This window comes from Apodemus sylvaticus, chromosome 11 (genome assembly GCF_947179515.1).
Source record: "Apodemus sylvaticus chromosome 11, mApoSyl1.1, whole genome shotgun sequence".
NCBI classification, from domain to species: domain Eukaryota; kingdom Metazoa; phylum Chordata; class Mammalia; order Rodentia; family Muridae; genus Apodemus; species Apodemus sylvaticus.
Window position 1 is genome coordinate 4,306,141 of NC_067482.1, and position 134,332 is coordinate 4,440,472.

General features: G+C 46.1%; 1 protein-coding gene and 1 long non-coding RNA gene across 3 annotated transcripts; one reads left to right on the plus strand and one right to left on the minus strand.

The window, feature by feature from the left end:
* Positions 1-11,529: 11,529 nt before the first annotated feature.
* Lrrc8c (leucine rich repeat containing 8 VRAC subunit C) lies at positions 11,530-108,261 on the minus strand. Of its 2 annotated transcripts, XM_052199763.1 has the most exons (4): positions 108,163-108,261; positions 83,199-83,269; positions 47,654-47,795; positions 11,530-17,945 (listed from the first exon to the last, which is right to left on the minus strand). In XM_052199763.1, the coding sequence occupies exons 3-4, from the start codon at positions 47,789-47,791 to the stop codon at positions 15,672-15,674; spliced, it is 2,412 nt and encodes an 803-aa protein (XP_052055723.1). In that variant the 5' UTR covers positions 47,792-47,795; positions 83,199-83,269; positions 108,163-108,261; the 3' UTR covers positions 11,530-15,671. The 2 variants fall into 2 exon arrangements, with proteins under 2 accessions (XP_052055723.1, XP_052055724.1); XM_052199764.1 differs by lacking the exon at positions 83,199-83,269 and having other exon boundaries at positions 108,163-108,255.
* LOC127696844 (uncharacterized) lies at positions 66,109-66,672 on the plus strand. The gene is made up of 3 exons (XR_007980310.1): positions 66,109-66,213; positions 66,329-66,409; positions 66,533-66,672. It is a non-coding gene; the product is annotated as an uncharacterized LOC127696844 (long non-coding RNA).
* Positions 108,262-134,332: the final 26,071 nt, after the last annotated feature.

Genomic DNA, 134,332 nt, shown 5'->3' on the forward strand with positions numbered 1-134,332 from the left:
CGGCTACTGTGGTGTAGCCTGCCGGCTTGCTTGAAAATGCCCTGATTCTGCCCCCTGAGCTCAGTAATTACTGGTAGGCCACCCAGCTTTTATGTGAGCGTTGGGGATCTGAACCCCAAACCTCATGCTTCCAAGGCAAGCTCTTTATCACCGACCGAGCCATCTCTCCAGCAAACTCCCCCCCCCAACCCTGCCTTTTTTATTTTTATTTTTATTTATTTTTGAGAAAGGGCTCAAGATAGCCCGGGGTTTGCCTCTAATTTGCTGTGTAGCCAATAGCTGGCCTTGAACTTGTGATCTTCCTGTTTCGACCTCCCAAGTCCTGGGGATCACAGCCCTGCCGCTCCATGGCATCTGCCTTTATGCAGGCCTGGGGATGGGATCCGGGACTGCAGGCGTGCGAGGCAACCACTGTTCCAGCTCGGCTCAGCCCTGGGCTCGCTCCTAGCTTTGACTATGACTGAGGATTGTACCTTCCCCACTTTTGGATGCTGGAAAACTAAGATAAAGAGCTTTATTCGAGCATATCACTTACAGGATGCCCTCTAGTTGACCCGAACATTCCTTTTTCTGCTCTCCATTCTAGTGACATCACATTTCAGGCCTCTGTCCCCATCCAGAAATCCCTGTCCCTAATACCTTCTCATGCCTGTAGGGGGTGTTCCTTACTGGAATCTTTCCTCTGGCTAAGAGTCTGGGGGATGGAGTGGGTCCCACCCTCCTGTGACCCTGTGTGAACAGACTTTTGGACTGGCTCTTATGACAAACTGTAGCTATTTGACTATACAACTGTCTTTTTCTGTTTATGGAAAGTTTGAGAACAATTTATTTTTTGAGTAAGATTTTCATCCTTTCTGTTTAATCTTTTTCAATTTTATATCATCATAAGACTAGCAAATTTCATGGGTGTGTGTGTGTGTGTGTGTGTGTGTGTTCATGCAGAGGCCAGGGTCAAACACGAGTCCTCAGGAACCACTCACCCTGTGTTTTGAGACAGGGTCTTTCACTGGGAGCGGGCCTTGCTGATTAGCCTAGACTAGCTGGCCAGTGAGTCCCAAGGATCGTCCTGTCTCCATTTCCGGTGCTGAAGAGTGCTTCTCTGTTTGCTCTGGGGACTGAGCTCAGGTCCTCACACTTGCTCAGCAATCAAGTTATTGACTGAGCTTATTTTCCCAACCGTCACACTTCTTGAGAGTAAGCACTGAAGTGTTGGGCTATATAAGTAGGTAAGTCACACACCTGTCGCTGGCCGTCACAGCAGCTTGTGAGAAATGTCTCTGATTTACAGACGAAGAGGCTGTGCACAGGAAACCAGGCACTTTTCTCAGTGCATGCATCCAGAAAGCAGCAGAGACAGGCTGTAAACTGGCCAGAGTGTAGGACAATAACACATTACAGCCTGTGGACTCCTTGCTTAGATGGTTAGGCTAGACATGCTGGCCTTAACCCTTACTGCCTGTGTCTCCAGCAATGCAGTAACCTAATACCCTTGAGCTGTAAGAAGAGGAGTCCTTTTCCCATTTCTAGTGTGCTCAGCCCCACACTCTAACTGCATCTCGACACAGCCGACTTCTGCCTGGCTGATGTACATGTGCTGTTACCTTGCTGCTTCATCTTACATTCCTGCTATCAAAACTTTGTTACATCGCTGAGAAGAAGCAGCGGAGATGGTCAGGGGCACAGAGTTTTCATTTTGATTGGAAACAGGACCGGCAATAAACAGTGAGGAGAAATTTACAACTTAGGACAGAATGGGAGAGTTCTCAGCACTAGGATGCAAAGAATCTTAGTACTGCTGGGGAAGAGCCATGCCTTAGTTAGGGTTTCTATTGCTGTGATGAAATACTACAACCAAAAGCAAGTTGCAGAGGAAATTTGTCTTCCACTTCCACATCTTAGCCTACGGTTGAAAAATGTCAGGACAGGACTCAAACTTGGCGGAAGCCATGTAGGGGCAGTGCTTGCTCCCCACGACTTGCTTAGCCTGTTTCACTTTAGAACCCAAGACCACGAACCCAGGGGAAGCATCACCTACAATGGGCTGGGCCCTCCCCCATCAATTGCTAATTGAGAAAATGCCCTACAGGCTTGCATGCAGCCTGATCTTTGGGAAGTATTTTTTAAATTGAGGCTCCTCCCTGCCCCTCCCCCATCAACTCAGATGACTCTAGCTCGTGCCTGTTAAGTTGACATAAAACTAGCCGGCACAGACTGAAATATGGACATCCTTCCTATAAACAAAGGATAAAGAGTTAGATTCATCTGTTCAAAGTCACAGGCAAGGAATGGCATCGTGAGCATTGAATTCGTTTGGATCCCAGGAAACACACATCAGGCCTAGTTCATGGAGGAGCTGGAAAGCCAGGAAGCTGGCGGACTGCGACAGACAAGGCAAGTGTTTGAATCAGAGAAGGAAGAGCAGCAATCTGTGAACCTAAACTGGAGGCGGAGAAGAAAGCAACAGGGCCGGCAGGGAGGGAGCTTGAACTGAGTGTGGGGTTGGTTCTGCGGCATTGCACTGACCACGCACATGTTTATGATATGAGCTTGAGCTGCGTGTGGGGGAGGTTCTGTGGCCGTTGCACGCGTTTATGATGTGTGTTTTCCACTCCTTAATCTAGAGATGACAAGATACAGAGAAATGCCTGGAAGGAGGTGGGGCAGGAGGGAGAAAAGGGGTGTCTGTCAGCCAGAGGCAGACACCTGCCAGTCACCCTAGGAAGGCCTGCACACTAACAGCCATGCTGGTTAGTCGGGGCACTGAGGACTGGGGTAAGGACAAAGGGGCACTGAAGACGGGGCAGGAAACCTAAGCGCTCCACCTTCGGAGGACAGGGAAAGAAGGGGGACTCTGAGAAGACCGGAGAGGAGGAAGAGGTGCAGTCAGGCAGGGATCTGATGTGCCAGTTACAGAGCAGACACCAGATCCCCTTGGGAAGGGGAAGAATACTGAGAAAAGTCCACTCTGAAGGTAGACATATTGACAAGCATTTGAAGTGCAGCTTCCAGGAGGCAAGACCTCATGAGCCCAAGTAACAGGGCTCCAGATCTTAGCACGACTGAATCCATGGTAGAAGTACCATCCAGGTTGACCACCACCAACAAACAAACAATAACAATGGTTTGTATATGCTCAGCCTAGGGAGTGGCACTATGAGAATGTGTGGCCCTGTTGGAGTAGGTATGGCCTTGCTGGAGTAGGTGTGTCACTGTGGGTGTGGGCTTTAAGACCTTCATCCTAGCTGCCTGGAAGCCAGTCTTCCCCTAGCAGCCCTCAGATGAAGATGTAGAACTCTCAGCTCCTCCTGCGCTGTGCCTGCCTGGATGCTGCCATGCTCCCGCCTTGATGATAATGGACTGAACCTCTGAACCTGTAAGCCAGCCCCAATTAAATGTTCTTGTAAGAGTTGCCTTGGTCGTGGTGTCTGTACATAGCAGTAAAACCCAAACTAAGACAAACAACAACAACAACAACAACAACAAATACCAAAGTCCATCAAAGTCCATAGTTCTGAGAAAGTCTTTAAATATACTAACCTTGGTTTTTCTGGCTTTCACAGTTCTGCTGCTGGCTAGCTATTCTTGTTAACAGAAATATATCAACCCAAAACATGGTTTTTGTGCTTAAAAGCTCATCCCAAGGATCCGGAGCACCCAGCGTAGCAGCTAGCTCGCTAATAAAGACTTTCTATTGGGTTAAAGCCACGTCTGAGCAGTCTTTTCTTGTGGTTACCCCCATGACACCCCTAAGTTCAAGACCAGCTTGAGTAACAAAGCAAGACTCTCCTAAGAAGACAAAATAAACAGAAAACCTTTGAGAAGCACCTGGCATGACAAGAGTAAGGGGGGGGGGGAGGACTGAGTGGTGAGACATCCAGAAGGGAGCTGTGGATCCGAGGGAGAGGGAGACAAGGTGGGTGGGCAGGGCTTCCATTACAACATGTGGTTCTAAAGGCTTTGCATTGATCTTGTGCACACCCCGACATCCATCCACACAGTCACCAGTCGCTGAAATGTACAGTAGCCTGAGGTGCAAAGACTTGCCTTGGTAGGGCTAGAAAGAGATGAAAACATGAGACCAGGGCTGGAGTCTGTGGAACAGTGAGCTCAGCGTGGAATGAGAGATCTCTGTGGAAATGGGCAGAGTCAGTGGCCTGAAAATATGGCTGTACTGGGAAGGCTGTACTGCTCTTTGTGCATCCTGAGGAAGGGGAGGGGATTAAAGGCGTGGCATTAAAGAGAGTGGGAAGAAATTAATTTCCTAAGGGATCTGTAGACCAGCTGACATGGTCCATGCCACCTTACACTTGATGACATGCTGTTGACTAGTTAGACTTTGTTTGAGTCGAATATGTTGGTGGATTTTTACAAGCATGAACCTGATGGAGGGAAGCCCTGAGAAAGTTGCTTTGAAGATTTAGCAGGCTGGCGGCATTAGGCAGCTCTTACTGTGGCGTTACATAATCATAGTTTCTATCAGCTGTAATTCGGCAGGCTGCCCAAAGCGAGTCATCTTTAAATTGCGTGCTGGAGATCATCTTTGGGACTTTTTCTGGTGCCTTTGCTCATGAGTAATTGTTTCCTAGAAAACGTTAACAAGCCTCAAATGTTCCTACTGAGCTGGAAGGGTGTGGGCCCAATGGAAAGGCCAGAGAACGGGATCTGTGCCTTCAAGGCATGCACTGTCTGGGATCTGTGCCTTCAAGGCATGCACCAACACCTCGGTCTAAGGTGGAGGACTGTCACCTTCCCTGAAGTCAGAACAGGGAGGGGGTAGCTGGCTAGGGCTCTGGACAGCCTCTTGGATTGGATTAGGATAGAAAGAAGCTAAAGGGCTTTGTTAATGTTATCCAGTCTTTTTATATGTAAGTGTACTGTAGCTGTTTTTCAGACACACCAGAAGAAAGCATCAGATCTCTTTACAGATGGTTGTGAGCCACCATGTGGTTGCTGGTATTTGAATTCAGGACCTTCGGAAGAGCAATCAGTGCTCTTACCTGCTGAGCCATCTCTCCAGCCCCTTTCTTCTTTTTCTAACCATTGAAACCAATGCAACATTTTCTCTTAATAATTTGTGTAAGCCACCAGGGCTATATGCAAGTATGCACAATGTGTATGTTTCTGAATGATACTGGACATTTTGGGCTTACATGAAATTTGTGAAAGTGTTAACTGAAGCCTTTTAAACAGATGATTTTAAAAATGTGAGGGGCCGAGCGGGGTGGTGGTGGTGCACACCTGTAGTCCCAGCACTCAGGAGGCAGAAGGACGTGGATTTCTGAGGTCAGCCTGGTGTACAGATAGAGTTCCAGGAAGCCCGAGTTACACCCAGAAACTCTGTCTCGGAAAAACAAAAACAAAAACAAAACAAAACAAAATGTGGGAGGCTGGAGAGGTGACTCAGTGTTCAAGAGAACATACTGCTCTTGTAAGAAGGCCTGAGTTCAGTTTCCAGCACTCATGTCAAGTAGGCTACAAAATCCTATAGCTGCAACTTCAGGGGGTCCAACTTCCCCTGCTGGCTGCTCAGGGCACTGCACTCATGTGCAATATATGTATATTGCACATGAGTGTAGTGCCCTGTAAAATAAAATCTTTAAAAATGAGATTTGATTAAAAAAGAACAATTGTTTTTTTTCAATGTGCACTTTTCTAGGTATCCTACCTTGAAAACAAGGAAAAGGGTAAAGAAAAAAATGGCTTTCTTAATTTTTTTTGTTTTCTACAATAATCAGTGTAATGAATGGAACTCATTCTCCATGGACCTCATGCCTCTCATCTGTAAATGATAGCAGCATTAAGGTAGGGGGCTCACACATGAAACACTCTATCCTACCTCTCATCTGTAAATGATAATAACAGTAAGTCAGGGGGCCTCACACATGAAACATTGTATCACACCTTTCATCTATAAATGATAGTAATAGTAAGGTAGGGGCTTAACACATGGAATATTGTAGAAGCATTGCCCCATCTATGATAGGAAAGGTTGGGGTGAAACTGTGGCAGTAACACAATCTGTATTTCACAGTCAGCCACAATATCTCTGTATGTATATATGTATATGTTTGTGAAGGTTAGTATTGATTGTCAGTTTAACATAATCTAGAATTACCTGGGAAGAAAGTCCCAGTGAGGGACACTCTTTATCAGGCTGGCCTGTGGCATGTCTGTGAAATACTGCCTTAATTTCAGAAACTAGGGTGAGAAGACCAACCCAGTAGGTGGCACCATTACTGGGGCCGGGAGGATCCAACATCGCATCTTTGTGAAGACCAGACTAAACACAAGCAGGCATGGAGTCTCTCTGTCTCTCTGTCTCTCTCTGTCTCTCTCTGTCTCTCTCTGCTTTTGAGATTAGCTCTGCCCACTGATTGTCTGTAACCTGAAATTAAGAGCTAGAAATAAGTTAATTTCCTCTCCTAAATTTATTTTCATTAGAGTATTTTATGGCATTAGGGGATGAAACTGGGGCAATGTACTTATAGTCATAAGTATTTCAGTTCTCTCTCTCTCTCTCTCTCTCTCTCTCTCTCTCTCTCTCTCTTCTCCCCTCCCCCTCTGACACTCGACAGAAAGGTGGGGGTCTATGTTTTCTGTGCCGCCTTTCTAAGCTGAACAAGGTCTTCCACCTACATAGCACAGCAGGAATGACGTGAGTGATTTTCAAGACTGTCCATAAAAGGCAGGCCAGCTTCCCTCCTGTGCTCACACATTCACTTTGGAGCCTACACTATCATAAGATGTCTCGCACACTGAAACTGCCTTGCTGGGAAGACGCCCAGGCTGTGTGAAGAGGCTCGCCCTGGCTGGCTGTCCTAGCCTGCAAATAGAGGCAAATGCCAGACTCAGGATAACGATACTTCCATGTGATTCTAGTGCCCAGCCGTCATGTCCTGCCAGCCAAGGAGCTATCACTGAGACCTATAAATTCTGTCCAAACTTCTTACTGACAGAGTATAAGGGTCATAAAATAGTTTATGTTATGAAGTTGGACTGGCTTACTATAGGAAAACAGATACACATTAATATCTGTTAATTATGACAGATATAAAACCAGGAGCCTCATGTGTTCCTGAGTCTTCCCAAAATACTTCTGTGGAGACCTAGAGGTCTATATTTAAAATAAGATGCATTACTTATTTTTACTTATTTATATATTTTTTATTTTATACGCATTGGTGTTTTGCCTGCATGTATGCCATGTGAGGGTCTCAGGTTCCCTGGGACTAGACTTAACAGAGAGTTGTGAGCCACCATGTGGGAACTGGGAATTGAACCTCTAGAGGAGCAGCCAGTGCTCTTAAACATTGAGCTATCTTTATAGCCCCCCCCTTTAAACTATGTGTAACTGTGTAGGAATATGTGCACATGAGCACAGTTGCCTAAGGAGGCCAGAAGACAGAGTCAGGCCCCTTTGAACCCGTGTTACAGGCAGTTGTGAGCTGCTGGGTCTGATGCTAGAACCAAAAGTGGTACATACTTTTAACTGCAGAACCATAACACTACTTGAAAACTTTTAGGCTAGTCAGTCTTCAAGGACCTAGCTCCTATTTCTAATAAGCCTAGATCAGGATAGATTTGTCTATATAGAAAAGTATCTAATGCAGTTTCATAGATTCAAATTTGTCTGTACACCTTCCAGGTGTTGAAGTCTAGGCTCTCCTTACCTAAATGGGTGGAGATCTAGTCTAGGATCCTATATAAACACAGTGTTTGCAGAAATATAATATCATCATGTGTAACATTTAGTTTAATTGTTGAGCAGACTTGATAGAGTCACTTGTGAAATGATTCTAAGTGAGGAATGGCTTGTATCAGGTTGGTCTGTGGGCATGCCTGTAGGGGTTGGCATGCCTGTAGGGGTTGGCATGCCTGTAGGGGTTGGCATGCCTGTAGGGGCTGGCATGCCTGTAGGGGTTGGAATACCTGTAGGGGCTGGCATGCCTGTAGGGGTTGGAATGCCTGTAGGGGTTGGCATGCCTGTAGGGGTTGGCATGCCTGTAAGGGTTGGCACGTCTGTAGGTCTTGGCATGCCTGTAGGGCTTGGCATACCTGTAGGGGTTGGCATGCCTGTAGGGGTTGGCATGCCTGTAGGGGTTGGCATGCCTGTAGGGGTTGGCATGCCTGTAGGGGATTGTCTTGATCATCTCAGTTAATGTGGGGAGACTCAGTCCACTGTGGGAAGCTCAATTCCCTAGGCAGGAGACCATGAACTGTGTAAGGAGAACAAGCAAACTGTTGAGCATCATCTGTGGATCAACTTCTCTCTGCTCTTGAGCACAGATATGATGTGACTGTTTAGGTTCCTACCACCTACCTCGAGTCATGAGCTTAGATAAACACTTTTCCTCTTAGTCTCTTTTTAAAAATTAATTTTTTAATACAGTATCTCATTATGGAACCTTGGCTGGTCTGGAACTCTCTATGTAGACTATATAAAGAGCTACCCACTTCTGCTTCTGGAGTGCTAGGATTATCAGCATGTTTGGCCTCTCAGAAGCTGGGGCCAGGGTATATTTGTCAGGGTATATTTATCATATTCACAAAAGGGAAATTAGTGCAATATATCCTTGCAAAAAGGGAAAATTTGGACATGGACGTTGATGCATACAGAAACCATAGGAAAGAGGAAGGCAGAGACAAGAGTGACTCAATATGGGTCAAAGGTCACCAAGGGCTTCTTGTAAAGCACCACACCCTCTCCAGCCCTCAGAAACACATCTGGTTGTTGATGCTCCAGTGCAGAACTGAAAATCTGGGAGTGGTGGTGTGCATCTCCACAGCCTGGGAAGCAGGAACTTAAAGCTGAGCTTAAAGCCAGAGGGGGCTATACAAGACTTTCTCAACTCAAAACCAAAAGTAAAACAAAGTGAAGAAACTGTGATGTTAATTTTTTTCTTTTCTTTTTTAAAATTTAAAATGGATTCTTCTGTTATAGAATACATCCTGACCTCCACTCCTTCTAGTCCCCTCCCCCCCAGCTCCACCCCTCCCCCACCTCTCTCTCTCTCTCTCTCTCTCTCTCTCTCTCTCTCTCTCTCTCTCTCTGTTTCCTCTTCAAGAAAGATCAGGCCTCTAAGAAAGGACAATCAGGACAAAACAAAACACAATCAGACATGGCAAAATCCTTCATATTGAGACTGAACAAGGCAATCCAATAGGAGAAAAAGAGCAGGCAGAAGAGTCACAGACACTCCTACAAACACTGGTGTTAGGAGTGTTACAAATACACCAAGCTAACAGGCACAGCATAGACACAGACGTCTTGGTGCAGAGCCCTGCAGATCCCACAGGGGCCCTGCTTAGTTGATTCAGTGGGCTGTGTTCTTGTGTTCTCTTGGTGTCTTCTATCCCCTTGGATTTCTACAATGTTTTCATCCCCTCTTCCATGGGGTTCCTCAATCTCTGAGGGAAGGGACCCAATAGAGACCCCAATTTAGACTCTCTCTCTGTATATTTAAATTTCTATTTCTGCCTCCTAGTTTGTGTTCCTTTACTGTGGTGGCTCCCCCGGAGAGGGAGTTTGGGCAGGACTGATGGCCATTTTAGATAGGAGACCTCATCCAGGCCTCTGGACCAAGGGAGCAGAACTGATGGATTTATCATGGAGCCCACCTGGTAAGATCTGTAATGGTGAGTGTGGCTGCCACGGGTAGTTTTAGGTCTGGTTTCTGCACCCCTGGACCTCCGCAGAAATAAGACGGGTCCTGAAATCACCCCAATAAAGCTAAGAGCGGCCCAGGTCACAGTGCAGATTTAAACTGTTAAAAAGAAAGTAAAATATGTCTTAAACTCCTTAAAATGTATCTTAGGTTGTTCCATAGGCTCCAGCCAGTTCATTTATATACATCCCTGGTCCCCCAGGCACACACAGAGTATTAGATACATCTATTGTATGTTTTTTTTTTTTCTTCTACCTGTGCACACTGGAAATACAGAGGACTCCAATGAGTTTAAAACTACTTTTAGGTGAGAACACAAGCTGAGCCTGGTAACTGTCCCTCACAGTGTGGCCAACACTACTGAAAATAACATCGTAAAGCTTTTATAGTTACCTCTAGGTGATTTTGTTTTTGAGACGAGGTTTTGCTATGTCGCTCGGGCTGGTTTTGTATTGGGGTCCTCATGCGTCTCTCTTTCCTGAGTGCTGAGTTTAGAGGCGTGAACCATCATGCCCAGCCTTTTAATTGTATAACTTTATCACATCATTTGCTTAGCCTCAGCGTATCTCAGTATTCCATGCGATCCAGAAGACGGTGCAGGGCAGAAGCTGGCAGCCTTTCCCTTGTGAGCACTGCTAAGAGCGCCACACCATATGCAATCTAGACTCTTAGTTTTTGTCTCCTAACTCATTTAGCCCCTCCAACCACACTCCTGTCCTTCCTCATCACAATCATCCTTTCCCAGACATGATTACCTGCAACATAACTCTACACAAAAAGTATGTGTGGCAACAGCTTAGCTTTGAGAGTTATCAAAACAAGTCACTTTTTTTTATGCCTATGCAACCGTATGTAAAATTGTCTTGTAGCGGGTTTCTGTGATGTGTGTTTACTCAGGGTAGTGTTTTTCTTTTTCTTTTTTTTTTCTTAAGATGTATTTATTTATTATATGTAAGTACACTGTAGCTGTCTTCAGACACTCCATAAGAGGGCATCAGATCTTGTTACGGATGGTTGTGAGCCACCATGTGGTTGCTGGGATTTGAACTCATGACCTTTGGGAGAGCAGTTGATGCTCTTAACCACTGAGCCATCTCTCCAGCCATCCGAGGGTAGTGTTTATCAACCTTCCTAATGCTGTGACCCTTTAACACAGTCCATCATGTTGTTGTGACCCCCAACCATAGAATTAACTTCATTGCTACTTCATAACTGTAATTTTGCTGCTGTTATGAGTGGTAATGTAGAAATTTTTGGAGATAGAGGTTTGCTAAAAGATTTGAGAACCACAGGCTGAGAACTGCTGAATCAGAGGATACCTCCCTAGCTGCACAGGATCGTTCTTAATCCTTTAAGTAACTACCATTATTATCATAAGGTATTTAATGAAGGTTGAGCTGAATAGCCATTGTACAATCTGATTTGGCAAACATACAAAAACTGCACTCCAGATTATACATTAACTCAGTAATTACACAAATGAAACTCCAGGGACACCTTAGGTAGATGCAGGAAAGTAAATTCAGGAAGGAAACAATTTGTTACAATGATAAAAAAAACTAGCTCCAAAGGTAAAGAGCAAATGAGCCTATTTCCTGCAGTCCAGAGAACCTGGGTAATGGCATAAGAACAAAAGATATGGGGCTGGAGAGATGGCTCAGCGGTTAAGAGCACTGGATGCTCTTCCAGAGGTCCTGAGTTCAATTCCCAGCAACCACAGGGTGGTTCACAACCATCTATAATGGGATATGATGCTCTCCTCTGGTGTGTGTCTGAAGACGGCTACAGTGTACTCATATAAATAAAAAAGAACAAAAGATACACATGATTTCTAAAAATAAGCAAGAAAGGATGGAGCCCCAAGTTATGTTACAAAAATGACTTTATTTTTGTTCCTATACGCTACATAGCGAAATAACATTAAGACATTTCCTTTCATGAACATGTATTCTGACAAATGAACGATCAGTCCTTTTCCTTGGCAGTCCGACAAATTTGCCAGCACTTGACAATCTTAATGCACATGAACACAGTAAACAAATGCAAACCAAACACCAGCAAGCACATAAGGCATGGGGTGACACCCCAGAGAGCCATGTGGCGGGGGAATGAACACACAGATGAACCCACTAGAAAGCACACAGGCCAGGTGTGCAGTCACCTGTGATCCAGTGTCCAGGAAGCCGGGGCAAGAGGCTGTCACGTTTAAGATCAGCCTGGGTTAAAAAGCAAGACCCTGGCTCAAAAACTAGACCCAACCATAAATACATAGTGGCTGCTATCTGGTCAGTAAACCAAGCTGTCCAATGTTATATACCCTTCTGAAAAAAACTAATTCCTTGGGGGCAAAGGGAGACTCTCTTCTCTCTCCATCAGATAATCCTAAGAATTTCATCTTTATTAGTGGGTGACTTTGGGAAGAGGAATGGGTGCAGATACTTGTTTGGGAGGCTGATATCATAATTATCAGAAGGTTGAAGACTGAGAGCTAAATCTGAAAACTCATGGTGGCTCTAGGTAAGACTGGGGTTTCTTACTATGTCTCTAAACAGAAAAGGTGTAAACATACCATAGACTCTTCTGGGGGTTTCCTCAGTGGTAGCCATTTTGTTCCCTTGAGTATGAAACCCTGTTTTTGAGATTCTGCTCCAGTGTAAACTCTTTAATGTAATCTTAATTTACTTTATGAAAAATTGAAATGACATCAACAGGGTCTGCAAGAGAAGTGCTAATGGACTTTTGTATTGACAAGCCATAAATGTTACTGTTGGAATGCCAATACTGTTCATCAGGTATTTGGTATAAAAATTGGATTAGAAAGTAAGATAAATTCAAGCCACAAATCAGCATACTGAAAGAAACTGGACTTCTTTTGTTTAAGAAACCCAAGGAAGAGTTCATGTTTCAGACCCTTCAGAGCAGGGCCTGTGATCAAAATGAACAACATCCTTGGGGCAGGGACATCTCCAAAAGAGCCTGAAAAGGCAGGTCTGCTTGCTGCCCAGGACACCACAGAGACTCATTGTATCAGCAGGGACGAGCTGGGTGGGGATTTCAAGAGCCTCCTGTACACCACAGAATTTATCTTGAGAGTTCTGATATTCAAAATCAGATCAAATAATTGTGTAATAAGAAAACACAATTCTGTTCTGAGGTGTTACATTCTTGGACATGTTTTTTTAACCTATGATTTAAAATCTACATTACTTCGTGTGTGTTTTGTGTAGGTGTTCACACCACGGCTCCTGTCAGAGGACAGCTTCTGGGAGCTGCTTCCTTCCTTCCACTGTGTGGATCCTGCAGAGCGAGCTCAGGACCTCAGGTGGATGGCAAGTGCCACTCACCCTCAGAGCCACCTTGCTGGTCCCTAGGACCTTCCGACCAGAGCACCACCAGATGGCTGTTCTGCACTCCGTTAGTAAACCTCACTGTACAGCGTGGCCACCTTGAGCCTGAAGCCACCTCGGAGTTAAGAGTACAGATGGCACATGTGTGATTTGTACAGCAGTTTGTTGTGAGTCAGAGGCTGGACAGAGAGCTGATCCTTCTCAGCAAGAGCACTTGGAAAACAGAGAGAGAGAGAGAGAGAGAGAGAGAGAGAGAGAGAGAGAGAGAGAGAGAGAGAGAGAGAGAGAGAGAGAGGAGGCAGAGAGCCTCTCTGCACTGAGTTAGATCAGAGAACATTAGAAAAGCCAGCAGTCCAGGCACCTGAGTTTCCGTTGGAAGGCTGGACAGCAACTGAAAGCATTTTACTCAGAAATGAGAACAAAAGATGACTGTATTAAAAAGAACAAGAATCAGAACATCTAAACTATTCAGAGTTTGAGGCTTTGGAAGTTTTATAAAATCTAATAAAAAGATCTATGAATATTTCACTCTTAGTTAAAAGAAAGTCTCGGAATTATACTCATTTATTGGGTGTTATTTACAACTTAGGTTGGGAGTCAGCCTGCCAAATCATTATGAAGATAAATCGTTATTTGGAAGCTTGATAAAATTGAAGTATTGGCGATTTGCTTCAGTTATGAACCCATATGAGATTTTCAGTTAATGCCAGAGAAAGACTTCAGTATAACTATGGTGTTTAACTTGAGTAGATCCCTTCTGAAAGGTGATGTTAGAAATAACCATAAGTTTTAACAATCGAAACAGTGTATTCATTGGTTCAATTTACATTCCAATAACAGGTTACTCGTGCCCAATCACAGACAATCTGCCTGTAAATTCTGTAAGACAGAGCTTTTCTGAACATGACACATGATTCTTACCATTCAATATTCTAAAACTGAATATTTATTTCTTCATATAAGAAGTATAGCTATAATGGTACTTCAAAATACTATTTTAACTCCAGGCTTAAAGAAATCACTACTGAAACAGAAGCGCTTGCACACGGCTGGCCCTTCACTCAGACGTTCCTTTGTGTTTCATCCACCCAGCGTGATGAGTCCTGTTCCCTTGTCTGTCTTGTAGTATCAGGTCACTAAACTCAGGCTCTGGGCACCGCATGGGCAAGCGCTTCATCACTCAGCTACACCCCCACAGCTCTCTATCTTAACTCAGACGAGGACCATGTGCTTCCCAGACATGCCTTATCCATGTCTACGTGTCACAAAAAAAAAAAAAAAAAAAAAAAAGTCTGGGCAAGGTCATGGGGGCCAAGAAAACGTTCTTCAAAACGGGGTTTCAGAAGTCAAATCATCTTCCTATTCTCAGTGTTAAGTTTTCCTTAGGCCACTCGGTGGACTATGTAACTCAAGTCTCCACACTTGCCTGGATTTTAAGAAGAGAAAGATCAATAAAAGCTTTGCCAGCCACCAGGTGGGAACTGTTGCTAAGTGAGAGCACTCAGAGGTTAGTCACTGCGCCTGGCTGGTGAGGAGCGATCTTCAGCGGAGAGCTGAGACTTCTCATGCTTGCCTAACTGGCATCGCACTGAGGGCAGGCTTGCGGGAAGCTCATGACCACGCCTATGTATACAGTGGGCTGCTTTGTATCTCTGCACAGGGTCCAAGAAGGAAGGGGCGGGGCCTGCGTGGAATACGTCAGCTTTCTATCAGGGTGCCTTAGTAGCAAGATTGTTTTCCATCGGATGCATCCACATATCAAGGCATCGAAACTGATTAAATTACTCAAAACAGGCTTCTAATTCTATGATTTAAAATTTAATTATCTGCTAGAATATTGAAATAAAATCTAATTTCCCTAAGGTTGTTCAACAGTACCACATGGCAATACTGAGGTGGATGGGGGGCAGTGGTTGTATTTAATTTTTGATGACATATTTTAGGATGTAAAATGTTGGTAAAAAATTCAGATCAGTTTGACAACAAATATTACATGCATGCAAGGAGAGCAACCACAGGGGATTGCTCTCCTCACCCGCTGCAAAAGCCTACCCCAGGCCAACTGAAACTGTTTAGGAAAGGATACAAGTAACAGTGTCAGAAGAAAGGGGCTTTTCAGGGTGATACTCTGTGACAGCACACTTGCATGAGTTCACAGTCTAGAGTTTTCTATAGAGTGGCACCACCTGACCAGGGAAGGCAGCGGCTGACAGTAAAACAGCTGGCACAGTTGTACACATGGCGAAACACACCAAGGGCTCGGACGGGTAGAACGAAAGTAAAGATGGTGTTGACAAAGTATCTTCACCCATTTAGAATGTGCCAAAATTCACACGACCTAGGATTCCTTTCCTTTTACAAGAATGAACTCAAGTGAGAAAGCAAAACCCAAAGCCAGATGGAACTATCCATTCCTGCTGGCAGAAAGCAGTAACAGATACATCAGCTTCCAGGACAAATAAAACTTTAAAATATTAATATTGAAAAAATACAATTAAATTTTTATTAAAAATACATACTCCTTACTCAATCTTTGTGTACATTTTGTCTTGTGTGGAAAAGAAAAAAATAATAATATAGGAAAGGCATTAGGACTACCTAACTCTTTATATTGTATTTGGTAGAAGCACGTTTCAGTCATACTTTGATGAAAAATAAGTTAGTCTGCTTTCATTTGCTCGCGGACATCTGAGGGCAGAGTCTCAAACAGAGCGTCTTCCACGACCAGCCCGGCTCGCTTCAGAGCACGACAGTCTCCCAGCTCTGGAGGCAGGACTTCAAAGTGATTGCCTTTGATGTCTAAGTAGGAAAGAAATAGCAAATTTCCAATTTTTGGCGAAAGTACGGAGAGGCTGTTTTTCCCAATCTTCAAAGTTTTGAGTTTCTTGCAGAAGTAGAGTTCATCTGGGAGGCTCTCCACTTTGTTACAAGTGATGGAAAAATACTGTAAACTCTGCAGAACTCCGATTTCAGGCGGGATGAAGCGGATGTCGTTATAGGACAAGTCCAGATATCTGATTTTGTTGCACAGGAAGAGGTGGGAGGGAAGCACCTCCACCTTATTGTGGCTGAAAAACAGTCGCTCCAGGCTGCTCAGTTTCTTGATGTGCTCCGGGATGTAAGCGATGCTGTTATACCACAGTTTGAGCACGGTCAGCTTCCTCAGGTGCTGGAAGCTCACGATCTCCTCTATCGACTTTAGGTTGTTCTCCTTCAGGTCCAGCTCCTGGAGGCTGAGCAGGCTGAATACGGCGTGGGGGATGCGCTCCAGGTCGCAGTGGACCAGTTCCAGCTCCGTCAGGTTGGTCATCTTCTTCAGGTTGTTCAGCATCACCAGCTTGGTGCCGTCATTGTGGACACACATCTTCTGGAGGTGGCTGGACACATCCACCACAGCCTGAGGGATCTTGGAGACGTTGCTCTTGATGGAAAGGGTCTTAAGGCTCTTGAGGTCCCGCAGAGACTCCAGGGTGACATTTTTGGAGATGTCGTGACTCAGAGACCCAACCAGATAGAGCTCTTCCAGGTTCCGGAGGCCGTACATCCAGGGGGGCAGCTCCCTCATGTCATCGAACTTGACGCTCAGGACCTTGAGATTCTCCTTCAGGAAGGAGAGCGCGGCGCTGTGGATCTTGACCGAGCACTGGTGCAGGCAGAGCTCCTGAAGGTTGTCTAGCTGGGCGATGGTGGCGGGTATCATGACGTTCTTAATGATCTCCAGCTTCAGAGACTGTAACTCTGTGATCTCAAACACGGTGTCCGGGAGGCCAGACAGCATGATCAGAGGCAGCTCCAGGCGGTTGTGGGCGTTCGTCTGCAGCTTCTGCCGCAGCTTGTCCGGGGTCCACTCGTTATTTAAATTGAGTTGTTTTAACTTGTTCTCGCTGACTTCGGACAGGAACACGGCAAACCGCTTGGAATAGAGGGGGTCATACTGGTCTATCATATGGAGCATGAAAGCGAAGTCATTTTTCACGTCCGGAATGTCATCGATGCCAGTCTCCTGCCGGACATACTCAAAAGAGTATTCCCTCAGAGACCGGTAGAAGAGCCAGTACAGGGTATAAAGGCACGTCAGGCCGTAGATGCTCACAAAGCACAGGTAGCAGAAGGAGAGCTTGGAGAACAGATGGGCCATGGTGTGATTGCAAGAAAAGTTTTTATAGCCCGTCATGTCCTGGATGTCCACGTTACAGTCCACCGTGAACTGGACTTTGGAAACCAGAGCGCTGTTGTAGGCAATGATGATTAGGAATTTGATAACCTTGAGCACAGTCTGCCGCACATACATGGCGTACAGGATATCACCTTCTTCCACGTGCAGTCTGAATTTCTTCACCTTCTCAAACAAGGCCTTGGCCTGCTCACCTTCCTTCTTGTCCAGAGCCCCCGCGGTAGATTTGTCAACCACGAACTTCTCAGGGATTGACTTGAGAGACTGGGACTTGACCAGGCTTCCCTCAGGACCGGACTGGATGGTGCTGGGCCTGTTCATGTTGTTCTTCCTATTGTCCTTCTCTTCAGAGTCCTCGCCGGACACTTCGGAGAGAGCCCGCGTGGTCCACGGGGAGTCGAAGCACTTCCCCAGGATGGAGATGAAGTGCTCGATTTTGGAACTGGATCCAGGGAATTTGAACCAGAAGTTGCTGCAGAGCATGAAGACCAGGGTGTGGATAAGCACAAGGTAGGGGAAGTACTTGGCATACCAGTGCAGGGCCCGCTCGTAGCACATTTGGTTGATGAAGCTGTACTGCTGGAGGTCCAGGTCTGTCTTTAACCCCTTCATCTCCACGGTTGCGGGGTTGCTCGGAGAGGGTTTAGGCGGGGGCAGTGGGGTGGTACTGATAACGGCCTGGGAGACATTGGAAAGGGAAGAGTGGTTCTGAGCAGGCTGCACTCTTTTTGGAAGGCAGATGATCTTGTCTTGCATGACCTGAAACACAGAAATAATAGTTTCAAATTATATTACCCAAAGAGCTCTTGTAATGTCATTAGTGCCAAGAAAGTAGCAATAACATCCAATAAATGTCCATTTCCTCTGCCTGGAGAACATAACATTCGACTCCAGCACCAAGGCTTTATTCTTAGCTGGAGTTATGGAAAAACGAAATATCTGATTTTGTTTACTGCATCAAGGACAAACACAAAGCAGCAGCATTGTCAGGACACGAAACATGTCACAGCAACATGAGTATTGAGGGAATATTCAGTATTTTTAATCACTGTACGCATGGAGAATCAGCACAAGCCCTTTCGGGAAGCTGCGGGCTCTGGATGTTGTCTTCACTTGCGAGATACATAAACGATGGAAAGAAGAAATGTGGAAGTAATTCCTGGTCCTCCTGTTTACCCCTCTCTTCCACCCACGCTGCACACTACACGCATGATTAGCATCACTGGCTTTGATGTCACGGGGCTCTCACGGAGGCATTCCCACGTCCTTTAGAGGGGAGAGAACACGAACAAGTCCCCGTAGCAGTGCCTTCATGCATTAATTTGCTGCCTTGGAGAACAGCCGTGAGCTCTTCAGCTGCCCTGCCAAGCTCTGCTGAGGAGATTATCAAGTCAGAGCATCGAGCAGCCCTGAGGCGTGCAATGCAGAAGAGACAGGGTGTGGCCTGTCTGGGATGAGGCAGGATCCTGCTTGAATCAAATTAGAGAGGTCACCCTCAGAAAGAGGGTCAGGAACCTGGGACAATCCGGACAACGAGCAGCAGCCCAGAAGATGAACAGCAACCAAAGATCACAGAAAATTATGAATGAAATTAATGAGTACTAGCGAATGAAATGAATAATAAGTTTTGATGAATGTGATAAGCTGAATGAAACACCATCAAATAATGCAGCAACGTCGGTTTGCGGCTGTGTGATGGGGATAAAGGCACTCGCTGGCGAGCCTGCTGTCTGGAGCTTCAGACAGAGACCCACTTGGTGGAAGGAGAGAACTGATCCCCATGCGTGCACACAAATAAATAAATGTAAAAAGGAGAAAACAGAGCAAATCGGTTGGTATCTCTAGAAGCCCAGAGTTTGATGATTCTGCAGGAGCAAGGGCCTTGTGCTAGTCAAGGTCTTCGCACTGATTACGGAGGTAGAAACTGAACACATTGTTGCAAAGTGGCCCCTGCAGCACACACAGTGTGTGACTATGAGCAGGCACCAGTAGCCCACCAGACACGCCCTCAAAGCTGAAATCCAGATGAAGCAACAAGGCTTAGTAAAGCACAGGCTGCCCAGGTGTATACTTGCTGAGAGACACCCAGGGCCACCTCGCCAGCCCTCCGACGTGTGGTGCTCAGTGTGGTCGTGAAGAACACCTCTTCCATCTCTTCTAGGGGTGAGGATGATGATGATGGTAAAGACTACAGCAGCACATGTATGATGTGCTCAGCACACATCTGTCCTTATTTTGGAATCAACATTAATTCTGAATTGTCACCTATAAATTTTGCTAGGATACTGTATCGCCCAGGCTGCCTTCAAACACCCCATGTAGCCAAGAATGACCCTGAACTCCGGGTCCTCCTGATTTTATCCTGAAAGGGCTGGGATTAACAGCATGTGCCGCCATGCCTGGTTTAATTGCCACCTTAATCAGATAAGGCAGCATGCTCATGATTCCCATTTCAAAGTTAGAGACCAAGGCTTCAAATCAAGTGACTAAACTGACACCATAGAGCCCAAGACCTAGAGTCCTCTTCTTATTTTATGTAACTGGTACGTCTGAATAGGCCTTTATTGATTTTATTTGCTTTTTAAAAAAATCCTTTTAAAGGTATATTTAAATGTTTTCATATGTATGTCTGTTTGTGTTTGTGTGTGTGTGTATGTGTGTGTGTGTATGTGTGTGTGTCTGTGTATGCTACATATGTTTAGATGCAATGGAGGCCAGGGGAAGGAGGCATCACATGCCTAGAGCTAGAGTTCCAGGCAGCTGGGTGTCGACAGCCCAGCACGGGTGCTGGGAGACAGAGCTGGGTCCTCTGAAAGAACAAGTGCTCTTAGCTGCAGGGCCATTTATTCAGAAACCTGTTTTTCTTTTTCCTTTTTTTTTTCCAAGACAGGGTTTCTCTGTGTAGCCCTGGCTGTCCTGGACCTCACTTGCAGACCAAGCTGGCCTCGAACTCAGAAATCCACCTGCCTCTGCCTCCCAAATGCTGGGATTAAAGGCGTGCGCCACCACTGCCTGCCTCCCCCCTTTTTTTTAAACTAAAAATTATTTTTTATTCTTTCCCAGTGAACTTTATACATTTTATTCTTTGTGCTACCTGCTCTGACCACCCCGGACCACCCCGGATCCCCACTCCGGACCCCCACTGAAAACTTTTTCCTAACAAATGCTGACCCCAATTTCAAGTCTCTTGTGTGTGGTAGCTGGAGCACGGTGCTCCCTTTCTTGAGGAATAGCAGAACACATTGGTGAGTTTTACAATTCTGTGTAGAAAGTAATTTCCCCTCCACATTTGAAAACACAATTCCATTTTCTCCTGCTTATTTGCTGGCAAGATGCCTGCTGCCAATTAATTAATTGCCCTGCTCCAAACTTGGCTCAAAGGACTTTGTAAGACAATATCTTCCAAAGCTACACCATAGAGCTGCATGTTCTTCTTCCCAGGGACGTGTGCTCGGATCTTCTCGGCCCCCCTCCCCTGCAAGGCTGCACTCTGCAGTCCCCCTCTCCCTCCTGAGGGCTGGGTCAATACAGAACTGTTTCTAACGAACTGCTTATTAGGGCAGCTGGGCGCAGGGCTTTATCAGTTGGGTTTTGTTTTTTAATTTTTATTTTATGTGTATGGATGCTTTGCCTGCCTGCATGTCTGGGTCTGGTGTCTAAGGACGCCAGAAGGTGGCACGGGATTGACTGGGACAGACAGTTGTGACCTGCCATGTGGGTACCGGGAACTGAACCCTGGTCCCTTGGATGTGCTGTTGTAACTGCTAAGCCACGTCTCCAGCCTTCAGCTAATGCTTTAACGCTCACTTCTGTAGGTGTTGGTTTGGGGGCTGTGGACTGAAGGCAGCCTGCCCACCATCTCCCCTCCCATTCCCCACCAACTTTGGTTTCCAAGATTTCTACATGTCTCCTATCTATCCATTTCCTCACAACTACCTGAGAGCTCTCATTCTTGCTGCAGCAATATCTCTGTCTCTTTGGCCATTCTGAACAGAATCATTTAAAATCCATGGTCCATTGTTTCAGAACACGATCTGACCTTGATGGAATCAGTGTTCTGTTAATTTTAATGTTCGCTTTTCTTAAAAAAAAAATTCCCCTATTTCCTTTTGAGGCAAGGAGTCACTACTCATTTCAGTGCAGGCTGTCCTCAAACTCATGGTAATCCTTCTGCCTTGGCCATCTGGGGTCATGCGTGTGCCCAACCCAGCTTGATCTGAGAATCTTTTCTTCCTCTTCAGTTTTCTTCACCCATTCTGGGGAAGGTGCGTTTGCACTGGGAGATGGGTTTCCATTGCCTGACTGTGAATTTGAGATTTCTGTATTCACTTGGCCCTGGTGCCAGCCCTGGGCCTCCTCACAGAGCTCTGGTGATTCACTGGAGTGTGGTCAGCTGCCAGGCCCGTGCTGGAGAGCATCTGAGTGGAGCTCGCCGGGAGGAACCCTACGGCCGTCCCTCGAGGCATCAGGAAATGGCCAGTTACCATTCTTTCCAGAATCTTCTGGGAGAGGGGCTTTGGCTTCAAAGAGTGACCAGACTCCAGGCTCTTATCTCACTTGGAGTCTTTCTAGTTCCCTTTCCCGGCAGGAGCCAAGGTCCTGTCTGCTGTGTTCCGTTTTGGAAGACAGCCTGGTAGATGATTTAGCCCACTCGGTGTTCTGATCCTGCTCCAAGGACACGCTTGTCTGGGTGTGCAGCCCACCTGTGTGCTCCGATGTCTTATCCATCACGACTCTGCATGTAAACGGGGCGTTCTGAAGTTCAGCATCTTACAAGGTGTTCCACAACCATGTGTATATATTACTAACAAAGTTAGACAAGATAGAGCATTCACTCTCAATTCCAATGTATTCCTTAGTCTGCGGTGTACAGCCTGTCTTTTCACAGGGCTTTACGTTGGTTACAATGTTGCTGCTCAGTTTGATTAAGGCAGATTTTTTTCAAGACAAAGTTTCTTCGGCCACCCAGACACCCCAAGACTCCCAGGGACTGAACCATCAACCAAGGGGCATATATGGTTCCAGCCAAAAATGTGGCAGAGTTGGGCATCAGTGGGAGGAGTGGTCCTTGGTCAGGTAAGGGCTCAACAGAGGCCCCAACAAAGGGAAACAGAGGACGGGGAAGGTGGGAGTGTGTTGGGTGGAGGGGCATATACGTGGAGGCAGGGGGAGGGAGGAGGGGTTGGGGGGTCTTTGGGGACAGGGGAAATTGGGAAAGGTTTTACCATTGGCAATGTAAATGAAGATGATATTCAACAAAAGAAGAAGAAGAAGAAAAAAAGACAAAATTTCTCTGGATAACAATACTGGCTGTCCTGGAACTCTCTCTATAGACCAACCTAGCTTGACACTCAGAGATTCACCTACTTTTGCCTCCTGAGTTCTGTGTTTCCATCACCTGAATGCAGATTTTTTTTGTGATGTTAATAGTCTTTATTTTGTTAATTATTTTATTTATTTACATTCCAGCCATTGCCCCCTTCCCAATCCCCCTCCCAGTTCCTTACCTCATGCCCCTCCCCCTTGCGTCTGAGAGTGCACTTCCCCCCCATCCCCTTTCCTTGGGGCATTGAGTCTCTGGAGGGTTAGGCACATCTTCTCCCACTGAGGCCAGACCAGGCTGTCCTCTGCTATATATGTGCTGGGGCCTCCGACCAGCCCATGTATGCTGCTAAGGCAGACTTTAAAAAAAGAATATTTTTTGTTGGTAATTTCATACATACACACAATTTATCTTAACTATGTCCAACGTGAATCTTCTCTCTCATGTCCCAATTCTCCCCACCCACTATGATTTCTCTTTTTATTTTAAATAACACTCTGCATCCAGTTAGTGATGCCCGAATGCCCGCAGGTGTGGGCTACCCGCTGGAGCACAACAACGGACCCTGGAGCACATCCCGGAAGAATGACCTTCCTTTTTTTAAAATAGTATAGAATAGAGTTTATTCAGGGCATGAGGAGGGGAGTTAAGAAGGTAGTAGAGATGAAGGAGGGGGAGGGGAGAGGACGAGAGGACAGAGAGGGGAGGACAAGAAGGCCAGTGCAGGAGAGCATGACTCCTGCTCTTAGGTAGACACCAACTACCAACAGCTTCTCAGTAAAGGGAGAGTCTGCATTGGTCCGTCTGCCATTCACACCGGAGTTCCTTCTCATGCAGCTATGCATTCATGAACACCATGGCCATGTCACGGTCCGCAGGCAGCATCTCATGACCCCCTCCCTATCCTCTGGCTCTTACATTCTTTCTGCCCTTCTTATTTTGTAATGTACAAGCTGTTGGTCAGAGGGATCCATACAGACACCCCACCCCATTTAGGACTGAACATTCAGTCACTTACCCCCAGCACTCGGACAAGTTACAAGTCTCTGGCTAAGAGACACGTTACTGACTGTTGCCCAGTAGATATTTCTTTTGAGAAGGGGGTCTCATTGTGTCGTATCCCAGATATATGGCCTTGGATCTGCTAAGTAGCTGACAGTGACCTTGAACTCATGATCTTCCTGTCTCTACCTTCCAAGTGCTGAGGCATGTACTTGGTTTGGCCAAAGCTAGGGACTGAACCGACTGAGCTACAATTCTAGTGTAGCTACGGCAGACTTGATCCAAACTGGCAGAGTAGACCAATCAAAAAGCAGGCGAGGTGCATTGAAGATACTCAGCCTTTTATGGAAAGAGGTGACTTGGCAGGGTAAGTTCAATTTTGGCACGAGTCAAGCAACACAGATTCATTATAATGTTAATGTCTCGACAAACCTTGATATTAAATGTACATATATGTTCTAACTCTTTCACCCTCCACTTACTTCGCAGAGATGCATTAGCTGGTACTACATGCTACATCCTAAAGCTGATAACCAGAGGTGCCCCAATCAGACAGAGCAAATCCAGCTGTTTCTGCTGTCCTTAGATGCAGTAAGAACTATTTCCCCAAGCTGTATTTTCCATGGGTTGTTCAGAGACACTGAGGAAGCTCCTTTATCATCTAAAGCCTACTGAGTATCTGCTGTATGATAAGTGTAGCAAAAGCAAAGAGGCGGGGGATATGGCTGCTCTGCAGTCTTGCTAGAGACGTAGAAGACCACACGAAGTCGGGAAGACTACAAATGAGGCAGCATGCCCTCTGTGGCGGTGGCACAGGAGGCACAGTAAGATCCTGGGCACGGAGGAGGAGGGAGTCTCCAGGGAGGAGGCACTGATTGGGTCGTGAAGCCTCCTGGACAGGGCATTGGGGAAAGGCCAGTGGGAGCCTGCACAGCAGGTTCCAGAGACAGGAAGAAAGGTGGCAGTGGGTGAGAATCGCCAGGGAGACAACTCTCCGTCCTTACTCACTTCCCTCCGGGCAGAGGGACAAACCAGGAGGGAAGTAACTCTCAAGCCACCAATGTATCAGCGAAAGGGCAAACTTGAGTTCAGTCTCCCCAAAGCCAGATTCCCGATGATAAAGAACCACGGCTACCAGGCACCTGTTTTGCTTTTGTGGCGGAAGGATTAATTCAGAGAATGCCAACTTTGTTTCAAGGTTACTGGAAATGTTTTAACTATCATGAAAACCTTTCTGGGAATGAGAAGAAACTAAAAGGTCAGGGCAGATAATGCTGAAGGAACGGACACTTTGGGGCTTAGCAAGCGTCTTATTCATAAGTCTGCTATCCTCCTTGCCCAGCCCTGTGTATCTGGGGACAATTACCCCAGAGCGCAAAAATAGACATCCGTGAGAACCGCGAGATTCATCACAGTCTCCAGGACAAACAAGGTCTTTGTCTCCAGGGGAAATGGGAAAGCAGAGCCGTGTGGTGCCAGTGCTTCCTGACTGTGTGCACGTGTGTCCCCTTCAGTTCTTTAAATGACTTGACTTTTTTAAAGAAAAGTTTTAGATTGACAGCAGAATAAAGAGGAAGGTACAGAGATATCCCATAAGCCTCTCCTTCATAACTATGCAGACTCCTTTACCAGAACCCCTAATGGTGGTACACTAATAACAATGTACAAGATGAATCTACACTGGCATGGTATTATTATCCCAAGTCCACAGTTACCGTAGAGGTTTCACTTGGTCTTGAGTATCTACAGGTCTGGCCAGCTCTGTGACCTATTCATCACTATGGTATCCTTCAGAGCTGTCTCACTGCCCTACAGGCCTTCTGTGTTTAGCCTATCCATTCCCAGCCTTTCCAGAATTCTGGCCTCAACGCCTGCCATGGTTTGAATATGTTTGGCCCAGGGAGTAGTACTATTGGGAAGTGTGGCCTTGTTAGAGTAGGTGTGTCCCTGTGGGTGTGGGCTTTAAAACCATCATCCTAATATCCTAGAAGTCAGTCTTCCACTAGCAGCCTTCAGATGAAGATGTAGAACTCCCAGCTCTGCCTGCATCACGTCTGCCCAGATGCTGCCAAACTGCCACCTTGATGATAATGGACTGATACTCTGAACTTGTAAGCCAGCCCCAATTAAATGTTGTCCTTATAAGACTTATCTTGGTCATGGTGTCTGTTCACAGCAGTAAATCCCTAACTAAGACAACACCAAAACACTGGTATTTCTACCCTCTTTATAGTTTTTTTTTTTTTGCCTTTTCCAGAATGTTCCTCAGTTGATTCAGATGCCATGTGGTCTTTCTGGGTTGGCTCCTGGCACACCATCCTACTCAGCTTCTTCAGGTGCTTCTGCGTGTTATCACAGCCTGCTCAGTGTCTCCCTAACTGTGCTATGTAATAACCAACCATCTAGATTCCCTCTTAAAGATGGTGTTTAAAACTTATGGAATGGTTGGACATCAGCATAAAGTCTGTGGAGAAAATTTAGACCCATAGAATCAAAAGAGGGAAAAAGGTCTCAAGCAAATTGTGAGAGTTTAACTGGTTGTTTAATAACGTAAGTACCATCTAGGGCTGAAGCACACTGTCAGAACCCCTATTTATCAGCACGCATGAGCTCATGGCTGTGGTATTTCGGAACACGCACGCACACACCCACAAGAACTGAGCAAAAAGTTTGGCTTTACTAGTTATAAGAGGGATCAAGGCAAAATGCCCCCTGCCCCATGCACTGGACAATAAATACGCTGTTGTCTGGATTGTGTCTTTTTAGTGAGGATGCTCAAAACTTACAAGACTGTCAGTAAGAAACGAGTACAGAGATGAAGTTTTATATGTAGAGAATCAAAAGAAAGAAAAATCAAGACTTGAAGTTACCAACATAACCTCATGCACCCTCCCCTCCCCCTAGCCTCCCGGTTATCGGCATCACAGACTGGTGCACTGGTTACAAGTTTTGGACCCACAACCCACACTGATTGGAGCAAGGAGTTTGTGTCCTTGAGGTTGGGAAGAAGAGCTCCTGGAAGGACTGTACAGAATCCAGGATCTTTCTCAGTGTGAAGAAGACAACGTACATGTTGTATACGTGTGAACTTTCTCGATGGCAGAAGATAACTACCATTAGTTAGTGTATATACTAACATATATTCTATATGCTTCACAGAAACTAGACATCAGGCACATCTTCTGAATATAAATCAACACAAAGTTTTTGTTTGTTTGTTTGGCTTGAGGAATATGAGATGCCATCAGTGTCATTATCATACAGACCAAGTGAATGCTGAAATACGGTAAGTCCTTGGAGACAGGCACCATGGCCTGATCTCATGGTGGCACACATTAGGAACAGTGACCATCAGATAGACACTGTCTTTCCCCAAGGGTAACAAGTCCCAGAGTACATGCATGTCTATAATCAGAGGCCATCAACATCTGGAAGCATCTGGCCCATAGCTGCCTTCTTCTGAGGTGAAGCAATTTCTTATGTGCACTCTCCAAACCCACAGAGCTAAGTGCTGACTGATGAAGGCCCAGGGGTTGCCAGGGTGGGCAGGGCGTCACATTTACATTAAGCTGTTTTGATATCTGGATCCATAAGCACAATTCTTCCACCACCACAGGCGCTGACAGTGACGCTTCTGAGAGAGACAACAGGATGACGGTGTCTGCGTTATCATCTGATGCTGTTAACTCCTGGCTGACCTGGCACTTCCCAGACCCCCCTCACCCCCCCGGGATGGTTTGTTTCCTATGCTGCCCTTTTCCGTCTGCTGAAGAACAAAGCTCCACAGTAAGCAAGGACTTAGGGACTGAAAGCTGAGGCTGGGCACAGGAATCAGGGACTGAAGGCATTTTCCAAGCAGATCAGTGAATTATCAGATCCATGAAAAAGCAAGATTTTAGTGGGAAGCATCTATTTCAAAGTTAAACATGGGAAAATGCAAAGGATATAAAAACCTCCGGATAAACATTAGGGCTATATACTGCTTAACAGTTAATTTGGTTTATGTCCTTCAATAAGTTTGAAATATTTACCTATAACTATGCCCTTGAAATTATACAGGAAAGGCTATTTCTGTCTTCATGTGCAAGAGCAAGTGCTGTCTGGCCTCTTACTCAGCAGCTACGGGCTGTTGATACGGCCATGAGCAGGAATACAATCAGAGAAACTGGAAATGTTTAAAGAAAAAAAATCACAAATTTTCTGGCTTAGCCACAATATAACAACAGCACCAAGAACTCAATGCTAGAAATATCCAAATAAATAAACAAGACATCCGTTCTAAGAGGATTTTTTAATACTGCAGATTATTCTAGAAATTTGCCATAATAACTCAAGAACAGTACTCAATATAGCTCTTAGGGAGTATGTGATGGTAGGTGCCAGGGGCCAATCTGTTGGAAGAACAGACCACATTATTCTTAAGAGTTTAGCTGTCGTTTATCGTGATATCACAAGGTCCACCCTTAAGTGGGAGCTGTCAAAAGTGTTGGGCAGCTATCGCTGAGCAGAGCCAAGACTCCTCTTTGTTCTGTCTTGCGAGGACCAGGGTCGTCGAGATGGTCAACTTTAAGGAGAAGCACTGGACCTTGTGAGGATTGGTAGGATCAGGTCTGAGGCCCAGCTGTGTGACTGCTCCCTGAAGTTAGCTCATGTGATGCTCTTCTCCAAGGCTTCTCCTTGGAGTCTTTTTCTGTGGGGAAGGCTGTGCACTACTACAGTGTTGGAGACAGCACACCAGCACTGAACTGCACCCTCCACGCATGGCCTCATTCCTCTGACATGTCTTCTTTCTTGGAGCTGATGTAACAGGATGAGTCCAGGTGTATTTCTGTTTTAGGGTGTCAGTGAACTCAGATGGGGATGCCGGTCTTTCTCTGTTCTCTCTCCCACTTCCCTCTCCTTGTCCTTACTTCACCCAGCTCTTTCCTGACCCTACTTTTATTATTGTTGCTGCTGTTGCTGGCTTTAGTTAAACCTGGCTTTCCTTCTATGGCGGCACATCTGCAATAATTCCTGCATGAGGAGCCCAGGACGCAGGCATTGATAAGCAGATAGGTCTTGGGTCTCCCTCAATCTCTGTGTGGCTTACCCAACAGCTCCTGCTTCAGTCACATGGAAACATCCCGAAGGAAGTGTAGGGACTTTGAAGTTGATGGTTAAAGAGGCCAAATGAAACCTATTTATATTACACCACAATTCATTTTCCAGAATAAAACTGAAGTAAGGGCCGGAGAGAGGCCAAGTGCTTGCCTCACAAGCTTGAGGGCCTGAGTTCGGATCCCCCAGGTGCAGCGCCACACGTCTGAAACCCAGCACTAGGAGGCAGAGGCAGGCGGATCTCTAGAGTTCAAGGCCAACCTGAACATAAACAGTGAGTGCCAGCACAGCCAGGGCTACATAGACCTTGTCTCAAAAGACTAATGTGGGGCACTGGTGGCGCACGCCTTTAATCCCAGCACTAGGGAGACAGAGGCAGGCGGATTTCTGTGTTCGAGGCCAGCCTGGTCTACAGAGTGAGTTCCAGGACAGCCAGGGCTATACAGAGAAACCCTGTCTTGAAAAAGAAAACAAAAACAAAAACAAACAAATGACCCTCCCAAAAAACCCCCAAAAATGAGTACTGTGAAGAACTAATAATTGAGGAGGATATCTGATATCAGCCTCTGCCTCCGCTCATGCAGACATGGGTGAGTGTATCTAAAATCTTGTCAAAAGCATGCCCAGCACACATTTTCTGTTGAAAGTTTTAGGGAAAGATTTTTCCCCCTTGAAACTAACTGAAGCCATAAAAATGCTCACATTTTGTGTATTTCTAGCGAAAACTTAGTTTCCTAACAAATGTTGATGTGGCTGCTGATCTGCTTAGCTGGGCGAAGGATTTGGGGTTGGGGTTACAGGAACTCTAAAAATATGGAAGTGTCTAGCTTAGTGTCCAACTAGTTTCAGAAAAGGAACCACCCCTCAGCCTCATACTGTGGTAGGCAATCTATTCTGGGAACAGCATGTAACATTTACATCACAGCACTGAACACCACCACACCTGACCCACAACTTCCATGGCTCCAGGTTTGGGTGTCACTCCAGAACCTCCCCAGATTCTGATGAGACCTGAGCAGGAAGATGCCACCTCTGGCTTAGAATAACGGATCTTCGTAGTGCCAGCATTCTGCACTCCCTAGAGAGCAATGCCCTCAGCTTGTGTCACATGGAAAGAGGGGTCTCTTAATTCTCCATGTCTTTGTCTGTATCCATTCATCCATCCATCCATCCATCCACCCACCCACCCATCCATCCATCCATCCAGGCATCCATCCATGCATCCATCTCCTTCTTCCCTCCAAAGTCCTTAATTACAAGAATCCCCCACATGAACATTTACATCCTTACAAATCCCACCTTTTACAATATCTTGTAACTTCACTTCAGAAATAAAATTTATTCCTCTCTTCTTCTAATCTTGCATGAAATATTAAGGGTACTGTTTTTTCAAGGTGGAATTAGTATTCTGTCTCTGTTGTGGTCACATTTATTTACAGATATCTACTGTAGAAATTATTTTATTTATTTATTTTTTGGTTTTTCGAAACAGGGTTTCTCTGTGTAGCCCTGGCTGTCCTGGAACTCACTCTGTAGTCCAGGCTGGCCTCGAACTCAGAAATCCACCTGCCTCTGCCTCCCTAGGGCTGTGATTAAAGGCATGCACCACCACTGCCCAGCCAGAAATTATATAGTTTTAAGCATGCACATATGAATTCCTACTTTGAAGCACTTTAAATATGTTTAATATCCAAACCAAGTTTGAGGTAGTGGGAACTTAGCTCGGTGCCTGTAGCTACAGACTAAACTGACATAATGAATAGTGTGCTGTTCCGTGACTGTAACTGTTACACACAACCTTTTGGGGGCAGAGATGGAGTCTTAAATTATTCTCTCTTCCCCATAATTCCTAACACAGCCCTGGGAACTCAGTCAACATTCCATAAATGTGCACTAATTTATCTGCACTTTCAGAGTGCAAGTTTCACAGAACAGGGCTCTCCTATCCCCAGACAGTCCTGTATCAAGGAAAAGTGTCCATGTGTCAAGGATACATGATCTCTGTTGGACTCTCACTAAACATCGTTTAAATTAAAGTTACTCTGTAGAAAGAAATGTAACCAGTGCATGACTACAGCCTTCAGGGTAAGACTGAACCAGTATGGTGAAGATACCAGAATGATGAAGAACAGCTGACCATTGCGTAAATGCTAGAAAGCCGTGATAGACAAAGTCAAAAGCAAGCTGGAGCAAGCCCTGGGCGTTCACTTAAGACCTGAGTTCAAACTGGGGCTGGAGGGTGCTCAGGAGCTAAGAGTGTACCTGTGTCAGTAGCTCACGACCACCATAACTACAGCTCCAGAGAATCCCACACCCTCTGTGGCCTCCGAGGGGACATGCACATACGTGGCATACACTCTGACAAACACATAAAAAAAATCCTTTAAAAACTGGTTTAGAATAAAAAGAATGTTTTCCCATGAAAAAGGACGAAGGTTTTTAAGACTCAGGTCAGCTCATGACATCCGACCCAAGGAAGCAAGGCCAAGAAAGTAGACTGATAAAGAACCTAAGCATGACTGATAATGTCTTCTTGGAGATGACGTCACATAACAGCTGGGTAATGATAACATTAGGCCAACCAGTGTCCTGAGAGCCCCTCTGTAGAGCTAGCTCTATGGTCCTGTTTTTTTCCTCTTTGCTGTGGTTACTGTGGGTTATAGGCTCACATACTCAAATGTGGGCTGGATCCACACATTAGAGAGCATACACCTATGAGCAACACTAAATGGACTCATTAGGTTGTAGTTATATGTGTGTGTGCATGTGTGTGTGTGTGTGTATGTGTGTGTGCATGTGTGCAACAGTAAGGCACAGGAAGGGATCTGAGAAGGGGGAAGGAACACAGGAAGAGCTGTGGGTAGAGCTGTGGGCCATGGAGAGGGTAGGTAGAGATGGCATGCTTACAGGGACGGAACAAGCTATATTTGAGCATATATGCATGCAGTAACACCAAAAACAGAGGCCACGAATTTAAAGGAGGGTGGGAGGGATGTATGGGAGAGCTTGGAGGGAGGAAAAAAGGGGGAGAAATGTAATTAGATTAACCTCAAAAATTTAAAAACCTTTGGAAATAACAAACTGAACTTAAAAAGTACCCATTTGAGAAATTTCAAATAAAACAACATAAATTGTTTTTCCAAAAGGAATAGGGACACTAGATAAAAATCTGATTTCACTATGATAACTAAAATGTCTTATTAAATAGCCAGAGATAACTGAACTAAAACAAGTTTACAGTTGTAAAACATAGTTCCACTGAAGATGACATACACTGTACTGGTTGGTTTTGGGTGTCAACTTGACACAGGCTGGAGTTATCACAGAGAAAGGAGCTTCAGGTGAGGAAATGCCTCCATGAGATCCAACTGTAAGGCATTTTCTCAATTAGGGATCAAGAAGGGAGGGCCCATTGTGGGTGGTGCCATCCCTGAGCTGGTATTCTTGGGTTCTATAAGATAGCAAGCTAAGCAGGCCAGGGGAAGCAAGCCAGTAAGAAACATCCCTCCATGGTCTCCACATCAGCTCCTGCTCCCTGACCTGCTTGAGTTCCAGTCCTGACTTCCTTTAGTGATGAACTGCAACATGGAAGTGTAAGTTGAATAAACCCTTTCCTCCCCAACTTGCTTTTTGATCATGATGTTTTTACAGTAATAGAAACCCTGGCTAGGACACATAAGTCACAAGACATGGAGATTTGGGATGGCACCAATTTGGAAGTGTCACTTCTACTTGCTAACTTTGGCAGAGCGGGAAGATGGTATGCATACCATTGGGGAGAAAGGTCCTCAACGGTGACTCCTAGCTCCCAACCCTACAAGCTAAAGTCACGACTGGCTTGGCTTAATATGCTGCACTGGGGCAATAGTGGCATGGATTTTGGTGGTGGTGGGGGGGGGACAGCCAGTTTCTGATTGGCTCCTGTCATCTGATAGAACTCATGCCTGAGAGGGTCAGAGACCCCAGGGAGAACTTTCCATTCCTATTCTGCTAAGTGAACATAACATTAAACTGCCTACTATGTACGTGTCTTTATACCCACAGGTTAGCACATCTTATAACCATCGTCACAGAAGCTGCTTCTTGTAGTAGATAGGGATTAATACCAAGACTCACAATTGGTCATTGTGCAGAGAGTAAGGGACTGGGGAGTTCTCAACCTTAAATGTGACATCTACGTCACCCCTGCCTCCCCCTCCCCAGGCTTTCTTTCATAGTGGAAGAGAGAGGTGAGAGCCAGGAGTAGTAGATGCTTGCTGCATAAGAGTATTTTCTAGGAGCTGTGGGTTACCATGCAGATGTGGCCAAGTCCAAGAGCCACACCACACACATCCAGTCTCACAAACGGCACAGGAATGGCATCAAGAAACCCAGGCCAGAAAGATAAAAATTCTTAAGGGGGTTGGCTCCAAGTTCCTGAAGAATATGCTTTTTGCCAAGAAGCACAACAAGAAAGATCTGAAGAAGATGCCGGCCAGCAATGCAAAGGCAGTGAGTGCGCGCAGAGGCCACCGAGGCCCTGGTGAAGCCTCAGGTGTCAAGCCCAAGATGCCAAAGGGCCCCAGTCACCAACTGCGCTGTCCCGACTTTATCGCTCACCCCGAGCTTGGGAAGAGGATTCAAAGCTACATGACCAAGGGTGGTAGGCTCTGCCAACCGAAGCCCCACGGTTCAAACCAAAGCAGAGGCCACAGCTCCAGCTCAGGCTCCCAAAGGTGCCCAGGCCCCTGTGAAGACCCATAGAAAGGGCTCCTGCAGTGTGAAGACAGATGGACCACTGCAACTCAACTACCTATTTGCAGATGAACAGGATAGTGCCCTAGGCTGTTTTTTTTTACAAATAAACTTGAGGCAAAAAAAAAAAAAAAAAAAAAAAGCATTTTCCAGACAGGACATGGCTGTTTCTATAACATACGAGCTAGAACTACATGCACAGACCTACAGGAAATCAACCCAAAATCCTTGCATGGACTGGGGAAGGGCTCACAGACCTCACCTTTATCTGAGGAGCTACTGTTAACTGCTAGCTGCTCAAGCTGACAGCCCTACACCCACGCACATACATACCGGGAGCACTAAATGGACTCCGTGCATTTAAAAAGGAAGACATGAAGTTAGGAGGGAGTGGAGGGAGGACTGAGGAGCATTGGGAAGTCATTACACGCATGTATGAAACTGCCAATAAAATAATAAAATCTTTAAATAAGCCTACTGGTGCCAATTTTTATGACCCCCTACATTTAGTAATATGATGGCATATGGGTCACCACCCACTGTTTCAGAAGCAGCGGCCTAAGGCACCAGGTAGGCACAAAATCAATCAAGTTTGAGTCTTGCCTGTAGGCAGCATGGCTCCTCTGGAAACAATGTAACATTGCTCGTGGCCTTGTTTGTTCCAAACTGAACTGCGGTTGGCCAAGTGTTACAGAAAAGGCTGATAATTGCTCTTGGTGATCTGTGGGGTCCCAGATTCTGACTGTGGGCCTCAACTCTTTCTTGACTTTGAGAAATCAGACGTAAAGCTGGCTCGTCGGCACCCTAGCACTTGGGGACACCAGATGGTGGATGCCCAGTGTGGGTCAGTGCTTGTTCCAGTCTCCCTGAAGTGACTTACTCTTGAGAAACAGACCGGGGCCACACTGCTGCAGGCTGGTGTTCCCTGCCAAGCCTCTTTGTAACTCTGTGTGGAGTGTTCCTTTGTGGATACCAACAAGCCTCCTCAGGCCCCTCATTCTGCACTGCGTGACCGCACTGCATGTCCTGCAGCCTCCCCTGACATGGCTTCATTTGATTCACGGGACTTATGTCACAAGTTGTATTCCAAATGAATCTGCTGTTTTCACTCTATAAACTGGATATTTTAAAAAATCCTTGTGTATGTGTGTGTGTGTCGTATGTGTGTGTGTGTGTAAACACATGTGTATGAATGTGTGAGAGTATGTGTATATGTGAGTGTGTGTATGTGTATATGTGTTTGTATGTGTATATGGAAGTGCATGTAAGTGTACATGTGTGGTATGTATACATGTGTTGTGTATATGTGTGTGGTGTATATATATGTGAGTATGCATGTATATGTGCATGTGTATGTTTGTGTGTGTGGTGTGTATATGTGTGCATATGCATATATATGTATGGTGTATGTATGTATGTGTGGTGTTTATGAGTGATGTGAATGTGTACACATATGTGTGTGTGTGTGCGCACGTGCGCACGTGCATGCATGCACACGGTTGCCATGGTGTTCATGCTGAGGTCAGAGGGCCATCTCTGGTGTCAGTCCTCACATTCCACACTGAAACTGGATTTTTTCTTTCTTGTCCCTGATGCCAGGCTGGGTGGCCTTTGAGCTGCAGGAGCCTGCCGTGTCACCACCACCTATGTCACTGTGGGAACACGGGACTTGAGACACACGTGGCTGTGCTTGGGTCCTCACACATGCACAGCAAGTGTTCTATCCACTGAGCCATCTCCCCATGTCCCCAGCCGGGGTTTGGACATGCTCATCACTAGTGAACCCCACTGATGTTATAACTATAAGGAAAATGTGCCATGAACAGAGTTCTCACAACAGGTGGATTCTTCTTGTAGCCCTTTCTCCCACGCCTCCTCCTCACTCCTGAGGGGATGAATGACCAAGAGCAGCCACGAGCTCTTGACCTCACAGCGCTTCGGAAGGGTCGCGACTGAAGCCACAGCATCCCTCCCTTAACTCACCCTGAGAGAATGGGAGAGACTCACGGACGTCCGCTACAGTTTGGGCCTTAAATACCCCCGGCCCCGGCCGCATGTGTGGACGGCTTGGTTCCCAGTGCAGAAGTGTTCAAGGCAGAGTGTTTGAGAGGGACTGGGTCGTTGGGGCTCTGAATATTTTAGAATATTTAGAATATTTCAGAATAGGGCTCATCAATATTTTAATCAAGTGCTAGATTAACAGGCTACTGGGGACAAGGGAAACGAGTGGTTGAGTCTGTCAGAACAAGTCGAGCTCATGAGGGCCTCTTTCCCCGCTGTCAAACGCTTGCCGTCAGGAGATGGCTAACAGGCTGTTCGCAACTCTCTGCTTCCTGAAACCCGGTCCTTTGAGCAGTTACTGATGTCCATTCTGAGGGTACGGGAATGAACTCTACAGACGAGGCTGAGCTTTATCAAGTTCATAATCTTTTATTGTTATTTATTTATTTATTTTTTGTTTTTCGAGACAGGGTTTCTCTGTGTAGCCCTGGCTGTCCTGGAACTCACTCTGTAGACCAGGCTGGCCTCAAACTCAGAAATCCACCTGCCTCTGCCGTCCGAGTCCTCGGATTAAAGGCGTGCGCCACCACTGCCTGGCTTCAAGTTCATAACCTTATACACTGGATACTAATTCTTACAACTGGACTCACATTTCTATTAAGTGATGATTCATCTTCAGAGATGATAATAGTCTGAAGAACAATAAAAATGCTTACAAGGCCATTTCCAAGTCCACGTTTGAAGAGACAGATAAGATTCGGAGGAACGAGTGATACAGTTCAAAGCAAGCCGAAGAATCCTTCCTAAAGGCGGCCATTTTGAGTGTGTGTGTGTATGTGTGTGTGAGTGTATGTGTGTGCAAGTGTGTATGCATGCACACACGCACATTTGTGCATGGCTGATGTGTATCAAGAAACTCAGGGAAGGGGGCTAATCGTGCTTGTCCCCAAACAGATGTGTGCACATCACATCACATCACGTGACCCGTCTTCTCTCCCACTGCCTATCCTGCAGTCTTTTCATTCCTCACACTGCTCTCTTCCATGTCCAAAATAAATATGCCTTCATTTAAATTTTGGGGGACATTTATAAAGTTTCTCAAAAAAATCTATCTAGAATTTCATTAACTTTGGATCACTATAAATGATGTCTGGGGACTGGACATGTTTGCAGTGTCACGTCTGTGTAGTACAGCCAGTGTGAGCTTATCCCAGACTGGCTTGCGAATGAGTGGGATTCAGATGGTGTTATTTTATTTGACAATTACCAGGGAGGGGGAACCCCTAATCTACTGTTCTCATTGCTCACCTGCACACCTCCCCAGTGGTGTTCCCCAATACTGGCTGCTTCTCCCAGCCACGTGCTCACCGTTCCTCTCCCCTCATGGTGCCTTCTCCCCTCCTTGTCCTTCTCCGTCTCCAACCTCAACTAGGTACACAAAACCTGCCTACCTCTAATCTCCATTTTTTTTGACCATTTTTTAAAAACAAATAGTTGTAAATTAAGGATCAAGGTTTGCACAACAAAAGCTGGTAAACATGGGAAGTCACTCATGGCCTAGGCCTTCCAGTACAGAATTTAGCATTTCAATACATAGCAGCAGACCAAACCTCAACACTTCCGGGTTACCTAAAATGTGTAGTATCTTTCCATTCTTTTTCAAATTACCTGTCATATTAATTACATTTTAGTTGAGTGCCTCCTACAAGGATTGTGTCTGTTGCTGGTTGGCTTATTTCCTGTTGCTGGTTGGCTTATTTCCTGTTGCTGGTTGGCTTATTTCCTGTTGCTGGTTGGCTTGTTTCCTGTTTCTGGTTGGCTTATTTCCTGTTGCTGGTTGGCTTATTTCTTGTTGCTGGTTGGCTTATTTCCTGTTGCTGGTTGGCTTATTCCTAGGAACCTCCTTCCCCTGTGCTTTTCAATAGCACCTTTTCCCCTTTAAGCTTTTTAGTTGGTATGTATCTTTCCAACTGGTAACACTTAATGAATTAAAATTAAGCAATTAACCAGTGCATTCATTTATCTAGTTTCTGAGACAGGTTCTCATTTAGTCCAGGCTGGCCCTGAAGGTCTCGGTAGCCAAGGCTGCTCTCGAAATCCTCATCCCTTGCCTCAGCTTTCTGGGATTGGAGGCCTGGGACTGGAGACCTGCCCGGTCACGCCTGACTCACGTGTGTGAGTAAGACCCTGGGGCTAAGGATGATGGATGAATTGCTTTTACCCAACTCTTCAGCGTTTGACAGAGAACAGGAGCCTGCGTGTTATTCTCAGTCTGTCTGGGACTGTGCGATGCCATGTATCACATCACATATGAATGCTAGATATTCCAAAAGGTCAGGGATTATAAAACGCATATAATAAAACATACGCCGTCAACAAAGAAAGCTAAAGAGGAAGCAGCAGCAGCAGCATGCATGTATGCGCGCATTGAAGGAGATGAAACACTCCAGACACAAGCTAGACATTTCCAAGCTGTCAACTAAAGTGCAGTTCAACTTTAGTCTCTGCACTGCAGGACCTCTGGTTCCTGAGGAGGATAAAGAGTCACTGGAGGTTTTGGGGTGCGTGGGTTGGGGGATGGGAAACCTGGAGGAATGCAGTCACGGTGATGAGGAAGAGTGGATCTGACAGGAGAAGACAGGGATCTCAGTCACCACCCTGAAGAGAAAGGAATAGAAGATGGCCGTCTGCTCCTGTGCTACAGTAAACAACTCCCTCTGCCTGTCTTTCTTTGCTATCCATCCCTGGCTCACCTGAAACTCACTATGTAGCCCAGGCTAGCTTGCAGCTTGTACCACTCCTCCCATCTCTGCCTCCCAAGGGCTGGGTTGCCAGGCATGCACCACCACGCCCGGCTCATCCAGACCTTTAGATATTAGCTTTGAAGAATTCACACACACACACACACACACACACACACACACACACAGCAGCAGCAGAGACTAAACATGTGATGAATCTCCTTGGTCTCATGTGGACAAAAAGCAGTGTTCTGTTAGCACATTGTGATCTAAGGGAAAAGAAATTGAGAAGGAACAGAAGACAAAGCGGTATCAATCCATAACGGGATTGTTTCCTGTTCCTGGTGAGGGAACAGGAAGTGTCCCTACTTACTGATCAGCAGCCGATGCTGTCAGAGGGTCGGGATAGCCCCCAATTCCTGCCCAAACTCAGGAGAATAGGGTGAAAGGTGACTCGTACATTATTCTCCGTGCCAGGAATGCGCTGCACTTTAAATTGTCACTGTGACAGAACAAGAGAAGCAAAGTCCCAGGCAAGAGCACACTTGAATAAAGCCCGATGACAGAAGGGTCCAACCTCAGAAAGCTCTGGGTAGCAAGGGAAAGCGGGACTCTGAAGTCATGTTACTCTCAGAGTTCCTCACAGCTCCTGCAGATGAGATCAGCCTGCAGTACTATCTTCACAGTTGAAATGATTTATATTTGACACTCCCCAAGGCCCCAGGTAGGATGGTAACACAGAAGCAGGTAAGAGAAACTTTATATTTTAGATGAAATCTTTGTTTGTTTTTTCTTGGCAAGAGGGTCTCAGCAGCCCAGGCTGGCCTGGACATAGCCTAGGCTGCTATGGATGTAGTCTAGGCTAGTATCAAGTTAATGGTATGGCACCTGCTTTAGCTCCTAAGGTGTGATCCCAGCCTGAGCCACCACTGAGCCACGCCCGACTGAGGTCTTATTTTCAAGCTGCTCATTGGTGCCTCCTCTATTTCCCCAGGATATTGAGTTTCACCTCAGACTAAGGCCATGTAAGGACATCTGTGCTCCACCTATAGTAGAAGCGAAATCCAGAGTACATCATGCCAATAAAGCCTCTAAAATCACTCCAGAGTTTGTGATTTTTCCTGCCTGGACTCTGTGAGCTGCCTGCAAGCCATTTGCCACGGCTCCACAGAGAAGTAGACGAATTTCCATGTGCACCAGAAACCAAAGTGTGGTCCGACAAGCTCGGCTATGCAAGTTAATGCACGAGCCTGTCGGCCTCTTTGTCCCTGTGCCTGGGTTAAAGCCACCAAGGCTTTTTGTAAATCATCTCACGTCATTGAAATAATTCTCTTGTGGCTCCCACCCCACTCAGAAAGCAGGAAATATTTTTCCTTTGTAACAATCACAGGGCAGGTCCCCAGGCCTTCCAGGGACCTTGCATCCCCCAGTTCCTGTTTCTGGTTCTTAACTGTTCACTCTATATTTGTAGCAGGCTGCCTGTAGGCTGTTGTGGATTTGGTTATAATAAGATAACCTGGAGTCACTGAGCAGAAATCTAAAACAATCTGATTTTTCCAGGAAGCGGCCTGTTGACCTTTCAGGATTCGGTCTGTTTTATAGAGTATGTTGAGTTTTTGAATAGTGCTGTTTATAGCACAAGGCTGGCTGTTTACTCTGTGGGTCCTCGAGGGTGCGGAACTGTCCGGGAATAGGATATGCACACTCCTAGGCTCTCCTGGCTTATGAAGAATTGATACTTGTTTCTTCCGTGGCCTGGTGTCACGTAAGGAATGCTCTTCACACATGTTTTTTTTCCTGCCACGGTAGTTTTGAAATATCCACTTGCTTAGAAAAGAGTAAATATTTGTCGATGAGTAAGACAAGAAAGTTGATTCTAACTTTTGCATTTTGGGGCAAGAAAGATCCTAACTGATCCCCCTTTCATAGATAATGACCCCCCAGTGCTTTCAAAGCTGCATTGTGTTATACACTACATGAAGAGTACATTGTAGCGCTAGACAAGCAAGCGTGGCTGGCCACAGAGGAGGCGGTTTTCAAGGCACTCAGGCTTCTGGGTTCGCATTCTGTCGCCAGTCAATGGTCCAGCTACTGTAGTTTTCCCTGCTGTGTTTTCAAACCTCGGAATGAACTTGCTTGGTAACTAAGGTCAAAGGATGACTGTATTTTCCTTTACAAAGGGGAATATCAAGGCATCTCCTGGAAATCTCCTCTCCTATCTCCCCTCCCCCTGCTTCTATGAGGGCGCTCCTCCATCCACCCACCCACCCACTCCCACCTCCCCGCCCTACATTGAGGCTTCTATCAAATCTTCATAGGACCAAAGACCTTTCCTCCCATTGATGTCTGGCAAGGCTATCCTCTGCTACATATACAGCTAGAGCCATGTGTACCCTTGGTTGGTGGCTTAGTCCCTGGAGCTCTTGGGGGTCTGGCTGGTTGATGTTGTTCTTCCTATGGGGTTGCAAACCCCTTCAGCTCCTTCAGTCCTTTCTGTAACTCCTCCATTGCGGACCCTGCACACAGTGCAATGGCTGGCTGCGAGCACCCAACTTTGTATTTGTAAGGCTCTGGCAGGGCCTCTCAGGAGACAGGGCATAAAGCATATTTTATCCTTTTTAATATTGCTGCGGAGATGGGAAAGGAATGTGAGCTTCACAGAGGGCTCTTTGTGTCTCAGAAGCTGTCAGTCACCAGGCCAGCTTCAGAGGATTCCAGTAGCGGAGCCCAAGCAGGAGTTTAAGCTCCTTTCTCAAGGAACAGTATGTTCACCGCAGTGTGGCTCCTGGGTGCGTTTAAATTGCTCTTTAATAATTTATAGCATTTCCCCCCTTGTTTCTTTAATGGAGAAGCTGTTATCTTGTAGCAGGCCATGGAGAGCAGCTTTAGAAAAACTGAATCTGTACAGTTGACAGTCTGTGACTTCATATCCCCTCCCACTGTCCTTATATCCCTCATTATTTCTCTGGACTTGTTTTTACTATGGTTTTATACACTGAAGTCTGGACATGTGCACCCACCCTCCTGCTCTAGTCTCCAACAGGGTGTGGGGTGAGAGGCAGAGGTTGGAGCAGCAGTTCTCAACCTGTTGGCTGTGGTCCCTTTGAGGGGTCACACATCAAATATTTACATTATGATTCCTAACAGTGGCAAAGCTATAGTTATGGAGTAGCAATGAAATAATTTCATGGTTGGGAATTTCCCACAACACGAGGAACTGTATTACAGGGTTGCAGCATTAGGGAGGTTGAGGACCACGAGGAGAGGGAGTCGGCTGGTCTGTTGCCTGTACTCATCCCTTAGCTTCAGGACAAGTTACCCCAATGTCTGTCCTACCAAAGCCGTATCTGAAAAACCAGGATCTATCTTGCCTCAGGCTTATTCTGGGAAGTAATTAAAGTCCCTCTGGGTTCTAGCACAGGCTGTCTCCCTACTCGATAATCAACTACTCACAACTACTCAACGGCAGTGCAATTAGCATTCTAAGGGGGCTCTTCTACCGGGTACCACAAACAGGATTTGGACTCTTCCCAACTCTGTCCTCAAATGGCCTCCAAGCCCCTGTTGCTGGGGGTCCAGAGAGGGCTTGTTAAATGTTTGGACTGCCTTCTGCTTACATTGATATTTATTTCCATTCCCACTGTTTGAGAATTTCCTCGGTCATCTTTTTCTTCAGGTTCCTAACTTTCAGTGACTAAGATGTCAGCACGACTGTGAATGTTCCCACAAGACAGTGAGGTGCACACCGCAAAGCAGCTTATGATTCTCAAGCTCTTCAGACTGCTGATCCTGGGGTTTGGGGCTGTGCTGTATGTTCTATTCCGTGTCTAGCACCCCACATGGTGCCTGACCATTGCTGTCATGCAGATGCCTATGAATTCGAAGTCCAGTATGAGTTCAGAGCCCTGCAGACTTGGTGACTTGATACAATGTTCTCATTTCTTGCAACTGTAGCATCTCGGACTACACTTTCTGTATCTAGACCACTGGCATCGGATTCCTTCTCAAGGGCTGTAAAGGTGGAACAGCCTGTAGGAAAAGGTCCAGGATGGTTAGACTATCTGATGTGAATCATGAAAGCAGGGTGGGTGGTCCTGGGGTCCTCAGACACCTTCCACACCACAGTGACAGGGTGTGCTGCAGACATGTGACTCTAATGGTGTAACAAAAAGGAGGCTTAAAGTGTGGTTGACATCCTGCCCCCCACCCCCACCTCAGTCACTTCAGACCCTCTCCTAAGTCACGCCCACTAAACATAGTACTTTTATTTTCCTTATTGAGAAATGTTCTCCCACAGCCCAGGCTGCCCTAGTACTTGTTACACAACCTTGGATGACCTTGAATTTCTGATCCTCTGCCTCTACCTCCCAAGTGCTCCGGTGAAAATCGTGTCCCTGCACGTGTCCCCTGGTTTGTGGGGTGTTGGGGATGGAGCACACAGCTCTGTGCGTGCCTGGCCAGCACTCTGCCAAATGAGCTGATCTGCAGCTGTACGGGACACCTGGGTGGGCGCAAGTTAAATCTACTTCCTGACTTCCCAGTTCTCCCTTGCCCTCTTTGCTGCAGTCTGTCCAGCCCTGGAATATGGGATTGTTGGGGAGTTCCTGGCCAGTGTCAGAGCACTATATACTCAAGAGGAGACATGCAGTCTTCCTGCTGACCCAAGCACCCTCATCTAGTGGCCACTGTTAATCTGTCCCCTTCCTCAAAGCAGAGTGACACTACTTCCTTTGGCACCATTTCCTGTTGTCCACAAACACATCTCTGCAGACATGTCTCCTACACCAGGGGGAAACTAAACCCCAAAGGCTCATCGTTTAGTGCTCCTTCCAAACAAAAGCTTTATTGTTCCCTTCTGGTAGGAGATGCTTGCAGCCAAGAGGGGTCCTGTCCTGGCCAGTCAAGGAGGGTCCTTTACCAGACCCATTACGTCCTTCCTTCTGGAGATCAGGGTTCCCTGCCACTTAAGTGCTCGATATCATACTATCTGGGCAGTCAGCGTAGACCTCAAGCCTAACAGGCCCCAAAGAATCCTCTGCAGATGCTCAGGTGTAAAAACCTAAGAGACAAGGCCATCGCGTTACCTCTCAGGTTTAGCATTCAATCATCCAGAGGCCCTTGGTAAACTTCCCTAGTTGCATCTAGAGTTGTTGTTTCCAACTGGGTCCAAGGCACCAGATTAATCTCAAGATTACTGGCTTTCCCAACAATCAAACCAGAGATGTTCCAGTCCTTTGCATTTGTACTGTACCTTTCCCCTGTCTCCCGGGTGAAAGGGCCTCTTTTTCTCCCCCCTCTTTCTCCCTCTCTCTCCTCCTTCTTCTCTCTTTCTCCCTCTCCCTTCTCCCTCTCTCTCCCTCCCCCTTCTTTCTCTCCTCTCTGTCTCTCTGTCTCTCTCTGTCTCTCTCTGTCTCTCTGTCTCTCTCTCTCTCTCTCTCACACACACACACACACACTTGGGAGTTATATCTACACAAATAGAACCTGCACGGCCAGTACCTAATTCATGAGACAGACTCTCAGTATGTAGCTCAGGCTGGACTGGAACTTGCTACTTGGGCTTGTGTCCTTCTGCCTCCTGGCTGCTGAGATCATAAGCACACCCACCACCTTGCCTGGCCTCACTCTGATTTTCCACGGCTGGAGTGGTCTGGTTCAAATACCACCTCATGCTGGGTGTGGTTTGCGCATGATTTTAATCCTAGCACTCAGCGGGCAGAGGCAGGTGGAACTCTATGAGTTCAAGGCCAGCCTGGTCTACAGAGCAAGTTCCAGGGCAGCTAAGTTATACAGTAAAGCCCTGTCTTGAAAGGATCCAAACAAACAAACAAAAAAAATATGCCACCTCATGAAATCCCTCTGCTCAGAATGGTCCTGTCTCATTTGAGTAAGGTCACCTCCCAGACAAAGCTCTACATGGCGGGGCTGCTGCGGCCTCTCAGGAGCCAGCTTTACTTTTAACATGCCAGGGAAACCCTTGTTTTCTTGGGTCATGATCAGGGGTCTCCCTCAGTTTACCTCATACCCAAACTTACAAGACCCAGCCCTCACAGGGTACTGGAATCCTTGACACACAGTGCTAGAGCGGCTGCGAGGGCGCAGGGCTGCGAGGGCGCAGGGCTGCGAGGGCGCAGGGCTGCGAGGGCGCAGGGCTGCGAGGGCGCAGGGCTGCGAGGGCGCAGGGCTGCGAGGGCGCACGGCTGCACTGAGCTTTGCCCTTTCTGAGGAATCTTCGCGACCGCAGGCGGCGTGGTCCACTCTGCTTTCTGCGCACTTCTCCCAGCCATCTTGTCTGACGTACATGACAGACCGGAAGCTGTACCTCTTGGAAGCCAGCAGGCACACGGGCATTGCTTAGACACAAACGCTTCCCCAAATCACAAAAGTCCATCTATATGGCTCGCGACCAGGCAAATATTGCTCTCTCAGCTCAGACAAAGCTGGCCAATCAGTGCTCACTTAAATCATAAGCAATGGCGCCTGGTTACAGAGTTAAACCTCTCCCTGAACCCGGTCTCCAGGGGAATGGAGGACGAAGAAAAGTCGTAAAACTGCCGGAAGTGAAGGGACTAGCGCCCCCACATCTCTGCACCCTTGTTTTAGCTTTTAGCCTGGAGTTCTTCAGCCTTGTGGTTTGCTCCGCCCATCTTCAACCCATTGGCCCAAAGCCACACTTCTCAACTTGCCCTGGCGTCTCCTCCCACCCAAGTTATCTTTTTTCTGTTGCCTTTCTTGCATTCTAATTTTTCTACAAGTTCCCTTTTATCCGTCATTTCAATGCCTGTGGTTTTGGTTGCCCGCAGGGTAATTATGGTCCTAAAGTATTAAATGGAGGTTTCTAGAAATAATTGATTCATACATTTTTAAATTGCTCTCCATGCTGAGCAGTGTGATATTTGCCACTTAGTAATTGTCTTGGCTTTCAGGCCAAGTGGCTGTGGGGGCGTCTCGGCACTTGCCTCCCGTAACCTGTGGGCTCTGGGCATCAGGAGTGAGGATTTGGACGGACTGACAGCCCCAAGAGAAGCCTCAATTTAACAGGAAGAAGAGATCCGTGGAGGCTGCGGAGGGCTGTGTAATGTAAGAACAGACAGAGACGCATCCACGTTGAAAACGTCCTTTCCAACACTGGAGGTCTTGGAGAGGTTCTGTCCCCCTGTGTCCCCCTGGGTCCAATTTACTCACCGAGTTTACTTGTTTTCTTCCTTCCTTTCCCTGTAGAGTTTGGGAGACTTCACACTCTTTGTAACATTTATTTTATTTTATTTTTTAGTGTCTGTGCTCTGGCATGCGCTGCAGGCACACACAGTCTTCTGGAATCACTATTCTTCCTCCACAGGTGGGTTCTTAGGATCTGCGTTCGGTGGTCTGGCCTGGTGGCAAGCGCCTTTGTATGCTGAGCCGTCTAGACAGCCTGGGGCTTTTTGTTGTAGTTGTTGTTTTGTTTTGTTTCGGAGACAGGGTTTCTCTGTGTAGCCCTGGCAGTCCTGGAACTCGCTTTGTAGACCAGGCTGGCCTTGAACTCAGAAATCTGCCTGCCTCTGCCTCCCAAGTGCTGGGATTAAAGGCGTGCACTACCACCGCCCAGCCTGGGACTTTTTAACTTGTATTTTTACTTCCTTTGTTGGTAATTCTTAGTAGAGCAGAGCCCGGTACACGGCGGTGTGTTCTTCAACAGCTATTCTATCTATGAATGAATCTGTATTTTTCCCTCTGTTTAGACTTTAGCTTCTTTATGGTATTCTTTTCTGAGTGGGTGTGGAGGAGGGAAACATTTTTTTTAAAACAGGGTTTCATGTAGCTCAGGCTAGCCTCAAATTCATTTTACCGTTGAGGAGGACATTGATTCTGCTCCTCCTGGTTCCAATTTCCAAGTGCTCAATTCCACCAGGCTAGGCAGCAAAATGTATATATTGCTTTAATGAAGCACAGCATGGCTTCGGTTAAAAGGAGGGTTCTGCCACCCTCTGGGCGACCCTTCCTTACTCTGTGTACTCGGGATAAGAATAGTTCCCTTCTTAGGGTTGGCAGGAGGAAGGAAGGAGCTCATCACAGGAGATAAGTGTGCACACAGGCAAGGTTAGGATGCACTTTAGTGATTAACGACCCCAGTCCTCAGGAGGCCTTCGTTTCAACACTGTACTGCTGGACACTTCCCACTTCCTCCAGGTGTTCTCCCTGAAGGCCTCAAACCCCTCATCTCTAATGTCCATCCAGTTATCCAACGGCTGAAACAGATTTCTTCCCTTTCTTTAAAGACTTGTTTATCTTATGTATATGAGCGCTTTATTTGCATGTACGTCGGAAGAAAGCATCAGCTCCCAGTACAGACGGTAGTGAGTTACCGTGCGGTCGCTGGGAATTGAACTCAGGACCTCTGTAAGAGCAGTCACGCGCTCTTAACCACTGAGCCATCCCCCCCGGTCCCTGGAAACTAAGCTTTCTAGGAGTCCAGATGTTACCTTCTCTCCTTGGTGAGTTAGTTGAGAGCTGTCCACTGTTGTTACCCACAGCTTGCTTCCCCAAGCATGGGCCCTCCTGTTCTCCACCTGGCCTTACAGCTCTGTCTCCGTCTCCTGCCCAGGAGCTCTGAGGTGCTGCTCCTGACAGCTTTTCCCTTAGCACCGTCTCCCTGGGTGATTGCACTCACAGGCACTTGGCTGATATCCGCACTGATGATATGCGATCTGAGAGTTTCCCAGCAATGCTGTGTTCTATCTCTCATGTTTAGGTTCCTCTCCTCTCCGGTACCTTCTCTCTCCGCTCCAGCCCCCACCCTCTACTTAGTCCATTCTCCGGTTTTTAACACACCTACTACCTTCTTCTCATTTCTAGGCCTAGTTGAGTTAGTTGCCCTGCACTTCTGACCCATGGAGCTGGCATCACGAAGTCCAGTCTGCTTGCCTGGCAGCTTAGGTTCACTCAGCCATTAACTACGCAGTCCCTAGGTCCCTCAAGGGTGGTGCCTGGCACAGTAGCAGGTGTGAAGATCTATCTGGATTTGACATATGCACACGTGGCTTCTATACAGAATGCATTTGTGATCCAGTTACATTTTAATTCAGTACTAAACACCGAGTGCATCTTGGCATCTCATCAAAACATTAGTTCTCCCAGAAAAACTTGGGCTCAGGCATGAGTGGCAAAGGAAAGCAAACAGCTGTATTGGGCAATGGAGGTGGTGTACTTCAACGTGAAGGTCATGGAGCCCATTTTGATGTTAATGGCATCAACCACCACTTGAGCAAGTGGCTTCTCTGAATTCTTCTAAGCACAGCACCATCTTAACAGGGAAGTTTAGCAAATGAGTTCTCAGGCTCCCCGTTATGATCACCCGTACCACATACAGATGGAGCAGACCCTTAGCGCAGTGCGCCCTGCCATACAGCCAGCTCTCCTTTCTCTTTCTCCTCGCACTGCCTACCCCGACCTGTACATCGCCGGGGAATGAACCTGGGGCCTCACATGTTCTAGGCCTGCCCCACCAGCAAGATGCATCCTCAGCCCAGAAGAGTCGGATCTTAAGCCACACTGCTCAGACTTCAGTCCTCTAAGGGTCGGGCTCTTACCTGTAAAGTACATCCAAACACTCCAATCATCAGCATGGCCACCGAGAGGTAGTCCGTGAACACATCCCACCACGGCTTCAGCACCCGGAAGGCGGGCTGCTGCTCGGAGAACTGCCGGAACTCGGTCACCGGAATCATGTTTCTGAGAAAGGAGAGAACACTGTGAATTAATTTTTCTTTGGTTATCACATAGTTTGCCACACCAACTCCAATAAAATCTGTGTGACAAGTTCCACTGAGACATTAGACTTCAAAAGAAGGCAGTCTCTTGAAGATGGTTATAGAACTCTCGGCTGGAGCAAACATATTAAGCAGTAGTTCTCATGACAATTTTCCTGTTCTCTTTCATTCCTTTTCTAAGTTACAGGTTCCTGGTAGCCTAGACCATGATCTTAAGCAAGAATAGTGGGTAAGAAACCATCCCTTGAGATGGGGTCACTAACATAACCTTATCTCCGGGGAAACCAACGCTTTACTTTTAAAATCATTTACAAAATTGTTATGATAGATAAAAATTTTCCCAACAATAAAATTTCATATGGCTACACATGTATCATGGGAGGTGGGTTTTGATATATGATAAAGAAAAGGCCTTAGTTAAAAAGAATTAGAATAGTTTAAATTTATACGTTAAAGATTTATTTAAAAAAAAACAGGCATTAGATGTTAAATAATAATTAACCATATGAGGCTAGAAAGTTAGCCCAGTAGTTAAGAGCACTGACCATAAAGACTTATTAGCCTGCTCTTAGATATACGCTACTAACCTTGGACAACTGCCCCACTAAATACATCCTTTTAGGATTGTTATATTTTGATGATTTATACTATTAATAATGATGTTGCCTGTTCTGTTTGTGATTCACTACACATATAGTTTCAGAGTTATAGTGCTCAGATAATTTTTATATTTTCCTGTGCCAAATGATTTTTGATATTAGTGATTGTTTCACTGGGTACAGTTTCTAAGAGTTGTTATGTTTAGTTTTTAATGTATGAAACCCCTTGCTTGAGAGCTACAAAATACAAAAAAAGGGGGGGGGATGAATACAAAAAGATTCAAACTACCTCCGTGTTTGTTTCTGTTTGTCACTGCTCAATCCTTACCCACCCGGACTTCGAGGACCCTCTTCCCAGGGACCTCCATACCCGACTGGGGTGGTCCGTGACAGGGCTTTTTTCTCTTTTCTTTTTAAAGTTACACTTGAGATGCTTTTGTGAACCCTAAAAGCGGGGTCTTCTGAAGTCACAGGGCTGCCAAGATAGTGTTCCCCAGCGGTGACGGACCAGCAGTGGAGGAAATGAGGAGAGCCACACCTCTGGGGGACTGTCTGGTACACAAGCTCCCTCGCTGCTCCTTGGATTTAGTCACGCTCAGGGATTTCCTGGATCCTCAGTTCCCTCAAGTAGATCATAAAGATGCTGAGGAGACACGGTCCATCTTTTAGAATGTCTTTGCTATTTCTCACCTTCCCAGGCTAGACTTTAGTCTGCGTGCTATGTCTGTATCCTTTCTTACTGCTCTTCTGGAAACTAATTGTGGGTTCTCGCTTACTCCTCAGAGAAGTGTGTGTGTGTGTAATCTTATCCCCATTTTTTTTTTTTGCCTAAATGTATTTGCTTCAATTCCTTTTTTACATGTCACATTTCACTGTGAATCTCAAACATACCCGATTTTCCCTTCTGAGAAATCAGTTTGCCCTGGAAACTTGCTACAGTTTGGATAAGTATTCCCCCTCAAGGCAACATGTTAATGCAGGCACAGTCACTAGGCTGTGATGCTTCTGAGAAAAGAAGACCTTTAAGAGGTCAGGCCCAGTGGAAGGAAATTAGGTCACTGGGTGTGCCCCGTGAAGGAAACACCTGAAGATCAGTGCTTGCTTCTCTCTCAGCTCTTCCGTGGCCACATGCACTGCCCGACACGTGCTCCAGCCTAGACATAATGCCATGTGAAGACCCCGCAGCAGCAGCAAACACACGATGGGTCCAAGTGTTGAAGACCATGGACCGGAAGAAACCTTTGGCTTTTAATGTTGATTTATCCTGGGTGTTTATTACAGTGACACAAAATGAACATAGGTCACAGCTGAGCACCCAGCACTAAATAGGGCATTATTTCGCCCCTCCCCAAGCCCGGGACAAGGGACAGCAGTGGGAAAGGTGGGAGGAGGGAGGAGTACAGCCAAGTGCTGTTTTCTTCATAAGACATGGAGTTTACAACCACGAGCGCATGGGTACCCCTACACGACATGAACGAGACTGGGCACTACAGCTTTTAATTCTGAGTGTGTGTGTGTGGGGGGGCAGGGCTTATGTCTGCCTGGGGAGCTTTAGGAGTTAGTGGTCGCTGGAGAACACGGAACCAAGGTCCCCTGTAAGAAAAGCAAGTGCTCTTAAGCACTAAGACATCTCTCCAGTGACTCTCCCAAATATTTTAAAAGCTACCACTACATAGATAACAGCAGCTAAATGCACAGGGTACAGCTGAGGTTCTGGGGAAGAGAAGTGTTCTCACAGCCTTCAGTGTGACCCGGGACTCCGGTGACTTTGTTGGTGGCCATAGCTTTAGAAAGTATCATAATGTTCTTGCTTGATTGACTGTTCTGTCTTTGCTGCTTGATGACTTTCTTTTATTTAGGTGTTTTGTTTTTATTTTTATTTTTAATTATTTATTTTTTTGAGACAGGGTCTCTCTACATAGTCCTAGCTGTCCTGGAATTCACTATATAGACCAGGCTAGCCCTATACTCACAAAGATTTGCCTGTCTTGGCCTTCTCAGACCTGGGACTAAAGGTGTGTACCACCACACCCAGCTACAACTGTTTCTTAAACAATAATTTGGACTTCACTATCGAGTTTATTCTTTAATAGTATTGGAAATTTCAGCCCTCAGCACTGACAACCTGTCTCTGCACATGTGGGCAGCATCTGGTGCGGGTTTTCCATCTTACTGAAACGCAAGCCCATGCTAACTCCCCCAGGCCGTCCCCACTAGCAGCTTCTCAAAAGCTGAGCCTATCACATCACGCACATCTGTCTGTCTGTCCTAATTTGCTATTACATTATGCACATCTGTCTGTCCCAGTTTGCCTTCTACTGCCCTGATAAACACCAGGAACAAAGGCGACTTGAGGAGGAAAGGTTTATTTGTCTGACATGTCCTGATTTTTGAAGGAAGCCAAGGAAGAAACTCAAGCCGGGCGGGACTCTGGAGGCAACAACTAGAGCCAAGCCCAGGGAGGAACTCCGGTTGTAGGTTCGCTGCCCATGGCTTGCCTAGCTTGCTCCTTTGTACAGCCCATGACCACCAGCCCAAGGGTGATGCCAACCCTGGTGTTCGGCCTTCCCCACTAAACATTAATCAAGAAAACGCACCACAATCCTGCCAATCCCGCCAACGGAGGTGTGCAACCCCTCAGCTGATATTCTCTCCTCTTAGATGGCTCTCACTTGAATCATGTAGATGGAAACTAACCAGTGGAGTCCGTGTTTCAAACAAATCACTCAAGCTCCATCCACCCTCATCACCCTCATCAGTCATTCTAGAACACAGGGCTAGCTTACACCCTTTGGCCTTTGTCTCAATGAAGCATGACAGTTTCACTGCCCCTGACATGTCCCTGTCACCTGTTGGACACAGCTTCGGGCAGGTTGTGATTTGCAGGTTCTGGCTCAGAGGTGGCCAGTTCTGCGCTGCACTCCCGTGAGCACCATCACTGCTGCCCAGCGGAAGCTCCGAGCCAGCACTGGAGACACAGATGGATTCGGATGCTCGTTCACCCAGGGTAGCGCTGTCAGCTTCGTGGACGGGGGTCACCGTGCTGCTGAGAGGCCACTGTCCTTTCAAGGGTTTGGTTGTCTTCCAAGTTCCTCTAACCTCTGAAAGAATTGGGCTTACTCAGCCAGCGGCAATTTCAGGAAGAGAAAATGGCACTGTGGAGCAGCGGACTCTCTCTGTGCTCATGCACAAAACAGTGGGAGCCCCAATGTGTGTGTTACGCTCTTAAATACCTAACCGTCGGGATGAAAAACAAGAATCTTAAAAAGTATCTATTCATTTATGAGAAAGAATAGACACACGATATAAAAATGTCGTTTGCACATAAGTGAATGTTTCTCATGAAAATCAAAAGACCATGAGCTCAAAAATGAAAACAAAAAACAAAAAACATTACACTTTAACATAGATTATGAAAACCCAGATGTTCAAAAAGAGGGTATTATTTTACACTTCTGCAGATCTCTCCAATATCCAAATAGAGCCGACGTCAGGATTCTCAGGTCTGCTTCTGAAGTCAGTGCTGTGACATGCTGTTTGGATTAGATCACATGAGACTGAACACAGTCTCACGAAAGTAAGAGGTCAGAAATGCAAAGACCGTGAGACCAGGCTTTCGTGCCACATGGATATTTATTTCGGAGGCCTTGACTAGTTAGTTATGGTTTGGCTAATAGGGATGTAGCAGTGAGCCTCACTGTGGGCACTTTTCTGGGCTCCAAGGCCATGGGTATCAGCGGGTGCATAGGGGGCCAGAACAGAGCAGACAGAGAGGCTTAAGCTTGGTTAAGGGTGAGCTGCTAACTCTCTTGGAGTTCACCCGGCTGCAGGCCCTTTCAGCAGCCAGATGTGCCCAATGGAGAGGCATCAGTGACCTGCTTGCAGGCAGGCAGGCAGCCGCCCAGAGCACCAGGCATGACGGCCAGTAGGGAGCAGCCCTGACTGACAGGTTGGTGTAGCCAAGGATGCAGACAGCATGCTTCCCTCACTTTAAGACAAGCCAGCTCCACTGTGTTCATCAGTGATGGGGAAAGGCAGAGGCTGCATGGCGTGCCTGGAATAAGGAAGCCAGCTATTAATAGGAACATAGAGAATGTTTTCATGTTCAGTTAAACCTAGGTAATGTTTTACTTTAGTATCTTCTTAGTTATAGACTTCTGAGATCAACTGATACTTGACTGGCATAAACAGCAATGGACTGTTGAGATTTCGTCAAAGTTAGCTTTACAGCAACACTGTGTTTCACAGCATGGGAGCCCAGGACCTTGCTTTGCTATTCTGCCAATGTTTTGTAAAAGGTTTCATTGTGAGGCTGGAGAAAATGGCTCAGCAATCAAGAGCAGAGCTGATCTTTCAGAGGACAGTTCCCAACACCCACACGGTAGCGCCCAACTGTTAATTCCAATTCTCAGGGATCTGATGCTGCCTTCTGGCCTTCCAGGGTACTGCACACATGTGGTACATATACATACTTGCAGATAAAAGACCTGTACCTCATGATAAGCAAGAAACTGCCTTCGTACGGAGGGCACAATGCTAACTTTTGATTGTTTTAGAGGTCTGGAAAGGTCCTGGAGGGATTTGCATGTGTGCCTAAAGGGGCAAAGTTGAGAAGACACCTCACAGAGGGAACAGGGCTAGATGCAGCTGTGAAGTTCTTGGGAACCTTATGGTCGGGTAAGGCCAGATGAAACCCACCAAGGTGATTGGAAAACTCTATGACAGCCAATATTAAAGAGTGAGCAAACATTTTCTGTGTGGGTGGGAAAAGATTCTCCATTAAGCCACAGGGTTGTTGACTGAGGATCCCAGTGCTAGGACTAGGTTATTTTCCTAAGAGTTGTTGGCCAATGAGACCCTAGAGGCGTCCAAAGGATAAAGGCCACCAACACCGCCAACAGTGTGGTTGGCCGAGTGCCGTAACTGGACCCTATTGCTAAAGATATCACGTGCTTTGGTTGCAAGCTTAGAGAGACCCAGCTGGGACTCAACCCTCCCTTGAGGTTAGCTTTTATTGTACCAGGATGTGCTACTGAGGTGTCTGAGGAAATAACGGCCCAAAGCAATAGGCAGCTGGGCATTTACAGGCACTGAAAACTGTCTGAGAGGCACACAAATGTACCCACCCAAAGGAGCAAGGTTGGGAAGTCACCTCAGACAGCAAAAGGATGCGGGGCCCAGGAGCCACGGAAGTGCTGGTCAGTGCAGCAGTGGTTCAAGCGTGGTTCAAGCGTTATGGGTGCAATCACCATTCAGCTTGATCCCCATTCTACGCGGGAAAAGTTCACACCTGGAACTGTGAGCTCTGATAGAAAGCTGTGGTCGAGGAAGTCACGGTTGTCTTGTTAGAAGAATGTGATGTACTCCCCAAGGTGCTTTGCAAACATTTGTGTTTATGCTCATGGGTTATTTCCAGTGTCAGCTTCCATTCCAGTGTCTTTCCATTTCTCATTTATGTTCTGTAGGAGAAGGACCTCCTCGGAGACTTACTACCAGCCTCAATCTGGAGATGGGAAACACAGGGCACGGTACCCAACCGGAGTTAGAGAATAGTCAGATCTGTGTCATCCACTGTAAGGCTCAGGAACTGTCATGGAGGAGAGGGGTGGAAGCTGTGAGACTACAGTCACTAAGCCAAGTTCCAACTCAAACACCTAGAGTCCTGTGGCCTTCCATGTCATCACATGGTCATCAGTACAGCCGCCGAAGACGGACTAACCTCTACTCGGTCAAAGGGAGCGCATGAAGCCTTTTACAAAAAACAAAACGCTAAGCTTGTCAGTGTTTACTTATGAAGACTGTACAACTCCCGCAGTCGGGAGGGGGGGCCTTGATCTTGATTTATGAAAGGTACCTTACACACACAGGTACCTTTGTCACCGAAGGCAAAAGACACATTAGCACTATAAAATGTTGACCTTGTAGGATCACTTACAGAGGTCTGGGCTGGTGGAGTTCTGAGGGCCACAAGGTAGAGGCTCGATGGTCCTTATCAATGGTTTTTCCTTTAAAAGGCAAGGGTCTGGAACCCCCCATTGGTGGGATCCCTGAGGCCCAGGCTGAGCTGTCTCCTGATCGTTGTGCTTTTACTGTAGGGGATAAAGGTGAACTAAGCAGCCAAGACATACTGTGATCAAACGCTCTCCTTGCTGGGACATCTTATCCTTCCAAGGAAGACATTTTAAATGATTCAAAAGTGTCAGGTATGTTAATTTTGCACATACAGACTTTTACAGTCTAGGTCTGCCTCTCTTTCACAGATGCCCAAGTGTGTTTTCTTTGATGACACGGCACAACAGGGGTGCTGTGCAGGGCTGGAGAACGTGCTTGGCCTGCTCGGAGCTGCGCAGGGCTGGAGGACGTGCTTGGCCTGCTTGGAGCTGTGCAGGGCTGGAGGACGTGCTTGGCCTGCTTGGAGCTGTGCAGGGCTGGAGGACGTGCTTGGCCTGCTCGGAGCTGTGCAGGGCTGGAGGACGTGCTTGGCCTGCTCGGAGCTGTGCAGGGCTGGAGGACGTGCTTGGCCTGCTCGGAGCTGTGCAGGGCTGGAGGACGTGCTTGGCCTGCTCGGAGCTGTGCAGGGCTGGAGGACGTGCTTGGCCTGCTCGGTGCTGCGCGGGGCTGGAGGACGTGCTTGGCCTGCTCGGAGCTTTAAGTGCCACTTTGCTCATACTGCACTCGGTGCTCACCTCTTGAGGACATCATTCAATCCTCTGCTTAAGAAACACTGCTAAGGCTGGGCGGTGGTGGCGCACGCCTGTAATCCCAGCACTCTGGGAGGCAGAGGCAGGCGGATTTCTGAGTTCGAGGTCAGCCTGGTTTACAGGGTGAGTTCCAGGACAGCCAGGGCTACACGGGGAAAACCTGTCTTGAAGAAACCAAAATCCAAAAAGAAAAAGAAAAAAGAAAAAAGAAAAAGAAAGAAAGGAAGGAAGGAAGGAAGGAAGGAAGGAAGGAAGGAAGAAAGAAAGGAAAGAAAGAAAGAAAGAAAGAAAGAAAGAAAGAAAGAAAGAAAGAAAGAAAGAAAGAAAGAAAGAAAGAAAAGAAAGAGAGAAAGAAAGACTGCTAACTGGGGCTGGGGTGCTGACTCAGTCTGTGCGGTGTTTGCTTTGCAGGCCTAAGGAACTGCATTCCACGCCCAGAAGCCCTGAGGAAAGTCCTTGCGTTGAGGTGCACTGCTACTCCCAGTATTAGATAACTGGAAAGAAATAGAACCCCAGGGCTAACTGTTAACCCAGCCTCCTCAAGACCTCCAGACCAGTGAGATCTAACTTAAAGATCAAAGTAGAGAATGCCTCATAAATAAAATCCGGGGCTGGAGAGATGGCTCAGTGGTTAAGAGCACTGACTGCTTGTCTTGAGTTCAATTCCCAGCACCCACATGGTGGCTCGCAGCCATCTGTAATGGGATCTGATGCCCCCTTCTGGTGTGTCTGAAGACAGTGACGGTGTACCCACATACATGAAATAAATAGATAAATCTTAAATAAATAAATACATAAAATAAATAAATAAAGTGAGTTCATCCTCTGGACTCCTCATGTGCACATGTGCACCTGCATACATGTCAACATGTACAATACACACAGACATATAAACATAAAAAATACGGGCACTGGTAAGTGCGAATGTAGCCTCTTCTGTGGCTCTTCCTAAGCCAGCACATCCTCACCGGCGCAGAGCTGCCTTCAGGAGAATGTTAATACTTTCTTATCTAGAGAGAATCAAGCAGGACACATTCTTCCCTATTTATTAACCATGGCTCAAGGGATACCAAGCTTAGTCTAGTATTTGGATTCCAACCTGACTAATAACACTGCCGGTTAGGTGGGCAAGCCTCACATTCGCTTCATGTTTTTCCCGACACGAAAGGATAACGGTAATGAAATGTGTGCCCGAGCAAGCACAGCCGTACACCGTTGAGGAAACGCGGGAAGATTCTGGACAACAAATGGCCAGTGGCTCAGTAACGGAATAAATGAAAAGCAGCTAAACATTCTCAAATCCAGGATCCATGAATACAGCAGGCAAGAGACAAACGTGTGCTGCTTGTCTCGTAAATGGTTTCCAGTTAAAAAAGTATCCTTTAAAAATGCACTCATGTATGCAAAATATGTTGGTTCCCTCTGTCAACATAACCCACTGAACTGAGTCCGATTGACGCCTACATGCCCGAGGTATGGGCCGTGCCCTGGGGCAGGGACAAGCCAGCAGTGACAACACCCTCAAAGAAAAGCGGTTCTCCCTCCCACAGCCACCAGAGCTACCAATAGCTTTCCAGCCAAGGGGGAAGCTCGCCATGAGCACGCTCCCTCACCCCCAGCCATGCTGGGACCGGAACTGGCTTGATCTTGTGCATGTTCTGTACAACTGACAACTGCTGGTGGGGGGCTCTATGTGCTGTGTCATGTCTAAAAGACGGAATTTCACAAGGTTCTCCTTTGTTCTGCAGTTCTTACATTCTTTCTGCATTATTGTCAATGGTTTTTCCCAGAACTTTCAGGTGTGTGCATGTGTGTGTGCGTGTGCCTGTGTATGTACCTGTCTCTGCACCTGTCTGTACACCCGTATGTGTCTGTGTGTGCACCTGTGTGCATGTGTGTGCTCGTTTGTGTGCTTATGTGAGTGTGCCTAAGTGTGTGCATGCCTGTGTGTGCACCTATGTGTGTGTACACCTATGTGTTTGTGTGTATGTGCCTGCACCCATGCATGTGTGCATGCCTGAGTGCATGCATGTAAGCGTGCCTGTTTGTGCACCTATGTGTGTGTACCTATATGTGTGTGCACTTATGTGTATGTGCCTGTGTGCATGCATGTGTGTGCCTCTGTGTGTGCACCTATGTGTCTGTGCATGTGCCTGTGTGTGCACCTATGTGTGTGTGCTTCTGTATGTACACCTATGTGACTGTGCATGTGCCTGTGTGTGTACCTATGTGTGTGTGTGTGGCTGTGCACATGTATGTGTGCATGCCTGTGTGATGATATAGATGTCTCAGCTACGGCTGAGCTCTCACAGTCACTATTCCTAGGACTTTGAGTCTCAGTTTCGAGTCTCTGTGAGAGAAGGAGGATGACAGGAAAAAGGGATTATGCGAATGTGAGGTAACTAATCAAAACTAAGAATGTATGAAGAGGTTTTTATTAAAAAAAACTTACTAGTTTGTAAGCTTATTTTACCATCACTCCCCCAGAAGTCTGAACAGAAATATGATGAGTGTGTAGACACTATTGCTCTCAGAAGATGAGTTGCGCTGGAGCTAAGAGGCTCCTCATGTACAAAGCCATCTTTCCAGCCCTGTGAATTATTAAATGAAAATCTTAGTGCCAGGTTTGGGCTATCTCTCCCTCCTAGCTGCCAGTCAGTGACACCCTAGAGGCGCTTAAAGCTACAAGAGCTACTGTTAACGCTTTGCTCATTATTGTAAGATCCTGTTACTAAAGACACCACACACTGTGGTTTCAGGACATAGAGCAGTCAGCTTCCAATGTTCAGGAAACTCTCCCAGCTCACTAGCCTTCAAACTGCAGGAAGGTGGCTCTATGCAGGCTGCTGGGTAAGAAAAGCCATCTGTGGTCCAGTCCAGTCCTGGGTCCTGCTCGCTATGACAGCCTGCTGTGAAAGACTTGTCTGCTGGTGCAGTCTCGGCATGACGGTTCCAGGGGTAACTGAGTGCATTCTGACTGGATTTGAGATCTGCTGCACAGGAGGGAATTTATGCCTGTGTACTGTAAACCTATCAAAATCTCATGGATGGGGAGATCCTTGGATTTCTGACCCCACAGTAACCTACTGTAGTAGTTTTGCTAAATAGTCATGCTGCCAAACTGCCTTCTAATTGTTTATGTTTCACGCTCAACCTTGGTCAGAGTTTTTTGTTGTTGATGTTGTTATTGTTTCCTTGTGTTGCAGGGGCTCGGGGCTCGGGGCTTGGAGTTAGCGTTCTTCTTGTAGCTCAGTGACACCGTGGGGCCATTTGTTCTTCTTTTGACTTCCCTGGCTGTCTCTCCCACTCCTTTTCATCTCCTCTCTGTCCTTACTTTGAGTGGCCACTGCGAAGTCTTTGGTGAATCCCTTCCCTAACTCCTTCATTCCTTGGATGAATGGCTACATCATGGCTTTCAGTCCCAGCCACATCAAATCTACCACAGCACTGCACCTCCATCAGGATTGAGATATCCAGCTCCCCGACGACATCGCAGTCAGTCACCCACAAGACAGGCCAAACTCCATCCATCTCCAAAATCCATCCATCTCCACCCCTGACTCCTGCCCCTCACGGCAAAGTCCTGCTTCATATATAACTCTCTTAGCTCCATAATGACAATTCTATCCTTCCAGCTATCAAGGACCCAAATCTGAATCACGCTTGACTCTGATCTTCTATCAATGGTTAATCTTTCAAAAGAAAACTTAACACACACACTCTCTCAATATATATATATATATATATATATAAATTACTGTGCCACTGCCCTCCTTCCATGAAAATCTAAGCAGCCCAGATCCAGTCAGAACATAGTTGGATACACCTAGAACCATCCTGCCGTGACTGCACCAGCAGACACGTCTCTCATGGCCGGTGGCCATAGCAAGCAGCCTCTCCCCCATTCTATCTTCTTCATAGATGTAGTACAAAAATGTAGAAAATGGAGCTTAGTAAATATGAGACAGAACCTGATGAAATTCACAAATCTGGAGTCGGGGAGGTAACTCTGTGGGTTTGAGTGCGTCCTGCTTTGCATGAACGAGGGAGGGCCCAAGTTTGTCTAGTACTGGGTTCAGTGAAAGACTCTATCCCAAGGAAAATGGTGCAGAGTCACAGGACAGGGTACCCGGATGACGTTCCCCTCTTGATTCTACTTGCCCATGCACATGGCACTCACCAACACACACGTGTGTACCCTGCACAAATATCTCATCTATACACATAAAATAGTGAGTAATTTGTAATTTTAATAAGGAGGAAATGTTTTCAGTGTTAGAATCATCATAGAAAATCAACATGTGTCTGCGTAACATCACAGGGAGACGGTCCCTCTGTGCAGAGCCAAGGCATGAGCACAGCGGAGGTCTGTATGCAGGAGGCACATGAAAAGTCACACACTATGTTACACTCACAGGCTCTTCCTGTGTGTCCCAAAGCTACACATGTCAAAAGTCATCAGTGTACACTCAACATGTCAGGCATGAACAAGCTGCTTTTCCTCAGCAGCATGAAGAGGATAAACAAGGCCCATTTTCTCAATCGCATAAACGGTATTTCTTTCTTCTTTGGGAGGGCAGTTTATTATGGGATCGAGTTTATTATGTGGTACACATGACGGCATATTCTAGAAAAATCCACCAAAGGAAGTTAGGATGATGCAATGCTATAGAAAGAAACCTAATTAAAAGAGAAAAGTCATAAGTGCATTACTAAATTTAGAACTGAGGTAGACCAGGAGGTTGGCCATCCTGTTCTCAATCCTGCCGTCATTTTAGGGCTGAGAAACCTGAGGCAAAGGAAACCGGATGCTTGACTAAGGACTGCAGCTGGTGGAGACCAGAACTTCCAGGTCAAGTCTTCTCCTGGCTTTAGAGCTCTTTGATGAAGTCACGGGATGTTAACTGGGGTTCAAAGAACCTCAAGAGTTCTAAACAAAGAGTTAAAGAAGAATTTCTCTTGGGCTCAGTCTGCTGTCACGTCCTTTGCTTGACTGTATGCAATAAAAATCATAAGGTACTGGTAAAGCTTCAGTGATTCTTCCACACTGCGCCCTCAAGCCAGCCTAAAAGGAGAACATTTGACTCAAAGGAAGCTTAAGGGCAAAGCCGACCTTGTGACCCAAAAGGTACCTCTGTACTAGTCTCCTCTGGTCTCCTCTTCTTGGGCTTCCCTATTGTCGTTCAGTCAGCAATTATCTCATTTGAGAAGTCTTCAATTTGAATTTCCCATGACCTCCAAGGGCGGTGACAGCAAGAGGTAAAAAAATTACTCTGAGTCAGCAATTTTGGTTTTGTCTTTTCCAGGGAGAAGATCACTTTTCTTTCCTGGCCATCTTCTTCCAATTTAACTACAATCCTTTTGTGAATGTGTACAGCAGGCCTCGCAGCAAGGCCTTGGCTTCACATGAAGTTTCTGGATCTCTATGGTAGTCACAGGCCTGAGGCAACTGAGACTGTGTCACATATGTGTTCAGGAGCCGTTCGGAGCGACGCCCGTCAGAAGCTTGACTCGCTGTCGTTACTAACGAGCTTGCTATACATTAACTGTGAGAGGGAATTATGTTTGGCTTTGTGGGAGGGGCTCAGAGAGAACACAGCAGACCCATGCATCACAGTGACTGCCCATGCATCATCTCAGGGAAGGGGTCTACAAGCGGGGGAGCCCGCGGAGGCTGGCACTGTAACGCTCTTCTTCCTCATCAGTGTTGGTTCATTTGTCTGCCTGTGCTGATGCCACAGAGATTTATTGTATTTCAACAGAGACAACTCGCTTTTCTCAGAATCTTCTAGAAAACAGCAGGGGGTTTGGATGCTATCAGTGCACACTGGTTAAGTTGAAATCACACAGATATTATACTCACCTAATTAAGCACTTTGTAGTAAAAGCCAAATCCTTCTATTATGTTACTCTTTTTTAAAAAATTGAAATTGCAATAAACAGAAAGCATTAATACATAGATACCTACTGTAAAAAGTGATTAATCAAAAGCCCATCTGTACTAAGAGAGTGCCCAGAAGAGCAAAGGAGTCAGGAACCTTGTATAAAAACCAAAGCCACGGATCAGTGAAGCCTGCGAGGCGCCTGCCCCTGGTGCTGACGGAATGTTTTCTTACATCTCTGCTCATGAACAAGGAAGGGGCCAGCGTGCCTCGCCTGTCTGTATGTTATAAAGGCAGGATAGAACCGGCACTGAGTCTGGATTTCGACATTTCTACATCCTGCTGGGCTTTGAGAAATCCCCATTTCCCGGGGATTTTGCTAAATAGCTTTAGGGACGTCACCATGGCACCAACCACATTAGGGACGGCACCACGGCAGCAACCACACAACGCTCACTCTGCACTTTTCAAGTGCTCTTGCATTCAGTAAACCCTCGCAGAGTGAGGCAAAGTGGAGGGCTAATACCCTTTTAATTGAGTTTGTTCTTAGAGCATTGCATCATCCTAACTTCCTCAGTGGATTTTTCTAGAATATGCTGTCATGTGTACCACATAATAAACCCTATCCAGGGTCATGCCCTCCCTGACCCTGGGAAGGCATACCGTTTATGCGATTGAGAAAATGGGCCTTGTTTATCCTCTTTATGCTGCTGAGGAAAAGCAGCTTGTTTATGGCTGATACTTTGAGGGTACACTGATGACTTTTGACATGTGTAGCTTTGGGACACACAGGAAGAGCCTGTGAGTGTAACATAGTATGTGACTTTTCATGTGCCTCTGCATACAGACCTCTGTTATGCTCATGCCTTGGCTCTGCACAGAGGGACCGTCTCCCTGCAATGTTACCCAGACACATGTTGACTCTGCATGATGATTCGAACAGTGAAAACACAGATCAGCACAAGGGTTCAGCATTCTTTTCCTGGTCTCTGGGTCTGACTTACCTACAGGCTGTCTGCACATTGGCTACCAGGCTCTGTTCCACTTGTTTGTTTGTTTGAGAGAGAGTATCTCCTGTAGCCTTGAACCCACTAAGTAGCCACAGGTTAACCTTGAGTGTTTGACCTTCCCGCTTCACCCTCCCTGGCACTGGGACTACAGAGGTGCTCTAGCATTCCCCCATTTATTCAGTGTTGGGGACCAAACCTAGGGCTGTGCATGTGGCAGACAAGCACCCCACAAACCCAGTTACATTCTACTCCTGACACTGGCCTTCTCCCTTCTTTTTAAAATCCTATCACTCAAACTAGAACCATGTTTCAGGAAGTCACTGTGCACACATGACCTGACCAACAGGAATCCCGCCCTGTAAGCTCACTGTGTTTTAAATACTCCTTATGTGGTCTTGATGATGTTTTGGGGTACCTTATCCACCTCAACATATAAAAACCAAGTGCACAATTCAGAGGTGTATGTCACTGACACTTATTCTGAAGACTTATCTCCCTCAACAGACATAGGTTTTCCTTCAAGGCTGACCAGTACCTCATGTTCATTATCAGTTCTAGGCAGCCAAACGGGGCCTCACAGGGCGGCCAGAAAGTCGAGGCCAAACAAGCCTGGGCCAGGCTGTCCCTCTGGAAGGCCACAATCTTTCACAACAGAGGAAACTGGAGAAGCCCGGAGACCCTGTCCTCTAGAGTATTAAAACTCAAATTTCCTGCTTATGTGTTTCTTAACTTCTGTAGTAGAAGCCCAGGAAGGCGAGGCTCTCCATGCACAGGCACATGCCTCACCCAGAGCGCTGAATGGGCTCAGGAAATGAGGCTGAGGTAAACTGTGACTGATTCTACCAGGACCGCGTCATTTCCTCTCCAAGGGTAACTTTACCTTGTTTTCTAGACACTCTCTCACAAGTGTTTATGGAGAATGAACCAGTCAACCCAGGGGGACCAGGGAATGTTACAGCAATTTCTGGCCAAAACTTATCCATTTCTTTTCCCTCCATCCTTCATTTACTTATTTGGCAGGGAATCCAATGGAAGGCTTTGTGCATACAAGTAAGCGCCTCAAAAAATAAAATTTATACTTTCCAAACAAATTAACGTTACTCTGGGCACAAGAGGCTGGTGGGGAGACAGGAGATTGACAGGCCAGAGGATTCACAGTAAGATCCCTTTCAGCAATTATTTTTAAATCTTTATTTTATGTGCATGGATGTCTTATCTGCATGCATGTCTGTGCTGCACCATGTGCATGCCTGGTGCTCACGGAGGCAGGAAGAAAGCAAAGAAGTTACAGAGAGTTGCTGGGAATTGAACCTGGGTCTTCTGGAAGAGCATCTAGTGCTCTTAGCTGCTGAGCCATCTCTCTAGACCCTTAATACATGAATCTTAACAAGAATCTCCTATTTGAAAATTCTTTCCTCTGCCCAGAGTTCCTGGGAGTCGCTGCCTCCTGGGCGCAGCACAGTGAGCCTGCTTTCATCTCATGCCAGCTCTTGATGAGTTTCTCCTGTTGGACATGCTCAGTCAAGTCGACATGCAGAGGGAGGGGCCCAAGTTCTCTAATCTCTATCAAAGAGGCACAGCTCAGGAGACCAAGTATGGACTCACCAGGATACTCACTATGAATGGGACAGAAAGGTAGAATGTGAAGTATCTGGCCATGTATAGCTATATATGTATACACACATATACATAGAATTTGTGGTAGAGGATAATTAACAGTCAGGCTAGGGCAGAACATCTCTTCTGAATTTAACACCACAAGAGTTCCTGCTCCCGAGTTTTCTTTCCACACAGTGGAGCCAAATGAAATCAAATGTGACACTTAGGGTCATCAACTCCAACAACTGGGAGAGACTGGCAAAGACAGTTTCAATGAAAGGTCTAGACTAAAGAATATGGCCAAAGGCCGCTGATCTCCCATAGCCAGATCATATCAAAGGTCTATAAGGAAAAGTGTCATCTAATTAAAATATTCCTGGTTCTGTAGATGAATATGTTTTTCAATTACAAAAAGAGATAACAACCAATCATTCCCGAGCCAGGATCAGTGAGGCTCTCAGATCTCAGAGAAGTTCTGTCTTGCAGTGGACAGAGGTTAGCACAGAAACTCCACCTAGAGAAAGTGCAAGAAGCCGACAGACCCCGTACTCAGCCATAAATGGAACATGTGTATCACAGGCTTGCTCAGGGACCGTCATGGAAGAGGGGGAGGGTCAGAGTGAAACGGAGCCCCTCTGGGTGTGACAGGACTCTGTGCTCATGGGCTCAGAGACTGCGTTCATCAGATCCGCACACGATCAAACCGCTCTATATTCTAGCACAGAGTGGGAAGGGGCTCGGGAGCGCCTGCTCCTGTCTGACGAGCTATGGGCATTTGATGTCTTCTGGGGAGGGAGAGTGAGGTTTCTTCAAGGGTCTGGTTCTGGTAGGATACACTCCACTTCGGGTCCTCACATCCAAAAATGTGAGGACAGCATGAATTGGGTCACTGGATAATTATGCTAAAAACAAAAAGGATATGAACTTTATGAGGAGAGAAGGGGAGGTGGGTCCAAGATAGATTAAGAGGAGGCGTTGCAGGTTAATGTGATCAAAATTTGATGTATGGGATATGCAAAGAACTAACAAAATATTTTTAAAAGATAAAACTAAAAGGGAAAGGAGGGCAGGCAAACAGGTAAATGCATCATAGTTCAGTTCTGACATCCCAGCCCTGGGAGCTGAGGAAGAACGGAAATAAACCGAATTCCTCCCCTCCTAGAACAGAGTTCACAGGTACGGAGTACATGAGAGCAAATATCAAATAATTCACACGAAGCCTGAAAAGTCACTATGGAAAAAAGGTGCATGTGGCAGCGTCCTTGCAGGAACGGAAAGCTTGGTCCCGGCACACGCCAGCCAGTGCTTCAGGCTCTCAGAACGCCATGGGCGTCACTCCGCCACAGACACCATCGCGCACTCATTCATCTCCGTTTTCTTAAACTAACGTTGTCTCCCGCGTATAGAATGTAAACATCACAAAAGCAGGAGTAACTTCCACCTGCTCACTGCTTTCCACCTTACACCACAGTGTCTGCCACATAATACATGCCTAATATATATATCATTATCCTTATATATCCATTGTATATCATCCATGCGTGCAGGTGTGTGCACATGTGTACACATATGTGCACATGCGGAATAAGTCAACACTTCAAGGTCAGTGTCTTTGGGCTCTATTGCTGGGAGGAAACACCATGACCGAGGCCCACTCTTATAAAATGAAGCCTGTGAATTGGGGGCTGGCTTACAGTTCCAGAGAATCAGTACACTATCTTTATGGTGGGAAGCATGGAAGAAGACAGACAGTCAGGCATGGGGCTGAGAGCTACATCCTGACCCACAGGCAGCAAACAGAGAGAGGGAGACTGGGCCTGGCTGGGCTTCTGATATCTTGACATCCACCTCTGCAACACACATCCTTTCAGAACTAATCCAACAAGGCCACGCCTCCTAATCCTTCTCAAATGGTTCCACTCCTTGGTGACTAAGCGTTCAAATATAGGAGCCTATGGTGGCCATTCTCATTCAAACAACCACAGTCAGTACAAGCACAAGGGGCTGTTTTGTTTTGTTGTTGTTGTTTTTAACTTGAATTGTTGTCAATGAAAATAAAACAGAAGGAAAAGAATTAAAGGTCAATTCTGGATGAGGCCCAACACAGTTCCACTTAATTTAATTTCTGGTTTATTTTATTTTATTTATATAGTATGAGTGTTTTGCCTGCATGTATGTCTGGTTCTTGATGTGGACGGTGTTGGATCCCACGAAACTGGAGTTATGGATGGTTATGAATTGCCATGTAGGTGCTTTTAACTACTTAGCTACTGTACTGGCTGGTTTGGGGTGTCAACTTGACACAGGCTGGAGTTATCACAAAGAAAGGAACTTCAGTTGGGGAAGTGCCTCCATGAGACCCAGCTGTGAGGCATTTTCTCCATGAGTGATAAAGGTGGGAGGGCCCCCTGTGGGTGGTGCCATCCCTGGACTGGGAGTCTTGGGTTCTATAAGAGAGCAAGCTGAGCAAGGCACAGGAATCAAGCCAGTAAGAAACATCCCTCCATGGCCTCTGCATCAGCTCCTGCTTCCTGACCTGCTTGAGTTCCAGTCCTGACTTCCTTTAGTGATGAACAGCAATGTGGAAGTGTAAGCTAAATAAACCCTCTCCTTCCCAACTTGCTTCTTAGTCTCATGATGTTTGTACAGAAATAGAAACCCTGACTAAGACAACTACCTCTCCACCGTCCCCCTCCACCCACAGGTGTGATGGTTTGAATGAGAATGACCCCAGGGGCTGCTTTTTTGACATATGTGACTGCTTCATCCCCAGCTGGTGAACTGTGTAAGTAGGATTAGGAGGTGTGGTCTTGATGGAGGAGGTGTGAAACTGGAAGTAGTGCTGAGGTTTGAAAACCCAAGGCAGGCCCAGTGCCTCTCAGTCTCTCTGTCTCTCCTTCCTTTGCAGCTATACCTCAGGATGGACACTCCCAGCTCCTGCTGCAGCATACTTGTCTGCCTACAGCCATGAACGATCGTGGACTCACCTTCTGCAACTGTCAGCAAGCCTCCAATTAAATGCTTTTCTAAAAGTTGCCTTGATCATAGTGTTTCCTGCTCACAGCATTAGAACAGTGACTGACACACAGGTCTTCTGCTCACAGCATTAGAACAGTGGATAAGACACAGGCCTTCTGCTTTTTATTTTTGTGGTCTTGGACATTGGACACGAACGAGCCTCCCCCCCCAACAATTCTGATCTCTATCACTGAGCTATATCCTCAGTCACAGCCCTTTTTGAATTTCTAAATATTTTAGGCCATCTGCATGTTGCCCAGGCTGGCCTTGAATGCACTCTGTAACTCAGTCAGGGTTTGGCCTTATAGTCATCCTGCCTAGCCTACCGAGTCCCTGGGACTTCAGGCCTCTCTGACCATGCCTGGCACCCTGCCATCTTCATAAAAAAAAAAACTGCATACTATTTTCAAGGGAGTTGTTTGCCAGGTGCTATTATTAGTAAAAAAAAATCTTGGGTTGGAACTAAGAGGCTTTCCTTAGAAAATCCATTTCAGAACTGCCTTGCCAGATATATTTTTAAAAGTAGCTGAAAGATCTAAAAAAAAAAAACAAGATATATAAGCCTGGCAATGCATCAGCCTGACTGGTGGCACCGAAGGGTGGCGTCGGATCTGATTCTGTACAGCAAATGTCATCAGCTGGGTGGGAAGTGTGTTGGAGGGAGCAGGACTGGCTCAAGGCTCGTTACCCTGGACTAGCGTATGAGGTGTGTCTATGAAACCAGCAAGTCCGGAGGCAGAGGCAAGAGTATGGGAGTCCAAGGTGATCCTGGGATCAATGGCTACTTTGAAGTCAGTCTGGGTTCCATGAGACTCTATCTTCAAACAATAACAAAGAGTTGTTAAGCAGAGAGGCTTAAAATATTAATCCTAGGGGGCATGTGGTGTTCACCTTTAATTCTGGTATTCAGGAGGAAGGCAGGCAGATCTGTGAGCTCAAAGCCAACCTTGCCTATATAGTGAGTTCGAAACCATCCAGGGCTACAATGAGGCCCTGTCTCAATAAATGAATGAATAGATGAATGAATGAATGAATGAATGAATGAACTAACCAACCAATCAACCAACCAACTAACCCACCAACCAACCACAATTCCATAAAATAAAAAATAACTGAGTCATTCAGTTAAAATCGAAAATTTTACAGAACAAAAAATGGGCATAAGAGAAAAAGATTACTTCTAAAAGTAAAAGATTACTTCAAAGATGAGAGACCTCTCGGGGCTCTGAAGAGGAACTGGGGAATTTAACGGATGATCTGGGTGGTGGGAAAATAGGCCCAGTGCCAAGGGAAAGGGCAGTTGATGGAACATGTGGACATGTTTGTTTTTATTTGTTCTGTTCCCTCTATTCGGATGACCCATCCCCAAAAGTTAACAGAGGTTACAGCTCCACGGGTCCAAAAATGATTACACGGATAAAGTTACAACAAAGTAAATAACGATGGAGGAAGGGCAATTTGTGGAAAGATAGCGCAGTTCATTTGTATCACAGGCACTGGATACAAGCATGTGCATCCTACGATTCTTATGGTAAGAAGAGAGACTGGGGGAGAGAAGAAAGCCTAGGTCTCACTGACTTCATCTCCCGTCCCTGGAGGCTCAGGGCCTTGCCTATCAATGGAGAACGTTGGAATGAGAAGGTTCTCAAGGGCTGATGGACATCTCCTTTCCCAACAATCACTCTGACCATAGACCTGGCAGCTTTACACAGACCCTAGCCTGGCTTCCGTTAGTCACACACTGAACCCATTGTGTGGAGGAGGCAGTGAGTGAGAAAGACAACCTCTGTCCTTGTGCACCTTGCACTGGGATGCAATCACCTGCATCTAACTACGGTTGTGGGAGACACAACAGGTTAGACACATCCATGACACACCATACACACACAGGTGCCTGGACCCCTGGGGTTGAAGAGCTGCCTTCTTTGGTGTTTCACATTCTCTTCAAGAGCCAGTATGAATTTTTGTTTCTGTTTCTGTTGAATAAGATAAATTTAGCATTGTCTCTTCTAGAAACAAGGACAGGACTGAGCTGGCTGAGATGTCCCAGAGGAGGACAACAAGTGAAAGGTTTTAGACTAAACTGACAAAAAAAATCACTAAGACCCAATCACCAAAAGTCAGAGACCCAGCAGAAACAGAGCATCTTCATCTTCCAACTGTCTGTTAAATGAGTCCAACTGTCCTCCAGATGTGCCAATGACATTAACCTCCAGATGTGCCAATGACATAGACTTTATACTGGGTTATCTTCCACCCAACACCTCCGTTGCTCATGCTAGGTACTGAGCTCATGACAGTCTCATCCCAACCAGCAAACATGCCTAGGCATCTTAGGGGTCAGTCAGCATCTTCTCGAGCAGAAGTGGCAATGGTGGGAGCCAAAGACCACCTCTGCCCCCTGTGTCTGTCCGGATGCACTCATCTTTCCTAGTCCTTACTCCGTCTGTCCATATCTATCTAGGAACTTGCTTCTGAACTGCATGGATGTCTATTCTCTGGTCAGAGGATGATCCGTGTATATATATATGTGTGTGTGTGTGTGTGTGTGTGTGTGTGTGTGTGCATGATATCATATATCATATACACCATATATCATATATATCATATATACCATATATACACATATACATATATATTCATATATTCACACACACACACACATACATGCACGCACGCAGACACATGCACACACTCATGGGCTCCAGGTCCTCACACTTTTGACTTTTGGTGGTACTTGGGCTTGAACCCAAGACCTTGTACTTCTTAGGCAAGTGCTTTACCACTGTGCCACATTGCCTGCCTGGCATAAACAAATTATATGGCATGGCAAACATCTTAGCTTTTCTCCTTTAGTTATTGAGACATGGAAACTGTCTGACATGCTATAGAAGAGAAGACCAAATTCTTCTACCAGACTTCTTGGTTGTGTTACCTAACTTCTCCAGATCTCCCTCCTCCCTACCATGCTAGTCTGCAGGGACTGTGATAATTCCTCTCCTCCGTGAGACCACGCTTTTCAGGTTCACGGCAGCATTTTTATTTCTGTGCCTGGCTTGTTTCGCTTTATTGGGAAGTTCTGCAGGTTTATCCATGTTGCTAGATTTTGCTGAATCACTCACACTTTTTTTCTGTGCTACTTGTTATTTTATGGAATTTAGGTTGGTTGGTTATTTATTTATTTATTTACAGAGTCTCACTATAGCCCTGGCTGGTATCAAACACACTATATAGACAAGTGAAGATTCAGCTCCGTAGAGAGTTTGAGCACAGCTTGGGCTATATGAAATTGTCTCAAAGCCACAATGAAAATCCAACAGTTGAAAAATAAAACCAAATATGTGATCGCCTGGGAATAAGGAAATGAGATAGAAACAAGCATGCGTCAGGGTTTCCCAGCTGGGGGGGTTTCCACAGCTGGGGGGGGTTCACAGCTGGGGGGGTTCACAACTGGGGTGGTTCACAGCTGGGGGGTTTCACAGCTGGAGGGGTTTCACAGCTGGGGGGTTCACAACTGGGGGGGTTCACAGCTGGGGGGGTTTCACAGCTGGGGGAGGGTTCACAGCTGGGACTTAGAATTGTAATAGACTCAGATTCAGATCCATTTCTGAAAATTTCTTGCCATATAAACTCTTTTATTTATTTTTATATTTTTGGTTTTTTGGATTTTTTTTTCAAGTCAGGGTTTCTCTGTGTAGCCCTGGCTGTCCTGGAACTCACTCTGTAGACCAGGCTGGCCTCGAACTCAGAAATCCGCCTGCCTCTGCCTCCCAAGTGCTGGGATTACAGGTGTGGGCCACTGCCACCCGGTGCCATATAAACTCTTAAGTGATTTTGTTTGAGGCAGGGTCTCATGTAGCACAGGCTGGCCTCTAGCTATGTAGTCGAGGATGACCTGAACCTCTGATCTTCCTGTGTCCGCCAGTGACAGTGACCAGTACTACAAGCGTGTGCCAGTGCGTACTGTATCCAGCTGTATGCAGGGCTGGGGAGTGATGCCGCACTCAGGACATATAGGCTGCACTGCACCCACTGAGCCCATCTCTAATAGAAACTCTTGCAAGTTGTAATCCTGGTCCTAAGAACCAAATAGATCTGGATGGGCGGTGCCTCAGTGCACTTCTATAGATTCAATTCTTTTCTCCACTGGGCAAGAAGGCCTGGAGCTCTTCTGTAACCAGCAGTGAGATGTGTAATCTCCTCCGACATTTAACCAACTATACCAACAGTGACCAGCATGATGACTGTAGAATTGCAGAGAGCCTCTGCACAGGGAAAGTGGCTGACTAAACTGAGGAAAAATCCTGTGAGAGGATAAATGAGTCAGCACGAGGTGGACCGGCCTTACGGGCGCCAACTTCAAAGAGAAAATGAAATTATTTGGGTTGCCCTGGTAACACCGGGATAAAATGTGGAAACGAGAGTGCAGGCTCTAACATTCACAAACCCTTCCTCAGCAGGAAGGTCTTTCACATCACAGAATGAGCTTTACCATAGCAACATGCAAAAAAAAAAAAAAACCAAAAAAAACATTTACGCTGATCAAACACAGCATACCCAAGGGCTGGAAGCTGGCAGTGGAGAGCATATTGACGCCCTGTCAGGCCAATACCTCACAAAGGCTTGCTGGGATCAAGTGAGATGCCCTTTAAAAATCTTAGTCAGTTCTCAAAGCCAAGTGTCAAGTATTAACTCTACGACTCACGTTTCTCCAAATATCCACTCATTCTGAAGCATTGCTTTTTATTCAGAAAAAAAAAGAAATGTAACATGAAGGGCAGAAACCTGGAGTTAAAGAAACGTTCCCGTGGTCTCAGGTATTTGAACATTGGGCTCCTGTTCGCGGCACTGTTTGGGAAGGCTTGGGAGGCGTGGCCTTCCTGGAGGACCTAGTCCCAGGGCTGGGCTTGGGAAGCATCACCAGCTTGCACTTTGCTCTCTCTGGTTTGTGCTCCTAGCGTGCTGCTCCAGCCTCCACGCCCATCGCTTGTTGACTTGCTTGCTTCTCTCCTGGTTCTTAGGACCCGGATTGCAACTTGTAAGAGTTTCTCCGTCACAGACTCACCCCCCTGGAACCAGGAGCCTAAGTGAACTCACTCCCTTTCCCCTGAGTTGCCCTGGCTATGGTGTTTAATCACAGCAAAAGAAAAGTAACCAAGGTAAGCACCGTTCGAGGTTATACGAACCAGGTGTGGGGGAAATAATGCCCTGTACCCCAGTTAGTAAGGCAGTATGTAGACCTCGCTGATAATTATACTGCTAGTTCTACATTATTGATATCATCATCATCATCATCATCATCATCATCGGTTCTGGCAAATAAACCCATGCACTTGTACATGCTGAGAATTTACCCTATGATAGAACAATATTCCCAGCTCCACGGTTAGTCAGGTAAGACCCCGGAATCAAACACCCTCAAGTGTAAGTACTGAGGTCAGAATCCTGCCTCTGCCACTTGTAAGCCAGGTGAGTGAGCTAGTTAATCCACTTGCTTCTTCATCCTTAAAGGTGGAGGGGAATAGTTATTTTCCTCTAAGTGTCAGGAAACGTGTGAGAGAGAATTACGGTAAGTGCTAAGTGCAGTGAGCAGAAGGGACTTAATATTTGCCAGTGGAGAAGACAATTAGATTTAGTAGGTGTGCTAGGGAGTTCACAATGAAAAAAATATCATTGTGGTAAGAAAACTTCATATAAGAGGTCCCTTCTCAGCAAGTATTTAGCTATGCACTGCAATTTTGCTGACTGCAGCTGCAAAGTTCTGCAACAGTGTGCTTATCTTGCTACCTAAAATGTTCTATCCATTTGTGCTTGATTGAGAGTGGCCCCCAGAGGCTCCTATGTTTGCCCTGGGTCCTCAGTTGATGGGACTGTGTGGGAAGGATTGGGAGGTGTGGCCTTGTGGGAAGAGGTGTGTCACTGGGGGTGGGATTTGAGATTTTAAAAAACTCAGCCACTCCCACATTCTCCCTGTGTCTTCCTGTTTATGGATCCGGATGTGCGCTCTCAAATGTGACTCCAGAACCTTGTCTACTGTCTGCGGCCATGCTCCCAGCCACAAACTCACACTCTGAAACCATAAGCTTCAAATAAACTCTTTTGTTTGTAAATTGCCTTTGGTCACAGTGTCTTCTCACAGCAGTAACTCAGACCAAGGTCAGTAACTCCCACGTGTTCCGTCTCCTTCTCAAAACCACCAACATGCACTCGAATGCAGGGAATCTGACTGCTGTAGATGCTCTGTGCAACTGGAGTCATGCGGTATTTATCACAGTGTGGCTGCCTTAGTTCTCTCCACATAACATTTCCAGGGTTTATTGGCACCAGCACAAAATGAAGGATTCACTTCTTTTTGAAAGCCAAAAGTATTCCATCGAAGGTATTTTAAAAGCGACACATTTGAGGGAGTCGCCAGGGCCCACCCCTCCCTGAGGAGCTATAGGCGGATGATTGTTTATGGAGGAGAGAGAAAGACATTTTCTTCAGGGGTGTGGCACTGCTTAGTTGCCCCGGCTTCTGTAGGTTCCTCGTATCTGAGACCTGTCTCTCAGCACCCCCAATTAAACTAGTTGATTCACTAAAAAACTGATATATTCATCTGTTGAGGAGTTATTGTGACTATTGTAAGAAAGTTAACAATAAGAGGCATCATGTTAAGAAAGAATGCTTTACAAAACAAAACAAAAACCTTGAATCAGATTTCTCATTTTGCTAAGTGAGAATCTCAGGTCTAACAACTGACAAAGCTCTTGTGCTCACCAAATGCCAGACATTAAGCAAATATTATTTTTTGCTCTGCAGTAAGTCTATCATATCAGGTTGGCACTCTGATTGCTTTACAGAAGATGAAACCGACATACAAGTTAAACAGCATCTCCAGTGTCACAGAGTCTGCGAAAGACAGAGCAAAACCTCCAACTCTGATCTGTCAGACTCCATACCCGAGCTCACCCCACTTCACAGCCTTCTTCATGGGACACCCAGCCACTGTCCAAGGCATGCATTTGGGAAGCTGGCTATCTTTTAATTGTGTCCATGGTAATTGTGTTTGTGAGTTGAACGCACAGCCCGTGGCTCTGGCAAAGGAAGATCCAGTCTAAGAAAAGAACTTTGAGGAGGCCCAAAGGACTCAGCTTCTTCCGTGGAGCCACAAGTGTGGACCCTGCCCATTACTCATTAGCGGCTAGAAAAACAGGGTTTTACAGAGCCCCGGGGTCACGGCTATCAACACGCTGCACTCTTGATTACACTCGCTTCTGTCTGAGGCTAAACCCTTGGGCAGAGAACATAGTTCCCCAACCCTGTCCCGTTCCAATCTCCTAATTTAGGGGTATCTGGATGTGATTCCAGGAACCCAGCGTGGCAAAACAGTAAGTACCTTCTGTACCGAGAATTGAATACTGGGAAACTTACAACTTAAAACACAAGGACACAGACTTCTGACTTCCCCCTCATTGTTCTTGCTCAAATTAATTAAGTTAGGCTACTCATTAACTATCTCTTGCCCCAAGAAGATTACCAGGACCTCCCTTCCCTCCTCTGCCAGTCGAGTGTTCTTTTTAATTACAGAACAAATACAAATACCAAACAAATACACAGGATGGATTTCTAAATCGGCTAATTTATACGGCAAACCCTTCTGTGACTATGACACTGACAGTTTTAACTCCTGAAAAGGTGTAATTTCTTTAACTGCAGATACATTCATAAAAAGGGTTTGATTTCTATGACTAGTTTCAATGTCCAATTTAAAAATAAAACACGATGACTATTTCTAGCTCCCCTGCACATCTCAAAATATTTCCAGGACTGGAAACCTTTGAGGTAATATTTTATGTATAACATTCTATGAGTATGGGAAGTTCCTCGTGAAGCATGAGCGATAGCCTTCATCCTGCAGTGAGTGGGTGGAAAGAGCCCCAGACACTGTAGTGGCTGTTCCTAGTTGTCAACTTGACTATATCTGGAATGAACTACAATCCAAAATTGGAGGGTTCATCTGTGATCTGTGATCTGTGATCTAGAGCTTGAGGCCAGAAGACACAAGTTTCTGGATCTTGGAATGGAGATCTTGAGGCATAGTGACCATGAAAAGCTTAGGCCCAGGCGAGGTAGCACTCGCCTTTAATCCCAGAAGACTAAGGTAAGGAGATCTCTGAGTTCAAGGTCAGCCTGGGACAAAACAAGTCCCAGATCCAGGTATGGTGGTCCACATCTTTAATCTGGGCCACACCTTTGGCTGGAGACCTACCTAAGGACATTGGAAGAAGGAAGATTCACTCTTCTTCACCTGCTTGCACTTACTTGCCAGCACATCTGTTGGAATCTCCTTCTACAGAAGACCAACGGGAACAAGCAGCCTTGTGGGACCGAGCAACTACTAGATCCTTGAACTTCCAGTTCACAGCTGATTATTGTTGGGGAGTTGGACTATAGACTGTAAGTCATTAAAATAAATTCCCTCAATATAGACGAACATTTTTATACATTCTGTGACTCTAGAGAACCCTGATTAATACAGACACACAGAGAGGAGCTCTCCGAAGCCATAGCTTCTTTAGGAGCAGTCCCGACACCAGGACGCTCACACACCCTTAGCTATGGCTTTCATTACTCTACCAAATATTCCATGCAGGCCCCTCTGACTGAGCATTGCTCAGATTTCTATTTTACCTCTTTTTTGTTCTTTTTAAATCTACATGCTCCATGGTTCCCTCTTAAAAATTTACCAATATACATAACTTATGCTCTGGCTGATGGGTCTGTTATGGAGTTTAGAGACGTCAAGACAAGTCCAAGACTTGTACTCATTTCTGTAAACTGAAAGGAGTGGAGTCATCCCTGATGAACAGAAGCCTCAGACCACAGGGAAAGCGTGTTTGCAGAGCACACGGGAGCTTCGCTACAGTAACTCAGGCTAGGTGTCCGAGAAGATGGCGTTCATAAACAGATGGGTATGGCAGACTGGAGTCTGAAACTCTCAGCTAGAGGAACCAACTCAGAGTGTTTAGGGCATATGAAGTGTCACCAGGGGACAGGACAAAACCACTTAGAGCACATGCAGGCAGGAAAGCTGCCTAAGGACTTCCTGAACAAAGAACATTTTGCTCCAGATACAGAGCTTCCTGACTTTGCACGGATACCCAAGATGTTTTCTTGGGTTGCTCTTTGAGAATATTGATACTAGGGGCTGGGGATGGCCCAGTGGGAAAAGTTCTTGGACCCTAGTTTCAACTCTCAGCATTCATGTGAGACCCAGGCATGGTACACACGGGGGAGTTCAAAATAGACAGACTCTCTGGGGGTTGGTGGCCAGTGGAGCTGAGTCGGTGAGTTCCATGCTCAGTGAGAGAACCGGCTCAGAGAATAAAGAGCAATCGTGGAAGACAGACAGCACCAGCATCTGGTTCCCACACGCACACACATGTGCACTTGTACATACACATGTACAAACCACAAGAACACATATGCCATATATGCGCATGCACATGCACCCCCACACTAACTCTTGCACAGCAGTACACTATAACACACACAGTAACTCTTGCATAGCACTTCACTATCACACACACACTCTTGCACAGCAGTACACTAGAACACACACACTAACTCTTACACAGCAGTACACTACCACACAGACACACTCTTACACAGCAGTTCACTATCACACACACACTTTACACAGCAGTACACTGTCACACACACACTAACTCTTGCACAGCACTACACCATCCCAACACTCTGCACCCTTTTGTACCCTCTTCATGGTGCTATCTTTGCTCCCTGTGCTGTGCATGTCTTCCTCACGCGTGTTTGGTCTGCATCCTCTATGCAAGGCAAATGCCTTAAGAACCATGGCCTGGCCTTCACTCCTTCCTCCATTTGAATGCCCAGAACAGTTTCTGGCACTCACTAGATAACTGGTGAGTGAATGAGTGAAAATCACTGTACACGCGGCTGGGAATCCTCTTGGCTGTGGTTGTCAGAAATGCACAGCAGAAGGGCTGCAGAGACGGCTCAGTCACTGCGAGCACTTACTTGCTTTACTTGCAGAGGATCCAAGTTCGGTTCCCAGTCCCACACATAGTCTCACAACCAGCTGCGTGTAACTCCGGTTCCAGAGGCTCTGATGCCCTCTTCTTGCCTTTGTGGACACCAGGCAATGTGGTACACAGACATACACGCAGGCACTCACACATAAAATACAAATTAATAAATCTTTATGAAAAATGAGTACAAGAAATATTCACTTGACTCTCAGAATTTAGAGTAGGTGGACACAGTTTTGAGATGAGAAGAGGGAACAGGGCTGAGCTCTCCTGAAGCACAGACTCCATCAGTGTGACTAGCAGAGGCACGTTCGCTCCATGGCTCCACTGCCGCCTCATGGCCTCCCAAGACCCGCCCTAGAATGAAGATCAAACTCCAAGAGCGAAAGTGCAGGCCTTCACAAAGCAATGGTCCTCTCTCAGTAATGGCTTACGTCATGGTCCCTAAAGGAACCACGTCATGAACAGGCACAGCAGAACAGGAGTGTCACAACTTGAGGGTTGTGGTAGGTGACACAGGAGCAGGTTCACACTGGCGATACTCTTTCAAAGAGATACTGCCTGAGTCCTACTCAAGTGACACAGCGGGACCTAACGCTGGAAGCACCATGGTCGGCTTCTTCACCACAGTGTGCAGGGCTCTTATTTTAAAGAAGAATATGGAAAAATTTATGTGTGTACGTATGTGTGTGTGTGTATTTTTTCTAAGCATTCATTTACCACCTCCCCCATTCCCACCTATAGAAATAAGTCCCAGGGCCCTGTAAATTCCAGATATCCCCTCTTCTGCTGGTCTACGCCTCCAGCCTCTATTTCTGGCCAGTCTCTACCATTACTTTGATCCACATCGTGATCACAGCACAACTGGATGGCCACAGGAGCCTCTTAATTGATGTCCATGCTTCTGTGAAGCTAGAAGGAAACTCTTGAAATACTGGCCTTCTCCTGTGAGCCGACTCTCCCAACAGCTCTCTGTCTCATTCAGGGAAAATCCCAAAATTTGTACAAATGCCCTACACTCCTGCCTTTAGCAGCTCTGTCAGCTCTGTCAGCTCTGTCCTGCTCCTTCCGTTTGCTGTAGCCCTTCTAGACAGCCCGAGAACATTCCACATCTACCCCCAACTCAGGACCTTCATAAGTTCAACAGCTCTGCTCAGAATTCTCCTCTTCCTGGTAACAGTACACCTGTCACCTTCGTTAGGGCTTCTTACATCTCACTCCGATCTAACCACCTTTGACCCTGTCTCTCATGGCGTGGTGGTGGATGTCATCACCACCTCTTGTCTGGACTGGGACACTGCAGAGCCGACCTAACATTAACCCCACGGAGCACACTTCCTTCCATCTTCTGTATCAGTTGAATATGCTACAGATTTAACTTCATATATGTTTCCTTTCCTGTCTCCGCCCATTTGAAGTTCCACCAAAGCAGGGGTTTCTTTTGCTTGATTTGGAAGGTATCTTTACCCCAACTGTTTAGGACAGCATCTGCCTGTGGCCTGTGTTTCTCACTGAATAAAGAGAACTGAATAAAGAATGAGTAAAGAAGTAGAGAGGGAGATTGCCACGAAATTCCACGGGAGTGAGGGTAAGTAAAGGCATACGGGAGGCTAACAGATGAGTCAAGGGCCTGGTAGTGCGTGTGCACACACTCCAGTGTGCACACACTCCAGCATGTGCAAATGCATGTCGCTTCAGGGCAGTGCATGGTAGTGGGATTCCATTTGTCGAATGAGAAGTTTAGGAAGGACTGGTTAAATGAATGCACAACAGATTCTAAACAAGACTCAAATACTGTTAGAGGAAAAACATGGGAAAAGTATGTCGAGTTTGGCCTTCTCAGGCAAGAATTTTACAACAGGATTCTAGGTGCTAAGAAAGAAGGCAAACAAAAAACACAAACAAAAAGAAAGAAAGAAAGAAAGAAAGAAAGAAAGAAAGAAAGAAAGAAAGAAAGAAAGAAAGAAAGAAAGAAAGAAGGCAAATGGGACCTCATCAGACCAAAGAAACGGCTAACCCAGCGAAGAAGCAGTCTCCAGAACTAGAAAACAATCTTCTTGTACATCTGACAGAAGATTAGTAGCTAGAATATTCTAAGAACACAAGACGCTAAACAAGAAGTCAAATAACCAGGTCAATACATGAATTGATGAAATGAACAGTTCCCCAGAAATGGACCACAGACATAATCATGATGTTCAGTTCCACAGGGAAGCAGAGAAAGGCACTTTAATGCTTCAGTGAGATTCTGTCTTACCCCGGTTAGAATGGCAGGCACTGAGAAGGTGAACCAGGCCTGGCACTCCATGCCTTTAATCCCAGCACTCAGGAGGCTGAGGACAAGCGTGTGTACATTCAAATACTGAATACAAATGCTCTCTCTGTGAGTACGAGGACTGGTAAGCCAGGGCTACACAGCAAGAAGCTTTCTCAAGACAAAAATAAAACAAAACCCCCAAGGGGGTCTAGAACAAGCCTGTGGGGTGGTTATCTCATGACAGCATGAAAAATGGGTACTGCACAGAAAGGTCCCTGGGGCCCTGCTAGGAGTCCTCGGGAACCTTTGGAGCGCCTTCTGAAACATGGACAGTGCTTCATGTTTGGGTACATCTGTGCAAGTGTGCACCAGGAACTGCCCTGTGGAGAATCTATGGCTAGGACCCTGGCTGAGCTAGCATTGCAGGATTTACCTTAAATCTTGGGGGGGGGACCCCATGCAAAGTGTGGAGGTGTCTCAACGTTGGCCACACGGCTGAGCCTCTCATTCCTGAGTGAGTTAGACTAGAGTCTCTGGCATAGGGCCCAGCCATGAGGTATTTTAGTTTAGTTTGTGTTCCAGGGTTTTCCTTTATAGATAGAGGGAGCTTTGTTAAAGCAAGATCATTATTTTTAGCTTCTGTTTATCAAGCAAACACAGGAGTAGGACCCTGAGTTTGTATCTATTTTCCTAGAAACACCTTAAATAAAAATAAAGCAACACATCTGAAGGCCGTACAGGAAAACTGAAGCTGTGTGCTGCTCTAACAAATGCAGAATTTGCTTATATAGAATGGTTTCAGTATGCCGTGATCGATGAACTGATTGGCTGATCAATTACAGCTAGGGATTGAACAGGTCCTTGAACATGCTACACACATGTTGTACCACTGAGGTGCACCCTCACCCTGTGTTTATTTATTTAATTTTTGACACAGGCTATCACTGTGCAGCTCTGGCTCGCCTGGAACTTGCTATGAAGATGGGGCTGACTTCGAACTCAAGAAGATCCTTAAATCGGCCTCCCGAGGGCTGGGGTTAAAGGCAGATGCTACTATGCCTGTCACATCTTTAGCTTTTATTTTCCTTTACGCTACAGCAGGACCGACAGACACCCCATGAACTCAGCTGTGGAGGAAAGCATCCTGCTTGAATAATACCGAAGGGTGCTCGGGCCATAGCTACAGTACCCTATTTTGAGAGCCTGTGGCTGACTGTTTTCATATACAATCCAAGATCAACACTTCCTACCTGCTGCGGACACTGCTTCACTGCTTGGGCTATTTATATACAGTCTCATCTATCTCTCCTCCCACACCGCAAACTGTAAGGGCGGAGCCTGGGCGCCTTACTGGGGCACTCCCAGCTCCTGACCTAGTTGCCTGGGCGGTAACGGTTTATACGACACGGAGCTGTACATGCGCACCTATGGTTTAGCTCCACCAGATAGTTTCTGAACGTGGACAATGCTTTGAGCAGAAAAGTTATGATGGGGTCTGTGTTTGCTTGATTAATGGAAGATAATAATATCAATCTTATTTAATCAAGGCCCCCTGCTATGTGTAAAGGAGAACCTTAAAATACAAACTAATGTTTACAGTGTACTAAGAAGGCACAGACACCTCATGTGAGCTGCATTATTTAACTCCTCACTATCCCAGGACTCAAGGTCTTACAAGCCTATGTGTATGGGAGAAGTTGAGATTTCAGTTAACTATTCTGCCTGGGGTTTTTGCAGGGGAATTCCAGGGGCCTGAATGTCACCTGGAAGTCAGTTTACACTGCTGCAAAAGTGACATTCTATAGACAACACTACACTTCTTCCTGGTCATTCTTGGCCAAATTCATCAGCAAGGAGGCTGCTCTCTCTTCTCCCACTGTCAATTCAGCCCAACTTCATGTGAACATACAGCAGTCATGCCAAAGGAGCTCACTGTGACACTTTATATAAGCACAGAGCATGACCGGGTCCTACTGACCTGCCCTGGTCTCCACCGGCACCCTGGGCACTGTCTACTCCAGGACGCTTTAGAAGCTGAGAGCTCTCACTAACTCTCTTTCCCTATGAGCCGACAGCATCAGACATGTCTTGCTTATTTTCTCCCTGGTTTCTAACTCTGAGCTTCAATCTTTTTTAGCTCTCTAGCCTTAGGTCCTTAATAACATCACAGGACTTAAAAGTGGACTCCGCTTCACTCGGGCCTTGGATGAGTCTTTTTTTCTGGTCAGCAGATAGCCCATAATATATTTATATTAAATATGTGTCATTATCACTCAGTACAAGAAACAACAACACACAGGTTCAGTTTTTAAATCTACTGCTTCATTTTAGGGAGAAAAAGGAGGACTTGCTCAGTCTTGCCCATACGTGAGCCTAATGTTAAAACAGAGACAGCAGTCGGGCAGTGGTGATGCACACCTTTAGTCCCAGCACCTTGGAGACAAAGGCAGGTGGATTCACAGAGAAACCCTGTCTCAAAAAAACCAAAACTTAAAAAAAAAAATCAAAATCAAAAACAAAAAACAACCACAGAAACAGCACTTACAAGAGTCTTTCTTAGACTAAGGACATGGATGTATATTTTTAAATCATGGTCATCCCGCCCCCCTCACCGCTTCTAAGTAAAATGCCACAGGGAGGGAAATGTTGAGATAAGCAGAAAGACTATCTGAAAACACTCATGAGGTGAAGAGCTCTCTCGTCCTTTTGGATTACATTCTAAACACAAGATGTATCTCAAGACAGGCTTCTCTCCAGGTCCCAAGCAAACACACCCAAATACACTAACTTATCAGAGTCTTCGACTGCCTGAGATGCCATCCTCAACGTTGTGGCCTATGGTTTCGCGCAAAGCATTCTCATCCAGTGAGAATGTCAGCAGGAAGAGGTCTGAGAGAAACATGAAGCCCCGGAGCATGTGGACCTTGAGACTCAGGCGAATCCCTAACCAGAGACACTGGCTAAACCAAACAGCTGGGAGGCCACGGCCATCAAGGAAACCCTCCGTTCTCGGGCTAGATGCTCTCCTCCTAGGAGGCATTGATTACGCTCCCATCTGGATGTGGACAGTGGGGGCTTTGGGGGAGCATTGTATCAATAAAAATATGTAGTTGAGGGAATGTAAAGACATCACAGGTACACCCTATTCCCAGGGGGCTTCTAGGAACACACCCGCTCCTGGTACCAGGGACACACCCACTCCTGGTACCAGGGACACACCTTATTGCCTCACCACAAATATTTGTGCTTTGACTTCTAAAATATTCTTCAGGGTGCATCTCAGTTGATAAGAGTGCTTACCAAGCATGCACGAAACCCTGGGGTCCATGCCAGCACTGTCAAAACTGGGTGTGGCTCCCCAAACCTAAAATCATAGAGCTAGGAAGGTGGAGGCAGCAAGGCCAGAAGTTCAAGGTCATCCTTAGCTACAGTGTTCTCAGCCAGCCTGGGATACACAGGACTCAGCAAAACCCAAACCAAACCAAGGAGCTAACACTAACTTACAGATATTCTTATATAATAAAAACCATTATGCATTGTCCCATTTGGGTCTAATTTTTTCTTTTCTTTATATACTATATTCTTTGTTTACAATCCAAAAGCTTTCCCCTTTCCCAGTTCCCCCCTCCCCATATGTCCCATAAGTCCTCTTCTCTCCATCCATTCTCCTATCTTTCCCCCTCCCTTTTCTCTGTCCTGGTACTCCCCTACAATGCTGGGTCAAGCCTTTCCAGGATTAGGGCCCTCTTCTTCCTTCTTCATGGGAATCATTTGATATGTTAATTGTATCTTCAGTATTCAGAGCTTCAGGGCTAATTAATATCCAGTTATCAATGATTGCATTCCATGTGTATTCTTTTGTGATTGTGTTACCTCACTTAGGATGTTATTTTCCAGTTCCATCCATTTGCCTAAAAAAATTCATGAATTTATTGTTTTTAATTGCTGAATCTTCTAGTTTTAAAAAGTAGTTCATCTCAAATTTTGCAGAAGCAAACTGTGATCATAGTAAGTAGCTTCCAAGCAACAGCGGCCCTTGCTTACTGAAGTCAGTATCACAGTTAGACACACTATATAAAGACATGACATGCTTACAATACCAACATTACATCATTCAATCCAGAGCTCAAAAAAGATGATTCGTGCAAATTCTGCTCTTTGTGAGCTGAATACAGTCACTTTATATGTGAAGAATGGTAAAAAGCCCTTAGAACAACAGTGAAATTAATTAAAAATACTCCTGTTATTACCTTATATGTATATGTTACTTCTCTGAACATCTGTGGTCCCAGAATCCTTAGTCATAAGCAGCCACATTAATCTAAAAAATAAAAATAAATATAAGTCATCTTGACTCCATTTTGCACAGTATGTTCTGTTCGGTGTAGCAGTTGGCAGGGTAAGCTTTATTGCCAGGAAGATCTGGGCTTGCAATGGGACTCTACTGGATGGCTTTTAACCTCTTTAAATTATGCACAATTAGGAAAAAGTACTGGCAATAACTGTAACACCTATCATTATTTTAAAAAGCTAAATAGATAGAAAAGCTCGGCTTCTGTCTCGGGATCTTCTGGTATACTCCATGTGTGCCTCTACCTGCTGCTCGTGGAAAGTGCCTGTAAGAACTCTCAAACTGTGCTGTCTTCTTTAGAAACATTTGTACTGTGTAATGTCTCCAATGGCTCAAGATGAGTCGAGTGTCTTCAAAGCATCCATCTCTAATGGGTATGTACCAGTCAAAACCCCATGAGCATCAGTCTGCCCCACCCCAGAGACCCCAGAGGAGCAACCTGCGATCTCTAGGCTCCGTGTCTCGGTTCCTACTCAGCACTGGGTACCTCTGAAGCATGGCCCAAAGTTTTCAAGAAGCTTCCGTAGCCCAAACCAACAATGATACCAACCAAGAAATTCCTTAAGAACAAGAGTTCATGAGTGGAGAGCACATTACCACCGTTTCCCTAAAAACACGGCACACTGTTAGACTGCCTGCCAACTACTTCTGTGTGTACCCAGACCCGTGCTGCTCTCTTGCTCCATTTTACACGGTGGCAGATAATGCCGACTCCTATCTGGTCAAAGTCCTGAGAATACATGTTTGATGGACGCTTCATCCTAAATCCTAAATGATGTAGATCCTAACGCTGCATCACCACCCCTCAAGGCCCAAGGAACATGACAGAGGATGGGACAGAAAGAATGTAAAAGCAGGAGGGTGTGGCAGTGTCATGAAATACTGCCGCACGTGCACACACACACACATACCACCCAGACACACACCACCCAGACGCACACATACCCAGACACACACACACACCACCCAGACACACACACACACCACCCAGACACCCACACACACCACCCAGACACCCACACACACCACACACACACACACACACCACCCAGACACACACACACACACACACCACCCAGACACACACACACACCACCCAGACACACACACACACACCACCCAGACACACATACACACACCACCCAGACACACACACACACACACACACACACACACCACAGACATGCACATTCTACTCAGACACAGACACATACAGACACACAGACACACACACACAGACATGCACACACTACTCAGACAGACACACACTACTCAGATACAGACACACATACACACACACACACAGAGACATGCACACACTACTCAGACACAGACATTCACACACTACTCAGACACACAGACACACAGACACACACACACTCCAGCTAAGAACACCTGTACAAGACCATGCCTTTTAACCCATCATGGATGGAGGAGGTGTCCACGCTCCATCCCTTTCCCAGGAGCTAATGGCTGGCAATGGTAACTGGAGATGAGAGTATCATTTTCTCTAGCGGTGAGGCCAGCAGGGGATAGGCAAGGAGGGGGTGCTCACAGGCAAGGAAGGGGGCTCGCAGTGGGTAGTAGGGTGGGTATAATCCAACACATTGTGTACATACTTGAAACCATCAAGCACACAGCAGCAGCAAGGGCCAATCTACGCTCCATAGGTCATGGGTGGTTAGACATGCTGGTGTGACATTTAAATCATTCTGAGAACACGGCTGCACGTACAGGGGTCTTCCAGGTCTACCAGGTGTCATCAAACCAAGCCCAAGGAATCCAGCTATGATGTACAGGTTGCTAGGTCCCTGAAGACACATTTCCTGAGAGCTAAATCCAGTGCCTCCCCAGGAATGGCTGATGCCGCCACTCTTACTACACTGATCAGTTCTGGTGTCCGGAACAGGCATGTGACTCTGTGACAGCCAAGACAATGTCAATGGAAGTGACATTTTAAGCTCAATGGCTTAAAACTGAAGGAACTCGCCTTCTGCAAACCCTCCTCCTTGTTTCTTACATGGGACTGTAGACTTGTCGTAACTATTCTTAATTTGATGAGCTATGGGTACGTGTTAGCCGTGGTGGGACACGTGGTGGGACAGCAAGGCCTACACAAGCCCTAAATGTGCTAGGACCATGTCCAGAGTGTTATAAGGGTGGAAGAGGAATGTCCTTGTTGTTTGCCCCACAACTATGTGTGTGGGCGGTGGTTGTGGTGCCGAGGGTGAAGGGAGGATGAAGAGTGAATCTACAGGGCCGATTTTCATGGTCATTTTTTTCCCCCGAATGACTTTTGGCATTAAAAGAAATGTTCTATTGAAAACATCAAGGACGCAGACTCGGCTGTAAAGCTCACATGCTTTCACTACATTTGTTTTGTTGGCACGGAGCAGGTTGTACACATGTCACTGCACACGTGGTGGTCAGAGGATATTTCCAAATATCCATTTTCTCCTTCCCCCACGTAGGGTCTGAGGATTGAACCCAAGTCATGAGGTGTGGTAGCACCTTTACCCACTGAGCTGTCTGGCTGTGTCTAAGTGCTTCTAGGAGTTAAAATATAAGATAGTATATGAAACTTGGACCTTAAAGCGGAATGCTTTTAGCTCTGCTCTCAGATTTCTGAAATATGAAGAGAATCTTTTCTCTAGCGTGGGGTGCATCACTGGACAGATACATGAGGGTGTTCCTTGAAGAATACTTGACAAGAAGCCCAAGGTCCAAACGCACTGCAGCGATGATAAACAGAGCTACATAAGGAAATACCTCATCATCATTCTTGATTTCTCTTTCCCCACGCACGCTTTTGAGCTGTGTCAAGATAAAGATGACCTAGGTGCAATTTTGGAAGGTAATGAGATGCGAGGAGTTGTACCCTCCCTAGTAATGATGTCAAACCGGAGGTCATACAAGAGAGAGGCTGTTGTGACATATGCATTGTAGTGGTTTTGCATATGCTTGGCCCAGGGAGTGGCACCGTTAGAAGGTATAGCCCTGTTAGAGTGGGTGTGGTCTTGATGAAGTAGGTGTATCTCTGTGGGTATGGCTTTAAGACCCTCATCTTGGCTTCCTGGAAGCCAACATTCTGTCTGCACCATGCCTGCCTGGATGCTGCCATGTTACTGCCTTGATAATGGACTGAACCTCTGAACCTGTAAGCCAGCCCCAATTAAATGTTGTCCTTTATAAGAGTTGCCTTGGTCACGGTGTCTGTTCACAGCAGTAAAGCCCTAACTAAGACATACATGTACTAGGAAAGCCTCCAGATTCTAGTCCCTTGATATTGGGCTTCCTGATCCTCACTGTGAGCCAACATTTTCTTGTTCACTGAAAGCTTCCCAGGCTCTGGTATTTTGTTACAATTGCACAAAATGAAATACAAAGCATTTGGCTATGACTAGAAAAAAAAACCACAACTGTCATAGTAACAAATACATAGAAAAATTAAATGTTGGGGAAACAAAAGCGGAGAGGAAACCAGGGCTCAGGGAGGAGCTCAGTTGGGAGTGCATCTGCGTAGCATGCACTAGGCTCCAGGTTCAATCCCTAGCACTGCATAAAGTAGATGAGGTGTAAAGTATTTATACCTTCCTGCGGTATATGGATCAGATGCGACGAAGGAAGACTAGATTCCAGAGAATCAAACAAAAGATCTATCTTGATGATACTAAAATTTTGTTTTGAGATCTTATAAATTGTAATGTTATTGATACATAAATCTGAATTGTTTATTAATCTTTAAGAGTCATAATTCTACTGGGGTACTGGGTGTTGTGAGATGCAACCTCGAGTTTGGCGGTCCAATTTGTTACTGGGATGTGAGATCACCAACTACATGGGTTTGTAGATGAGGAAGAACTAGCGGTGAGGGGACAAGGGCAAGGGGCTAGCTGGGAGAGAGTAGCTGGGTGGCCAGAACAAGCTGAGAGAGCAGGACCACCCCACCCCCACCCCAGGGCATAGTGTTGCCTGCCATTGCTGGTACTAGAGCAGGAATGTGGGGGAGGGGAGTCGGCTGGTTGTTTTTTTTTAACATTTCCCACAACAGTGGTGGTGCACACTGTGGATCTCAGTACCTGAGAGGCAGAGGCAGGAAGGCTGCCTTGTTTTTTGTCACCTTGACACAAACTAAATTTCCTGGATAAAAAGGCACCTTGATTGAACTGTCTTCATCAGACTGAACTGCAGGCATCCCTGTGGGGCATTTTCTTCATTAATAATAGGTGGGGGAGGGCCCCAACCACTATGGATGGTGCCAGCCATGGGAAAATGGTCCTGGGTTCTATAAGAAGGGTAACTGACCAAGCCAGGGGAAGCAAGCCAGCATAGAGCACACCTTGCAGATTCCGCTCCAGTTTCTGACTCCAGGTTCCTGCCTTAAACTCCTGCCCCGGCTTCCCTCAATAATTGTAAGTTGTCATTAAGTCCTCTCCTTCCCAAGTTGGTTTTCATCAGTTTTATCTCAGCAATGGGGAAGTTTAATAAAAGATCAATGCAAGTCAAGGTCAATGCGATCAAGCTATGGAATAAAACTCTGCTTCAAAACTCATATAATAATAATAATAATAATAATAATAATAATAATAATAATAATAATAAATATACTGCTACATTGGCCAAACCTATGTGCATGGCGCTACTAATAACCTCCTCCAGAAGAAATCAATATTTTCTGGAAAAAAATGTTTAATTATTTGATGCTTATGAGCATCCGAGACAAAAGACTCTGGGCAAGCAATTATCACGCGGAGCTGACCAGCTGATGAACGAGTCAGTGATTTTTCCTTTTATTTCAGTGTCTAATCTAATGATCTTTTGCCATGATTTTTGCTAGAAAATATTCTTACCCAAAGCAAGTCTTTGGGTTTGAGATGTAGCTCAGTCAGTGGTTCAGTTCTCCAAAGCAATAGGTAGGTAGGTAGGTGGATAGGTAGGTGGGTAGGTGGGTAGGTGGATGGATGGATGGATGGGTGGGTGGATAGATGGGTGGGTGGATAGATGAACAAGCCAATCTTTGAATTCTAAGAGAGCTTTCTCTTTATAGCAATTAGTTACATTTCTGAAAAATATGTCCACTTACCTTCTTTTTTTAAATTATATATTTTTATTTTCTATATTCTTTGTTTACATTCCAAATGATTTCCCCTTTCCCAGTTCCCCCCTCCCCGTGTCCATTTACCTTCTTAATTTCAGGGAATGGGAACTTTTTCCTATAAAGGCAGAGATGGGTGGTACAATGACCAGGGTTGACAAAGTCATATGCTCTATTTTTATACACTGCCTTTTAAACATGAAAACATGTAAAATCAATGTCAGAAGTAGAATGCACAAAGGCGGGCTGAGGATCCAGGCTGTGTGAGCCCTACCTTGTCATGGCTGTTCTGGGTTCTGAGAAGCCCCAGGCAGGCTCACCCTGAGAGGAGCACAGCTGCAGTTACTGGCTTCGAGGCCGAGGCTACAGTTTGAGTGGTGCACTGTGGAAGTGTAAAGGCCATTTGAACAGACTCCTGTCTATGGGACTTGAGATGACTTAGCATCTATCCTGGGAGCAGGCTTGGGGACTGGGCTGAGGGAGCTCCTCCTCAGGGTGGGATTCGAATAGAGTTGTACCGCTTGAGTAATGTAAGTGCAGAAATGAGGCGATGAGCCTTAACTGTCTCTCCCATGGTTTTAAGTTTGAGAACACCCATTACCAGTCTTTTATTTTGACCAATACTCTATGTCTATTATATTACAGAGACAGCTAAAGTCCTTTAAATAAAGCTTAGGATGAGTGAGGATTGCTGTCTAAAACACCGAAATTCAGAATGAACAGTACAGGTTCTTTTACTGAGCTACAAAAGGGCGATTTACCTGGCCCACTCAGTGATTAAGGGAGAGTTTTGATTCTCTGCTCTGTTCTTGGGTAAGCTCCAGAGTTGTTCTTGTGTCCAGAAGAAAACACAATGTCATTGGTTTCCCTGAAGCACCTTCCCTAGTTGTAGATGTAACTAGGCAATGTTATTGTAACATGTTTTAAAAAACATTTGTTTATATTTTACATGTGTCACATGTGTAAGCTACCCTCAAGTGGGAGAGAGGTGTGGGAGTGTGGGATCCCCTGGAACTGCAATTACAGGGATGGGAGCCACCATGTGGGTGCTGGGAGTCAAACCCGGGTCTTCTCCAGAGCAGCCATCGCTCGCCAGAGCAGAGGCATCTCTCCATCCTAAGCATTCCTTTAAAGCGTGGCCCCTGAGAGTCTCGGAAATAGTTTGGCCATTCTGCTGGCTCCCTAACACTCATGAGCTTAGCAAAATTTCAGAGTTTGCCTCTGTAGAAAAAGTCATGTTTAAATATCTGAAAAATTATCCTTTGACAACATTCAGGACAGTTCGGTGTTTTGCCTGCTGTGATTTGCCCCTGGTGCATTTTCATGTGGATTTGCATCTGTCAAACAGTTACAGCTGTAGGGGGTGCGGGGAACTCGCTCAGAGGTCACCTGTACATCTGCCTGTCAGCCAGAGGTTACCTGTACATCTGCCTGTCAGCCAGAGGCTATATTCAGTGTCCTGTCTACTTTGACAATGGACTCCTGAGGTATCCAACAGGTCAACAGCTTCCCAATGGCTTGGAACACAAGGAGGGAAGGCTCCACGGCCATTGGAGTGTGTGTGTGTGTGTGTGTGTGTGTGTGTGTGTGTGTGTAAGGAGAGCGCCTACCTTGTACATATCAGCTATGCTGACATTCGCAGAGACCGGGTAAGTTGGGATAGGTGATTTCACCAGGTGAGAAGACAAAGGGTAAATAGAAATTTGTGTAGCTGACTGTGAAATGAAACAGCGCCTCCCAGCAGACCAGGGCCAAGGCATTCCACCACAAAAAGCAAGGGTCCGAGGGCACAGCAGCTCGGGAGAGGTTTCTTCTTTCACAGGCTGTTTCCTCCTTCCAGAGAGAAACTGAAATCTGAAGTCACCTTTCCTAGACAGTTGCCAAAAAGTACTTCATACATTTGGAGCATGGGATTTGAACCTCCCCCCTTTCCTCAACACGTGACACCGAGGGAAAGCAGTGCAATTTACAGAAGCAAACTGAGTGGAGGAGCTGGTGCGTTGTGTGCACACTGCTAAGACGAGGAACTGACATCTGCAGGTAGCCACCTGGTGGTCCCACAGACCCCTCCTCTCTGTCTGTGGAGCTGGAGCCCTGGGCGCAGGTGAGACCAGTGTCCTATACCCTCTGGCCTCAGGTTTGCGAGACAGGGTCTCGCTGTACAAATGGGGGTGGCCTCCAAGCCCCAATCCTCGGCCTTCTCCACTTTTCAGTCAGAACTAGCAACTAAAATGTAGAGTTTTTTTTTTTTAGCAAAACTTTGCAAACAACGGTGACTGAAATACGAAAGCTTTTATGCTCTTAGGCTGGCGCTTGCTCCATGCTGGGCCTTTCACAGTCCCGGAAGGTGCTCTGTGGGGGAGTGAGTACGTGGTTTATCCAGCTTTGAACTCTGAATTACAAGACCAACCTTCCAAGTAATATGTGCCTACTTGTGTAATAGCACTACTGATATGGTCAGATCTGAGGCCTGCTACACAGGAAAGAATCCGTACCAGCTACTATAAAGACCTGGCTAAAACCCCATGACTGGTGTGATCTGGTGCTGGGATAACTGAATACTAGCGTCCAGCTCTGCTAACACAGCATCAAAAGGCTTAATGCACACTGTGGGGGTGTGAATACGCTTGGGCAGTGGGAAGCGGCAGGAGGTATGGTCCTGTTGGAGTAGGTGTGGCCTTGTTGGAAGAAGTGCATCATGATGGAGGTGGACTTTGAAGCTCCACCCAGTGTCAGTTTCTCTTGGCTGCAGTCAGATCAAGATATAGAACTCTCAGCAACTCCAGTGAAGGTGCAGCCTCAGTTGCAGTTGACAGCCCAGGACTGAAGGAGTCATCCAAAGAACTTAAGGCTTGGCCCCATAAAGGGAGCCCATGAGAGGCTATTGGTGAAGCAGTGAGAAACCCCAGTGTGTTAGAGATGCCAGTACCATGGGGTGATCATCAAGAACAGCAGCAGCAGTGGCATGGAGTCAACCAGAGCCTAGAGTGCTACAGAGGACAGAGCTGGAGAAACGACGTAAGCCCTTTGGAGGAGCCCAGAACCGTGTGTGGTCCTATGTGTGGAACAAGAAGCTGTGAGGTTGAAGTTGCCTTGGAGACCCTAAGACGTTCGAATTGCCAGTGCTGTGGGATATCTGCTGAGGAAAGCTGCTAACAGGGAGTGGAACCAGCCCAGGAGTAAGAACTGTGGTGCAGTCAACAAAGACAAAAGGAGCTGGAAACCTGAAGAGTGCTTTGACATCAGACATGCAGATGCAGAGTTTGGAAGTGTGCGATCTGCTCTTTGATCTTATAGGGGATTACAGGTAAGAGACTGCAAGAATCTCAGAAGAGACTTGGAACTCTGGACTTTTACATTGTTGAGATTGTTATAGACTGTGGAGACTCTGAAACTGGACTAAATGTATTTTTTCATTATGCTATATTTAGGTATGCTTCTGACACCCCCCCCCCCATAGTCTCATGTGTTTGAACAAGCCTGTGGAGAGCAGGGAGTGGAATGTGATGGTTTGAATCTGCTTGGGCCATGGGAAGTGGCACTATTAGGAAGTGTGGCCTTGTTGGAGGAGGTGCATCACTGTGGGAATGACCTCTAAAGCTCCACCCAGTGAAGAAGAGTCAGTTTTTCCTGGCCGCAGTTGGATCAAGATGGAGAACTCTCAGCCTCCAGCACCATGCCTGCCTGGATGCTACCAGGCTTCCCGCCATGATGATAATGAACTGAACTCGAAACCTGTAAGCCAGGCCCATTTAAATGTCCTTTATAAGACTTGCCTTGGGAGTGGGTGGGTATGGGTCTTCACAGCAATGGAAACCCTAATGAAGACACATTTTATTTTCAGGAAGCCCTCTTCCCACCAAGCAGTGACAAATGCAGCGAACTGAGAGAATGGGTGCTCAGAGACAGACAAGACCTGCATGCCATCCCTTCAAACACTGGGGACACCAAGGAAAAGGCCATAGAAAGACTGCAGAAGCCAGAAGACAGCTGCCAGTGCCATCTTGGGGGCCAGACACAGCCATTTGTAATCAGAAACTCAGCAGAGAGCTGGTCAACCACCGTGTCTGCATGAGAATGGGGCATCAACAGTCAGGCTGAGCTATATGCTAGACCCAGGGCCAGAGAAGACATTATCACTGCCTCCAACCAATCCAATGGCCACACAGACGGCCCTGATTAAACTAAACGCCACAAAAACAGAACCAGGGGTCATGAATCTGGGAAAGGACTAGGTCATGTATGTACCTGCCAAAGAACAAAATTCATTAACAAAACCTCGAAGTTCAGTTAATATTCCTGATGAGGAGTAACTGGTCAGAATTAATTATTTTGTTCAATCCCATCAACATGACCACTAGTATCTCAGCACTGGTTCAAAGAACAAACATTTGACCTACTTAATTTAAAACCATTTTTTAAATTTTAAGTTTCAAATAAATTCAAATTTCTTAACGTTAAACGTAATTTTAAATCTGTTCTTCAAGTACCCTACTTCGTTATCATTTTCGTTACTTCCTTCCGTGTCCTGAGGTTGAATTTACTTTCTCATATATAAACATATAAACAAGATGACTGACACGAAGCGCTTTGTGTTGTTTTCTAATGTTGGTTTTGGTTGTTGCTATTTAGTAGTGACAGAATAAACCCGGAGCTTCGGCATACCAGGCAAGGGCTCTGCCACTAAGATACATCCCCAGCCCCGTACGTTTTCCTAATGTACACGCTTCAAGCTCTATGAAGCCTCTTTACCCGCCCGTCTACCTCCTCTTACAGTTACCCACCGGCTACCCAGGCCCCATGTAAGCTATGCTTAATCATTTTTCCTATTAATTTTGATGTTGCGTTTTTATCGTTCAGCTGGAAATATTTTAACATTTTCTTGAATTTGTTTTTGACTCTAAAGGTACACAAAAGTTACTCATGTGACTTATAAACATTGGCCTTTTTCTAAATGTCTTTACAAATATTTAAGTGTGTTCATATTGGAGAGATGGCTCAGCAACCAAAATTCCAAATATTTGTGTGTGTGTGTTTGTATGTGTCTGTGTGTCTCTCTGTGTGTTTGTAGTATGGGAAGGGGTGTAGCTGCTACCCAAAGAGGCCAGAAGGGGCTGGAGTTGTTGCTGTAAGCTGGTGATGTGGATACTGGGGTAATAAACGTGAACTCTCCAGGAGAGCACCAAGTGCCCACCGATCCATTTCCCCAACCCTCTTTAAATAACCTAGTCTTAAATTTTTGAGTTAAATTCTATTGTGATAAAAAAAAAAAGCTACAAACAACGTTTCTCTGTCCTCATTTTTTTTCTTTTAGAAATGTTTTACTGGGGCCGGAGAGTGAACGGCACTGGCTGATCTTCTGAGGGACCCAGGTTCTGTTCCTGGATCCACAACATGGCTATCAACCATGATGCCAGTACTGGGGATCCCAGGCTCTCTTCTGGTGTACTGCATGTACAGAGTACACAGACACACAGGCGATAAAATATACATATGTGTATGCACACGCACACATGCACATGCACACTGTAGACACACAGGTGGTAAAATGTACACATGTGTACACATGCATACATACACACACATGCACACATACACACTAAACCAATCCTTTAAAAAATTACATATTGTGCCCGTGAGTATGGGCTCCCACAAACCAAGTTTCGGGAGTGTGGAGGGTTCTGGGTATGACACTCAGGTCATTGGACTTGCACACTACGCACCTTCACCCCTGGGCCACCCTGCCAGCCCCTAGTTTTCTTTTTCTGAAGGAAAGCATGCTCTTTCTTCTGCTGTTGTCGTCATCAAGTGGCTGTATCTCACCTTCTCTGCACACCTTTATCAGTTTCTCTTTACATTTACTCTCTAGTCACCAGACCATGGTGACAATCTTGGGCTGTGCTTAACCCACTTGCAGAGCGATGTGTTTTGGAGATCAGTAAGTTATGTTCTGTTTTTATCTAGTATGGGCATCTGAGAGCCATTATCTGGCAGTTTTCCCTTTTGTCCGATTCTTCTCCTCTTTGAACACTGTTTTTCTTTTTTCATTACTTTATCTTCATTTTGTGCTAAATTTATTCCCATGCATGTTGTAGGTTTTTGCTTATTCACTTGCTCCTGGGGTACCCTCCTTCTGTGTGATCTCCTCTCTGTCCCTGCTCCGTGGGCTCCTCACGTCTGTGCCGGGAGCTCGGGCATGTCTCATCGGACCATGAGCTCGACACCTGCCCTGGCACACCTTAGGTGGTTTCCTCACACTGATGTGATCAGTGGCCAGAGAAGCTGCCCTGGAACCCAGGGAAAAGCCAGTAGCATTTCAGCACCACAGACCCTCTGCCTGGCCTGCCCACCGCACCGTCATGACGCCAGGATGATTTACACTGAGCCTTTCAGTCAACACTTGCAGGTTCTGGGCTCTGGGGGTGTGCATGCCTTGACAGCATGGGCAGTCTCACAAAGGCTATCAAAGTAAACGCAAAAATCGGGATCTCTTGTCAGACAGTGGTGGTGCATGCCTTTAATCCCAGCATGTGGGAGGCTGAGGCAGTTGTTCAAGGCCAGTCTGGTCTTCAGAGTGAGTGCAGGACACCAGAGCTGTTACACAGAGAAAATCTGTCTCAAAACCAAAACAAACAAACAAACAAACAAACAAACAAAAAAGAAAAGGATCTCTTGATTGGCATGGCTTTGTGTGTTTTCTGGGTTAAGAGTACCAAACACTTTTATAAGTCACCCCAGGCTGCTCACAGGAAGTGACAACTGTAGTATCGATACCATTCCATCCACATGTCACTGTGTGTTTCTTCAGACATTTTCCTCTCTTCTCTTTACAAAATGTGTGTGTATGTGTGTGCGTATGTGTGCATATATGTATGCATGTGTGTATTTGTGTGTATGTGTGTGTATGTTATGTGTGTGTGTATATATGTGTATGTGTGTATGTATGTGTGGTTTTTGTTTTTTTTGTGGGTTTTTTTTTTTTTTTTTTTTTTTTTTTGGTGTTTTGGATTTGATTTTTTCGAGACAGAGTTTCTCGAGACAGCCTGGCTGTCCTGGAACTCACTCTGTAGGCCAGGTTGGCCTTGAATTCAGAAATCCTCCTGCCTCTGCCTTCCAGAGTGCTGAGATTACAGGCGTGTGCCACCCCCACCTGGCAGTATGTGTATATGTGTATGCCTGTATATATGTATGTGTATGTGTGTGTATGTGTGTGTTCACGTGTTCTCTCCAGTGAGTTCTGAAGCTCACGAAGGGCATTTCTTTCTAGCTTGCATTTTGTTGTCTCTTTACAGTTTCCATTTCTTTGCTGAGTCCCCATCTGTGGAGCTCTTACCCCCTCCATTCCAGGCTACTAGCAACAGCAGTTGTAACTGTTATCGCCTGTTCCAACATTTGTTTCATCTCAAGTTAATATCTGCTGCTTACTCCTTGTCTTAGTGTGAGTTACATTTCCCTGTGCATTTTCACACCCAATAACTGATTTTGACACTGGATATCCTGATGATTATTACTGTTCTTTCCTGCCTCTGGAAAGCACTAGTTTTGCAGCAGTTCAGCGTTGTGGTCATATTCAAACTTTGAACAGTGGCAGTGGCTCAAGCGTGGACTCGGGCCAGCTATCTGCTCAACCACCGATGTCCCTTAGCACTTCCGAGACCAGGCAAATGCCGGGGGGGGGGGAGTTCAGATGCGGAGCTGGGGCTTTCTCTTTACAGTGCAGCCACCGGAAGTCTCCCACTTGACCCTCTGCTGTTCCGAGTCTGACACAGGACTGCAGCATTTGGTTTAGGGTGTAGCGGCTTCTAAAGGTAGGATGCACCCAGAGGTTCCTGGGAAAGCCCTCCCCTGACCTCAGCCAGGCCGTTCCCTCTCTCAGGGAGCCCTCCACACTGCTTGGTTTCCATTGCTTTCTCAGACCCTCCTTGCCTGGCCTATTCTCTGAAAGATAATTGCTAAAGCACCCACCCCCATCTCGAAGAATGATTTCTACCCCTTGATGTAGCATGTTATTTCAGTGTGGAATACCTTTAATAAGCAAAACAAACAAAATCAAACAAAATCCAGAAGAGTTCCACATAAGCATCTATGGATAGCTGGCTACACCGGATGCTTACATCATAACCCAAATCTCGGTTTCACTGGGACATTGCCAAAGAATGCCAAAAAAAAGTCAGAAGCCCAGCTTTAGGGGTTGAAAGGCTACATTCCTCAGACAGCTACCCAACATAAGCACACTCTAGAATTCTGGAACACTTACAACTTTCAGCATTCTAACACCATGGAAGAAAACATCCTGTGAGAAACAACACAGGAAGAGGTGAGGGCATCACCCCGTGAATGCTGAGCAGAGCACAGAGAGAATCCTCCGATGACTGAACACTTGAAAGTAAACTCGCAAAAGCACAGCTAGTCTCTGTAAAGGATTGCTTGTGCAAACTTTATTCTAAGCAATAAAATAAAAGCTTATCTGTAGATAAGTCCACTATTAGGGATCTATCTATGTCCCCCCCCCCAGGAAAATAAGATGTAAGTTTATGCCATTCATAAAGCTATGCATTCATTACTGTGTGGACTGAGACTCTTTGCTGCTCTTGGTAATGTATCAATACCAAATGTTTGTTACACATTTCTGCTTCCAAACAGTACCCGAGCAAGGCTACTTTGTGACATACTGTACTGAAATGTCAGGTTTGCAGGTTTCTCTCTCCCTTCCCTTCCTTCTTCCTCCTGTCTCTTCTCTATCCTTCCCTACTCTTCCCTTCCCTTCCCTTCCCTTCCCTTCCCTTCCCTTCCTCTCTCTCTCTCTCTCTCTCTCTCTCTCTCTCTCTCTCTCTCTCTCTCTCTCTCTCTCTCTCTCTCTCTCTCTCTCTTTCTCAAGACAGGGTTTCTCTGTGTAGCCTTGCTGTCCTGGAACTCACTCTGTAGACCAGGCTGGCCTCGAACTCAGAAATCTGCCTGCCTCTGCCTCCCAAATGCTGGGATTAAAGGCGTGTGCCACCACTGCCCAGCAGAAGGTAATTTCTTTAGTATGACAATCCCACTACAAAAGCTCTAGGGCTCTACTTTTATAAGTGGGACAGGACCTACAATAAACTCCCTGAACACTACTGCACAATCTTCAGAATACCAACTGCGTGTGCGTGTGTTTATGCCCACGTGTTTATGTGGGTGCTGGGAGGCCAAAGGTCAGCACTGCCTTCCTCAGTCTCCCTCTACAGTATTATTTGAGACAGGGTCTCTCACTGAGCTGAGAGCTCATCAGCTTGGCTAGGCTGGCTGGCCAAGGAGCACCAGGATCTGCCTTGCTCTGTGTCTCCGAGTACTGGGGTCACAGAGGCACACTGCTCAGCCAGGCCTTTTCGTGGGAATTGTGGATCTGAATTTGTGTTCTTGTGCATACTTTATCGAGTGGCCCATCTTCCCCAGTTCCAGAATCTCAAAATTTTAGAAAAGAATATAATTTCTTCTGGGATTGGTGATATATGTCATTAAGTCCAGCACTGGGAGGCAAAGGTAGGTGGATCACTGGGTGTTCAAGACCAGCCTGGTCTCTAGTCTACAAAGGGAGTTCTAGGAAGTCATGATGATCAAAAAAAAAAAAAAAAAAAAAGGCTTAATTTGTTTTGAAAGACTCAAACACACTTTTTAAACAAAGAATATAGATTTTAGGGGCCCCTTAAGAAAACAGGAACACCACAGAGATATGCTCAATAAGCACTTCTTGCTATACCTTTTAAAAGAAGTAAATTTAATTGCTGAATGGAAGAAGATATGCAAAACACAGAGTTGGTGGGCACACCGTATCAAACAGTAATAGCCAAACAGTGTTCATCTGGATTATGCTTTGAAAATGTTTCCTGATATTTAAAAAAAAATAAAAAAACAAAAAACAAACAAAACAAAACCAAAAAAAGTGTATTATCAGTGCTGGCCATCCTAATTCTAAAGGCACAATATAAATGAAGACATCCAGGCTGGTGACTTTGTATTCCAACTTAAAAAATTAACTCAAGATGAAACAAAATCAACCAAGAAAGTTTCAGACTTGATCTGGGACGGAATCTATTTGCAAGGCATTATTCACAATCACTGTGAAGAAATTAAGACTTCTGATAAAACGCATAAGAAAAATGTAAATACTCTCAATGGCGAGCAGAACCCTTCTTGCAAATCCATCTCCTGGCCACCCATTTAATGCTGTCAGTCAGGGGTGTAGTGAGTAACGCAGGGCATGGTGGAGAAGGCCTTTAGCCTCAGCACTCTTGGGGCAGAGGGAAATGGACCTTCAGAACCTTGAGGCTATCCTGGTCTACATGAGTTCCAGGCAAGTTATGCTGACGGGTGGGGCACCGCCTCTCTCTGTCTTCCGTATTCGTTTTCAGGCATGTGTTGGTCACTGCACCGACAACACTCATCCAAGCAAACACCATGGTGCTCACACAGCTTAGCTTCTTCGCGGTGCCACTGTGCGCTTTCCTCCAATTAATTACCCCAGTGCCTGCTTTTGGCTATTTTCTTTCACCTCGGTGTTTTAGTTCATCCCACTCAGCTCTTCTCGAATTCTTGCGTTAGCACCAGGCTCTGCCATCGTGGTCTCACACAAGTGGCAGATGATACTTTCTAGCATGCCTTCAAGAGACTTTATAAAACACTGAAAATGTGTCGAAATCACACCCACTACTGCTGCAGCCACTTCCTCTAGCCGCGGCCGCGGGAGGAACAACTATGTAGCCAGGCATTAGCCTAAAAGCCAAGTGTAATCTGGACAGTGTTTCCTAACATCACTGATATGCACACTGTACGGGCCTCGCTAATGCTCAGGGAAGCAGAGTAATTTATCTTTACGATGTTTTCCCAATGAAGTCATTCTTCAAGGCTCCAAACAGAAACGACTAAGTAATCTCCAACCTATTGGTCCAGATGTTGGGTGCCAAGCTGTATTTTCACATTTACCAAAGTGTGAGGATATTTCAGCATGTTTCTGATTTTCATAAACCTCTAAAATATTTTAAAATGACTACTAGTAATTCTTACTCATTTTTTGGCCAAGTTCTTAAGAGACATGGGGAAAAAAGACAAGAAAGTAGAATGGAGAGTAGTTGGGAAAGAAGAAGAGGACTGGGGGAGGGGAAGAGGGAGGAGGGAGGGGGAAGGAAGGAGAGAGGGAAAGAGGGAGGAGGAGGGAGGAGGGAGGGGAGGAGGGAGGGGAAGAGGGAGAAGGAGTGAGGAAGGAGGGGAGGAGGGAGGAGGGAGGGGAAGAGGGAGGAGGGAACAAAGGGACAAAGAGGGCAATGAGTGAACACTACCTAAATGCATTATATACATATAGGAAGTGTCATAAAGCAATACATCATCATGAATACATGCTAGTGAACACTACCTAAATGTATTATATATATATATGTGTGTGTGATATATATAGTATCATTATATATATATATAAATGTATGATATATATATATATCATAAAGCAATACATCATCATGAATACATGCTAGTGAATACTACCTAAATGTATTTTATATATATATATGTATGATATATAGTATCATTATATATATATATATAAATGTATGATATATATAGTATCATAAAGCAATACATCATCATGAATACATGCTAGTGAACACTACCTAAATGTATTATATATATATATATAAAGTGTCATAAAGCAATACCTAATCATGAATATATGCTAGTGAACACTACCTAAATGTATTTTATATATATATATATACATATATATATGTATATATACATATAGTGTCATAAAGCAATACATCATCATGAATACATGCACACATAGTACCCTGGGGTGCACAAACTTCCAGATATTTGTCTGATGAGGAGGCTTTCACCTAGGTTTTTCTTTGATGTCTTCACTTCATGTTTATATGCTTGCTGCTAGTTTATAGTTAGCTCAACGATCTCTTCCTAACTTTCTATTCCATCCAGAGGCATTTCTATACATATATTTGCCTCTATTAGTAAAGACGATTTCTTAATGACCCTGAAATTCATTACCAGAATTGAAACAGAAAAGCATTAGTGGATGTGGTGGCGCGTGCCTTTAATCCCAGCAGAACTCTGTGAGTTCAAGACCAGCTGGATCTACATAGCAAGATCCAGGCTGGCCAGCGCTACACAGTGAGACCCTGTCCGTAAACTAAACAAAAACATCAGAAGGACGTGGATAAGCTCCCAGCTAGGAGGTGAGAAGTATCACCACGAACAGGTACACCATCAATAGTCCTGAGCAGCCGTCTCCCAGAGACTCTGAGCGACCAGAAAGAACAGGCATCCTGGATGTCTTTCTGGTCACCAAGCACATTTTTGGATGTTTGAGGTTGCAGCTGAAAAGCCCGGGGAGAGCAGGGTTGTGTTGTTTGTGGCGACGGTGTGTGCCAGAGCCACCAGAAGCGGGAAACTGCTGGGAAACACAGCCTCCTCACTGGTCCAGAGAATGCTCCAGAAGCCCAGGCTGTGTTCCCAGGGGACTTGTACAAGAAACCAGGAAGCCAAGACCAACCCTGGAAGCCCCACCCTCCCTGCGCGCCAAAATCTTTTTAATAGGAACAGTGTGTTGTAATTATGAACAAGTGTAAATTCTTTGATGCAAACAAACTTTAACTTATCCTCAATAAACAACTGACCGGTCCCAAGAAGAAATGGCTGGTATCAGAACATCCGTGGCATGGGAAGGACCGCTGAAGGGTGCTGACTTGCGGGAACTGAGGGGGACTTCCCATCGAAAGCAAAAGGATGTTCAGTAGAGGACAGTTTGGGACATGAATTTAGGGGCTTATTAATTTTAACGGTATAAAGTTTAGGTAATCATCTTAGTTCTTTACAAATGAATTTCAGTTTACGACAGTGGGCTGGAGAAAAAGCTGTCAGTCATGAGCATGATTTGAATTATTACCCAGATGACTGGCACCCAAGGTTTTCTTTTTGTTTGTGTTTAAAAGCTGGTCATTGTGTCACAAGCTTGTATTCTTAGCACTGGAGAGGCAGAAGCAGGCAGATCCCTGGGGCTGGCTGGTGAGCCAGGCTCACTGTACCGAGAATGGAAACCTAGTAAGAAACCTTATCTCAACCCAGGGGTGATGGCTCATGGCGAATGACCCCTGGCTGACCTCTGGCTTCCACACAGAGCCATGCACAGGCACATTCATACCCCTCTGCTCCATACAGAGTGAACAGAGTGTGCTTCTGTCTGCTTGTGTTTTGTGCTTTGTTTGTTAGAACAGGATCTCTATGTAGCTTCGACCGTTCATCCACTTGGTGGGCCCGGGTGACTTCTAACTCACAGAGATCCACCTGCCTCTGCCTCCTAAACGCTGGGATCAAAAGCATGAGCCACCAGGTCTAGCTAAGTATGCTTCTTGTAACTATAAAATAACAATATAATTGCAGAGGATTTTTAAATTAAGACATCAGTTGGGCAGTGGTGGCGCACGCCTTTGATTCCAGTGCTTGGGAGGCAGAGGCAGGCAGATTTCTGAGTTCAAGGCCAGCCTGGTATACAGAGTGAGTTCCAGGACAGCCAGGGCTACACAGAGAAATCCTGTCTCAAAAACAAATAAACAAACAAATCATACACATTTATAAAAACATATTCATATATTGTCTATTCTGTATGCCTTTTTAGTTTCAAATGGCTTTTCTATGACTTCTATAACAAAGAACCAAGACAGGGGTCATCTTGCTCCAGCAAAAACTGCTTAGGTAGAAACAAGGGGGCGAGGTGGGGAGACAAACAACTTGACCTAGGGCCACGGTCCACAGAAGCGTAATGGACCTGACTGTTAAGCTTTCTCACAGTCACACCTTTGGCGGTCTAAGGCCTCTGGCTGTTTCTGCTTCGCCTGGTTAACTCTCCCGCCATGCTCTACCTTGCTGTTTTGTCTGGTTTGGGAATAGCTTTCTTTTCCTGGGTCTTTGAAAAAGATTCTTTACAGAACACATAGCAAACCCTGGATTGCTCTAACTCAAACACTTCCAGCATGTGAAACATTTTCAGTGACTTTCCTAAGCTATAAAAAAACAAAACAAAACAAAACAAAAAAAAAAACAAAAACCTGGGCGTGGTGGCTGAGTTCCAGGCCAGCCACGGCTACACAGAGAAACCATCTCTCCCTCCCACCAAAATCTTTCTGACAGCTGATTTCTGAAGTTTGCTAAACTTTTCTGAGCCTGTACTATATTTTTTTCTATCAACAGCTCTCTGGTAAGACATATTATAGACTCTAGAGTCGTATGTGTATCTTTCTATTCCCAGAGCCCGCACAGGGAAGGTGAGTGGAGGGTGTGGCCCAGTTCGAGCTTGCGGTGCACGCAGCTTAAAAAAGGTCAAGAATTGAAAGCCGAGTTCTCATTTGCATGTCACACCCACCAAACCCTACACCCACATCAGAGAACGTTCCTCAATTAGTTGTAAGGCTTGTGAAGAGAAGCAGCTCTTCTAAGTACATGGTCCAGCATTTTCCATGTCTGATAACTACAAGGGCTTAGTCATTCTCCACTTCCCGACCTTGGGTTCTCGCCATAGAATCCCAACAAACTTTCTAAAGAACCTCTCTTGCATTCCTCACTAGCCACAGGGCCTGGGGACGAGGGGCACTTCCACATCCACCTTAGCTGTTAAAGGCCATGTTAGCTTCTCTGTATCTTTTTCCACTGGGTCCCAACCCTCCTTTCCCCATGTTTACAGTCCAGGAATGACCAGGAGTCAGGCGGTGTCCAGCACACAGCATTATATCCGAAGGTCTGAACTCTTCTTTGCTCACAACCTCAAAAATCTCCCGAGGTTGGCATACCTTGTTCTGTGGCAAAGGCATTCCTAACTAAAGACAGCCCTCTTGACTATCTGATGCTAACAGCCCCCTGGACTACCTGATGCTAACAGATCCCTGGGATATCTGATGCTAACAGATCCCTGGGATATCTGATGCTAACAGATCCCTGGGCTATCTGATACTAAGGTACTCAACAGGTGTATAATCCAATGATGTTTATTACATTACCCTGGGAGCAATTTATTAATGAAGTGCACTTTTCTTACCTGGCATTGAAAGGCCAGGCTTTATTTAAGAACTGTAACCTTCCATAGATGTAAGACTAGTTAAATGAGTTAAGGAAGGCACTGGGTAGGTGCATTTACCCTGTGTGGGAGGAACTGAGTCAGATCCTCAGTGTTAGGTGGATGTCAGGTGGGTTCCGTGGCCTGCCTGTCATTCCAGAGCTCAGAAGTGGAGAAAGGGCATCCCAGAAGCAAACTAGCTAGCTGTACTGGGAGCTCCTGTTCAAGTAAGAGACTCAGCTTCAGTGAATAAAATGCAGAGAGTTCAAGGAAGGCTTCCAATATGAACCACAGGCCTCCACAAGAACGCACACACGTGGGTGTGCACGGGCCTCCATGGGAACATACACACATGTGGATGTACATGAGCCTCCACAGGAACGCACACACATGTGGATGTGCACAGGCCGCCACGGGAAGGCACACATATGTGGATGTGCATGGGCCTCCACGGGAAGGCACACACATGTGGGTATGCACAGGCCTCCACGGGAACGCACACACATGTGCCCACACATATCACATATGTCCATACAGACACACACACCCCTACACACAAATAAGTAAGAGGCTTGAGATAAATCACAAGACAAAGGTGCCACTAACTATATGGTAAGCGAGTACTGTGTTGTTTTTCTTACAATGCGGAGGACCGCATACAAATATATGCCTTGCCTTTTGTTTAGGACATAAGAACCATCAAGGCGCTGTCCTAACTAAGCATAGAAAAATGTCTACCACCTCAAACAACTTACTGCCTTCTGTCGTATTTTTACCTGGAAACATACTATGAACATGAAAACATTAAACATGAAAAAAATTAAAGCATTAACGTGCTAGTCTGAATATAACTGGACCAACTAAAGGGTCAGAGCAGGCATTTAGCTCTTAGCATTGCCTACGGCTGAGGGAGGGGTGTGTGCTGGGGAGATACCGCATTGCCTCAGGCCTTGTGAGATAAGCTAAGCTGAGAGACCTGGAGTGGCAGACACAGGAAAGCCTGTCTGCCAAAGCATACACATTCCAAGCCACGGAAACAGTTTCAGTAAGTTCTTGAAATGTGTGGCGCAGAACAAAGAAACACACTAAAAAAAGGTGAGTGTGTGTTTCTAAGTCAAGACTTCGAGAAAGGATGTGATTCAAAAGTTAGATATGCTAACAAACAAAAAAAAAAGCAGTTAACCCAAGGGCAAGGGCAGCTGGGGAGGATGGAGCCTGTGGCTACGCCGTCCTCAGCCTGTCCAGTAAAAGACACCGAAGCTGACGGTAGAGATCCCAGTCAGCTCTAGGCAGGCGGAATCTGTACTGCTCATCCGCTAGGAGACAGGAGCTGTCTCTACATGCCCGGCTTCATCTAATTCATGCAGTGAGGTAGGCTCTAAAACTCCGTTACACAAGGAAACTAGGGCCCAGTGTAGCTCAATCATGTGAGACCCTTTGAATACCTTTCTTTCAGAGCAGCCAGAACTGTCCAGCAACTACTCTAAGCTGAGGCTACACTCTGTATACTGTGCCAATTTAAAACAATGTATACAGTCTACCATGTTTTTCTTTATATTTTATTTACTTATTTATTTTTGAGAAAGGCCCTCACTATGTAGCCCAGATCACTTTGGAACTTACAATGCCGAGAGCAAGCTCACCTTATGCTGGTAAAAATCCTCCTGCCTCTGCCTCCTGAGTGCTGGGATTTCAGGTGTGTCTCACCATGCCTGGTTATCATTTATATTTAAAAGAAGTGGAGTCCAAGACACCTCCATGACACCTGCATAGTAGTGCCAACCTCATTGGTGCTGTATGTGTTCACAGATGGACCAAGATAGAGACACAGCCGACGTTCCAGCTGGGGGGAAGTCCTGGGAATGTGTCCTCCCTGAGACACTGTAGCCAAGAACAGCTGATGAGAGAGGGCAGAATGGTCCACCGGGTAGCTTCAAATTATGTACTTAGTTGCAATCAGTCAAAGGAACATAGGCTTTGGAAATAGACTGTCCTTACTCAACATTCAAATTCTGTTGCAGATGAGCTGGGGCACAGCAAACTCTAGAGAGGTTACTTTATGCTCTTAATTTCTGTTTTCTTTTGCAGGTGTTATGGTTAGTTTAAAAACATATTGGGGGGGGGAAGCCTTTGGATAATGGGGACATGGAGAACTAAAGAGAACCAGATGTGGTGAACTCACATGTGTGTACTTCTATCACTCAAGAAGCTGAGGCAGGAGGGTTGCCAGGACTGGGAAGCAAGACTGGGTGGCGGCAAAGCCAGGCTGTGCCTAGAAACAAACTGGGGCAAGCACTCAGGGGCCCGGCTGCACTCACTTTGAGTACCCCAGCAGCGTGGCATTTGCCAAGTCAAATTCTGAGCTCCGTTCTATAAGGTAGGTAGGGTACCATCCCTCTTAGGATGGGCGTGACACCAGGCCAGCCAGTTTACATAACAGAAGTGTCGTCAAACTATTAACACAAGTCTTGCTAAATAAATATAACTTTTATCTCATTTCTCTTTAAACTTGGGCTTTCTTACCATGGTGCCAAATGACTATAAAGTACTACAAAAGATTTAAAAATCATTGGCAAGCAATGGTGGCACACACCTTTAATCCCAGCACTCTGGAGGCAGAGCAGAAAGATCTCGAGGTTAGCCTGGTCTTAAACAGAGCAAGTTCCAAGACAGCCAGTATTATACAAGAAATCCTGTCTCAATCAATTGAACAAACATAATAATTTGATAACAACTGGGCATTTGGAGTTAAGATATTTCTGACTCTGAATCGTTTTTAAAAGATAAACGTTCCATAAGTGTTAAGTTGTTCATTTCTGTTAGCGTTCTTACAACTTTTTCTTTACTAAAAAGTCTCCTCTTTAAAAAAATAAAAAACAAAAAAGACTCCTTGATGATGTAGCCCAATTGATAAACTGTCTAGCTTGAACAAAGCCTCAGATTCAGTCCTCAGTACTGAATAAATGGGGAGGTGATGCTCCCAAAATTCCAGCACTGTGGAGATCAGAAGTTCTGAGGCCAGCCTGGGCTACACAAGACCAATAAAACAACAAAAAACAAAAACAATAGTTTGTCAAAGCGCCTGTCAATCTGAGAAACGAAATGTAGTTAGAACTAATTCAGGCCTTTCTGCTTATGAGAAACAGTTTATTCTGTTTACCACCTTTTACAGGCATTGAGATGGCGGCCCCTACCTGCTGTCAATCTAGAATATAAAAGAGGGAAATGTTTGTACTTGCAAAAACTAACCCCCCACACCATCTCCCAGTTGGTCTTAAGTCATAAGAAATTCAAGTTTCATAGACTAGAGATGTGTAGATCTAATATAATAGCTCTGTCTACATATCTATTGTGGAGTGTAAATCTGAGTAAAAGTCTATCAAGTTCAGACTACAACGAGGCTTGGTGGCTTTCTACAACTCACCAGAAAATAAAGAGAATCGCGTATAAAGCTTGGGTGCGGGCAGTGATGCAGAACTGCATGAACCAAGCGATTAAGAATCGCTTGTACTCCTCTGCCACCCGGGTGGCATCTTAATTCCGGTCCACTCTAAGTCCTCATCCAGGCTTCAGCAAAGCACTGCATACTCGGCAGAAATGTGACCGTTAGCTAAGGCCACGCTTGCACGCTACTGCAGTCTGTAGAAGTGAAACAGACCTCTAACGGTAATAAGGCTCTCTGAGCCAAACCCGGGCACTCCCACAAAGATCAATTAGTCATATTTTTCACTTTATGGAGGATGGGAATCCGAAAATGTTTCCTAACTAATTTGTTGTGAGTTTAAAATGCTTAAGGAATTGGAAACTCAGTAAAGTTCTGCCCTCACCCTTTAATAAGCCATCCACATAAGCATGGGGACTAGGTGTGGGCTGAGCCATTGTGAGGAAAGGTAACTTGAAGGGTTTTAAAATAACTGAAATCTGAGGTATACAGCCAAGTGTGGGGGGGAGGGAAACATTAGCTCCTGGGGAAAAAAAGGGCTTTAGAGTCTACAGAGCACACCCTAGGGCTCCCAAGGGGCTAACTCCATCCCAAACACCTCTATGATGGGAACCAGAAAAAAACAAGAGCCTGCTAAGGTTCAGTTTGGGATGAAGGCAGAGGTCCTGGCCGCAGCTGCTGGCCTAGACACCTGGCCTCCGGGGTCTTAGGATACGGAGCAGCCCCTCCCGCCCCTCTGGACCTGCAGGTGAGTGGACTGGTGCTCACGGGATCCCTATGGAGACCTTCGATTTTCCCCTCCTTCCTCAAAAAGTGTAACTTCAGGCATCTCCCAGGGAGGCGAGGGAGTTGGGGAGAAAAACCAGGCCCCAGCATCTCCGGGATTTTGAAGGTAGGGAAGGAGAATCGCCCGGGCCATCCCTGCGGCGACCGCGTTTTCTCCTAGTACGCCCCTCCCCCAGTCCCCAGAACCTGCGGCGGCCAGGCTGTACAGGGCGCCGGGCTGGGGGTCCCTGGCGCGGACGCCAGGGCCCGCGTGGGTTGGGTGGGGTTGGGGTTAGCGGGATCCCCGGACCGCACGCTAGGCAGGCGCCCACATTGTGCCTGTCCCAGAGCCCTGGGGAGGGAGGGACACGAACGAGGCAGGGTGGACGCATCCAAGCTGGGGCGCGCCCAGAGAACCGAGTCTAGTGGCTGGATGCCGGCCGTCCCTCTCCATCCCTCCGCGGGTCCCCAGCACTTACCTCGGGGGGCGAGGGTATCCGCAGAAGAGGGTGCCAGGGCGCGGCGAGCTGCGTCCGGGTTGGGCTCAGCGGCGGCCAGCGACCACGGCGTCGCTGCTCATGGCTTGTCGCGCCCAGAGTGCTGGTCACGGCCGCGGTGGCGCCTCGGTCCTCGTCCTCTTCGCGGGCTCTGAGCCGGGACGCAGCTAACGCCCCAGCTCCGCAGCCCTGTTCCTCCTCCCGGTGCCTCCCCGCCTGCGAGCGGTGCCGCCTCCAGCGCCGCCCCGCGCGCCGCCTGGCCCGCGGCAGCCAGCGCCGCCCAGCGCCCAGCCCCGGGGTCGCCGCCGGCTGCCGAGCCGCCGCCGCGGTGCCAGCCCCGCTGTGACGCAGGCAGCGGTGCCCGGGAACTTCCTCCTCTGCCGAGACCACCAGGCGGCCAGGGCAGGCGGGCCTGCGCTGGGCGGGCCGCTGAGCACCGCGTTCCCAAGCGGGAAATCAAACCTCTCCGCGGCTGGATGATTGCGCTGCTCGGAGCCTCCCACCTGGCTGCCACAGCAAGGAAGCTCAGTCCTCTGCCTCCTGTGTGCAACCCTAACAATGCCAAAAAGCGGTGGCTTCTGTGAGCCCGTCATGCGCTCTTACACCCCACTCCTCCCTGGGCTAAGTTGAAGCAGAGCGGCCGCCGCTAAAATTAGCCCTCCTGGGAACTCCCAGAGGGTCAGGATAGAGATAACCCATCCCCAGGGAATGAAAGGTCCAGGAAACGGGTGAAGAGGGAGCGGTGGGATATACTGAGGGGAACAGAGGAGAACAAAAATAATCCGATGTCCATAGTTTTTACAAAGCCTCAAGCCCCTGGACAAGCTCAAGCCTGGTGTCGTCTGGCAGGAGTCCCCTATTGCTGGACCCTGCAAGATGGGCTTCTGGGCTCTGAGCAGCAGGTGCCATTCCGAATGAAAACTCCTCCTACGATTCTGTGTGGGCAGAGGTGGGGATTGTGTGTGTGTGTGTGTGTGTGTGTGTGTGTGTGTGCAAGAGTTAGCAATGTGCCCCAAACCACCTGTTTAGACGGTGTAGGGGAGGGGTTCTCTCCCACCCATTAATCTGAACCATGGCTTTCTCTGCCTATCTTTCTGCCCGATTGTAGTTCAAAAGCACAAACTAGCATCTTGAAAGCGGGCAGCTCCCTAAAAAAATTTTTGCCTATTGGGGGAAAAATGTGCAGACAAGATAACTGTAGCAGTCTTGAGAGAGAGAGAGAGAGAGAGAGAGAGAGAGAGAGAGAGAGAGAGAGAGAGAGAGAGAGCTTGTCAGTAACCAGCTGGCTGTCCTCAGAGCACTTGATAGATAAAGAACTACTCTGTCCTGGCAGTCTGGGAGGCATAGAAGAGGACAGAAATGGGCAGCCAGCAGCCATTAGCTGGCTTGTGTGCTCCTGCATGGCGAGTTTATAGAAGGCACTCATTTTCCAAGCCATGATAAAAAGCGGGGTGTGGAGGAGGAGCCTATCTCCCCCACCCCTTAGGCACCTAACTGTTCTTCCTGCTCACAGAATAAAATCCTATATATACTACCTCTAATCCCAATGCAGTTGCTGGCTCTGGCAGACGACCTTAAACCCCGGGGGCCTCAGGGAATCACTACTGTACCAACATCATTAACCTCGGACAAGCCAGCAAGCCGAGGACGGAGTGTTCTACTGAAGGAAGCAGAAGAGGTTTGTGCCTCTGGGGAAAGGCAGAGACCAGTTTTAGTAGTTTGCTTTAAGAAAGAGAAAGGGGCGGGAGAGATACTAGTACCTTGTAAGGCCGCAGGTAGATGCAAAAATACTCAACAAGGTCACTCTAAATTCAAACGTTCTACCTCAGGGACTGGGGTGGGCTGTAGCTCAGGGTTAGTGTCTCAAGGCCTTGAGTTTGGATCACCAGAGCAGCAAAGACCAAGCACAGATCTCCGGAAAGCAAGTCCTAAAGCTGGAAACCTTCCACGCAGTGTCTTGTTCTCCCCACGGGGCTTCAGCATTCTCCGCTGTCATTCGCATCCTTACTGTAAGCCTAGGCCGGCCAGCCCACTGCCGAGGATGCAGCAAACCCGGGGCTGCTGGTGAAGGTGCATCAGGCTTCCTCTGCACTTCCTCTGTAGGTTGGAGGAAGGCCGGCTCCTTCATACACATCCCTCTCAGGAGTCTAGGACTAGTACTGCAGGGTGCTGGGAGAATTCCACAACATGCAGAAAGCGTAAAGCGCCAAGGAAAGGGACCGGGGCTTCACTTTGTAAGCACTCAACGTGTGGGATCAGTTGCTGAAATCGTTACTCTTTGCTACCCTGAAAAGCAAAATAAGTACAGTGTTGAAGTTTGGAACTGAGCTGTGCATGCCTCCATCAAAACGTCTCCAGAGCTGCTGTCTGAATGTATCCAGATCTCCCTGGAACCTGACAGGGGGTTGATGATGCAGGTTCAGTATGGAGAGTTATTAGTCAGAAAGCCACTCCACCATACTGCTATGGCATCTCTTCGTTTTTGGTAGCTTGCAAGCACCAAGTCTGGTCTCTTCACTCCACTTACCTTAACTCACAACCGCGCACTTAGTAAGCTCCCTATAAAAGCACGGGGCAGATCGGCCACCAGGCAGTCAGCGTGTGAGGACTGAGTCCCAGAGGTCTCAGAAAAGCATGAGCGATCTTTCCTTGACTCTCCGGTGTTCACAAGTTATGGACGAGGGAATCTGGCAAACACCTGAAATCAGAAGTCTCCATCTTCAGTTTGGCGAGAGATGAGGCCGCTGCTGGCTAGTTAACCTGGGATTCTATCTTGTCTTCATATCTTATGTGCATTTCTCCAACCCCTGCCTCCCACTCTGAGCCAGGGACGAAACGATGGCCTCATTTTCAGCCAGCCCTCTCTCCTGGAGCAATTTGACATTTTATTTGAGCTTCCAGATTAAAGCTCTATATCTAAAATTTACACAGATATACGTTAAGTGCAGACTGCTTGTGACAGAGAACAGAACGGCTATTCTGGACTAGGCTAAGGTCCAGGGTAAGGAACTGTAGTGTCTGGGCCCAGATTCTGTGTGCCTAGCTATGTAGTCCTTAGCTTCACCTTTGAACTCCTGCTCTCCCCCAGACCAGTCTTTAGGGGTGAGGTGAGATTAGGGGCATATCTTGATGGTGTGGAAATGATAATGTTGTTGTGTTGTTTTATTATTAACTGTACAGAAATCCCTAACCTGTCATTGTTCTTCAAAGACACAATTAATCACTTTCTGTCAGGTGCCTGCACCTTCCTGGAAAATATATTTTTCTTCTTTGTCTTCTCACAGTATTTATTTTTACGTATCCGCTTCACCATCAAGTCTAGGACTGTCTCCTGTGCAGGAATTTTATCTTCATGTCTGTTATCAATACCTAGCCTAGGACCTTCTATTAAATCCTAATGTAATTTCCAATTTCAGTTTATATTGATTCTTTCAGTATAGCTCCTACTTTGAAATCAAAATCCTGTAGCTAGTAAAGAATTTATACTGAATAATAAATACGTATGAAAATGCCAAATTGAAACCTGATTTTGTATGTTAACTTGATAACTTTCAAAAATTTTAATCTTACTTTAAAATAGTTACACTAAAATTAAGTATTTTATACAGGTACAGCTATAACATCTGATTTGTTTTCAATGCTGAAATTACTCCTTAGGGTGAACCTACTGAGCTTGTTTTGTCTTGCTTTTAATGTCAGTTGATCTTGCCTGGTAATAACGAAAGTAAAGTTTTAAGCTCTCAGTCAAAACCACCAGTAGGGTTTTACTTAGAATCTTCTCTCTGCTCAATGTCTCTGCTATCCAGGCCCTTCCTGGGTAGAGAAAGGGTCTGAGAAGGAACTGGACTAATAGAAAACATCCTATTTTAAGTTTCAGTTGTTAACATTGTTGCAAACACCAGCACTTAGTGAATTCTGGCTGCCTGATAAAACTCCACCCAGAGCTACAGCTTTGAAATCCTTGACTTTACACCACCAAACCCACAGAAACAGCAGGAAGAACAGGAAGTTCCCTGAGAGGTCATGTGGTTATGGCGGCTGAATGTGTACCAGACAGATGACCTAAAAGTAATGGACCCAATGATCTGAAAATATGAGACTTTAAAACTTTGGATCCAGGGCAGGAGACAGCTCAGCTGGTAAAAGTGCAGCCCAAGCCTGGGAACCTGAACTGGGTGAATCCCTGAAGCTCAGTGGGAGGAGTATACCTACACACCCACACACACACACACACACACACACACACACACACACCACATTACATACACACATATACTCCATACACAGCATATACACATGTACACACTACATGCATAAAGAGCACACACACCACATTCACACACATATACACACACTACACACACATATAGACACACACACAACACACATACTATATACACAGGGGTAGGGGATCAGAATTAAGAAAAGCACTTGTAGATCAAATCCTTTACAAGACAGTTTGGCCAGTCCGTGTTGTCGTGAAATTTTACTTGGAAATAATTTTGAACTAGTATGTGTGGGATACATGCTACGGACTCAATAGAAGCGTCATGTGCATTGGCTTATTTAAAACTACCAAAGCTACCCATGAAATAGACAGTGTTGGTGTCTCTTGTTGACACAGGATGAGCCAAAGCCCGTTAAACTCTTCTAGCTAACCAAGGTCACAGAGCCTCGGGCGAGCTAGATGTGAGCCTAGACAAGTCTGACTTCAAGGCTAGACATAACCTCTCAACCCTTTAAGAAATAGGTGTTTTAGAATCCAACCTGTTGACTAGTAGTGGTGTAACTTTTCAGTAGTTCCTTAAAACATTTTCTTTTTAAAACACAGTGTGTGCATGTGTGTGTGTGTGTGTGTGCACATATGCCACTGCACACATGTGGAGCTCAGAGGACAGCTTTGTGTAGTTGTTTCACGTAGTCACTTCCTCAGGATCTTTGTGGATCCAGAACGGAACTCAGGCCATAAGGCCCACGGGACAGCACCTCTGCCCACTAAGCCAACTGGGCTCACTCAGCAGTTTTTGAAATTGTGCTCATTTTCATTCTCCCTGTCGTGCCCATCCCAAACACGCCCTCATGCCAAGGGTGGTCTTCCTCCTTATACTGCTTACTCTTTAACCGCAAAACACGGATGAGAAGGGAACTTGAAATTTTTATTTAATTTTTTACAGAAGAACATAGCCAGGCTTACAGCTCCCACGGGATAAGAATCCAGCATGGTGGGAAGCACTGCAGCAAGCAGAGGACAGGCAGCCTGAGCCTGTCAGGAACCTGACAACTCGCATCTCCAAACAGAAGCAAACTCCGTAATGAGGGATCGTAAGGTATGGCTCTGGGAGACAGACTCCTTAGAATTACCGTTCAGGCGAGCCAGTGATAGATAGGTAAGCAGCTACTACACGATACAGCCATTACACATGGCCTAAGAAATACACATTTTAATTTCCATTTATGTTTCCTGACTCATAACTTCCAAATCCCTCATTGTAAGTGATGACAGATATGGGAGATCCTCTATATTATGGGTTTTGTCCTCAGTTCCTAGAGGGACAGGGATCTTCTGTGATTTATAACAAGCCCTTATCAAGGACACCTGGCCTTCTGTGGAAAGCCACGCCTTCGAAGACTGGCGTCCAGGTGGGGCCAAGCCTCCGGTTTAGGTTTGCGAGGTGAGATTTTCTCCTCCACCCATCAGTGACAGGGGTTTTATTAAGGCTTTGTTTGGCTTAGAGGAGCCAATGGTTCATCATGGAAGGTAGGTATATGGTGGTGAGGGTGGTTTTCAGCTGTGGCAGGGACTGAGTGACAGCCTGTGTCACTGCATTGTAATTCGGACATTACAGAGATAATTGGGAGCACGTCCCCATGCTGGAACCTCACAGAGTTTCACAGGATAGAATCTCGTGTTCCCAGAATCTTCCAGCTCCTGCCTTGAATATCAGCTTCATCATTTGGATGGCCAATTGTCCCTTAGTAATAAACAAGTTGTCCAGAAAGAAAGCCACTATAATTCTAGCAATGACAGAACCTGGGAACAGGGTCCTGGGGAACTTCCCATTTGTAGCCATGCTTGCTAGAATCAGGTTAGGAACTCACCTCTTATGATGGGCATCGGAAGCTAGGCTCAGGACAGTCGTTTGAGACTGAGCCTTTGGGGTCTGATGCTATCTCCAGATGTGTCAGAACTTAAAAATTTAGGCTCTCATGTCAGTGTTTGCTGAAGAACTGAATTGCTCTACCTAAAACTCTCTCTCTCTCTCTCTCTCTCTCTCTCTCTCTCTCTCTCTCTCTCTCTCTCGCTCGCTCTCTTTCTCTCCCTCCTTCCTTCCCCCCTCTCTCCCCTTCTCTTTTCTCCCCCTTCTCTTTTCTCCCCCTTCTCTCCCTCCTCTTCCCCTTCTCCTCCATACCCTCTAAACTGGCTAGAGCCTGCAATTTTAAGTATGCATTTTATATAGATGAGTACTAGTTTATTTTCTTAAACAGACATGACTTTTCTGCACGTTAAACCCCACGGTGTTTTACAGGCTGTCTGTGGACTAGTTCACAGAATTAAGTAATAAGAAGAGCTATTAGACATTCTTCTATCACCTGAAGGCCACCAGGTATTCTGGGATATGTAAAGCCAAAGAAAGCATGAGCTCTAGCCAAGAAAACAGGAGCTCTATGTTCAGGGGGAGATGCTGCCTCAAAAGGAATGGTGGTTTGGAGATAGAGCCTATGTGTTGATAGACAACACTTGGCATCTTCTTCTGGCTACACATGCCCCAAGCACATGCACCAGCATGGACGCGCTCACAGACATAGGCACACAAATATAAAGAAGTAAATAAGTAGATCCTTAAAAACGAAAAGAATTGAGTTACTGGCTCTGTCAGCTCATTTACCGAAAGTCTTCAAGGAAGAGCACCATTCTCCTGTAGATAATACAGCTTTGTTTCTCTACCCCAGTGTGGTCTTCATTGTATTTTTTCTTCAGTCCCTGGGTTCTGTGATGTTTCCTTAGAAGTATGTAGTTGTAGCTTGTGGAAGACAGACATGCATGTTCTGAGATCTCAAAGGGAAGATTATCTGTGGATAAATGTTGCAAAACAGCCTTCTGTGGCTCATTAGAGTATTTCTGTGTGTCTGCTGAGCCAGGCAGCTGCGGCCTTTCCTGCAGAAGGAATGTTTAAGGGCATTGTGGATGGCTTTGGTGGTCTGGATGAAAATGGCCTTCATAGGCTCACAGGGAGTGGCCTTGCTGGAGGAAGTGTGTTACTGGGGGTGGGGGGAGTTGAGGTTGCAAATGCTCAAGCCAGCTCAGGTGTCACACTCTTCCTGCTGCCTGACAATCCAGATGCAGGCCTCTCAGCTACCTCCCCAGCATTGTGTCTGCCTGCATGCTGCCATGCTTCTTGCCACAACAATGGACTAAACCTCTGAAACTGTATGCCAGGCCAAATAAAATGTCTTCCTTTTTAAGAGTTGCTGTGGCCATGGCACCTCTTCACAACAATGAAACCCTAACTAAGACAATGGCCTTGAAAGAACTAATTCTTTTCTCCTGGGAAAGGTCCTTTTCACTATCCAGTCCAATGTAGAAAGTATTTCTGAACCGAGTAAAAGACAGGGAACTTTTCCAGAGTCTCTCTCTCTCTCTCTCTCTCTCTCTTTCTCTCTCTCTCTCTCTCTCTCTCTCTCTCTCTCTCTCTCTCTCTCTCTCTGACTTATTTACTGGGTGTGGGTGTTTGGTGTGGGTGTTTTTCCTGCGCATCTATGCACCATGTGTGTCTGTGGAGCCCAGAAGAAGGTGTTAGATTCCACAGGAACTGGAGTCACCGATCGATTCTGAGCCATCCTGTGGTTGATTTAGAAATGGGACCTGGGTTTCCTGCAAGAGCGCCCAGGGCTCTTAAGTGCTGGGCCATCTCTTTCCTCCCAAGGGTTCTGCTCTTATAATGCACCCACTGAACCTGACGTGCTTCATGGCTCTCCCGCTTTGTCTCTCTGCAGCAGTGGGTCTCAGCATTCCTGACGCATGTGACACTTGGGTGCAGTCCCTCATGTCGTGGTGACCCTCAATAGTAAAACTGTTTTTATCACTACTTCATAACTAGTTTTACAACTGTTATGAATCATAATGTAAACATCTGTGTTTTCTGATGGTCTTAGATGACGCCTGTGATAGGACTGTTTGACACCCAAAGGAGTTGCAACCCACAGGTTGAGAACCGCTGCTCTGGGACCTCAGGAGGCAAGAGAAACAGGCCAGTCAGTCCTTGAGTGCTGCAGTGGCTGTCTGTAGGGACATTTCTTTTCACATTGACTTAGAATTCTCCTGCTTTCTACAGCATCCTAGAGAGTATGGCAGGCAGGTGTCACCTTGCAAGGCCAGCGGAATCTCAGGCCCTTCACATTATGTCAGTACTCATGTTCCTCCTGAGTGTCTGGGCATGGGCAGGGTCTTAGTTAGGGTTTTACTGCTGTGCACAGACACCATGACCAAGACAACTCTTATAAGGACAACATGTAATTGGGACTGGCTTACAGGTTCAGAGGATCAGTCCATTATCATCAAGGCGAGAATGTGGCAGCATCCAGGCAGGCATGGTGCAGGAGGAGCTGAGAGTTCTACATCTTCATCTGAAGGCTGCTAGCAGAATACTGGCTTCCAGGAAGCTAGGATGAGGGTCTCAAAGCCCACACCCACAGTGACACACCTACTCCAACAAGGCCACACCTACTCCAACAAGGCCACACCCACTCCAACAAGGCCACACTCACTCCAACAAGGCCACACCCCCAAATAGTGCCACTCCCCGGGCCAAGCATATTCAAACCATGACAGTCAGGTGCCTTAGCATTCCCAGCTTCCTCTCTTTAGCCATTCCTGCCATGAATATCCTCTCCAGTGAGTGCTCTCCCGGGCCAGCTGCTTCATCCGCAGCCCTCCATTCTTGTTTCTGAGCAGAATTTAGTAGAAATAAATTGACAATGAAGGATTCCTGTCACGAGATTTGAATGGAAAACCACCAGGGCTGCCCTCGTGGCACAGCATCAGGATCTCTCGGCTACATGGAAAGTGGACATAGAACTTTATATGATCAAGGCTGGCCTGGGTTGCAAAGTGGGTTCTAGGTTAGCCTGGGCAGCTTACTGCAACCCTACTCACAATGGGAAGGAAGAGGATCAAAGATGGCTCCCAGGGCGAGAGCACTTCCTGCTCTTGCAGAGGTCCTGGGTTCGGTTCCCAACACCAACATGCCGACTCACAATGATCTTAACTCTAGTTTCAGGGGGTCAGATGCCCTCCCTTCTGGCCTCTGTGGGCCTCAGGTGTGCACTTAGGCACTTACACAGAAAGAATAAGATAATTTAAAAATAAGATGGAAACGTAGCTTATTTATGGTTATTAATAATATACCAATACAGTTCATCAGTGGTATAGCATGTGCCTAGCGTATACAAGACTCTAGTCAATCTCCAGTACCATACAGGAAAAAATGCCAAAAAAAAAAAAAAGACAAAACAGGGGCTAGAGAGATGTCTCAGTGGTTAAGAACACTGACTGCTCTTCCAGAGGTCCTGAGTTCAATTCCCAACAACCGCATGGTGGCTCACAACCATCTGTAATGGGATCTGATGCCCTCTTCTGGTGTGTCTGAAAATGGCTACAGTGTACTCACATACATAAAATAAATAAATAAATAAATAAATAAATAAATAAATCTTTAAAAAAAAAAAAAGAAAAGAGAAAACAAAGCCCCAAACAGGGGGAGATTTATAAAGTAGGCTGTAGCTTTGTTGCAGTGATGCCAATGGCTACGGGTGACCTAAACCACGATCATTGCTGGGATTCAGCACTGTTGATGTGTTACTTCATGTCACCCACAGAACAAGATTCTCCCATTTCTACTTCATAGACAGGGAGGCTGAGGCATGGCTCGGGATGACACTTTGCCCAGGATCATGCTGCTACCGAGGGCAGAGCCAGAGGTGTGACCACACCAGCTACCTCTGAAGCTTGCTCTCCCGTGCCTCTCTTTTCTCTTTATAACATCCTGGTTTTTGTTTTTTAAACCTTCTGAAAAGTGAGTGTAATTCTAAATGTTAAGAGGGAGGTAGCATCCACTGTCAGTCCATGCTGACTAAGATGTTACGTACCTTTTACCACTCAACATATGGTTTTTTGTTTTGTTTTTAAGACTGGGTGTTCTACTTGGACTTCTTGACTCCAGACAGCCTACATTCATCTGAGAGACGGAACCTCAGCTGAAGAATGGTCTCCATCAGGCTGGCCTGTGGCCATGCCTTCTGGGGACTGTCCTGATTATGAATTGATATGGGAGGGCACTGCCCCCTGCGGGCAGCACCATCTCTAGGTGAGAAAGCTTACTAAGCATAACCAAGCCAGTGACGCAGAGAATGAGTAGCGGCCCTAAACGGTTGCAGCCTCTGCGTTCCTGTCCTGGCTTTCCTCGCTGAGGAGTTGTGGCCTGGATTGATAAGCCAAAGAAACCCTTTCCTTGCCTACATTGCTGTTTCAGTCAGTGTTTTACCACAGCAACAGACAATGCTAGAGCACAGGTCCTCGAACTTGCTATACAGCCAAGGATGACTGTGATCTTCTGACCCTTCCTCCTCCAGCCCTCTAGGGCTGGGATTACAGACAAAACTCCCAGCATAAGATACATCCAAATGATCTCAAATAAGCATACGAAGATCCTATGATGGCTAGTTCTGATTGTCAAATGATTGGATTAAGGAGATTAATAAAGCAGATTAATAACCCAGGTCTCCAAGCATGTCTTTTGAAGGTGTTTTGACAAATGATAGGTCATGAGGTCTCCAGCATGAGGAACGGATCTCTCCCTTGATGGATGTAGGCCTTGTTGGAGGAAGTAGGCCACTGAGTATACTGGCTGGTTGTGTGTCAACTTAACACAAGCTGGAGTTATCGAAGAGAAAGAAGCTTCCCTTGAGGAAATGCCTCCATGAGATCCAGCTGTAACACATTTTCTCAATTAGTGATCAAGGGGGGAGGGCCCATTGTAGGTGGTGCCATCCCTGGGCTGATAGTCTTGGGTTCTGTAAGAAAGCAATCTGAGGGCTGAAGAGATGGCTCAGAGGTTAAGAGCACTGACTGCTCTTCCAGAGGTCCTGAGTTCAATTCCCAGCAACCACATGGTGGCTCACAAACATCTGCAATGGGGTCTGGTGCCCTCTTCTGGTGTGTCTGAAGAGAGCAATGGTGGTGTACTCATATGTATAAAATAAATACATCTTGAAAAAAGAAAGAAAGAAAGGAAGCAAGCAAGCTGAGCAAGCCAGGGGGAGCAAGCCAGTGATAAACATCCCTCCATGGCCTCTGCATCAGCTCCTGCTTCCTGACCTGCCTGAGTTCCAGGCCTGACTTCCTTTGGTGATGAACAGCAGTGTGGAAAGTGTAAACAGAATAAACCCTTTCCTCTCCAACTTGCTTCTTGGTGGTGATGTTTGTGTAGGAATAGAAACCCTGACTGGGACAGTGGGGCAATGCCCCTGGCAGCTGTGTCTTGCCCTGATCTCTTCCTGTATGGCCGACTTCTCTTGTATCAAGGCCGCCATGAACTGCTTTCCCCTGCCATGTCCTCATCATGGCAGACTGAGGCATTCTCTGAAACTGGGAGAGAAAGAATTCCTTTACTTTGTTCTCACAAGTATGGTCACAGTGGTGAAAACATCTGACTAATAAAATGCAGGTCAGAGAAGTGTGGTCACTGTTGAGTCAGCATTGTCCTTGGGCATTGGGGTCATGGGAGGATTATGGAAGAGTTTGGAGAAATAGGTAAGAGGTAACCTCGGAATGCTGTAGGCAGGTCTTAACTGGGTGCTGATAGACCATGGAAAAAGTAAAGATTTTCCTCTCAGCCTGATAGCTCCGTCTGAAATCCCAACAACTCAGGAAGCTGAGACAGGACTATCACATGGGTTTCTTAGGGTTTCTTTTGCTGCAATAAAATGCCATGATCAAAAGCAAGTTGGGGAGGAAAGGGTTTATTGGACTTACACTTCCACATTGCTGTTCATCTCTGAAGGAAATGCGGACAGGAACTCACACAGAGCAGGACCCTGGAGTCAGGAGCAGATGCAGAGCCATGGAGGGCGCTGTTTACTGACTTGTTCCCCATGGCTTGCTCAGCCTGCTTTCTTGTAGAACCCAGGACCACAGCCCAGGGATGGCTCCACCCACAATGGGCTGGGCCCTTCCCATCAATCGCTAATTAAGAAAATGCCCTATATCCGGATCTTATGGAAATATTAAGGTTTCTTCCTCTCAGATGACTGTAGCTTATGTCAAGTTGACGTAAAAGTAGCTGGACAATTGACTCCTTGTCAACTTGACACACTAGTGTGACACTGTTAAAGCCAAAACTTTTCCGGTTTTTGTTCATCCTGGAGATCACACATGAATATCAATATCACATTATAAAACAGTTTTATGAACTTTAAAAGTCTTTACAAATTCAAACACTTTAAAATCCAGTCTTTTTAAACATCTGTCTTTTTTAACCTAAAATCTTTTTTTTTAAATTCAGTCTCTCAAATTCCCCTCTCAATTGTGGGGTCCTAAAAAATCAAAAATAAATTAAATACCAGGGCATGGTCAAAATCTGAATAAAACAAACTAAAGCTCAGAAGTGTGAGATAACTCGCTGTGTAATTTTCTGGGATTCACTCGGGATCATCTAGGCTCCGCTAGAGGGCTTGGGCCGCTCCTCTGGCCCTGCCATCTTTCCACACAGCTTGTCTTCTAGGCGCCCACTGCCTCCACTCCACAGTGTTATTGTCTTGGTGGTCATCCCATGGTACCGGCATCTCCAGAATTCTGGGGCCTTCCGCTGCAGCTGGGCTGCACTTTCAACAGGACCTGTCCTGGATCTCTTCATGGTGCAAAGCTTCAACTTCTCCACACAGCCCCTTTAACCCTTGGGTTTCAACTACCACTAAAAGCCGCACCCCCACCAATGTCCTTTCTCGGCCTCTCACAGTGTCAAGCCTTAGATGCTTTCTAGGATCCCTTCGCACCTTCAAAACCAGTCTACCTAGGTGACTTTTATACTATGAAGTTTGTCTGCCAGTGCAAGGTATAACATTGGCCATCTCTGGAACACGGCTTCTGTGTGCGGACCCTGAAAAAAACACTTCCCAGTGATGCTGATTTCTTAATCACAGCTGATTCTTCAGCCCCAGCTGACCAGACGACACCACAGATTCTTCACACAGATGTCCTGGTAGAGTCTTTGCTTCCCTCTGAAACTTCCCAAGCCAGGCCTCCATCGGCTGCACTGTGTCAACATTCTTATCTTCCAAGCTCACACAGATCATCCACTGAGCTCTCAACACTCAAAGGTTTTTCTAGCCCAAAGTTCCAAAGTCCTTCCACAATCCTCCCTCCAACAACACAGTCAGGTCTGTGACAGCAGTACCCTTAATCCTGGCACCAACTCATCTTACTTAGTGTTAAAACATGTTGCATGACCAGAAAGCAAGCTGGAGAGAAAAAAAGGTTTATTTGGCTTACAGGTCAACACTGTAGTCCGTCATTGAAGGAAGCCAGCACAGGAGCTCGAGCAGGGCAGGAACCTGGACGCAGGAGCTGATGCAGAAGGCACGTGTGGATGCTGCTTCCTGGGTTGCTCAGTCTGCTTTCCTATAGAAGCCAGGACCACCATTGTAGCAGTCATGTGTCTAACACCCTCAGAAACCAGAACAGAGAGTCAGATTGCCAGCTGGAGGTATACGTGGCCGTGAGCAGACATAGGGGTGCTCGGAATTGATCCCAGTCCTCTGGAAGGGCAGCTCAGCTCCTCACTACAGAGCCATCTCTTCAGCCCTTGGTTTTATTTATTTATTTTTTTTAATTTTAGCAACTCATAGCTAAGCGCTTGCCTCAGGTCACAGTCATTTTGAGCTTGGCCTTGTGTATAGTGTCGGGAATGTTAAGACTCTGGTGGACTTTCATGTATGCACTGAATGCTCTGTGCTGTGGTTGTTTGTGTCCCTGTTTGAAGCCCCCAGGGGGAACTGCAGGATTTAGTGATGTGTTTGAGTGCCAGGTTGACAAGTGGTGGATCTGCGATGGATAATTGTGACTGTCACTTTGGATGGATTAAGGAAGGCCTAGAAGATTTGCGAAATCTGTGAGTATATCAGCGGTGTTGTTTCTAGAGATAATTTGACCATAAGGTCTGTGACCTAACCAATGTGTTAACCCCTTGGTGGGTTTACAATATGAAGGCATTTTTAAGAGGTGATGAGAGCTAGGGGTTGGGCCTTCGTGGAAGAGGTCAGTCACTGGAGCCTGTTGACGGATCTTACGCTAAATGCTTCTGGCATTAGCTCTTTCCTTGTTTCCTGTTCGCTGAGACGAGAAAGAGCCCCTGCCAGTGGGTTTGGCTGCTGTGATGCTCAGCTCAGACACACAGACAGGTGAACAGGGCAGCAGGTCTACAAGCATGAGACAAACAAATAGATCTTAACGGACCAGTACTTAGTCCTGGGGTATAGCCACTTGATGGACAGCTACTACAGATACTGGGCATCTTGAAGCCCATCTCAAGATGGTTGGAATCACCCATTCCATGGTAATTAATTTTTTTACCTGGGAAGATTTCATGGCCAAGACTGTGTTGCTGCCAGCTCTCAAATGGCCCAGATTCCCCCAGTCCTCAGATGGGGGCATTGTGACAGTGCTCAGTGCTCACATCACAATGTTGTCTGTCAAACAGCATGGCTGTGAGGCTCGTCCGTCTCCTTTGTAGAGGTGAGGAAGAGGAGGGTCACACTAGGGGACTTCTGAGTGTTTCAAAATGAAAGGGCTTTAAACACCTTGGATTCCTATTACTCATGACGGCTGACAGGGGAATTGTTCAGTATTCAGCATTGATTGATTGCTCCCCGGCTCATAAAACCCTAAAATGACCTCTAAAAAAAAAGTTATGTGCAAAGTCCTTTGCAGTGTTGTTAGTCCAGTATCTTGGCTGCGAGGATAAATAGCACATAGAGATTTCGCACAGGAGGACCAGGTATCCTGGGAGCAGGCCCTGCTATCTCTTCACAGCCAGCTGTGAGGTTATCTGGTCTTTGCTGAACAACTTTGACAAAGCCTGGTGGATATGTTGTGCTCCTGAGCCAGGGCATTTTCTGTGATCTGGGAAGAGCCTGGAGGGTTGTGAGAAATCATTGTGAATGTGTTTTGACCTTTGTGGTGCCTAGCAGCTGAAACACACTGACATTCCCTAATGCTGACTGAGTATTTGGGGTTATCCTCCTTTTAACCTGCGTGGTGTGTTTTTTACAATGATGAGTGAATCCACAGACTCCGTGAGCTTTGGAGAATCGAGCTTTGGAAAATCGCCTCCCCTCCCACGGTGTTAGCCATTCTTCTCATGTTGCAGCAGAAAAACAAAAGCAATCAATGAAGGATTTGATTTTGGCTCATGGTTTGAGGGGACTTGAGTCCATCTTTGGGGGGAATCATGGTGATATATTTATCTATCCTAACCCTGACTGATACAATTAAATGCTCTGACAGAAGCAGCTGAAGAGAGAAAGGATTTATTTTGACCTGTGGATTTGAGGAATGCAGTCCACAACGGTGGGAAGGCCTGGTAGTATTCGGGGACTTGAGGGAGGCTAAGGAGGGTGGCTTGCCACATTATCTCCACACTCAGGAAGGAGAGCATGCACATGCAGTGGTGTGAGGCGAGTGGAACCTCGTCCCCAGACAGAAAACCTGGGCAGGTGGAGCAGATTAAGAAACTCAGGAAAAATCTCATAATTGAGAACAGTAGGCATTTGGATCTGCTCTCCAACTGGTTCCTGTCCTGGAGCATGTGACCACGACACCCCACTAAGAAAACCATGACAACTGGTCACATTTGTAACATAGAGCTCAGAGTTCTCCATGCTAACAAGGTATCTAGATGGACCCTGAGGGTTTGGACAATTAGCTTCCCTTCCTGGACATTCCCTCCTGCAAAAGGTATTTAACCTCTAGTCCACCCTGAGTAAGTTCTATGCATCCATTTCCCACTATGAATAAACAGTTCAGACAAGTAAGGACCGTCTCTCTCATCAAGAACCACCATGGGGGGAAGCCTTCATTACCAAGCCGTGCTACCTAAGCCTCCCGAAGAAGGTCCCTCCATACACCTGACACTCACCCTGAGCTAAGCTGGATTTCCCCTCCCATCCGCCACAGCTCATCACCCGCTCACACCCCTGTTCCTAACTCCTCACAGTTCCCAGCAGAGTCTGGGTATCCAGGAGTTTGGGAAGCACATCTGCTCTGTTTCTTACTCAAGCTGGGGCCCCCATCTCAGCCCACCTTCCGCCCTCCCCAGCAGATGTCGGGAGTTCTGAGAACCAGGCGCCCCAATGGCTCGAGGATGGAATGTAGCCTAGCGCCCCTGTGTTCCGTCTGTCTGCTCGAATGCGGAGCCACAAAGTGAGTCCCAGGGGCACATCTTCCATCAAGGCTCTACCTTCTGCCCCCAGAGGTTCCACAGTCTTTCCAAACAGTGCCACCGGCTGGTGACAAAGCATTCAAACACATGAGCCTGAGGGGGACAAGTCATACTTAAACCAGAGCAGAACAAACAAACGCTAACTCAGCTGGAATTTCTGTTTCTCAAGCTCTCCTCCTCCGACCCACATCTGCTCCCTCGGGCTAGGTCACATCACTGCATGCTGCTCGTCCTTATCCGTGCACCTTCTCTGCCATCTCCTGGCCGAGCTCCCTTCAGCCTCCTCTCCATGGCCTGACTTACCTTCCTAACCACTGTCTCAGCATATATAACCCAAAAGGTTGGTTCTCAGTAGCAGCGCAACAAATAAGACAACTCCCCACAACTAAAGGAGAAAGCTGAAGTTGAAATCCCTGGTGGGTTTTAAGTCTTCGCAGGGAAGTAGGCTATCATTATGAAGATTATATTTGGCATTATTCTTAGCTGCTAAGACCTTTGGGCTTTTCTGATAAGGGTATCTTGGTTATTTAGGCTGATCAGTTAACTCTTAGATACTTTAGGCAAGGCATGATTAGGATGAAGACCCACCAGGGATTAAAGTGTTACAATTCTTGCTCAAACTGACCTGAGTATAAACTAACTAGTGGAGGAGACAGGCTGAGATATTTTTAATGTGGCCAGTGATTTAACCCACAACCTATATAAGAAATCCCAATAAAAACTCTATTGAGGGTCAGTGAAGATCTGTGGGTGATAAACACGACTCTGTGGTCTGGGGATGAGGCAAATTAGAACAATGCATCTCTCCTGGGGTATAGGAAATCTGTAAAGTGTAGTTAAAGCAATGGTCATCGTTATTTAATCATTGGTAATGTTCATGATGAGTCATTATTTTAAGCAATCTCTCTTAAATTAGCTAAGATATTGGGGATGGGGTGCTAGGACTCACTAATTCAGAGCCACCAGACCCCTCTTTGATGCTACATACCTTGAATGAAGGACTGTCAGTTCAGCCAGTCTTCTTGGCTACCAGCTCTAGCTGTTTCAAGCACCCCAGGGACGCTTTGAGGAGTTACTACACAGCAACCACAGCGGCCTCTGCTGTAGCTCAGTTACAGTTCCTGAGGTGCAGCCCAGCGTGTTCCAGACTTATCCCGGCATCAGTCACACCTAGTTTAGAGAGAACATTTCCCTGTTTGTCTAGCAGAGGAGCTGTAACCTGTAGGAAAGAAGCAATGCCGTGGTCAGTGCGGACACAAGCCTTCGCTTGCACGGAGGTCTGTTGTGGTTGTGGGAGAAAACCCTCTCTGGCTAGATAAGCGGGCTGCCTGGAAACACCGGCTCGTGCTGTTGTGTCATCGGCAACAGGAAAGCTTCTGTCAGGTGCTCTTTTCTTGCCTGTCTCCATTGCTAGTAGAGTGGGAAGGTCTGGGATCAAGAAGGAAGTAGCAGTGACAGCCATGGCAGTGGAAGCTATGACAGAAGAGGATTGGAGGCAGTGGTGGCGGCGGCGGCGGCGGAGGCAGCAGCATGGGTGGTAGCAGCAGCATGGTGGTAGCAGTGGCAATCCTGGGAGCCACGATCATGCAGGCAGAAGCAGCCATGGTTCTGGTAATTACAACAGCAGCAGCAGGAGAGGCAGCAGTGGCAATGCTCGCAGCCATGACAGCTTCAGTAGCAAGCCAAGGGAGATGAGAAGCTCCAGAGGTGGGGTGGGGGGCAGGTGAGGGTTGGGGGAGAGCATGGAAAAACCGAGAGCCGCGGCAGAGATAAAGGCAAAAAGGGTGAAAAGTCGGGGATAAAGAAGAAGAACACAGGGCTGCAAAGAGGCAGAGGAGAAAAACTGCAAACACAGTCACCAGAAATGTTATAGGGAGCTACCAGCCTTCAGGCCCAGGCCCCGGGCACCCGAAGCTTAGCTGGAGCTGACATCTAACCCCAGCCACTGAGGCCAGGAAGAGTCTCATTTTCTGTGCCCGCACAAGGCTGGGGCTCTCACAAGTATGAGAGTGAAGAAAGGTCCTGGTAGCCAAGGCCACTCTCCCTAGAGAGGACCTTCTGCTTGGATCTGTCTGCCACAGCTGCCCATTGCGCCATAAGCTGAGGGTGAGGGTTGCAGAGCTCCGGAGGACAGCATGGGGGAGCCTCTCCTGGTCTAGTCAGGATTCCTACCTGAATAAAGTGAAAGGGCCGGACAGGCAACTGCTGACAGGGGTCCTTGAGTGGGCGGCCTCTCTGCTGCTCTGGCAACTTGATCGATAGATTCTCATAACTACAAGCTAATATCACTAATAACTAGTGTTACTGGTGTCTTGGGTCCACCCCAAGTCTGTTCTGATACAAACTGCTCAGAGTTGGCATAGCCTCTGTCTTCTCAGCACTAGGAGGGTTTGCTCCACCACGCCACTGGGTGAGGCTGTGGAGCATGGCGGCCTCTTGCCTTATATGTCACATCTGTTTGGCTCTTCTTGAAGTGTGCCTTCTAATAAAGCTTTGGATTCAGTGAGTCACCCCAGTGGATTGTTGACTATAAAGGGGTCATGGTAACCTCACCAAGCTCAGCTGGGCAGACATGTGGGTGGCCCAGGACCTCATGAGACTTCCTGTGGTTTGAACGGGAGGCGAGGGCATCTCTCTTCATGCCAACTCTGGGCAGCTAAATGTCTGAGTCGAACTGGAAACAGAACAAAGGCAGTCCTAAGCAGCAATTACTGGAATCCGCAGAGGCAGACTGTCACACGGACCATGATGCCACCATGATGCCGGGGACACAGCTGTGATAAACAACAGTGAAACCTGAGTGCCAGCAGCATCCCCAGGCCTTCAGCCTGCTGCTGCCGCTTCCTCTAACAGACTTACTCAGCCCTATTAGCATGGCCTCCTGGGAAGAAATCCTGTCATTTGCAGACAAGAGGGATCACAATGTTTTGACTAGCCCAGAACACAGCATTGCCATCGGTCAGATGCTCTGTAATCAATGCACTTGTTGCCGTGGACTCAAATCCACGCTTTACTTGGCAGAAGGCCACAGCGGTGTCCTTTGCCACTCCATTTCTCTGAACATTCTTTCTGGGCCAGGCAAGCAAGGTGGCTGGTGACGTTTGTGCAAAGAGGCAGGCACACTGTGTGGAAATTTGGGTTTGTGGGTTCTGTTTGCATCCTTGATAGTTATTGTGAGGAAAAATTATGTTGTCAGCACTGGGGATCGTGTGTGTGTGTGTGTGTGTGTGCGTGTGTGTGTGTGTGTGTGTGTGTGTGTGTATGTGTGTGTGTGTTTTGTATGTGTTTGTGTTGTGAATGTTTGTGTGTGTGGTATTTGTTGTGATCATAAAAAGAGAAAGAGGTTAAGAGAATATGGTATATGGCGGTGTGGGGGAAGGGGGTGCCCCAGCGGGCCCATGCCGAGGAATCCCTTCCCCCTGAGGGGCCAGACAAACGCTGGTATAGTATAGAATAGAGTTTATTCAGGGCATGGGGAGGGGAGATAAGAGGGTAGAAGAAGCAGAGAGAGGGAGAGAGAGGGAGAGAGAGGGAGAGAGTAGAGAAGCAGAGGCCGCCATGGCCACATGGAGAGAGGGAGAGGGGAGGAGATCCCAAGAGGGCAAGAGAGAAGGTGAGAATGAGAGAATAAGAGATGGAGGAGAGGGAAGAGAGAGGAGGGGCTCAGCAGCCCTTTTTATAGCAGGCCACGCCTACCTGGCTGTTGCCAGGTAACTGTGGGGTGGAGCTTAGACAGAATCCTAACCATATTCATTTCTTACCCACTAGAGTGTTACTCATCTGGGTACTAAAACATGCACACTTAGAGAGACAGAATAGAGAAATGATAGACAGACGGACAGACAGACAGACAGTGACGTGACCATGGCACAGTACTGAGCTCCCACTACCCACCGAGCACTGGGCCAATGCTCTTAGTTGTGTTCACTCACTTGCTCCTCACAGCCTCCCAGAATAGATACCTCTGTAGGTCCCCACGCTGTGGCTCACAGTTTCTTGAGGCCTCAAAACTAATAAAATCAGACACTAACCATTAGCAGCATCCAGGGGGTGTCTGAATCCAGATGTGAGCTTATCTTAGGGTTTCTTTTGCTGTGAAGAGACAGACACCATGACCATGGCAACTCTTACAGAGGTAAGCATTTAGCTGGGGGTTGGCTTACAGTTCAAAAATTTTGTCCATTATCAGCATAGCAGGAAGCATGCACAGGCAGACATGGTGCTGGAGAAGGGGCTGAGGGTTCTACATCCGAATCTGCAGGCAACAGGAAGAGATTATGAGCCGCTAGGCCTAGCTTGAGCTCTTGAGACTGCAAAGCCTACCCTAATGACACATTTCCTCCAACAAGGCCTCACCCACTCAGCCAGGCCACACCCACTCAACAAGGCCATACCCACCCAAGGCCACACCCACTCAATAAGGCCACACCCACTCTGCATGGCCACATCCACTCAACATGGCCACACCTTTTTTAAAATTTTTTTTCTTTTTTTTCTTTTTTTTAATTCGATATATTTTTTATTTACATTTCAAATGATTTCCCCTTTTCTAGCCCCCCACTCCCCGAAAGTCCCATCAGCCCCCTTCCCTCCCCCTGTTTTCCCACCCAACCCTTCCTTCTTCCCTGTTCTGGTTTTGCCCTATACTGCTTCACTGAGTCTTTCCAGAACAAGGGGCCACTCCTCCGTTCTTCTTATACCTTATTTGATGTGTGGATTATGTTTTTGGTATTCCAGTTTTCTAGGTTAATATCCACTTATTAGTGAGTGCATACCATGATTCATCTTTTGAGTCTGGGTTACCTCACTTAGTATGATGTTCTCCAGCTCCATCCATTTATCTAAGAATTTCATGAATTCATTGTTTCTAATGGCTGAATAGTACTCCATTGTGTAGATATACCACATTCTGTTGAGGGATACCTGGGTTCTTTCCAGCTTCTGGCAATTATAAATAGGGCTGCTATGAACATAGTGGAACATGTATCCTTATTACATGCTGGGGAATCTTCTGGGTATATGCCCAGGAGTGGTATAGCAGGATCTTCTGGAAGTGAGGTGCCCAGTTTTTGGAGGAACCGCCAGACTGATTTCCAAAGTGGTTGTACCAATTTGCAACCCCACCAGCAGTGGAGGAGTGTTCCTCTTTCTCCACATCCTCGCCAACATCTGCTGTCTCCTGAATTTTTAATCTTAGCCATTCTGACTGGTGTAAGGTGAAATCTCAGGGTTGTTTTGATTTGCATTTCCCTAATGACTAATGAAATTGAGCATTTTTTAAGATGCTTCTCCACCATCCGAAGTTCTTCAGGTGAAAATTCTTTGTTTAACTGTGTACTCCATTTTTTAATAGGGTTATTTGGTTTTCTGGAGTCTAACTTCTTGAGTTCTTTATATATATTGGATATTAGCCCTCTATCTGATGTAGGGTTGGTGAAGATCTTTTCCCAATTTATTGGTTGCCGATTTGTCCTTTTGATGGTGTCCTTTGCCTTACAGAAACTTTGTAATTTTATGAGGTCCCATTTGTCAATTCTTGATCTTAGAGCATAAGCTATTGGTGTTCTATTCAGGAAATTTCCCCCTGTACTGATGTCCTCAAGGGTCTTCCCCAGTTTCTTTTCTATTAGCTTCAGAGTGTCTGGCTTTATGTGGAGGTCCTTGATCCATTTGGAGTTGAGCTTAGTACAAGGAGACAAGGATGGATCAATTCCCATTCTTCTGCATGCTGACCTCCAGTTGAACCAGCACCATTTGTTGAAAAGGCTATCTTTTTTCCATTGGATGTTTTCTGCCTCTTTGTCGAGGATCAAGTGGCCATAGGTGTGTGGGTTCATTTCTGGATCTTCAATCCTGTTCCATTGATCTGCCTGCCTGTCACTGTACCAATACCATGCAGTTTTTAACACTATTGCTCTGTAGTTTTGCTTGAGGTCAGGGATACTGATACCCCCAGAATTTCTTTTATTGTTGAGAATAGTTTTAGCTATCCTGGGTTTTTTGTTATTCCAGATGAATTTGAGGATTGCTCTTTCCTACTCTGTGAAGAATTGAGTTGGGATTTTGATGGGTATTGCGTTGAGTCTGTATACTGCTTTTGGCAAAATGGCCATTTTAACTATATTAATCCTGCCGATCCATGAGCATGGGAGGTTTTTCTATTTTTTGAGGTCTTCTTCCATTTCCTTCTTCAGAGTCTTGAAGTTCTTGTCATACAGATCTTTCACATGTTTGGTAAGAGTCACCCCAAGGTACTTTATACTGTTTGTGGCTATTGTGACGGGGGTCATTTCCCTAATTTCTTTCTCAACCTGCTTATCCTTTGAGTATAGGAAGGCTACTGATTTGCTTGAGTTGATTTTATAACCTGCCACTTTGCTGAAGTTGTTTATCAGCTGTAGGAATTCTCTAGTTGAGTTTTTTTGGTCACTTAGGTAGACTATCATATCATCTGCAAATAATGATAGTTTGACTTCTTCCTTTCCAATTTGTATCCCTTTGACCTCCTTATGTTGTCTAATTGCCCGAGCTAGTACCTCAAGTACAATATTGAAAAGATAAGGAGAAAGGGGACAGCCCTGTCTAGTCCCTGATTTTAGTGGGATTGCTTCAAGTTTCTCTCCATTTAGTTTGATGCTGGCTACCGGTTTGCTGTATATTGCTTTGACTATGTTTAGGTATGGGCCTTGAATTCCTGTTCTTTCCAAGACTTTAAACATGAAAGGATGCTGAATTTTGTCAAATGCTTTTTCAGCATCCAATGAAATGACCATGTGGTTTTTTTCTTTGAGTTTGTTTATGTAGTGAATTGCATTGATGGATTTCTGTATATTGAACCAACCCTGCATCCCTGGGATAAAGCCTACTTGATCATGGTGGATGATCGTTTTGATGTGTTCTTGGATTCGGTTGGCAAGAATTTTATTGAGTATTTTTGCATCGATGTTCATAAGGGAAATTGGTCTGAAGTTCTTTCTTTGTTGGATCTTTGTGTGGTTTTGGTATCAGCGTAATTGTGGCTTCGTAGAAGGAATTGGGTAGTGTTCCTTCTATTTCTATTTTGTGGAATAGTTTGAAGAGTATTGGTGTTAGGTCTTCTTTGAAGGTCTGATAGAATTCTGCACTGAAACCATCTGGACCTGTGCTTTTTTTTGGTTGGAAGACTTTCTATGATCCCTTCTATTTCTTTAGGGGTTATGGGACTGTTTAGTTGATCTATTTGGTCCTGATTTAATTTTGTTATTTGGTATCTGTCAAGGAAATTGTCCATTTCCTCCAGATTCTCCAGTTGTGTTGAGTATAGGCTTTTGTAGTAGGATCTGATGTTTTTTTTACTTTCTCTGTGCCCTTTGGTCAGTCTGGCTAAGGGTTTATCTATCTTGTTGATTTTCTCAAAGAACCAGCTCCTGGATTCGTTGATTCTTTGTATGGTTCTCTCTCTTTGTTTCAACTTGATTGATTTCAGCCCTGAGTTTGATGATTTCCTGTCTTCTACTCCTCCTGGGGGAATTGGCTTCTTTTTGTTCCAGGGCTTTCAGGTGTGTCGTTAAGCTGCTAGTGTATGCTCTCTCCATTTTCTTTTTGGAGGCACTCAGGGCTATGAGTTTTCCTCTTAGCACTGCTTTCATTGTGTCCCAAAGATTTGGGTATGTTGTGCCTTCATTTTCATTAAATTCTAAAACGTCTCTGATTTCTTTCTTTATTTCTTCTTTGGCCAAGGTGTCATTGAGTAGAGTATCGTTCAGCCTCCATGTGTATGTGGGCTTTCTGTTGTTTTTGTTGCTATTGAAAACCACTCTTACACTATAGTGATCTGATAGGAGGCATGGGATTAGTTCGATCTTCTTGTATTTGTTGAGGTCTGTCTTGTGACCAATTATATGGTCGATTTTGGAGAAGGTACCATGAAGTGCTGAGAAAAAGGTATATTCTTTTGCTTTAGGGTGAAATGTTCTATAAATATCAGTCAAATTCAATTGGTCCAAAGCTTCAATTAGTTTTACTGTGTCCCTGTTTAGTTTCTGTTTTCCTGATCGGTCCATTGAGGAGAGTGGAGTGTTGAAGTCCCCCACAATTATTGTGTTAGGTGAAATGTGTGCTTTGAGCTTTAGTAAAGTTTCTTTTACGAATGAGGGTGCCCTTGCATTTGGCGCATAGATGTTCAGAATTGAAAGTTCTTCTTGGTGGATTTTTCCTTTGACCAGCAAGAAGTGTCCCTCAGTGTCTCTTTTGATGACTTTAGGTTGAAAGTCAATTTTATCTGATATTAGAATGGCTACTCCAGCTCGTTTCCCGAGACCATTGGCTTGTAAAATTGTCTTCCAGCCTTTTACTCTAAGGTAGTTTTTGTCTTTGACATTTAGATATGTTTCCTGTATGCAGCAAAATGTAGGGTCCTGTTTCCTTATCCAGTCTGTTATTCTATGTCTTTTTATTGGGGAATTGAGTTCATTGATGTTAAGAGATATTAAGGAATAGTGATTATTACTCCCTGTCATTTTTTATGTTATTTTTATATTTGAGTGGTTATCTTCTTTTGGGTTTGATGAAGGAAGGTTACTATCTTGCTTTTTCCAGGGTGTAGTTTCCCTCCTTGTATTGGAGTTTTCCTCCTATTATTCTTTGCAGAGCTGGGTTTGTGGGAAGATATTGTGTAAATTTGTTTTTGTCATGGAATGTCTTAGTTTCTCCATCTATGGTGATTGAGGGTTTTTCTGAGTATAGTAGTCTTGGCTGACATTTGTGTTCTCTTAGAGTCTGCATGAGATCTGCCCAGGATCTTCTAGCTTTCATGGTCTCTGGTGAGAAGTCTGGTGTGATTCTGATAGGTCTTCCTTTATATGTTACTTGCCCTTTTTCTCTTACTGCCTTTAATATTCTTTCTTTGTTTAGTGCATTTGGGGTTTTAATTATTATGTGCCGAGAGGTATTTCTGCTCAGGTCCAGTCTGTTTGGAGTTCTGTAGGCTTCTTGTATATTCATAGGCATCTCTTTCTTTAAGTTGGGAAAGTTTTCTTCCATAATTTTGTTGAAGATATTTGCTGGCCCTTTCAGTTGTAAATCTTCACTCTCATCTATACCTATAATCCTTAGGTTTGGTCTTCTCATTGTATCCTGGATTTCCTGGATGTTCTGGGATACAAGCTTTTTGCATTTTGCATTTTTTTTGACTGTTGAGTCAATGGTTTCTATGGTATCTTTGGCATCTGAGATTCTTTCTTCCATCTCTTGTATTCTGTTGTTTATATTTGCATCTATGGCCCCTGATTTCTTCTCAAGGTTTTCTATCTCCAAAGTTGTCTCCCTTTGTGATTTCTTAGTTGTTTCTACTTCTGTTTTTAGATCCAGGATGGTTTTGCTCAGTTCCATCATTTGTTTGTTTGTGTTTTCCTGTAATTCTTTAAGAGAGTTTTGTGTTTCCTCTTTCATGACTTCTGCCTCTTGACTCAAGTTCTCCTGCATTTCTTTAAGTTTTTTTTTTTTTTTTTTTGCATTTCTTCTTTATTGGTTTCTATCTCTTGAGCCTTATTCTCCTGCATTTCTTTAAGTGATTTTTGTGTTTTCATTATACGGGTTTCTAGCTTATTCATGTTCCCCTGTATTTCTTTAAGAGATTCATTTATGTCCTTTTTGTGTTCTTCTAGCAGCATCATGACCAG

Excerpts from the sequence above, each read along its gene's own strand:
- Lrrc8c (XM_052199763.1), bottom strand. The coding sequence starts at position 47,791 with ATGATTCCGGTGACCGAGTTCCGGCAGTTCTCCGAGCAGCAGCCCGCC. Across the intron at positions 17,946-47,653 it reads TGTTTGGATGTACTTTACAG|GTCATGCAAGACAAGATCAT; the intron begins GTAAGAGCCCGA and ends TCTGTGTTTCAG.